The sequence below is a fragment of the Schistocerca americana genome, chromosome 1, assembly GCF_021461395.2.
Source record: "Schistocerca americana isolate TAMUIC-IGC-003095 chromosome 1, iqSchAmer2.1, whole genome shotgun sequence".
Taxonomy (NCBI): Eukaryota; Metazoa; Arthropoda; class Insecta; order Orthoptera; family Acrididae; genus Schistocerca; species Schistocerca americana.
In genome coordinates, this window is record NC_060119.1 from 317,703,805 (window position 1) to 317,847,983 (window position 144,179).

Genomic DNA, 144,179 nt, shown 5'->3' on the forward strand with positions numbered 1-144,179 from the left:
TGGTAGAACGATGGGTTCGATGACGGTTTGGATGTACCGTGCACTATTCAGTGTCCTCTCGACGATCACCAGTGGTGTACGGCCAGTGTAGGAGATCGCTCCCCATACCATGATGCCGGGTGTTGGCCCTGTGTGCCTCGGTCGTATGCAGTCCTGATTGTGGCGCTCACCTGCACGGCGCCAAACACGCATACGACCATCACTGGCACCAAGGCAGAAGCGACTCTCATCGCTGAAGACGACACGTCTCCATTCGTCCCTCCATTCACGCCTGTCGCGACACCACTGGAGGTGGGCTGCACGATGTTGGTGCGTGAGCGGAAGACGGCCTAACGGTGTGCAGGACCGTAGCCCAACTTCATGGAGACGGTTGCGAATGGTCCTCGCCGATACCCCTGGAGCAACAGTGTCCCTAATTTGCTGGGAAGTGGCGGTGCGGTCCCCTACGGCACTGCGTAGGATCCTACGGTCTTGGCGTGCATCCGTGCGTCGCTACGGTCCGGTCCCAGGTCGACGGGCACGTGCACCTTCCACCGACCACTGGCGACAACATCGATGTACTGTGGAGACCTCACGCCCCACGTGTTGAGCAATTCGGCGGTACGTCCACCCGGCCTCCCGCATGCCCACTATACGCCCTCGCTCAAAGTCCGTCAACTGCACATACGGTTCACGTCCACGCTGTCGCGGCATGCTACCAGTGTTAAAGACTGCGATGGAGCTCCGTATGCCAAGGCAAACTGGCTGACACTGACGGCGGCGGTGCACAAATGCTGCGCAGCTAGCGCCATTCGACGGCCAACACCGTGGTTCCTGGTGTGTCCGCTGTGCCGTGCGTGTGATCATTGCTTGTACAGCCCTCTCGCAGTGTCCGGAGCAAGTATGGTGGGTCTGACACACCGGTGTCAATGTGTTCTTTTTTCCATTTCCAGGAGTGTAGTATTGCTTGTTCGTACTGTCTAGAGGGTGAAGCTCGCTAAGAAATTAACGTCTTATGATTGTTTCTTTCCACTTTTCAGATGTTTATAGGTTGCAAAGATTGCTCATTTCAGAAATATGGCGGTCTTATTGCCCCATTTTCCTGCCTAAGAAAGGCATAAGAGTGGCGTGTCCAGACTGCGGAGGGAACGAAATTTTTGCGATGCTGCGAGCATCGTCGTATCAAACGTACCATAAGGAACGCATGTGTAAATATAGTTTGAGCTAGATTAATTAATGTTAACAACGGTAAGATTCACAACAAATGATAATGAAAACGTAGTAGTTTTTGTGCTAATGCTGTCAGCAACTAACTTAATTCGATATGACAGCAGAGAGAGAGAGACATCAGCTAGTTATTCGCTGCACGAAATTTTTAACTGTTTGCATTGAAAACATCTTCTTTGCCAGAGTCGTTGATGTTACCACCGCTGTAACAGCGAAAATTCCTCTCACATTCCCAGCAATAAGATCACCCAAATATCCATTTCTCGTATTTAAATTATGATTTTTTTTCTCGAGGTTGCAGCTGCCGAAGTAATTTAAAAATAATAAAGTGGAAATCACGACGCCGAGATTTGTCGCTTACTCTACAGCTCATTATTATTTTTTTAGGATAATATTTCTCCCTACAGTGCGGCATACCGCGAAATGAACGTTCGACGTTCGGTCACCTCATTTTAGATCTAACAGTAAATGGCGTTGTTCGTAAATGACTTGTTCTTAATTTTAGAATGATTCTTCCACATTATAATTTTTATCAGAAGTACATTTTATGTGAAAAGGGGTCAGTAAACAGAAAACTCACACATTCTTCCCTGTAGGATTCTCGCTGTCCATTCAGTGAATAATCTTTACAGTTTTCTGGCTGACTTAATGTAGAATACTTTTGTAGTGCTTTACTGTCATAAACGGTAGCATTCTCAAAGAGCAGTCAAAAACCGTTGACATAATAGAGAATTATTCTAGTCGATATGGAGCTGGTTGCATCACGTGAAATGGTGGTTAGCAGACTTTCACTACCTCAGGAAACAAATCTGCGAGACTGGTCGTAGGAAAACAGTACAGTGACAAGAATGTTCCCATTTGCACATTTTCTCCGTGGAACTTTTCTTGCATGGTAGAATGCTGCATAAACAACACTGACACCAATCTGTTACAAGAAGATCCTCATACAGGGGAAGAAATGGAATTCTACATCTATATCTTTATTCTACAGCTATATCTTTTCAAACGCTATCACCCTTAAGTGGAACACGAGAAGGTATCGAAAGCTTTGTGAATCGCCTTGAGGGCAATACAATATGTGTGTTCCATCTTTGTTCTTCTAAATACATATTTTCTTTGTCCGAATTAGGTGATTTTCATTCTATGTTTGACGCTATTAACAGCTCTGTCATATAGAGATTCTCCTTCGTGCTACAATTCTCTCGCTTTTGAACAGATCGTCAAATATTAGCTGTTGTGTGGTTCTTCGGAGGAGGATATATTTTATCATACAGTAAACATTTGACATCATTCCAGATTAACCTTTCATTTCGAAAATTCCCTACGAAATCAGTCCAGCGTTTTCCAAATAGGGAGAGACTGAAACTGATTAATATAATCCGTTTCATAGTGTTAAGTGCGATTGGCACGTTAGTATGCTGGCAGTGTCCGGTACTCCTGCTATTTTACTCTGCTCGCAGCAACACGTGGCCTCCAGAAAATAGAAGAGCAGCTATGTTAATTTATTTCTGCTCGTACAGCCCGTTTTGGTTCCCACATTGCTCTTTGTGGATACGTAAATGTGAGAATGGGAGTATTTTGAAGTTCGCCCGAGTGTGTTGAGAGTTTTCGTAGAGTGTTGGAATCGCAGTGTCAGGTTATCGTGCAGTGTTGAAATCAGAGAGGTTGGTCTGTGACAAAGGACCGGAAGTCCGCTTTAGGTGGACAATTGGTAACGGGAACCTCCCTGATCCCGGCACGCCTGGTGGACGCTCTCGAACAAAAGAATCGTAACCATTCTTCCGTTGAGGTTGGTAAGTTGTAGACGCTGTCTTAAGGCGGTCCTGTGGTATCATAGACAAAGGTATTTGGTTAACACAGTTTAAATTGAAATTCTGTTAATTCTTTTCGTTTCTTTGCAGAGCACAGGCAAGTGTTATGCGAGCCTCTATTATTCTTAATTGTTATGTGTAAACTCACATGCAGCATGTACTTTGTGTGATTCGCTTTGTGTCATAAGGGAAGGCGTGAAACTTGTGTTCTCGTAGGTATAGCTTTAAAGTATCACGAGGGGCTTCATTTGCGGTATTTGTTATTGGTATGCTGAGTTCTAAGGGGTGTATTATACCAGACTTCGAAGGATTTTTCTTTGTGACTGATTGGCTGAATTTTGACCCTCAGCCGATCACATAGCCCTTACTCAGAGATTATTGATCAATGGCATTGATTAATCTATAGAGCTCAAAGCCCTAAGTGCGTTGAACTTGGCCATCAACAGCGTCCGATACAACCAGTGCCTGGGTCTATGAATATGATAACTAACTACATATGTGGGAAAATTTCTTTTAATTATAGACTTGCGTGATGGTCGTGGATGCGCCTTGCCTGATTAGACATTTACGTCCAGCACTGCCACACACTCAGTGTCTGAGACTCAGTAACCTGGTGTACTGCAGAACTGAAGTCTCTGCATCTCTGTATGTGTCAGTGCACGAATATGTTGAATGTTCTCCTCTCCCGTTTCCCACGTTACATTCCTGTCTTTGAACACTGGGTTGTGCTTCATTCTGTTGGCTGCTGTATCCTTAGCATATCGTAAAGAAGAGTTCTTTAAGGGGTCATGGTAGAATACTATTTTATCATTACGACAGCATACTGTGGGGTAATATCCCGCGATTATGACTGCAGAATGAATTCACCTCATGCTTAATAAATCTCCTGTCAATTTAATGCACCCCCCGAACTCCATAACCTCTCTTCCCAAATCGTTACAGGTGTGAAAGTTGCTCTTAGAAATATTTTGAGATAAACAAAGGGTACCTTTTTGTAATGTAATTTGATAAAGAGAAATTATTGCACTGCTCGTGATGTCATCTTCCCTCTCGCTTACATGTCTATCGAGTGACCAGAAAGTGATCCTCCAAATTAACAATCGCCCGTATCGAATGTTGCATACCGAACTAATTCCGTTATTGAACGTAAGTTAATCGATGGCTACGCAGTCCTTGTAAAACGACGCAAATGAGTGAAGTCCGACTGACCTCACACGGCCCTGAATGATAACCTAAAACAACGACGAGCAGAAGTATTTATATAACCTCTCTTTCAAAACAGATGTCGACTCGGCAATAATTCTTCCGAAGGTTGATAGGTGAGGCATTAATTCTCAAGGCTCTATTTCAAGTAAATGAATGACAAAAATCTACATCACCCGCTCTTGTTATTTGATACCAGTCTCGAATCACAGTTTTTATTTGTAATCGGGTTATTAATTTCGATCGTTGATGGCCATCTTCAGACCTCGAAAAATATACGCACATAGAGATAACCTACTTTACAAACGCACTTCTAACTATACGGATGTAAAGCAGAAAAGTCTACAAGACAAACGCTACAACATATCCATACCTAAGTAGAAACATGTTGCATTACGCATATCGCGCCGTTATATATGATAGTACAGTCAAATCATTATCCACTTCGTCTTCGTCAAATAAATAAAATTATGGTGTGGAAAGAACACCACTGAAGCGCACATACTGCGCCTGAAGAGAGACTCAGTTACAGTGCCTTGCAACGGCAAAAAACGTGCCTCCATCCGAGGGCGCTAGATATCGCCGCTGCTCGTCAGTTTACATGATTTCAAGGAAGTAAATTCCCTATACTCAAGTTTGTAAAAACTCAGTTCACATTTTATGAAAGGAAATGTAGAAAATAAAAAGGAAATGCTTCCGCTTACTCGTCATGTAGTAAATTTAAATAAACTTTACTACAGCAAACCCCCATGTTAGAAGATTACATACACTCTTTAGCGACCGAAACAATTTAATTACGGGAAGAATTACAGCACATTAGTGGAAACATTGCCGTATGTGGGTAACGCGCTGACGCAACACGCACTCCAGACATGAGCTCGCAATAAGCCACAGGCATAATTTTATATGGAATAAAAATTTCACTGGACGTCATCCATACAGCACCATAGCATCCTTGTGCGAAAATAGGTGTTATAAAAATGTACAGTCTGAAAAGATATTGTGACACATATGCCGGATCAGGAATCCCAAACTACTGTACAATATGTTCGTCACGTTTGAAATGTTTGGCTCATAAATAAAAGTTTTTTTTTCGATTGTCTAAAGAGACTATCCAATATTCTAATATAAGTGTTTGTTTTAACAAAGCATATTTACGCATTAAATTTGTTATACGACGTGTAAGCACAACACTTTCGTTTTATTTGCTACATTTCTTCTATGAAACTTGAAGTAAGTTTTTATATGTACTTCTTTTAAATCATGTGAACTAAATTGCAGCGGCGGCATCTAGTGGGCTTAGATGGAAGCACATTTCTTACCGCCGCACGGCAGTGTAACTGAGTGTCTCTTCATGTGCAGAATGTGCGCTTCAGTGATGCTCTTTGCATACCATAATTTCATTTATCTGACGAAGATCAAATGAATAATGATTTTGACTGCACCATCACATATAATGGCATGATTTGTGTAATATAACACTTTTCTACTCAGGTAAGAGTATCTTGAACAGTTGTCAATAGTGTTTTCTGCTCTACGTTCGCATAGGAGAACGTTTGTACAATAGGTTACCCCTATGTGCTTATATTTTTCCAGGGCCTGAAGATGGTCATTTCCGACCGAAAATAATAACCTGATTACAAATAAACACTGTGACCTAAGACTGGAATTACAAAAAGGCGCACATTTTCCTGGGTCACTGGAAACTTTTTCGGACTACGTCACAACTTGTAAAATACCCTTTTCCCTTGGACTGTCCATGACTGCACAGATTCGGTGGTGTATCTGCCACAAACGTGTTATTTGTGTCGTAATAATTAATAAAACTTTCATGTGGCTCAATGGTCGTGTGCGGTTCTTTCGACTGGGCGTCTCTTCGGCTACTCCTATTATCCCACCGGGAAAAGAGGGCCTACTCCTCACATCACTGCGAGGTGAAAACTAGGTTAGTGAAAACTAGGTTACAGGCTGGGTGGTGGTTAGTGTTTAACGTCCCGTCGACAACGAGGTCATTAGAGACGGAGCGCAAGCTCGGGTTAGGAAAGGAGTGGGAAGGAAATCGGGCGTGCCCTTTCAAAGGAACCATCCCGGCATTTGCCTGAAACGATTTAGGGAAATCACGGAAAACCTAAATCAGGATGGCCGGAGACGGGATTGAACCGTCGTCCTCCCGAATGCGAGTCCAGTGTGCTAACCACTGCGCCACCTCGCTCGGTAGGTTACAGGCTGACTGAAAATTTCTGTCATCTGCCTGGGATTCGAAACCACGACCTTTCGGCTTCCCGGCACCCGTTGTACCACTGTAGCATCATTTGTGTTGTAATCTAAATGTTCGCCTACTCGTATATTGTAAAAATATAGATGTTAGCCCGCTGGTGTGGCCGAGCGGTTCTAGGCGCTTCAGTCTGGAACCGCGCGACCGCTACGGTCGCAGGTTCGAATACTGCCTCGGGCATGGATGTGTGTGATGTCCTTAGGTTAGTTAGGTTTAAGTAGTTCTAAGTTCTAGGGGACTGATGACCTCAGATGTTAAGTCCCATAGTGATCAGAGCATTTGAACCATATAGATGTTAGCAACATGGATTCAAGTGTTTCGTGAGCAACCTGACTGTAACCCAAATAAGTCTGTTTCATGGGTTAAACCTTACTTGATAATAGCTACAACGCCGGCAGTATGCAACAACAGTGTTTTGAAATTAAAAGATAAGCCAGCTAATTATAGAGAATTGCGGCCCATTGTCGTCATCCAGAAAATTTATAGAACCGCTCAGCCACATCGGCCGGCTATCAATCCCTGAATCTTATTAGATAATCCAGAAAGCAGTTCAGAGTAACTGAAGGTCAAACATACTGAATTAAGTAGTTTGCCGTTAAGAACTACTTTAGTTTCCACGCACAATCAGGAACTAGATAGCTGATGACAACCATATTCTGATGCTGTCGTCTAGAAAGATTGTCTTGCATAAGAAGGTTCAGTAGTATCGGCAGAGAACACAACTCATTCTAGCAGATCAACAATTTTTCTAAATCGTATTTCTCCCTTCTACTTTCGCATACCTTCTACGGGCTACTTCTTTTCACACGAAATACACTATCTATTGTATATATTTCAGGGAAACTCATGGAAACGTTGTTTCTCAGATTGCTCCGTTTACATTAACTTATCGCATGTACAGATCAGTTCGGTGCAGAACTTAAATTTACTTCATGCTGGGTTGTCGAAGGTAGCTTCGTCGCCCTGATATCCTCTTACCCTGTGGTTATGTTAGTTCTGAGCAAAGTACGGTAGAGGCAACACTATTGCTTTGCAATACACTCGATTCTGTAAACTTGTTCAAAATAACTTCGCTAAAAGAGTGTTGTCATTTTTCCTTTAAAGTTCCACGTGAACAGTTGTATCTAGTAGTAATCTAAGAGGCTTGTTACAGATCTATCAGCGCTCCTCTAAATTCCTTCAATCTGTAGGCAAACATGTCGCCTAACTACTTGTTTGATACCGCTTGATAATACCCGAAGGGATGAAATCAACCGATCACAAAAGTACTGAATTGTTTATTTCAAATAAAAAAGCAGCCACAAGCAAGAAAATTAGGAAATAGAAAGTAATAAGCACACCGGACAAATAATTAGTCACCGCTAGAAGATACCACACTGACAGGGCGTAACACTGCCTCTAGTCTTGATAATAGCGCCAATTCGGTGAGTAACAGGCTTAATAAATTCCGTCAGGTGCTCCACATTGTGGTGTATCATATCGTTTCTGCGGAATAACACACTCCACTTCCAACTACTTAGGCCGAAGAAAGGCATTCGTGGAAATCGGGAACGTTGTTTAGGTAGTTGTTGAGTATGAGACGTCCCATAGGGCGAGCGCCAGTCGTAGGCGCAGATAGGGAGTAAAAGATTTCAGCTCAGAACAACGACAAACAGCGACGGCGAGTGCGCATCTCCACCTGCTTTGGGAGGGCCGGGTGCGTCTTGGCCTCGCGGCTTGGCTGTGCAATTGAAGCCAACGGAACAAATGGAGTGAGCGATAATTTCAACTCCAGAACAGCTGAAGATGATAGACGAAAACTGTCACTCTCTAATGCAAATTGAGTACAGTAGTATATGACATGATCTATTGTGAGCTACAAGTTACGAGCGATCTGTCTGGCTCGCAGTTGCAACGAAATTGCATTATAATACAGTAGAATTGCCACAAAACTGATTATGTCATTTTAGTAGCTTGAATAGATTGGAGCTCTCTTTTAGCACCCGTCAACTGCAAAAGATGTAGAAGTAAGACGTCGCAGTCTAGCGGCACTGCATGGCAGGTCCACTACAACAAATAACTTCAAGAGCGACGACCGCAAGATACTTCTAAGGTAAAAGCTGGTAATGTACCAGCAGGATGACAGGTCATGGAAGGAGTGGAATACATCATAACCAACCACAACCACCTATTCCACTTCAACATCCAGCTGTAGCCTCTCGTTGACGATTCGATCCCGTAGACGTAGAGCAAAAAAACTGTGGAGATGTTGATGGCCGCATTTCACCCGCTGTTCCAAATACTCCCACACATTGTGTATGGAATTAAGACCGCGTCATTTATATGACTAGCCGAGATGCGATAGGGTGCCTAACTGTTAGTCAAACTAGGAACATGTGCGGGCAGCCGAGTGAACGCCGCTGTTTTTATCCTACAAGAAAGGAATGTCTATGTCACACTCATCATGAAGGTGTAGCAGAAGAGATGACACTTGCTCACGAAGAATGCTAAAATGAGCGTCCTCGTTCACTTTCGCGGCAACCTCAATGAGTAGGTTCAAATTATGATACGACAAATATCCCAAAAACTTGACAGAGACTGAACTATACTCTCCTCACACTTGAGAGTGAGGCCTCATTTGGCCGCGGGCGCCTTGCGTCATTTGAAATAGAGGCAAAAAATCATCATTTGGTGGAAGAAACTATATGCCTCCAGTCAGACGGTTTCTAAGTTGTTTGAACCACTGAAAACGACCAGTTTTACATGCAGCTGTGAGCAACTTCTGCTCTCACGCCATGTTTAATGGCAACGAGGGGTACCCACTTCCTTGGAGACGCTTTGGAGAACATTGCTTCAAAATATCATTAGGACTCCAGAATGAGATTTTCACTCTGCAGCGGAGTGTGCGCTGATATGAAACTTCCTGGCAGATTAAAACTGTGTGCCCGACCGAGACTCGAATCTGCCAGAAAGTTTCATATCAGCGCACACTCCGCTGCAGAGTGAAAATCTCATTCTGGAAACATCCCCCAGGCTGTGGCTAAGCCATGTCTCCGCTATATCCTTTCTTTCAGAAGTGCTAGTTCTGCAAGGTTCGCAGGAGAGCTTCTGTAAAGTTTGGAAGGTAGGAGACGAGATACTGGCAGAAGTGAAGCTGTGCGTACCGGGCGTGGGCGTGAGTCGTGCTTCGGTAGCTCAGTTGGTAGAGCACTTGCCCGCGAAAGGCAAAGGTCCCGAGTTCGAGTCTCGGTCGGGCACACAGTTTTAATCTGCCAGGAAGTTTCATCATTAGGACTGCACCCGTGGTATAGGAGTAGCGTCACGTCTTCGGTCCCGGGTTCGAATCCCGGCGCTGCTTAATTTTTGATTAATAATCAGCATTTGCGGCCGAAGACTTTCGGCATAACAAGTCACCCCCATTCTGCCAACGACCTTGTCAAAGAGGGCGGATGAGCGGACAGAGGTTCAAGCCGCTCTCTTGTCCTAGGGGTGGGAAACTCCTCCTAAAGGCGGAAGAATCAGCAATAATCAACGAAATGAGGATGCAGAAGACAATGGAAACCACTGCATTAAAGACACGTACCATGTATCCACAGGACATGTGGCTTGTAAATGAAGAAGTGTCGTGATGATTTCTCCATTGGCAAAAGATTCCGGAATAGTTCCCCATTCGGATCTCCGGGAGGGGACTGCCAAGGGGGAGGTTACCATGAGAAAAAGACTGAAGAATCAACAAAAGGATAACGTTCTACGAGTTGGGGTGTGGAATGTCAGAAGCTTGAATGTGGTAGGGAAACTACAAAATCTGTAAAGGGCAATGCAAAGTCTCAATTGCGATACTGTAGGGGTCAGTGAAGTGAAGTGGAAAGAAGACAAGGATTTCTGGTCAGATGAGTGTAGGGTAATACCAACAGCAGCAGAAAATGGTATAACGGGAATACGATTCGTTATGAATAGGAAGGTAGGGCAGAGAGTGTGTTACTGTGAACAGTTCAGTGATAGGGTTGTTCTTATTAGAATCGACAGCAAACCAACACCGACAACCATAGTTCAAGTATACATGCCGTCGTCGCAAGCTGAAGATGAAGAGATACAGGACGTGTATGAGGATATTGAAAGGGTAATACAGTACGTAAAGACAGATGAAAATCTAACAGTCATGGGAGACTGGAATGCAGTTGTAGGGGAAGGAGTAGAAGAAAAGTTCACAGGATGATATGGGCGTGGGACAAGGAATGAGAGTGGAGAAGGGTAATTGAGTTATGTAACGAGTCTCAGCTAGTAATAGCGAATACTCTGTTCAAGAATCACTAGAGGAGGAAGTATACTTGGAAAAGGCCAGGTGATACGGGAAGATTTCAGTTAGATTACATCATGGTCAGACAGAGATTCCGAAATGAGATACCGGACTGTAAGGTGTACCCAGGAGCAGACATAGACTCAGATCACAATACAGTAGTGATAAAGAGTAGGATAAAGTTTAAGACATTAGTCAGAAAGAATCAATACGCAAAGAATTGTGATATGGAAGTACTAAGGAATCACGAGATACGGTTGAAGTTCTCTAATGCTATAGATACAGCAGAACGCAATAGCTCAGTAGAGATTACAGTTTAAGAAGAATGGACATCTCTAAAAAGGGCCATCAAAGAAGTTGGGAAGGAAAACATAGGTACAACGAAGAACTATGAAGAAGCCGTGGGTAACAGAACAAATACTTCAAATGATCGATAAAAAGGAGGAAGTACAAAAACGTTCCGGGAAACTCAGGAACAGAGAAATACAAGTCGCTGAGGAATGAAATAAATAGGAAGTGCTTGGAAGCTAAGACGAAATGAGTGCAGGAAAAATGTTAAGACATCGAAAAAGAAAAGATTGTCGGCAGAACAGACTCAGCATACAGGACCTTCGGTGACATTAAAAGCAAGGGTGATAATTAAGAGTGCAACGGGAATTCCATTGTCAAATGCAGAGGAGAGACCGGATAGGTGGAAAGAATACATTGAAAGCCTCTGTGAGGGGGAAGATTTGTCTGTTGTGATATAAGAAGAAACTGGAGTCGATTTAGAAGAGATAGGGGATCCCGTATTGGAATCAGAATTTAAAAGAGCTTTGGAGGTCTTAAGATCGAATAAGGCAGAAGCGATAGATAACATTCCATCAGAATTTGCAAAATCATTGAGGAATGTGGCAACAGAACGACTATTCACGTTGGTGTGTAGAATGTATGAGTCTGGCGACATACCATCTGACTTTCAAAAAAAGCATCATCCACACAATTCCGAAGACGGCAAGAGCTGGAAGGTGCGAGAATTACCGCACAATCTGCTTAACAGCTCATGCATCCAAGTTCCTTATAAGAATAATATACAGTAGAATGGAAAAAAGTGAGGATACAGTAGATGACGATGAGACTAGCTTTAGGAAAGGTAAAGGCACGAGAGAGGCAATTCTGACGTTGCGGTTAATAATGGAATCAAGACTAAAGAAAAATCAAGACACGTTCATAGGATTTTTCGACCTTGAAAAAGCGTTCGACAGTGTAAAATAGTGCGAGATGTTCGAAATTCTGAAAAAAGTAGGGGTAAGCTATAGCTAGAGACGGGTCATATACAATATGTATAACACCCAAGAGGGAATAATAAGAGTGACAACCAAGAACCAAGTGCTCTTATTAAAAAGGGTGTAAGACAAGGATGTATCCTTTCGCCCCTACTGTTCAATCTGTACATCGAGGAAGCAATGATGGAAATAAAAGAAAAGTTCAGGAGAGAAATTAAAATTCAAGGTGAAAGGATATCAATGATACGATTCGCTGATGACATTGCTATCCCGAGTGAAAGTGAAGAAGAATTACATTATCTGCTGAACGGGATGGACAGTCTAAGAGGTAAAGAATATGTATTCAGAGTAAATCGAAGGAAGACGAAGGGAATGAGAAGTAGTAGATATGAGAACAGCGAGAAACTTAACATCCGAATTGATGATCACGAAGTAGATGAAGTTAAGGAAATCTGCTACCCAGGCAGTAAAATAACCAATGATGGACGGAGCAAGTAGGATACCAAATGCAGACTAGCAATGGCAAAAAGGGCATTCGTGGCCAAGAGAAGTCTACTAATGTCAAATATCGGCCTTAGTTTGAGGAAGAAATTTCTGAGAATGTACGTCTTGAGTATGTATACCATGTATGTATGAGTACCATTGTATGGTTGTGAAACATGGACTTTTGGAAAATCGGAACAGAAGAGAATCAAAGCATTTGAGATGTGGTGAGACAGACGAATGTTGAAAATTAGGTTGTCTGATACGGTAAGGAATGATGAGGTTCTGTGCAGAATCGGAGAGGAAAGTAATATGTGGAAAACACTGATAATGAGAAGGAACAGGATGATAGGATATCTGTTAAGACATGAGGGAATGACTTCCATGGTACTAGAGGGAGCTGTAGAGGGCAAAAACTGTACAGGAAGACAGAGATTGGAATACATGCAGCAAATAATTGAGACGTAGGTTGAAAGTGTTACTCTGATATGAAGAGGTTGGCACAAGAGAGGAATACGTGGCGGGCCGCATCAAACCAGTGAGAAGACTGATGACAAAAAAAAAGCAACAAAGTGTGGATTTTTTTAACATTGTGTTCACGGGCAAGTCCAAAGATGATAGCTTTTTCCTGCAATTCTGTTCCGTCTCCAGACGGTTCATATTACTGGGCTGACTCCATATAGATAACTGGGAATTTACACCAGTACAGCATCCCAAACTGACCATTGTGCTCTTTTAAGGAGGTAACTAATATTTTCTCCCGTGAGCTTACTTCCAGCCAAAAAAGTGGTGATGTCCTGTTCAGCATGTCGGAGCTTCAGTTAAGGAAAGAGTGTTGTCTCGAACCTAACCCACAATGAATGAAAGCTACTGCCCTTCAACTACATACACCGACGAAAATGTTGCATACCCACGATATGTCATGGTTGTGTGTTTCTACTGTGCCTGTTGTGACCAGAAGGTCATCCCTGACGTTGTTCGCAACCATACAAACGATTACTATGAGCGCACTCGAACGGAGTGTGGCGTTTCAGTTCATAGTAAAGCACAAGGAGGGATGCATTAAATACGTCTTGAACAGCATAGTGAATATCCATCGTGCTACGGTGGACCACACGGCGAGTGCTTGGGTCCACGTCATCAAGTTACGCGCAGAAAGCTTGTCAAACACGGAAGTTAGTCGACGTGTGCACCGAAGTCAAAGTGGTATGTTGTGAACGAGGAGTCGGCTCCAACTGACAGGTACTGTTGACGGCTTAGACCGCACAGGGCGCCAACGTTTAATTGTACACCATTATAGTCAAAGGAACAGTGGGCTGAATGCTCTACAATTGATGAGGCTAAGAGACATCATGTATCTCATTAGGCTATTCACTCCCGACGACCATGGCGAGCGCCATGTCTTGCACAACAACACCATGATCTCTGTTACACAAGGTAAGAAATCATTCAGAATGGATGCCTCAAGATCTGGTGTCGTTTACTGTCGAAACTCGCAATTGTTTGTACTGGAATCGTTTACCGTCGAAACTCGGAACTGTTTGTACCATGTCACTGACAGAAAACTCGTTAAAATCCAACGCCCGGAACAATTTGTCGCGCATACGTAACAAGATGATGGCGTAGTGATGTTCTGGGATGGCTTTTCATGGGGCCACGTTCTCCCGCTGCTGTCAGGGGTAGTCTCACTGCTCTAAGGTGTAGGGACGAGAATGTGCACCAATAACGGGACCGTACTGGCAACATTTTTGTACAGTTTTAGCTTCATGAATGATAATTCACGTGTTTACCTTGCTGTTCTCGTGAATTCGTTCGTTCAATCATGCTAGGATCTCCAGAATGAAGTGGCCTGCCTTTTCCACGGACTTGATCCCAATCGAACACGTTTGAAACGAGCAGTTTCTGAAAGCCACAACGACTGCCTACATTGCACGACTTACACAGAATCACCACTGAAGGGTGCGGCACTTTGGACCGGGGCTGGCTTAATGATCTAATAGGCGGTATGCCACGACAGAATCAAGCCTGCATCCGACCAAGGGGACGTTGCGGAATGTACCAATATTGCTTAGCAATGTTCTGAAAGAACTCTCATGGGAACAGACGATTTTCTCGCTACACAAATGTTTGCTTACCTGATTTGGTGATCTAGACACATTCGAAATGAATTTATGCGCGTGTCTCAGAGCCAGTTTTTGTTTTCTGCGGTGTAAATTTCGAAACAAACTTTTGTTGATGCGCGTAGTAACGATAGGACAGCTTGACACTCGTGAGCTGTGCGCCAATGGAAACCGGCAGGGCTGATTTAGAGACGCTCCACTGTAGACGTTTACGCGGCCCATTAGGCCCGCACTGCCGGCTGCGTAACGGCCACTTAGCGACGCTTCTCCGTGATGAGCCCGCCTGTGTCCACTGTGATGGACCTCGGAGCTGCCGTCGGCGTACCGCTGGCGGGCTGCAGTTTGGCCGAGCAGCCTCGACCTCCGGCGAGCGGTCATCTCGAGAAGAGGCGCTGCGCAGTGTGCGGTGCGGTGCGCGTCCTCAGCCACAGTACCTGCAGGTAGTATAAATCCCCTCGGCTGCGCCTGATACGGAGCTACGCCCGCGGCGTCGCGGTGTAGGGCAAGCGGCCCGCCGCGCCCGTGCTAACAGCCGGCAGAGTGCCTGGCGCCGCGGGGCCTTAAAAAACTCATAAAGACGCGCTGCTCGCGAGATACCGACCCTCGGGGAGCCGGCCTTAAAACAAAACAGAGAGCCCCATGCACCGAAAGGGGCCGCGCCCTGATGGCTTACGGCCTGAACTGTCTGCAGCGTCTCTAGGGCGCACCTGGCCAGCTCTACAACTTACTTAACTTTCCGCGTCGCCATCTTTGCCGCGCTGAGAAAAATAGTGAAGCAACAAATGTAACCACTGCGTGCTACAGTTAGTAAATGGAATATCAAGGAAGTACTACGTTATGGACTCGGGAGTGGCCAGACATTATTACTAACTACACTACTGGCCATTAAAATTGCTACACCACTAAGATGACGTGCTACAGACGCGAAATTTAGCCGACAGGAAGATGATGCTGTGAAATGCAAATGATTATCTTTTCAGAGCATTCACACAAGGTTGGCGCCGGTGGCGACACCTACAACGTGCTGACATGAGGAAAATTTCCAACCGACTTCTCATACACAAACAGCAGTTGACCGGCGTTACCTGGTGAAATGTTGTTGTGATGCCTCGTGTAAGGAGGAGAAATGCGTACCGTCCCGTTTCCGACTTTGATAAAGGTCGGATTGTAACCTATCGCGATTGCGGTTTATCGTATCGCGACATTGCTACTCGCATTAGTCGAGATCCAATGGCTGTTAGCAGAATATGGTATCGGTGGGTTCAGGAGGGTAATACGGAACACCGTGCTGGATCCCAACGGCCTCGTATCACTAGCAGTCGAGATGACAGGCATCTTATCCGCATGGCTGTAACGCAAGGTGCAGCCACGTCTCGATCCCTGAGTCAACAGATGGGGACGTTTGCAAGACAGCAACCATCTGCACGAACAGTTCGACGACGTTTGCAGCAGCATGGACTATCAGCTCGGAGACCATGGCTGCGGTTACCCTTGACGCTGCATCATAGACAGGAGCGCCTGCAATGGTGTACTCAACGACGAACCTGGGTGTACGAATGGAAAAACGTCATTTTTTGGATGAAGCCAGGTTCTGTTTACAGCATCATGATGGTTGCATCCGTGTTCGGCGACATCGCGGTGAACGCATATTGGAAGCGTGTATCCGTCATCGCCATACTGGCGTATCACCCTGCGTGATGGTATGGGATGCCACGTCTCGGTCACCTCTTGTTCTCATTGACGGCACTTTGAACAGTGGACGTTACATTTCAGATGTGTTACGACCCGTGGCTCTACCCTTCATTCAATCCCTGCGAAATCCTACATTTCAGCAGGTTAATGCAAGACCGCATGTTGCAGGTCCTGTACGAGCCTTTCTGGATACAGAAAAAGTTCGACTGCTGCCCTGGCCAGCACATTCTTCAGATCTCTCACCAATTGAAAACGCTTGGTCAATGGTGGCCGATCAATCGGCTCATCACAATACGCCAGTCACTACTCTTGATGAACTGCGGTATCGTGTTGAAGCTGTATGGGCAGCAGTACCTGTACACGCCATCCAAGCTCTGTTTGACTCAATGCCCATGCGTATGAAGTCCGTTATTACGGCCAGAGGCGGTTGTTCTGGGTACTGGTAACTCAGGATCTATGCACCCAAATTGCGTGAAAATGTAATCACATGTCAGTTCTAGTATAATATATTTGTCCAATGAGTACCCGTTTATCATCTGCATTTCTTCTTTGTGAAGCAATTTTAATGGCTAGTAGTGTAGAATGCATCCTAGTTTTTGAAACACCTTCCTACACAGTTAAATAATATTATGAAACACAAAATGTACATTACAATACTTTTGACAAGTTATCTGGAACATCTAAAACGATTTGCGCTTCCTGAGAATGTGCAACTGCAGTACAAGAAAGAGGACAACTTGAACAGTAGAATCTACGTTTCATGGTTTGCTCATCGCCGCACAAACGCTTGACTCTGTTGCGATCGATGTAGGCTCATCTCACTTTGTTGGTTTTGAACTGTCCCATTCATGTACTCAGTCCAAAGATTACCATGTGATCCACGTATTGTTGAAGTTAGGTGGTAAGCGTCCCATTTATTTCTTTTTATTTAGTGTATGGTACGTAACAATCGCAATAACACACAAAATACAGTACCACAGACACATTAAAATACAATTTAGATCTTTATATCTAAGCCATTGTCCCAATCCATCACTTCGGAAGTAACCAGGTTGGGATCCACTACATTTCCAGGGAAGGCACGGAGGGGGCAGTCCACTGCTATATGCTTCATTGTTTGTGGAACGTCAGCACAGTCACAGAATGAGGTGTCCACCCAACCCCATTAATGAAGAACCGAAGCACTTCTTCCCACACGACATCTGAAAAGGTTAATCCTGCTCCAAATGTATCTTGACAAGCTGAAACCATTGAGCCTTACTGTTGGATCTTCAACTTTCAACAGACCCTGTGGAGTAGAAGACGTCCATTCTTCCCGCGAGCTGTCTTTGGGGTCGAAATGGTTGCTTAACAATTCCATGGCTGTTTTACATGCCGGTTTACCGGACTTCAACCTGGATGATTCTAGCTGTCTCACATCTTCATAAATTGAGACTGACGAGTTATTCAGTATTCTTGACCACAGATGATCAAGATGTTTTTGTCTTCTGATGGGAGGAGGTGGTATGTTACACAACACCGACAGCGATTGGAGTAGCATGTAATGTTCCAGATATGATACGCATAGTGTGACGAAGTTGAATGCCTACAAGGTGAGTAAGGCAGCTATTAGGCCATACTGCAGAGCAGTACTCTGCTGAGGAATGGACGACTGCTACAGCAGATGTTCTGAATGTGATTGCGTCAGCTCCCCATGATGTACCAGCTAGACGCTGAAGAAGGTTATTAGGGCTCTTCAGTTTTGCAGCAGATTTACGTAATTGGGCTTTATATGTTAAGTTCCTTTCCAAAGTTATACCCAGATATGTAGGCGTGCCATTGAACCGTAATGCTTCCCCTCTAAAATTGACTCTTGGTTGGTAGTTTGAGAGCCTATGGTGCAGGAGAAAAGTAGATACCTCACTTTTGTGACGGTTCGGTTTCAAACGCCATTTCTTAAAGTATTCATCCAGAAGCACAAGGTCTTGGTTGAGGACATTCTCTGCTTCTGCAAAATTAGTGCGTTGAACAGTGAGGTTGATATCATCCGCATATATGAATTTACAGGAGAGTGTGTTAGGCAGATCATGAGTGTATAAATTGAAAAGTGCTGGGGAGAGGACCAAACCTTGTGGTAGACCATTACTCAATTTGCGGAATCGGCTTCTGCTGTTTTCTGACTAAACTTGGATTAGTCTGTTACTTAGCATATTTTCGATTAAAGTTGATATCTTAACACATAGGACCACCTTGATCAGTTTTAATAAAAGACCTTCCTTCCAAATGGTGTCGTAAGTGTCCCATAACTGATATGTTCTGGTATCTTTTGTACCTTGACTTTCCGCAACTGCATTCTTTCCACTTCCGGTGCTGCAGTAAATTCTTGTAATGGCTGTATGTAGGACGCTTTTTCTATGCTCAGATCCTTATTCATAGGTATCTGTAAGTGAACGTATGGTGGGGTTCTCCTGTAAGATGTCACCACCTTGCTACTAAACAACAGATCTCGTTCAGCGCTGATCCCACTCGTTAGGCAAGCCCAAACTGGAATATAGGTGCTAACACATAATCCTTCAATACGACCGATTGTGGTCAATACTATGTGTATATGATAGCAGTGATGCCATCACCTAGTCATACACAACTTCTTATTAACATAATTAATGGCAGTCATATCCATGTAAGTATCACGTCACCTTGCCACAGTCTAGTGGATACAAAGTTTTGGCTCAGACTAGCCGGATCAGTTTGAACTGATCTTACTCAATGACGTTTAAAGGTGTCCTTGGAGCGTAGCTCACCAAATCACATCATAATTTAACCATTTTCCCGTCATCCTCCTATAGTTTAGACTAGTTCTTTAAGTGCATATTGACCTTTGTCGGTCAATTATTTTAAGTGTGTTGACTGCAGCGATGTACGCCTAGTCACACTTTAGCTTTAAATATAATTCCGCTGTCATTCCCTAAGTTCAATGGCAGTGATCACCAGGCCCGAATTATGATGGCAGTGTTCCACACACAGTTTTTACAGTATGTGTGTGGATCACCTCCATAAAGGCAAGTTGAGTACCCCATTGCGGCCACATTATCCTCTACTTTCGTGTTTTCTATAAATCATAACCATAACTTCGTCAAGAACCTCAATCAGGCACGTGCATTAGTTTTTAATTTGATTCTAGACCATTTCAAGTCAAATATACTAATCTTGAATAATGACCATCTCTTTTATATGGCCCGTGTTGACGGATGTTACAGATTAGAGATAGGCTTGTTCATAAGTTCAATCATGACCATTTGTGCGCTAAGTCAATAGGATGTTCATGCATTGTAACCACAGCTAAGCAAGTGCTTAACATGTAAGTCTCAAAAAATTTTTAGACCTAGTCATAATAACGACGATGTTGGCTTTATATTATACTTCCCACTTCTAAGTTATTTTTAGGTGATTAAACTTCGTGCTTAAGCACAAAATTTTCTTAGACAGGCCATACCTTGTAAGCACGTGATGTCTTCCTCATATCATGACCAATGAATACTTCATAAATGTTGCGGCAGTCGATGTAAGTACGTTCTTCACAGGATAACATATGCGCCATTTTCCTAAGCTGTACCTTTTATTTCAATTTACTAGTAAATTCAAGGTCAGGAGTTAGGTTCGCGTCTTGTCCCAACAAGTAACTATCACACAGTTTATGCGCAGGCACAAGGTATTGTGTCCGCCTAGGCGGGCCTCATGACGCTACGGTCAGTTCCAGTACAGCACTCGTGTCTGCCGCATTGCGGTCGCGAAGTGGGGCCGAGGCAGTTTCTGATAAGTTTTCACAGTCTGACGATAATTTATGGATTTGTAGTTTTAGCTTGACGATGTCCACTATGGACAAACGGTAGTTACTTTTATTCTGAAGAAGGTTGTGTTATCCCGGCTGAAACCTAGGTAAATCTAAATAAACATTGCAACTGAGGCTGTTGGTTATCAAAATTAAAGTTCACTGAAAGTGTTCCCAACATAGTTCAAGCCGTCATACAGGCGAAGGGTGGACACACCCTTCATTCACGTCCATTATTAGGTAATCCGCATACTTTTGATCAGATGGTCGCGCTATGTGAACTAAGGAGCTATCGGTATTGGCGTTCTGAAAATTTTTATTAGTTATACCAGCGCCCTCTGCATTATGTGAAAACAGAATTAGCTTTCTAATGATATTACACACATATTGTTCGTGTGCTCTCTTGAACTGTCCTGCACGAAATAGTCGCAGGTCTTTTCGTTAGCTGTTAGTTCTGTAGTTGTAGTTCATGTTGCACTAAATGCGTATCACGCTCCAGAATAGGTAAACAGATGTGTGAGCAGAAGCTGCTGACAGTATGAAGCGTTAAATTTCGCAACGATTTGTTGGCGCTGCGCTGCAAGGCAGCCGTACTAGGAGCGTTCCGAGGACCGGGCCGGAACGGGTGGCGGCTATCAGGTCCTGCCTCAGCTGTACTGGCTACGTAGGACGCAGGACTTGCGTCCTCCATGAAACCTGCGTATGTGTGAAGCTAAACACGGACTGGTCCGTACTAAGTTGTCTACAGTTTACCACCGACAGAGGACTGCACTTTACAGGTTTCAGCTACTAACAGCCTGATGAAAGACGGTTGAATACTACAATGAAGGACCAAAGAAACTGGTATAGGAATGCTTATTCAAATACAGAGATATGTAAACAAGCAGAATACGACACTGCGGTCGGCAACGCCTATGTAGGACAACAAGTGTCTCGCACAGTTGTTGGATCGGTTACTACTGCTACAATGGCAGGTTACCAAGATTTATGTGAGTTTGAATGTGGTCTTATAGTCGGCCCACGAGCGATAGGCAGAACATCTCCGAGGTAGTGATGAAGTGGGGATTCCCCGTGCGATCGTTACATGAGTGTACCGTGAATATCAGGAATCCGGTAAAACATCAAATCTCCGACATCGCTGCGGCCGGGAAAAGATCGTGCAAGAACAGTATCAACGACGACTCGAGAGAATCGTTCAGCGTGACAGAAGTTCAACCCTTCCGAAAATTGCTGCAGATTTCAATGCTGGGCCATCAACAAGTGTCAGCGTGCGAACCATTCAACGAAACATCATCGTTATGGGCATTCGGAGCCGAAGTTCCACTCGTGTACCCTTGATGACTGTACGACACTAAGCTTTATGCCTCGCCTGGGCCGTTAACACTGACAGCCGACTGTTGATGACTGGAAACAACATGTTGCCTGGTCGGACGAGTCTCGTTTCACATTATACCGAGCGGATGGACGTGCACGGATGTGGAGACAACCTCATAAATCCACGGACCCTGCATTTCAGCATAGGACTGTTCAAAATGGTGCAGGCTCTGTAATTGTGCAGGGCGTGTGCATTTGGAGTGATATGGGACCCCTGATACGTCTAGATACGACTCTGACAGGTAACACGTACGTAAGCATACTGTCTGACCACCTGCAGCCATTCAGGTCCATTGTGCATTCCAACAGACGATGCAGGACGATGCGACACCCTCCACACCGATAATTGCTACAGAGTGGCTCCAGGAACTCTCTTCTGAGTTTAAACACTTCCGCTGGTCACCAAACTCCCCAGACGTGAACATTATTAACCACATCTGGATTCCCTGCAACGTGCTGTTCAGAAGAGATCTCAATCCATCGTACCCTCACGGATTTATGAACAGCCCTACAGGATTCATGGTGTCGGTTCCCTCCAGCACTACTTCAGAACTTAGTTGAGTCCATGCCAGGTAGTGTGGCGGCACTTCTGCGTATTCCCAGGGGCCCGACACGATGTCAGGCAGCTGTACCAGTTTCTTAGGCTGTTCAGTGTATAAGCTATGACAGGATACTCTCCCTCGGCCTCCGTCGGAAGGCCCAACGGTACCGACCAACCACCCTGTCTTCCTAAACCGATAGGCCTAGGTGTCACTGGATGCGGATATGGAGGGGCATGTAGCCAGTGAACCACTCTCCGTGCCGTTGTCAGTTTTCGTGATCGGAGCAGCTACTTCTCAGTCAAGCAGCTGTTCAATTGGCCTCAAAAGAGCTGAGTGCATCCCGCTTACCAAATGGCTCAAATGGCTCTGAGCACTTCTGAGGTCATAAGTCCCCTAGGACTTAGAACTACTTAAACCTAAGGACATTATACACATCCATGCCCGAGGCAGGATTCGACCCTGCGACTGTAGCGGTCGCGCGGTTCCAGACTGTAGCGCCTAGTACCGATCGGCCATTTCGGCCGGCCCCGCTTACCAACAGCGATCCGCAGACCCGGAGGTCACCCATCCAAGTGCTAGCCAAATTCAACAGCGCTTAACTTCAGTGATCTGACGGGAACTGGTGTTACCAGTGCGGCAAATCCTTTGGCTCTATGACAGGAAGAGCGAGACTAAAATGATGCGATCGTCCTTATATTGGACGTCTCACAGAGTCTTCTCGTGCAGGCCACCTTAATTTTAAAATCTTCCTGACACGAACACTACCTAAGTGACTAAAACGACAAACTAAAACTAACGAGCAGATGATTTTGGCTTAGGTATGGTTGTAGATGTAATCTTCTTAAGCAGTAGAAATAGCTATAATGATGAGAAATGGTATTGGGTTACCTTTAATAGTGCATTTTGTACCATTAGTAGCCGAAGTACAGAAAAAAAAAAAAAAAATGACTGTTGACAGTAATAATTTGAGTAAGAACGAATACAGCCTTCGCTTACTGTGTAGGTAACAGTTAACAACGAAATCAATAAGAACCGCGGACGTGAAATAGTTTGTCTCAATCGCTACGGAACACATCTGAGACGCGACAGTACTAGTGTTTCACATCTTACATACAGCGTCCGGCAGGTGAGCGACCACGGTTCACGATGTTTACACAACGCATTCGCTTTGCCTTGGAGACCATGTCGAGTCTCATAGTCGGTGCTGTAAGGACGAAAAGTGGCACTTTGGTGTCTCTAATGCAGCTTCTGATAAGCGTGTAAAGAGACCGGTGATCGGAGAGTTTTGTGAAACTTTGCGAAACAATTAACCCACACGTAAGTCACGGCCGTCGCTTACGCGAGCCAGCGAAGTATCAGCTGAAGGCATTGACTTATCTTCAAAACGCGCAAAAAGGCTGTAATTCAATTAGATTGAGGTTAAAATCTGAGGAAACAACAGCAAGTTAATTTATTATGATCCTAGAACTGTGAACCACCATTAATCCGTGCGCGGCGCCGTTTCTGCACCTGGTGCATCCACTCACGACATGATTGCTTCCTTTAATTCCAGCGGGTAGGGCGCACGGGCTGCTTTCAGGCGCCCAAATAATTCATGCTTTACTTTGCGTGTTCTCCAGTACTCCACTCCATTAGCCCTGCGCCTGCAGGACGCCCCCTTTGTCGCCTCTGCTTGCTGCTCTTTGCGGAGGACATCTGCGCCCTTGCCCTAGCTGATAAAAACCTATGTCGTTGAGTAATAGCAGTACTTGTAGATTAACATCATTTCTATACAAGTGATAAACAGGGCGATGTTTCAAGAATGTCTCCCCCTAACCTCTCATTTCGGCCTTTTAAACTGCCTTTATAAGACTTCATATTTCTTGCAGTTCCTAGAATATACTTAATGACATTCTGTTCTTAGTCAAATCGAACGTTATACGATCAGACGCTGAAAGATTTTTACTCTCAAAAATGTTGTTATTTTTAATCTAGTCTCCTGTTAGCTCAGTGCCCTTTTCACATCTCTCTCCCTGAAGTCTGTGTCTGCAGAACAGCCATCTACAGTTGGCACAGATTCTTCAATAAACACAAAACGTTTGAAAGTAAAATTTCCTTCAAATGTGAGAGCAGGTGGAAGTCATGCCAAATACGGTGCTGAGGCTGACATTTCCAACAATTCGTATCAAATCCGTTACTTTTCCTACCATCGAAAGAACTTTATGAGTAAGAAAATTGAACCAGTGATGAGTGATATATTTTTTCTTTTACCATTCAGATCACTTATCATTTTTTTTCATGTAGTTGACTCACATGACTTGCCTAGCATTCACCAGTTATTAATTTATCCTTTGAAAGTTAAGTAGTATGACACTTACCATAAACTTTCTGGCGGATGAAACAGACTTTATTGTAGAAATAATTTAAAAGCCAAGATCGCTTAAATACCGTTTACTGGACAACCGGTCTCAACACACTAAAGGTACCATGATCGTATCTGTGAAGATATAACATGACAGGTGTGAGGGAGGGCTTACATGAGTAACACTATAGACATTACTATTAGTACAGTACCACATACCTGGATGTAGATTAACATTTATAAACCATTTGGATATAACGATACATGAGGCAGACCAGCTGTATCGTTATATCCAAATGGTTTGTAAATGTTAATCTACATTCGGATATGTGGTAGCGCACTAATAGTAATGTATATAGTGTTACTCATGTAAGCCCTCCCTCACACCTGTCATGTTATATCTTCACAGATCCGATCATGGCATCTTTAGTGTGCTGAAACCGGTTATTCAGTAAACAGTATTTAAGCGATCTTGGCTTTTGAATTATTTCTACAACAGTGTGATCGCCCCACTACGCACTATGTGTTCACTGCAAAAGACTTTATTGTGCTGGTCTATCGGCTTCTGCGCATTTCTTTGCTTTCTCCTTCGTTACTGGTGTCAAATCGAGGATCCACGTCTCCTCCATGACATAAGATCTGTTGGATTCATTTCAAAGTGTCCAAAAATTGCTTACGTACTCACTTTGCATTTTCTTTCGGTTGGCGTTGAATAAATGTGGCACTCCTCTTGCACAAAGCTTTCTCGTAGCTGATTATTCATATGAAATGCACCGCACAGTTTCTTCCGCTACGTCTGTGCCGGAAACGACACACATTGACAAGCACCACACCATAGGTACACACACATGCATAAATACGTGCCATTATAGACACTACTTTTAAATTTGTCTTCTGCGATAAATAACTTTGACTCAGAATTAAATTAAAATGGTTTCAATCCCCCACTTAGGACTGAAGGTTTTGGGGATTTCCGCTGATTGCCAGACGAATTGTGGAACTGAAAGTGCCCTCCTAAATATTTCCATTCGGGTTCCCTATCGCTTTCACCAAGCCTACTGGCTGGAGAGAACCGGTTTGTTATAATGGTCCAGACCCCAGACACCGCGCTTCACTCCTTGGAGTGGAGAATGTAAAGTACCAAAAAACAAATGTCTGTGTCGTCAAATATTTCGTATCCGCGATTTGTTTGAAGTGAAAACTTTCAGTGCATCTCAGAAATACGCTGCGCCATTTCATACCGCGAAAATCGATAAGACAGGGTTCGACGAACATCAGATTAGCGTGCTGCCTTGGTCTGGCAAAAGTTCCGACCTCAAACCAATTGAGAACTTGTAGTCAAGGCTTAAAGCCATACCTCACGACGGAAACCCAGTAACATGAAGGAGCCCCTAGAGGCCATCGGCAACTCGTGGTTCAGAGTGATAAAACCAGAACTTCAACATTTCGTGGACTCGATGTCGCGCAGTGATTAAATCAATAGGTTATCACACAAAATACACTCCTGGAAATGGAAAAAAGAACACATTGACACCGGTGTGTCAGACCCACCATACTTGCTCCGGACACTGCGAGAGGGCTGTACAAGCAATGATCACACGCACGGCACAGCGGACACACCAGGAACCGCAGTGTTTGCCGTCGAATGGCGCTAGCTGCGCAGCATTTGTGCACCGCCGCCGTCAGTGTCAGCCAGTTTGCCGTGGCATACGGAGCTCCATCGCAGTCTTTAACACTGGTAGCATGCCGCGACAGCGTGGACGTGAACCGTATGTGCAGTTGACGGGCTTTGAGCGAGGGCGTATAGTGGGCATGCGGGAGGCCGGGTGGACGTACCGCCGAATTGCTCAACACGTGGGGCGTGAGGTCTCCACAGTACATCGATGTTGTCGCCAGTGGTCGGCGGAAGGTGCACGTGCCCGTCGACCTGGGACCGGACCGCAGCGACGCACGGATGCACGCCAAGACCGTAGGATCCTACGCAGTGCCGTAGGGGACCGCACCGCCACTTCCCAGCAAATTAGGGACACTGTTGCTCCTGGGGTATCGGCGAGGACCATTCGCAACCGTCTCCATGAAGCTGGGCTACGGTCCCGCACACCGTTAGGCCGTCTTCCGCTCACGCCCCAAATCGTGCAGCCCGCCTCCAGTGGTGTCGCGACAGGCGTGAATGGAGGGACGAATGGAGACGTGTCGTCTTCAGCGATGAGAGTCGCTTCTGCCTTGGTGCCAATGATGGTCGTATGCGTGTTTGGCGCCGTGCAGGTGAGCGCCACATTCAGGACTGCATACGACCGAGGCACACAGGGGCAACACCCGGCATCATGGTGTGGGGAGCGATCTCCTACACTGGCCGTACACCACTGGTGATCGTCGAGGGGACACTGAATAGTGCACAGTACATCCAAACCGTCATCGAACCCATCGTTCTACCATTCCTAGACCGGCAAGGGAACTTGCTGTTCCAACAGGACAATGCACGTCCGCATGTATCCCGTGCCACCCAACATGCTCTAGAAGGTGTAAGTCAACTACCCTGGCCAGCAAGATCTCCGGATCTGTCCCCCATTGAGCATGTTTGGGACTGGATGAAGCGTCGTCTCACGCGGTCTGCACATCCAGCACGAACGCTGGTCCAACTGAGGCGCCAGGTGGAAATGGCATGGCAAGCCGTTCCACAGGACTACATCCAGCATCTCTACGATCGTCTCCATGGGAGAATAGCAGCCTGCATTGCTGCGAAAGGTGGATATACACTGTACTAGTGCCGACATTGTGCATGCTCTGTTGCCTGTGTCTATGTGCCTGTGGTTCTGTCAGTGTGATCATGTGATGTATCTGACCCCAGGAATGTGCCAATAAAGTTTCCCCTTCCTGGGACAATGAATTCACGGTGTTCTTATTTCAATTTCCAGGAGTGTATATATCAATAACTTATGTGCTAAGTAATTTGTTGAATTGTGGTTATTCTTTGATTTTTTAAATTGTTTATTAAATTTTTATATTTGAATTTTAATTTTCAAGTAGTTGTCATTAAAGCATACTTTCTGCAAATTTGTGGTGGTTTATATTGTACATTTCATCTAAAATAACCTCCTGACTGCATTAGCCAAGCGCCCAGAATTAATGGCTCAAATGGCTCTGAGCACTATGGGACTTAACATCTGTGGTCATTAGTCCCCTAGAACTTAGGACTACTTAAACCTAACTAACCTAAGGACATCACACATATCCATGCCCGAGGCAGGATTCGAACCTGCGACCGTAGCGGTCGAGCGGGCCCAGAATTAATGGCACTACTGTATACCTCATCTCCACACGAGTGAGAGTAGGGGAGACACACTATGACAGAACTATTAAACCCAAAGTACAAGGTATACGAGACACACAACATCTTCTCAAATGAGAAAGAATGTAATTATCCCAATTCAAAACAGGCAAGAAGAGACAGGTAGGAATTTTTCATAGCCATCAGTTTACTAAGTCATGATCGCAAAAAACTTATACGACTTATTTAAAGGATGAAAAAACTATCAGAAGACCAAAATGGGTACCAGAGAAATGTAAGAACAAGAGCGGCTGTATTGACTCAGTATGACTCTACGACTCATACCACAGACCGAAAAAGGGCAGACATACATTGACAGTATTTGTTGATTTAGAAAAAGTTTTCGTTAATGACTACTGAGATACACTTACTGAAATTCTGAAGTGTGTCTACCCTTCTACAAAAAACAGACGCGAAGAACATAAAATGAAAGTAATGGGGGAGACTCAGGCAAATTTCTTTTCAGATTTCATAAACTTTTTGGTCAGGTTTATTTTGTTTGAAGTTGATTGGTCTTACAACACGATTATTAAAGTAAAACTTGGTATACATACATGCAGCTCAACATTATATTTAAGAGTGCAAAACAATTTTATATAGGTTCAAGTCGAGGTGTAAACATACTCGTGGTGTGCGGTTGGTTTACTCACCTACGGGCGCACGTTTAGCCATCTCATGCAACACAATAATAAGTATACAAAACACATTGGCAGTAAACAAAATTGCAGCTTTAATTACATCAATAATTGTGGTAAAATGCAAAACTTTCAGTGGCAGTAAACAAACTTTTGGCGAAATTTCAATTCTTAGCATAACATGTCCTACATAGAAGTTTTAATGTTATTTAAAGGCCTGTTCATCATCATTGCCCAAGTTACAATTTATGCAGATAAAAAATAATTTGTCTGCTGTGGCACTATCGTCTTCAGTCCACCTTTTACATCTAAGGCACTGCGCCCATTCTTGATTTCATTTTGACTGGTCGTACCTTGTCAAGCGATAAGTAGAAAGACATTATTCATCCTCTTGACCAGAATGCTGCAGATAATAAGAGAAAGGAAGAAGAACTGGATGGGACATTCGTTGAGACGGGAGTGCTTGCTAACAGATGCTTTGGAAGGACTGGTTTGTGTGAGGAAATCGAGAGGAAGAAGGGGATACAAGATAATAGACGACATAAAGGGAAGCGGAAATTAGGTAAACCTGAAGGGGATGACAGAAGACAAGAGAACACGCAAAGTTACCATGTGAAAACCTGCCTTTGAGCAGAACAATAACTGTATCAGAAGTAGGACAATACGCATTTTTCATGCAAAGTTACCATGTAAAAACCTGCCCTTGAACAGCACACTAATGATATCAGAAGTAGGACTATACGCCTTTTCCTTTGTTATTGGTTTTAGCAATTTGTTGCCCCTCTCAGTCCTTGCTCTCATAGGATTAATTCTCTCAGCTTGAGATGCATCCGGTTCAAATAGCTTTTCTTAGCAGTTTCTTCCTTTATTCTCCTGTGTCTTCATTTTTTAGAGTACGTTTTCAACTGTTGTTGTCTTAACATTTCCTTAACTGTTGTATCAGTTAGGATGACAATCCAAAATAGTGCGTAAATATGACCCAAAGTAGCCGGCCGGAGTGGGCGAGCGGTTCTAGGCGCTACAACTGGACCCGCGCGACCGCTACTGCCACAGGTTCGAATCCTGGCTCGGGCATGGATGTGTGTGATGTCCTTAGGTTAGTTAGGTTTAAGTAGTTATAAGTTCTAGGGGACTGATGACCTGAGACATTAAGTCCCATAGTGCTCAGAGCCATTTTACCCAACGAAACTGCGTAAACGTGCCCCATCACCATCATCGGATTAGTAAATTTGATACTTTCAAATTATACAGGTGCACCTCTAAAGTAGAATAATCTTCTATAAACAGACATACATCTGTCTATTCTCAATTCTGAAAGGTATGCTCTGTAGGAGCTTCAATATTTTAGTAACAAACTTTATTCGCCATGGACAAAAACACAAAATGTTCTTCGCGGCGAGACGTTTACGCAACTGGTGTCGTGAAGTTTGTGATTGCCGACAGTAGAGATGGTGGTACTAATCTTCCCTTGTCGGTAGTGCTCATGCGAGAATGGTTACCGAGAATAGTGCGCTGCGTAAACGTGCCAATGTGTCATCTACTCGAGAAGGGGGTGGACAGGGCAGGGCCTATCCATGATTTTATTCAGTCTGTAAAGAACACCAAACAGAAATTTGGAAAGGGAATTAAAGCTCGTGGAGAAGATATAATAACTTCGAGTTTTACTGATGACACTGTAATCTTGCCACGGACGGCAGAGGACTTAGGTGAAAAGTTGTGCGGAAGAGCAATTAAATATAGTCGAACTCACTCAGGTGATGCTGAGAGGATTAGGAAGTGCGACACTAGAACTAGTAGATGAGTTTTTCTATGTGGGTGGCGAAATAACTGTCGACGGCCAACGTAAAATGCAAAAATTGCGCCTGTCAGTAGCAAGAAAAGCTTTTGAAGCCTTTTCTGAAGGTATTTTCCCGGATTGTAACCTTGTACGGATGTGAAAGGGATTGCCAGGATTGTAATCTTGTACGAATGTGAAAGATGGATGATAAAAGGTACAGGTAAGAAGACAATAGAAGTTTTTAATAAGTCATGCTACAGAAGAGTGATGAAGATTAGATGGATAGATCGGGTAGGTGAGGAAGAGAAGAGAAATTTACGGCCTCAGTAGGTGTGAGTGTGCTGGCAGACAGTGGAGCAGCAGCCGCTAGGTGCGCCACTTTCCAGCAGGTGGCAGCGCCTGGCGGGCTGATCCCATTTACGCGCCGCGCCGCCACTCTCTTTGCATAATGGCTGCAGCGGCGGTGAACTCCGTCGCTGGAAGCGCAGGGGCGCTCTTCCGCCTGGAACTCTGTCCTTCCGCGCCACTCCGCTACTGCCGACTCCTCGCAACCTCTGCGGCCCCTATAATCACGCCGCGGCGGCCCTATCGTCACTGATCGTCTACCACGGCAGACATGGCCCCAGGTCGCCCATTGCTCGTAATGGGTTGGCACTTTGAGAAAGCGTAGGGCAGGGCTGGGAACCCAGGACACAGCCGCACGTGTCCCTGCTCAGTGGCCGGCTGCAGCTAATGGTGACATCGCGGCGCGCCCAAGCTGCAGCACGGTGTTGGCTGCCTACTGAGGGCTGTTACACCGACCGTCACGAAAATAGGCACCTCATGGACATCTCACCGTCTTACAGCATTGCCAGTTACGATAATCTCAAAAGTTAGTACAAATTCCGAAAAAAATTAGCTATATTTTCAGTCTAGAATATGATGCAGTTACGAGGGTGAGTCAAATGAAAACCTTAAATATGTAATAACAAATCGAAATTTCGCGCCATTTTCCTGTAAGTTGGAAAGCGTGCTACAAACAGTGTGCAGAATGGCCTGTAGGTGGCAGCATAGTGCAGATGCACACAAACCGCCCCGTATCAGTGTAAAGATGGCCGCCCCACTTGCGACTTGCACCAGGGAAGAACAGCGTTCTGTTATTCGGTTTTTGCACAGTGAAGGTGTGAAACCTATTGAAATTCATCAACGAATTCAGTACGGTGATGCATGTTTGTCACATCAGCAAGTCTTAGAATGGCGTAGGAAGTTCGCAAATGGTGTGACTTCAGTGGAAGATGCTCCTCGTCCAGGTCAGGACCAACGAGTTGTGACTCCTCAGAACATTGCAGCAGTTGAAGCTATTGTGAAGGAAAACCGAACAGTAACACTGAATGACATTGCAGCATGTTTACAGATGAGTCATGGGTCATCACACAACACTGTGCATGATGTGCTCCAGTTTCAGAAAGTGTCTGCAAGGTGGGTGCCATGGCAGCTGACTCCTGAAATGAGAAAACGACGTGTTGATGCTTGTGAAGAATTTGTTCGGCGCTTTGAACGAGAAGGTGATGACCTCCTTGCAAGAATCGTTACGGGGAACGAAACATGGGTTCAAATTGGTTCAAATGGCTCTGAGCACTATGGGACTTAACATCTGTGGTCATCAGTCCCCTAGAACTTAGAACTACTTAAACCTAACTAACCTAAGGACATCACACACATCCATGCCCGAGGCAGGATTCGAACCTGCGACCGTAGCAGTCGCGCGGTTCCGGACTGCGCGCCTAGAACCGCTAGACCACCGCGGCCGGCTAAACATGGGTTCACTTCCACCAACCGCAAACGAAGAGAGCGAGCAAGGAATGGCGCCATTCCTCATCACCAAAACCAAAGAAGTTTCGAACAGAACCATCAGCAGGGAAGGTTATACTGACTCTATTTGAGACGAAAAAGGCGTCATTTTGGAGCATTACGTGCTATAGGGGCCACTGTCACCAGTGCATCATACACAGATCTCCTAAAAAATCATCTGGGTCCTGCAATCAAATCAAAGCGACGTGGATTGCTGTCAGCAGGTGTCCCTTTGAAACATGACAATGCAAGGTCCCACACTGCCCGTACAACAGTTGCAGCAATCTCAGACCTGCATTTTGAGTATCTTACTCAGCCACCATACTCACCAGACCTTGCTCCAAGTGATTTCCATATGTTTGGACCACTCAAAGACGCAATGGGAAGAAAGAAGTTCCGCTCTGATGAAGAGGTATGCTACACGGTGCATGAGTGGTTGCGCAGACTACCAAACGAACTTTTTTCTAAAGGAATTTATGCACTTTGTAAACGCTGGAGGACTTGCATTGAGCGTGGGAGAGATTATGTTGAAAAGTGATACAGCTTTGTACCATTTTTCACAATAAATAATATTTAAAAAAAAAATTAAGGTTTTCATTTGACTCACTTTCGTATTTTCACAAGAAAAATTTTGTCAGATGCTACGAAACAAAATAAAAACTAAAGCAACAAGAAATGTTGAAGAAAAACAACTTTTTACTTCAACTTGTTGATAAAACAGAACTACAGACATAATTGGACTGAAAAAATGTATGAATAATCTGAACGTTTATAGATGCGTGTGATATATGTTTTGTCGTGGAAGCATAAAAGTATTCCGACATAAAAAATAAAATACCATAAGAGGAGTGAAACTATTCCTCCTGTGCAAGGAAAAATGTCGTGACTGATTACCTTCATTGGACCTTGTACAAACTTCCAGCGAGAAAATAGTTGAGAAAATTGTAAAATTAATTTAGGTAGCATCTGAGACTTCATTATTGTATCATGTCAACAATGAAAGCGTTTTATTTGCGAGAGACTCCGTGCGCCGCAGCGTTCGAGCAATTACGTACCGCCGCCAATCTTTTTGTTCCGACGACTCGCCTTAATACGTCCGAGAATGTTCCCTACCGTCCGAAAATTTCTTGTCAAGCAGCTCTCACTGACTTTTCGTCACTGCATCCATCACCCAAATCGCCGAATACACTACAGAAATGTATCTGTAGGTACTTTCAGGCCATTAATTCCGTTAAAGTCAAGCAAAATACATTTATGGTGATGGTTTTTTGAAACGAAAGCTTTATCGAAGTGTACTACGTTCTTGCAGCTGCAGTGTCTCTGAATCCCATGAAAAATTTTTGTCCAACTTTACATTTCGTGAATCAAAAAGGAAGTGAGCGAAGAAGACAAATAACGGAGGTCTCTGAGCTAGAATAATTAATTTTTTCACCACGATCACCCTGTATTTTTCTAGTCCTCTCATCGGACGAGCCTCGTAAGTACAGTTCTATGCACTAACCTTTCGTCAAAATCGTCAAAATTCCGTTATTTTTATTTTCATCCTTTTCTTCCAGAATCAAAACACATGTTCAACTCTAGGGATTCTGCCGACGTAACTGTACTCTCAATATGGAATACAGTCTATTCCGACATACTACAAGATTTGTAGGCATTTTGTGATACTGTGCAAAATTTATATTGTTCCTTGTTTCTTCACTGTTAGCCAGATCACTAAAGAAAGTTTAGTACATTCGATACGACAATTTTAGATTCTTTTCGAATGTCTTTTCGCTCTTGCTTCTGTATTTCGCTCACTACCACACACACACCAATGCACCGTCCCACGGGAGACTGAATCCACACGTCAACACACGATATCGGTTGAAAACACAGAAAATTGAGGTGGCAGCGATGACCTAATGCACTGACGACAGCGTGGCAACAAGGCTATGAGGCGGGTAAATGACAGTGCTTAGCGCCTGTGGCCCACAGGCAGCGGGTGTGACTTTGAGGTGTCTAATTTCGTGACGTCCGCTTAGTTTACAAGCATCGTGTGTTACCAGGTATGACTTAAGACTGTGAGACAAGGACTTTTAATGCAAACCATTCAAAATCTGGGGATTTCTAAGCTAGTAACGGAGAGATGGCAATTGGAAATTATTGTAAGAGACAGGAGGCGTTCTCTTTGTCAAGTTTGCTGTTTTCTAGGATATAAGAAAGTAATCGAAAATGGAATGTCGGAAAGTGGGTAGATAACATGAAGAAGTACGCAGTAACAACTTAGGTGTCTAAGGTTGACTACCGTAATGCATGGTGGAATCTGAAAGATGCATTTTAGACCCATTGGTGTCAACTGACTGATTTATGTTTATGTTTATAGGGACCACCCCTGACTGGTGGATCACTTGTGCTGAGTCTTGCCCATTAGGCTCGTATAGGGTGCCTAAGGGATGCTGCGTTCTCAGAATGCTACACAACAACTCAAGCAGAAAACATTAGTAGTTTTATTTCTATAAAGCAGAGTTGACAATACTTAACTTGACTGTACAAAATGTGGTCGCAAGCGAGGGGCGACTAGCAATACAATTCAGAAACCTTGGCTGTATGCAATGTTCCTGCAAGGTGACACACGTCACTAATACTGCTCTGAGAATCCTGTCCACTAATGTCGGCAACTGAGCACTAATCTCCGGTCAAGACTGGCAGGAGCGAGGCTTATATTCACTTCTTGCAGATGGCGCTTCTGCCGTCGCCGCACCGCCTTCTCTGGTCTCCAGTTCTTCCTCTTCGTTCCGAAGTTTGTGGTTACGACAGAACATCCCTCCTTCCCCCCCCCCCCCCCCTCAAACGCGACGAACCGTCGTCGTGTCGGGAGTGCGACCACGGAGGGGGAGGCAGAAGTATGGCGCATCGTTGGGCTGGAAGCTGTGGCTGCAGGGGACGTCACGCTTCCGGCCCTACCCTTCCATTCGGCCTGTGCTCTCGCGGAACGTCCCCTGGAAAACGACCAGAAGGGTACACGTCCACCTCCTGCTGCCGTGAACCAGACGAAGAAGGCGGCGACTGCTGCATTGTGGGCAGGTCCAACCCCATCGGTAGAAGGAGGCGGAGGAGGCGAAGGCTATGTCTCCATGGTGACGTCCCGCGGTGTCGAGATGACATCCTCTGGCGGCTGCTGTGGCCGCATTGTCCTCTGGATCCGTTAATCTGGGGGAAGAGAGACTGAAAGATCTTCGTGTGCATGACAGAGGCGAAGTTGATTGCAAGCCATCATGACCTGAAAGAAGATACATGCGAGCGCCAAGTAGACGGAAGATCTCGGCTCGCGCCCACCGTCTGCTGCCGCTAAAAACTCTGTGAAAGACAATATCGTGCGGCGCGAAGCGACACTTGCGGCCTTCCTGCGGCACCTGATGCTGAGGACGGTGGATCAGGTAGAGCAATGTGCGATGGCGGCGGCCGTGAAGCAATTCGACCGGCGATGGTCGATCTCGTGGGTACGAATGTCGAGAAACAGTTGCAATGCTTGATCCCTGGTGTGTGCGGAGCGAAGTTTGGCCATCTGCTGCTTGAATGTTCTGACAAAACGTTCCGCTTCGACGTTTGACTGTGGATGGAACGGTGCACTAGTGAGATGCTGTATGCCATTACGTTCACAGAATTTTTCATATTCATTTGACGTGAACTGAGGTCCGTTGTCTGACACTATTACTTCAGATATGTAGTGGACTGACCCGACAGCCAATCTACTTGGACGGGTAGCCGAAAGGCACGCGTTTAAGCTCACGCAGGCTGGCGTGAGGTCTGGAAAATGACAAGGAATTATAGTAGCCAAAAATAGTACATAGCTTCTGGAATACTTAACTTTAATTCATAATTGTAGAACCTCGCTCTTGATGATACAGAAGTATAATAGCAATAACAACTGGTAATGGCGCCTTGCGAGGTCGTAGCAAATGACGTAGCTGAAGGCTAAGCTAACTATCGTCTCGGCAAATGAGAGCGTAGTTGTCAGTGATCCATCTCTGGCAAAGTCGGCTGTACAACTGGGGCGAGTGCCAGGACGTCTCTCTAGACCTGCCGTGTGGTGGCGCTCGGTCTGCTATCACTGACAGTGGCGACACGCGGGTCCGACGTATACTAATGGACCGCGGCCGATTTAAAGGCTACCACCTAGCAAGTGTGGTGTCTGGCGGTGACACCACAAGATAAACCTTCGAGGCAACAAATTGGTGACAACGCCTGAATTGTGCTATTTGATGTTTCGAGTTCATTGGCACAGCAAAAGGAAACTTGCTGTATGAGTCAACCAGAATCAACCATCGACTGTTCCGAAAAGGTCCCGCAAAGATCTATGTGCACACGTTAGCATGACGATTACGACTTAGGCCAAGCAGAGAACTTTTGTGGCAGAGCGGACTGATTTTCCACACATGCGTGACACTGTGGCAATCATTAAAACAAAGGCGTTTTTCGTTGCGACGGGATCTTCTCATGAAATTCCAATCACCAGTTTTCTCCTCCGATTGGGAAAACATTTTGTTGGCACCCACCTACATAGGGAGAAATGATCATCACGATTAAATAAAAGAAGTCAGGGCTCGCACAGAAAAATTTAAGTGCTCGTTTATCCCGCGTGCCGTTCGAGAGTGGAACGGTAGAGAGACAGCTTGAAGGTGGTTCGTTGAAACCTCTGCCAGGCACTTTATTGTGAATATTAATCACGTAGATGTAGAAGTAGATACGTTCTATTTGGGCCTCCATACCCTGCCAAGTACAGTGTCGACGCGCTAACTGTTTCGTATGCAGTATCCCCCAGTGTCCTTGGTGAAATGACTGCATCACTTCTTATTGCAAAGCTTTAGGGATCAACATACGTGACTGTCCACTGTCATTCTCAACAAGAATTACACATTTCTATGCAGCGAGGTTATGCCGACGTGCAAAGTATCGGCGCACGACTGAGTTCTTTACGCTATTCAAGGAAGGAGGCCAAGATGTGCGAATATGTCAGCAAAATGTTCAGATCTGCATCATCTTCCGTGGCCTGTGCAATGTGCCTATAATCAGCGGAGAAGATTGAAGCAATTCAGAATCCTGATCATTGATGTGACAACAAGACGCAGCAGAAGCGTCAAAGATCGTCTTAGTGCCAATCGGAAGAGGTGAAAGCGCGTCCGCATTACCATGTTGAGCTGTTCAAATAGTACAAAAGGCTTTAAGCACAATGTGACTCAACTTCTGAGGTCATCAGTCCCCTAGAACTTAGAACTTCTTAAACCTAACTAACCTAAGGACATCACACACATCCATGCCCGAGGCAGGATTCGAACCTGCGGCCGTAGCAGCAGCGCGGTTGCGGACTGAAGCGCCCAGAACCGCTCGACCCCACAGCGGCAGACTGTTGAGCTGTCCGACGATATACAATCTCGTACTGGTATTGAGACAACAACAAATCCCATCTTTGCAATTTTTGAGCATTTCGTACAGGAATCGATTTCATCGGATGAAACAAGGACTGCAAAGGCTTGCGATCCGTTAATAAGTAGAATTTTCTGCCATACAAATAGTGATGGAATTTGGTGGCGCGGTACATAATAGCTAAAGCCTCTTTTTTCAGTCTGTGAATAGCTTTGGACAACAGTTTTGATGCGAAAGAAATAGGTCTGTCCTTATACTAATTCTGTGCGAAAGCACCGCACCGTTTCCGTAAGAGGAAGCATCAACTTCCAACACAACTGGTTTGTCAGGATCAAAGTGAACTAAGCATCGATCACTGAGCAATGCATCTTTAAGTTTCTGAAGAGTTACATGACACTCATCTGTCCAAACAAAGGGGATGTGCTTGTTACGCAAGCGATGCAATGGAGCTGCGACTTGCGCAGCGTTCGATATGAACCGAATATAATAGTTCATTTTCCCTAAAACTGACCGCAATTCTGTAATGTTGCGAGGAACTGGCAAGTGTCGTATGGCTACGTAATGCTGCTGAAGAAGATGCACACCATGACTGTTTATGACACGACCAAAATGCTGCAACTCAGATTAAAAAAAAAAAAAAATGCATTTGTCCAGTCTACACTTTAGTCCTGCAACAGGTAACACACGAAACAAAGCGATTAAATATGCAATAAGTTCTTCAGATGTACGAACTGCTACGACAATATCGTCCAAATAGTTCGAACAGTTTGGCACCTGTGCAGTCAGCTGTTCCAAATACCACCGAAAAATGGCTGGTGCGGAAGCACTGCCGAAAGGCAAATGCAAATATTTAAAGAAGTCGAAGTGAGTATTCACTACACACACTTTGAGATTCTTCATCGAGCGATATTTTAAGATATGCGTCGCGCAAATCAAGTTTTGAAAAGTAGCATCCAGTGCCTAATTTGTCCATGGGATCTTCTGGACGTGGTAATGGATAAGTATCAATGATAGATTATGGGTTGACTGTAGACTTAGTCAACACAGAGGCGAATGCAACCTGAAGGTTTGGGGAGCAAAACCAGTGGACTTCCCCATTGAGTAGCTTATATGGGCGCAGTAATTCCGCTATCTTGCAATTCTTTAAGTTCAGCAGCGACTTTGTCCCATACTGCGGTGGGAACAGTTCTGGCTCGGCAAAATTTCGATTGAGCATTGTCTTTCGGCGTGATATATGCAACAAAATTGTTAGTTTGCATAAACCTTCAGAAAAGAGTTCCAGGAATTCTTTTAGCAAGCAACCTACACTGTCTTTTGCATTGAATGTGGACACTGACAAGACATTGTCCTGAATGTAAAGCCAAAAAAAAAAAAAAAAAAAAAAAAAAAAAGAATCAAGATCATATGTGTTCTCACACTCGCGTGATTTTAGTACTGTAAAAGTCACTGTTCGTGCGTGCAAGTGATACATGGTAGGTAAAGTACATTTTCCGAAAACGGGAATGTCCTGTCCATTACAAGCCGTCAGTTGCGTGCTAGTTTTAGACGGGTGTGGAGAGCCTAACAGTTCATATGTATGATTGAGCAATTTCACACATTCCCCACAAATACGTAAATGAACAAAAAGTTTGTTTGACTGACGTATCACATAGGAGACTGCATGCTTGCTAGTTGCAGACTTTGAATATACTGCATTAATCACATGGGCCTTGTGACTACATTTTTGTTTGTGGGCCGACTTCTTGTGTCTGTTCAGTTGCAAACATACGGATTGCACATGTCCTTGCCTACCACAGGCGCAACACTGAGCCTGTGTGTAAGGGTAGTCTTGGCGTTTGTGCCATGAATAACACCTCGGGTAAGACTTAATTCTGGTCGCCTGTGTAGCCGTCTGTTTAGCGAACAGCTTACATGGCGTGGAACGTTGTTTACTCGGTGTGGCTAGCGCACACCGACGGTTCGGAATGGGGCGATCACAAATGAGAGACTCTACCCGGCATATAGCTGGCTGCTCAAATGTATGAGCCGACAGGGCACTGGAATTGTACTGGTCTAATAGTTGCACTACCTGCTGAAATGGTCGCTCGGAGTGTTGGAAAATCTGCTCTCTGAGTTTGACATTAGATACATTGTACGCGATTGCATCATGCAACAAAACATCTGAACATAAAGCACCGCAAGCACATTTGAATTCGCATTTCCTTGTCATTCCCTGCAAATCTGTTATCCACTCGTAATAAGTTTGTTCTGACCGTTTTTTGTAATTACAGAATTGATACCTAGCTGCTACCACATTCATTCGTTGGTCATAATAGTTAGGGACTGTACTACTTGTTCATACAACAGTTCATTCGGAGTGGCGTTAGGAAAGCGTTTATGAAATAATCTGAACACTGCACTTCCTACCATGGGTAATAGATATGGAATTTGCACAGAACCTGGCACACTGTGGGCTATGAGATGCGATTCGAACTGGGACAACCACTCGAGCCTTTCTTTGGCTTGTTCACAATACTATCGGATAGGCAGTATGGCAGCTGTAGTAAACGGTGCTCGTTCCGTCGGGCGCACAGCATTGCAGCATTGGCCAGCAGCTGCTGCACCGTGTTGTCTAGTGCAGATATTTGCTGTGTCTGAAAGTGAAACATCTGCAGTAGTTGTGTGGCATCTAACGCTTGCTGCTGTGGCGCCTGAGCAGGAGCGGGACAGGTGGCGGGCATGGTGAAAGAAACAAATGCAGTAAACAGACAAAAATATGTTCAAATAAATTTTCTGCAATGGCCAACTGAAAATACGATGTAGCAAAAACAGCAAGAAATCGTTAGAGCAATATGCGCCACTGAAAAGGAAAGACAAGAGAAAATTAAGGCGCCAGCAACAAAAACACAAAGAAATCTGTGGCCATCAGACAGGGGTTTTGTTTGCGACACCTCATCACCAGTTGTTGGGTCTTGCCCACTAGTCGAGTATAGGGTGCCTAAATAATGCTGCTTTCTCGGAATGCTATACAACAAGGAAAGCAAAAGACATTAGTAGTATTATTTCTATAAAGCAGAATTGACAATACTTAACTTGAATGTACAAAATGTTGTCGCAAGCGAGGGGCGACATGCAATATAGTTCATAGTCCTTGGCTAAATGCAATGTTCCTGCAAGTTGACACAGGTCAGTAATACTGCTTTACGAATCCTGTCCAGTAATGTCCGTACGAAGCTGGCAGGAGCGGCGCTTATCAGGAAGGCGGCTTCGAACGTGGTCAGTTGATTGGGTGTCACTTGTGTCATACGTCTGTATGTGAGATTTCCACACTCCTAAACATCCCTATGTCCGCCGTTTCCAATGTGATAGTGAAGTGGAAACGCGTGAGTTCCACAGAGCGTCCCATTCTGCTCTCTCACGACGTCTAATGACTACTGAGGTCGCGGATATGGAGTACCTGGCAATAGGTGGCAGCGCAGTGGATCTAATATGAAAGACATATGTTTTTGGGGGTGTCCGGATACTTTTGATCACATATTGTATGTCTACGAACCGCTTTGTTCACAACCACAACTTCTCCTGTGGAGTTCATCTAGGGCGGCTTCCCTATGGAGTACACAGACGATGAATACGCAGAGTTTCTATTGTTGCTGGGTATATCTGACAATCAAGTTGCTGCTGCCAGCGCTTGTGCGTATGCTGCGCCGTCCGTCGGTGTATAGCTGCTGAAGGGAAAAAAATAAAATCTCCGGTAGACAAAAAAACTACCTCATTCATTTTCTCGCACAGATCGTGTGCTCATCTTTGCAGTTGCCTGTGCAGCAGCCATGTTTCAGTACGTTGTCAGAAACTTGGGCAGGAATCCTTGTAACTACTGTTCTCGCAAATTGTTACTTCAAATCAGTCAGCCTGCTCTGGTCGAGAGTCTGCCTTGCAGCAGGTAAAGCATTACATTCCGCCATTACTTTCGTTCAGATATACGCACCTAAAATCGTTAGGTTTGCCTCCGAGTGGGTTGTGCGCGTTCGCCCGAAATTTGGCAGTGGTATGTTTACCTCTTGCATCGGGAATGGAGCCTGCAGATTCATTAGCATGACCTGCATTACAAGGACATTACCTTGTCGTATTGCAGACACTTCTTGCTCGAGGACTGACACCCTTCCTTGAGCTGTTTACTTTCCTTATCTGTGAGCGCAGAGATGTCAGACATCTTGGCGTTTATCCGCGTTTCTAAGTGGGCAGCCTTCGTTACTCACGCTTGTCTCACCTCGTCCTGATTACCTCTGTCCGTATCTTTTTGATTTCCGTCCTCAGTTCGTGCCTAACTTCGGAGATCTGCCGATAAATCTTCTGATTACAAAGTTTCAGGTTCTGCTTTTTTGTCTTTCGAATGGTGGTTTATTCTCATCCCTCTTGGCAATTAACCGAGATGTTTGGTTTTCTAATATCACGAGAAATCGATCCAATGGGCTCTGTCCATGCGTATCCCCTAAAGATATGCGTCGGGTACTTCTTCTGTTGCGTGTGTTACACCATCTCAGTTCAGTTGTAGTAGTCCAGAGAATTTTTATCAGTGCTTCAGACATTCAGTTCTTACTGTATTTGCCCTTCTTTTCGCTGACTTTGCGTTTATAACAGACAGGGTGAATAAAAAATGCCAAATTTGGTAGTCAGAATTCGGTTGCTCCTCTCATTTTAAAGACAAAAGCGTATCTAGCAAAACCTAGTCCTGCTAATAGGTTTCATACAAATGTCATTTAAAAAACGACGCTCTGGCAGCGCTGTAGGTGCCCGCAGCGTGGGCAAGACCAGGGAGCATGAACTCTGCACTATGCAGAGGTATCCCATTAGCTCAGTGAGATGACGTAATGCCATGGGGGACGAATATGCACACTGGCCAACGTCCTTTTTTTCAGTTAGAGCAACAAATTGTATCCAATTTAATCCTCCACAGTGTAGTATTTTGTGTGTTTTTTCTGTTACTATTACCTTTATTTAAACATGAAATAACGTTCTTACAAATGTAAGCGATCACTTTGTTTCGTCCACGACATAAACGAAGCCAGCAGAAAATAATTGTGGATGTAGTAACATCGTCTGTATCCAGCGAGGTATAAGAAACATAACAGATAGGCTACACTATACTGCACATTATGCTACACACAATAATTTCATTCTCTACATTTGACGTCCAGAGCTGAAATTTATACGCACAAGCAACGTTCAATTTAGAGAAGACAGAATGCACACGAGCTATTAGATCGTGCACTTCAAAGGGTGGAATATTGTGCACTTAATCCTTTAAGTTGTCACCATAAACAAAAATCTACTGGATTAATGTCACAGGAACGTGGAGTCAAAAAAGGTTCAAATGGCTCTGAGCACTATGGGACTCAACTGCTGAGGTCATTAGTCCCCTAGAACTTAGAACTAGTTAAACCTAACTAACCTAAGGACATCACAAACATCCATGCCCGAGGCAGGATTCGAACCTGCGACCGTAGCGGTCTTGCGGTTCCAGACTGCAGCGCCTTTAACAGCACGACCACTTCGGCCGGCGAACGTGGAGTCCAGAACATTGGACCTCCAAGGCCAATCCATTTCCGTGGGAACGCTTCATCGCTTCATTTAAACAAGTACACATATTTATTCCAAAGTATGGCGGTGCACAATCATGCCGAAACCATAGCTGTCGCCGAACATCAACTGGAACAGTTTCTAATGCACCAGGCAAAGTACTGGAAGGAAACGTACCATTCAGAATCGCATTCAACTTATCCGGTGATAGGTAAGGGCTCAAAGGCACTCCTCTCACAATTCCAGTCCGCCGCTCGTGGTCGTGCGGTAGCGTTCTCGCTTCCCGCGCCCGGGTTCCCGGGTTCGATTCCCGGCGGGGTCAGGGTTTTCTCTGCCTCGTGATGACTGGGTGTTGTGTGATGTCCTTAGGTTAGTTAGGTTTAAGTAGTTCTAAGTTCTAGGGGACTGATGACCATAGATGTTAAGTCCCATAGTGCTCAGAGCCACAATTCCAGCCCACAGGGTTATAACAAAGCGAGTCTGAAAGCCAAATTCACAAGTGACACATGTGTTGTGTTCCGAGCAATAATGGCTGTTGTGGAGCTTGAAAATACTATCACTAGTGAAGCTAGATTCTTCAGTCCATATAACATTACTTATAAAATGTTCGTTACCTTCCACTTGGTACAAAATCCATTCAGAAAAGGGTACTCGTCGAATGTTATCCTCTGGCCGCTGGTGTTGAGTTAACGTGTAATGATATGGATGCAGTTCCTCATCGAGCAACACTTTAACAACAGTCTTTGAGATATCTGAAACTGGCTTGCAGTATCACGGGCACTTTGACGAGGTGACTGGTGAACGGTTTCATGAATCGTGTCCTCTGTTTCAGGATTATATATATTCCTTGGATGACGTCTGTCAATTATGTGTGAACGAAGACTACCGGTTTCCTGGAGGCATTGCTCCAGACAATGGAACTCATACTTATCAGGAGGGCGGCTTTGAGCGTACCGCGCAGCTTACGCACAAGCGGCAGCAGCAGCTTGGTTGTCGGATGAACCCAGCAACAACAGCAAATCTATGTATTCATCGTTTGTGTACTCCATAGGGAATCCGTCCTAGATGAACTTGGCAGGAAAATGGAAATGAGCGTTTGGCGTCATTGGCCGGGAAGCCCCTTGCGGAGCAACTCCGCCCGCCTTGGTGCAATTCTTATTTCATTCGACTCCACACTGGGCGACCTGCGCGCCGGATGGGGATGAAATGATGATGAAGACGGCACAACACTCAGTACCTGGGCGGAGAAAATCCCCGACTCAGCCGAGAATCCATCACGGGCCCGTAGGATGGCAATCCGTCATGCTGACCACTCAGCTATCGGGGCGGACAATTTGACACGAAAAGTTATGGTTGTGAACAAAGCGGTTCGTAGACATACACTATGTGATCAAAGGTATCCGGACGACCCCAAAAACATATGCTTTTCATATTAGGTACATTGTGGTGCCACCTACTGCCAGGTACTCCATATCAGCATTAGATACCGCGAGAGAGCAGAATGGGACGCTCCGTGGAACACATGGACTTTGATCAGTTGATTGGGTGTAACTTGTCATACCTCTGTACGAGAGATTTCCACGCTCCTAAACATCCCTAGGTACACTGTTTCCAATGTGATAGTGAAGTGGAAACGCGAAGCGACACGTACCGCACAAAAGCATATAGACCGACCTCGTCTGTTGACTGACAGAGACCCCCGATAATTGGAGAGGGTCGTATTGTGTAATAGTCAGACATCTATGCAGACCATCACACAGGAATTCCAAACTCTATCAGGATCCACTGCAAGTACTATGACAGTTAGGCGGGAGGTGAGAAAACTTGGATTTCATGGTCGAGCGGCTGCTCATAAGTGACACATCACGCCAGTAAATGCCAAAAGATGCCTCACTTGGTATAGGGAGCGTAAACATTGGACTATTGATCAGTGGAAAAAAGTTGGGTGGAGTGACAAATCACGATACACAATATGGGGATCCGATGGCTGCGCGGTAATTAGCGCCCATGGCAGGGTGTGGGTATGGCGAATGCCAGCGTGTGTTGTTCCAGCAGTAAACTTCGGAGCCGGTGGTGTTATGGTGTGGTTGGGTTTTTCAAATGGTTCAAATGGCTCTGAGCACTATGGGACTCAACATCTTAGGTCATAAGTCCCCTAGAACTTAGAACTACTTAAACCTAACTAACCTAAGGACATCACACACACCCATACCCGAGGCAGGATTCGAACCTGCGACCGTAGCAGTCCCGCTGTTCCGGACTGCAGCGCCAGAACCGCTAGACCACCGCGGCCGGCGGGTTTTTCATGGAGGGGGCTTGAACCCCTTGTTTTTTGCGTGGCACTATCACAACACAGGCCTACGTTGATGTTTAAGACCTTCTTGCTTCCCGCTGTTGAAGAGCGATTCGGGGATGGCGACTGCATCTTTCAACACGATCGAGTACCCGTTCATAATGCACGGCGTGTGGCAAAGTGGTTACACGACAATAACATCCCGGTAATGGACTGGCCTGCACAGAGTCCTGACCTTAATCCTATAAAACACCTTTGGGATGTTTTGGAAGGCCGACTTGATGCCAGGCCTCACCGACTGATATCGATACTTCTCAGTGCAGCACTCCATTAAGAATGGGCCACCACTCCGCAAGAAACCTTCCAGCACCTAACTGAACGTATGCCTGCGAGAGTGGAAGCTGTCATCGAGGCTAAGGGTGGGCCAACACCATATTGAATTCCAGCATTACCGATGGAGGGAACCACGAACTTCTAAGTCATTTTCAGCCAGGTATCCGGGTACTTTTGATCACATAGTGTATGTATTTTATTTAATGGATCCCAATATCATTTGACAGGCTACTGTCATGTGACAAAATAATGTTCCACCTACAAATGACGATAAATATGGAACGGGAGTCTAAAACTAAAAGGAAATGACCCTGATTGAGATTCGAACTATAGATCCCAGGTAGATGTGGATTTGATGTCCGAGCTGTTTACCCAGTGAGCTACAACAGCTGGTACAGTAGTTCGAGCTGACATACGTTCTTCACTGCATGCACTGCGCGATGTAACAGTGTTGCCAGCTCCTCGTTTTCGTATACGTGTTTTCGAAATGCACGCGATCTGATTTTGCTTGGTATACTTTTGTCTTGAATCAGGATGAGGTATCGCATGCCGACCTCCAAGAGCGGCGTTTCTTCTTCGCCCTGTATAACCGGGAATACAGTTACAAAAGACATGATAGACAGGATCGACGCAAAAGCGCTGATTGAAAATAAAAATAAAAATGTGGCGAGATTTTCCTCTTGTTAGCAAGCGTGTGAGTGTTGCATTTTTGTCTGCATTCCGCAGTGCTGGCTGACACGGGTGCCCACTGAAAGCGGAGCGCCGCCAGCGCGCAGCGTGCCCGGTCTCGCCTCACCCCTTGTCGCGCCGCCGCCCGCCGCCCGCCGGCCACTACAGTAATAAAACTCCGGCGTGTAACCCCGCCGCGACACGACGCGGGTGACTGCGGAAACAAAAACGCGCGCGACAGCCGTGTAAACAGCGCCGTCGCCTGCCATTGTACGCCCGCCGGCTCACAACGGCGGGCGCGGCGCTAACAAGGCAATTAGCAGCGGCCCTCGGGCCCCGCCGCTTACGCGCTTCGGCAGCCCGCGGTCCCACCTCTCAGCCGTCTCTCCACGCTACTTTCTCCCAGCTCTTATTGCCCGATACTTCTCGCAATCTTGTCAAGTCACCGAGATTCTCGGTCTAAACTGCCCGTCCGAAAAGTTCCGAGACTGATTTTATTCGTGGTGTACAAGCGACGTTACCGCAATAACTGCGACGGCTGTCTGAACTAAGCAGACTGTAACACCTCGTACTGCGGACGCTCCGAGGAACGCCACGTGCAGTGATGAGATTGTGAGCGTCCATGCTAGATCGGAAGCAAAGAATGAGTCGAGAAGTCATGAATAAATATGAAATCGTGTGGCAGATTCGAGACCTTTTCATGAGGAACAGACAGCTGTGTTTCAATTTTATTCCGAAGTTTCTAAAAACTCAACCACGAATTAAAGGCCCAAAATAATTACAGAAGCGAAAGAATCCTTGTAATCATAGTTCTCTACGTCACTTTGAGAGGAGTTTACAAATTTTTGAATAGGGCGGCGGCCGTTAAAAATATTCACGTTCAAACAGGGCGTCTTCTTGGTCTTGAGGCGCACACGAATGCAGAAAGGTCGGCCGTCCCAACCGCCGATGCCTGGCCGCGTTAAGAAATTTGTGGTGCAAAACGGAAGCGGCAAGTTCTGTGGCCCATTCGGTGACAGCTATCCATTTGACCACCCAGCAAGTTGACACCTGAACTACACTACTGGCCATTAAAATTGCTGCACCACGAAGATGACGTGCTACAGACGCGAAATTTAACCGACAGGAAAAAGCTGCTGTGATACGCAAATGATTAGCTTTTCAGAGCATTCACACAAGGTTGGCGCCGGTGGCGACACCTAAAACGTGCTGACATGAGGAAAATTTCCAACGGATTTCTCATACACAAAGAGCAGTTGACCGGCGTTGCCTGGTGAAACGTTGTTGTGATGCCTCGTGTAAGGAGGAGAAATGCGTACCATCACGTTTCAGACTTTGATAAAGGTCGGATTGTAGCCTATCGCTATTGCGGTTTATCGTATCGCGACATTGCTGCTCGCGTTGGTCGAGATCCAATGACTGTTAGCAGAATATGGAATCGGTGGGTTCAGGAGGGTAATACGGAACGCCGTGCTGGATCCCAATGGTTTCGTATCACTAGCAGTCGAGATAAAAGACATTTTATACGCATGGCTGTAACGGATCGTGCAACCACGTCTCGATCCCTGAGTCAACAGTTGCAAGACAGCAACCATCTGCACGAACAGTTCGACTACGTTTGCAGCGGCATGGACTATCAGCTCGGAGACCATGGCTGCGGTTACCCTTGACGCTGCATCACAGACAAACAGCAGGAGTGGCCAAGCGGTTCTAGGCGCTACAGTCTGGAACCGCGCGACCGCTCCAGTCGCAGGTTCGAATCCTGCCTCGGGTATGGATATATGTGATGTCCTTAAGTTAGTTAGGTTTAAGGAGTTCTAAGTTCTAGCAGACTGATGACCTCAGAAGATAAGTCCCATAGCGCTCAGAACCATTTGAACCATTTGCATCACAGACAGGAGCGCCTGCGCTGGTGTATTCAACGACGAACCTGGGTGCACGAATGGTGAAACGTCATTTTTTCGGATGAATCCAGGTTCTGTTTACAGAATCATGATGGTCGCATCCGTGTTTACTTGCTGTCTTTGATTCAGTTCATGTGGATCCCATTTTCCCACTTTCTGTACCTTTCCCATAGTTTCCAACCGAAGAGAAACGGCTTTCTGCGTCACATTAAATTGTTGCGCGAGTTCCAGTTGAGTTTGAGTATCATCTTCAACCGATAAGGCTTGCAAGCCGTTGTCTTCGAACTTTTCCGGTGGTTTCCCGCGCTCTTCGTTTCTCACGTCAAAATTACCATTTTGAATTTTTTGAACCACACAAGACAATGTTTTCCAAAGAGCATATTTTCCGAAAGCTTCGACAAACATTCGATGCGATTCTGCAACTGTTTTGTTCAAATGATAACAGAAAATCAATGCTGTCACCAAATCGTAGTTCGTTGGCATAATACTTGACATGTTTATGGGTTTGAAACCAATACCGATGTATGGAACTTGGGTTACTGTGTGCTGACATTCGGCATCAATAGGGAAATTCCTCTTTAATGATTCTATAGCTGGTAATGATGCTAGGAGAAGTTTGATGTTCTTTCTACAATATTGCAGAACATCTAGGCAGGAATGCAGCAACTGTACCTCATGCTAGTAGCGGTAGTCACGAAATTGCGTGGTAGCAAGAACGCTGGGCTCTGGGAGCCGCGAGACACTACCGAGGCAGGAGATAATCGTGTTCGGTATATGGCTCTGGAGCATCATACTACACTACTGGCCATTAAATATGCTACACTATGAAGAAATGAAGATGACAAACGGGTATTCATTGGATAAATATATTATACTAGAACTGACATGTGATTACATTTTCACGCAATTTGGGTGGATAGATCCTGAGAAAGCAGTACCCAGAACAACCACCTCTGGCCGTAATAATGGTTTTGATACGACTGGGCATTGAGTCGAACAGCGGTTGGATGGCGTGTACAGGTACAGCTGCCCATGCAGCTTCAATACGATACCACAGTTCATCAAGAGTAGTGACTGGCGTATTGTGGCGAGCCAGTTGCTCGGCCACCATTGACCAGACGTTTTCATTTCGTGAGAGATCTGGAGAATGTGCTGGCAAGGGCATCAGTCGAACATTTTCTGTATCCAGAAAGGCCCGTACAGGACCTGCAACATGCGGTCGTGCATTATCGTGCTGAAATGTAGGGTATCGCAGGGATCGAAAGAAGGGTAGAGCCACGGGTCGTAACACATCTAAAACGTAACGTCCACTGTTCAAAGTGCCGTCAATGCGAACAAGAGGTGACCGAGACGTGTAACCAATGGCAGCCCATACCATCACGCCGGGTGATACGCCAGTATGGCGACGACGAATACATGCTTCCAGTCTGCGTTCACCGCGATATCGCCAAAAACGGATGCGACCATCATGATGCTGTAAACAGAACCTGGATTCATCCGAAAAAATGATGTTTTGCCATTCGTGCACCCAGGTTCGTCGTTGAGTACACCATCGCAGGCGTTCCTGTCTGTGGTGCAGCGTCAGGGGTAACCGCAGCCGTGGTCTCCGAGCTGATAGTCCATGCCGCTGCAAACGTAGTCGAAATGTTTGTGCAGATGGTTGTTGTCTTGCAAACGTCCCCATCTGTTGACTCAGGGTCGAGACGTGGCTGCACGATCCGTTACAGCCATGCGGAGAAGATGCCTGTCATCTCGACTGCTAGTGATACGAAGCCGTTGGGATCCAGCACGGCGTTCTGTATTACCCTCCTGAACCCACCGATTCCATATTCTGCTAACAGTCATTGGATCTCGACCAACACGAGCAGAAATTTCGCGATACCCTAAACCGCAATCGCGATAGGCTACAATCCGATCTTTATCAAAGTCGGAAACGTGATGGTACGCATTTCTCCTCCTTACACGAGGCATCACAACAGCGTTTCACCAGGCAACGCCGGTAACTGCTCTTTGTGTTTGAGAAATCGGTTGGAAACTTTCCTCATGTCAGTACGTTGTAGGTGTCGCCACCGGCGACAACCTTGTGTGAATTCTCTGAAAAGCTAATCATTTGCATATCACAGCATCTTCTTCCTGTAGGTTTAATTTCGCGTCTGTAGCACGTCATCTTCGTTGTGTAGCAATTTTAATGGCCAGTAGTGTACATCTGCAGCAGCAATTTGAGCAGCAGTTGGCACCACAGTAACACAACGAACTGTTACAAATCGATTACCTCACGGACGGTTCCGAGCCAGACGTCATGTAGCAAATTATTTGATTGACCCCAAACCACCGCCATTTGCGACTTCACTGATGTTACGCGAGATCTCACTGGAGAGCAGGTTGGAGGTCTGTTGTGATTTCAGGTGAAAGCTGGTTCTGTTTGGGTATTAATGATGGCTGTGTTTCAAGCCGTCACTTGCTTTAATCATAAACATGTATCTCAGTGATGCCAAATGTTATTGTCTTTACATATAGAAAAGATTTTCCCATAAACATTCCACTTAGCGAATTTACTTACGACACTCTCATTGTCTTATTTCTGTCGTCACTTTGAACTCAAATTAATAGTTGAATTACAGAATTTAATAAGATTCAACTTTAAATTGCCGGTGTACCTAAGGATCGCCACAATAAAATGTAAACAGCGGATAGTAGAGGGAGTATGAATGAAAACAGTAGCGTATTTAAATTTTCCAAATAATTGCAAGTTTAATTAATTCTTTTGTAACTACAAATATCTGCTAAACCTACACAAAAATGACAAACACAAATCAGAGAAGGAGTGGTGTTTGATTGGTAACTCATAAATTGGGATGGAAGCTATACAAATTCTCCCAGGAATTAATTTCTTTTTCAATGCAATTTGACTTTGCTTAAATGGACCCACTGCGATGTTCAACTACAGCCAAGTATACCACAAACTATGGTTCACCTACGAACAGGGAGCTGTGAATATCATTTAACAACCCTACGCCAGAGCAGCAGTATTTTACTCTTTTACCTTGGTTCAGGAGGCAGCAGAAAATGGCGCACTGTGGGCGAGGACTGGTGCTCTGCAGCAGCTATAATTTTCTGACGCATCCACAAAAATTTGCAAACCATGCAATCTGGCTTTCTGATTACCAGGACGCTGCAAATTTCCCTATCAGAGTCCTGAAATCGCGGCACATTTCAATGAGAAGTGCTCGTCTGGACAAACGAATTTCACCCACAGGAATGGCAGTTTGTGCTGGAACTCTCAAACGTCAGATGGCCAACCCAGAACGTATAAGTTCACCCTCATAACACACAGTAAGTCCAACATGCTGTGCATCGGTACAGTGGGAAACTGCCATTGGCTCTTAGTCCATCACGAGATTCTGACCACAAGTGTCATCCACTAGGGAAAGTTCTGTAGTTCTCCACCAAGGAAGGACCTGAAGACAAATAAGGCAAAGAATCACATCCACTTTCCACCAAGCCTTGGTATGGGAGTCGAATTGGCAAAAATGCAACCGCCCCCACATTGCACAAACCAATCTAGCGATCCTCTGCTCATTGACTCTCTCCTTTTGACTGTTCTTGGTGTGGTAGCTAACCCATTCACTGCCAGTGCTGCAGTTCCCACGCTAGGAGAACAAGCCTCTACTCTGCGTATCCTGAGAGGAGCAATCGGCGACTCCGAATCTCTCTTGTCTGAAAAAAGAAGATTTTAGACTAGGGAGGCATCATTCTGATGGTAAGCATGTCCGTGTTTTTAAACATCTTCCTAGATGGGGCCATAGTCCTTTATTTACAGAGAGATTTAATCTTTCGCCAGCCGGTGTGGTCGAGCGGACAAAGCGCCTACTTCAGTCTGGAACCGCGCGACCGCTACGTCCCAGGTTCGAATCCTGCCTCGATCATGGATGAGTGTGATGTCCTTGGGTTGGTTACGTTTAAGTAGTTCTAAGTTCTAGGGGACTGATGACCTCAGATGTTAAGTCCCATAGTGCTCAGAGCCATTTGATTTGATTTAATCTTTCCGGTTCGACCATTTCCAATTTTTGGAAGAAGGCTGTTAAGCTTCCCAGACAGTCTTGCCAATAAAATATGGTGTTTTTGCTGCTCACTAAAAGAACCTGTTGACTGCCTGGCATCAAGGGAGTTGCAGTTCTGCCTCCACTAAACACGTATACAGCCGCTCTGTCCGTATCGTCCCAGCTTCTAAAATGGGAATGCATGGAGTTTTATGACATTCTCACCATTTGCTCAAAAGATCAGTTTACAGCAGACTCTCTTAAACAGCTTCCTGCATGCACTTTTTGCCATCTGGCCACCATCGCAATAGACTACCGCTGGCCCAGGTAAAATGTTTTGCGAACAAGCGCCCTTCTGAATGATCCTAAGTGGAAGGAGGAGAGGACATCGGTCAGAAGTCTCTTTGAAGGTAAGATCCACTGAGCGCTGTTTCACAGAGTCACTCACATGGCCAGGTCGCTACAGTCAGCATTGGCCTTGAATTCATCTCTTTTCCTGTTCTGCGTCACCTCCATTCTGACCTCTCGGGTACAAGTTCTCTGCAGGCTACACATGCAGTTATAAGAACATTCTGCCCACAATTTCTCCAAGTAAATATGTCATAAATCACACATATCATATGTAGTACTGGAGAACAGCAAGATCATGACCTAAAACATGAATGTTAATCTGACTGACAATGTTGTTAAATGTGTGATAGTGGCATGCCACCTCTGACTGCCTCCCCGTTAGCCAATAATTTCTGTACCAGGAGTGTCATACTTCAATGAACATGTTAGTGTGACACAGAGCAGAATAAATTATGATACTTTAAATGGGTCTTTGATAATGACATGTCAGACCATGACAGCTTTGCCAACCAAAAACCAAAAAATACTACACCCTGTATTGACCTCATTCACCCAAGGGCCATACACACATTCACTGCTGCAAGCCTGCAAAAGATTTGTGATTTTCTCAGAGTGAGAATTGTTCTTGTGGACCCTCAAGTCTTTCACATACACCTATGGCTCTAAATACAATGACTGAATGGCTCGTAGGTCATGCAGACATTTAACTAACCCACTCACACCGAGGCTGAGGTCAGTGATGATTGGTTTCCCTAACTGCAATAGAATAACATTGAGCATTGGGCTTTCTCTGCCTCAGAGATTTTGTTACCCCTGCCCAAGCACTCACAGTGATTCCACCTTCCACAGAGACAACATCACCAATTCTATCCAAGCATTCAGAAGATATAGGTAAGGCATGTGTGTGTTCTTGTTGCGCCGGCCAGTGTGGCCGTGCGGTTCTAGGCGCTTCAGTCCGGAACCGCGTGACCGCTACGGTCGCAGGTTCGAATCCTGCCTCGGGCATGGATGTGTGTGATGTCAATAGGTTAGTTAGGTTTAAGTAGTTCTAAGTTCTAGGGGACTGATGACCACAGATGTTAAGTCCCATAGTGCTCAGAGCCATTTGAACCATTTTTTGTTCTTGTTGCATGTGTCATCTGTTAGCCTTATTTCATAGCGAGGTTTCTTTCCGTTCTTTTAGTACTATGGTGTACATAGTCTTAACATAAAATAGACAACATTTAAATGACATGTGAAACATAGTGAGACTTTACACAAATGACAAACACAAGATGAAAATATTAGTCTGTTTGAAGAAGTGGTTTGGATAGTAGCGTATTTGTTGTGTGTGATCTTTTGTCAGTCTTAGATCCTAATGAGAGTGACCTTGTACCCCAGAACACATCTGAAAATGGTATTGTCCCTCATAACAAATACAGTAGGAAATATAAGGTTTCCGCAGAGGAATCGACACATTTCTATCCAAGAAATAATTTCACATCTATGAAACATGATAGGATACCAGTATATATCAAATTTGCGGTCAACTGTCAAACTCCAAATGCTGTACAGAAAACTGTAAACGCCTCTCTCGTTGGTTAGATGTCACAGGAGATCTTATCCGCTAATTATAATAATACATCATCCAAAAAGAGTAAGTACAAACAAATAAAGTACAATATACTACGTGACTACATAAATCAATTGGAAATAAATGAGTCGTAACGCTGTCTTGATTATATAACTATAGAAGTTTGCCCGTACTGATCTTATGTGCGGCATAATTTTGGGCTGAGACCTCAGCGGCCGACTGTCAATTCCTACGAGGACTTCTGGTGCAGTTTCTGTTTGATGAGTTATGTCATCTGATTTCCTCTACGTCATTCTGGTAATTACGCTGTGATCTTCCTGTATTCCATCGAATTCCTCTCACAATATCGTGTATTCATCCACTGCTTCTTATTTTTGTAGAATACTGCGTTCCGGTTCATTTCCTGTTGTATATGTTTCTTGCACCTTTCCCTTCTTTGCTTTGTACTAGCTCCCAATCTGAGCTCTTGAATTCGTACGATTGATTCTCTTTTTTTCTAGAGGTCTCTTCAATTTTCCTATAGATGGTATCTAACTTTATCCTAGTTATGCATGCTTCTACAGACTTGCATATCTCCTTTAGCTATCAGGATTTAGTTCATTTAGAAACAGTTTCAAAATTAAGTGGCAGTGAAGGTGGAAACAACACGTTAGTGAAATCGTCGTATTTTCACAATAATAACTGTTGTTATTGTTATAGGTAACATGAATTTACGTGGGTTTTAGATAGAGGCAAGAAAAAAAAAAAAAGAAAACATTTACGGTCGTATGTTTATTAGAATATGATGTGTTCTACATCCTTGAGAATTTCCTGACTACGGATCTATGTAACGAAAAATGTCTCTTTCTAGGTGAAAAAAATCCGAAAATCCTCCCATGTCATTTAAGTATCTCGGTTACTATTTTCGCGAAAGCTGCAACTTGAAAAGAAAATGTTTGACTGATACACAGATGTATGAAGAGGAGTAGGAAATCGATAAAGCACATGATCTTTATGTTTTTTTTTGTTTTTTATGGTGTTTTTTTATACTGTACCTCTTAAGAATACAGATAACTGTACGGAGTTTTCCTTCTGTGAAACTGCAGTGCAGAATAGATAGAACAGTTGAAGTGATAAATCTGGGACATGTTGGCTTCAATTAAAAAGTCAAAATAGCTACACTGTTCACTACTCTGCTCAATGCTGTTATTAAAGCTTATGGACCCCTCTTAAAAACAGACAGCCCCTCTTCGCTTTAGTTGCTGCACTCTTTGACGCGCTTGTCGTTTGTCGCGGTTGCAAAATAAGCGTAGTCGAAGACTATAGATATTGCGGCAAAGTTTCTGCATGAAACCACTCAATGAGTTCTATGTGACGTCAGCCTGGGTGTTCTAGACTAATTGCAGGTACGCTTCGTCAAGATTATATCCACGACTTTCGGCAAAAGGGATTCACAGAGAACGACCAAAGGGTGCACATTCCATCAAAGTGCTTCCTAGTGACTACCCAGTTGCATTGTTAGCGACATAACATATGTTGATTTTTCACCTTCGCTAGTACTAGTATCAACTGAAGAATGGGATACTATCTTAGTACTAGGGAAGGCGACAAATGCTACAAACTTAAAATACGTGTCCTGTACTTCAGTTGACTGATATTGGAAAACTGAAGTATAAAATACAATCTTCGTAGTTCAACTGAAGCACAAGATGCCAGTATTATGTATGTCGCTTTTTTTTGCTTCCGCTAATACTAGTATCCCATTCTTCAGTTGACCTACATGGTACAGGATACGAATCAGTTGCAGAAGAAACAGCAACTGGAATCACTCAATATCAGACAAAGATATAATTTAAAACGTGTACACAGATGCTTTAAAATTACTACAAGCGACAAGGAGCATGCTCAATATCTAGCTCTTAATAACATTCATTTATTTTTATTTACGATTCTGATGCTTTGCCATAGAAGATAACTGATTTATTATGTACGACTTGAAAACGCACAAACTAATGCATATGACTAAAACATGACGTCATTGTTAAAAGCCTACGAGTTGTATCGCACTCTTCAGTTGACCCTTAAATTGTGGTGTGGTGATGAGGAACCTGTACAGTCTGTTCGACATACCCCTCCTCGTTTAGGAAGAGAGAAGATATAATCGCGATATAAATGTCATGAGGAATGCTTGAAGAAACTGTGTTTCCAGTGTCCTCCTTACTGTGATTGATTTTGACTTTATTGTGTTTCAGGTGAGTTACGTGACGTCATAGCGCTAGACGCAGCTTCAGCCGAACGTGGTGCGTTTCCTAGCAACAGTAGCCTACGCAGTCGCAGCTTAGACGAGCACACAACAGCGCGCAATCCACTGATTCAGCGTAACAGGTCGGTAAATGTCACTGTACAAGCTTAAAATTTCAGCTTATATTCTCTCTTACTATCACTGTACAGAATGGTTACAAACGACACGTAATATTCCTCTTTAATGCGAAACGTCTATGATTTCGAAAAAATAAGCAGTTAGGGTAGTCCACAAGATGCCTTTCTCTGTTCAGCGACGCAAGTGCGTTTTGCAACACCGTAACGAGGAAATGCTTAGGCGTATGTGTATTTTGTTGCATATCCTGGACTCAAGAAAAAGTTCAGAATCTTATCTGCGATTTGTATGTAAATTTCTTGGTGTTTTTCTGTGTCTGCTTCTCCGAAATATATTTTGATATTAAAGACAGAAGGCTTTTAAATAGGCCACAAATGAGAAGATTTAAAATATACTAACTTGAAGAACCTGATAATTATTGAAATAATATTTGAAATAGAAATGAAGGAAGAAATTTCATAACTACATCTTTGTCGTCGTTTTCCATTTGTGATGAGCCATTTTGTTGTTGTTACTGTCTTCAGTCCGAAAACTGATTTGATGTGGCTTTCCTCGCTAATCTATCATGTGCAAGCCTCTTCACCTCTGAATAACTGATGGAATGAAATGAAATCTCGTGTGGCTAGGGATTCCCGTAGGGTAGACAAGTCGCCTGGTCTAATGTAACCTAAATCCATTACATCCTCCTTACTGTATCATCTTGGCGGTTATTTTATTTACACATACATATGAGTATAATAAAGCTTGCATTATCGATCTTTATTTATCTTGAGAGACGCCAAACCCTTTTGGGTTGTACTCTTTCATTTATTTTCTTTAACTGCCCTCTCAAGGACTGACGATATGAAGGCAATCAGGTATCAAGGTCTTTAATTACTCTTTGCTCTAATTAAATCAGGTCTTACTCCACTGCTATATTTTCCAACTACTGGTGAAGTTTCTATATGTGAGAGGCACACGGGTCGGGGGAGTTGTGTGCGGCCGTGTCCATTGTGTTCCAGGAACGTCCGCCCCAGGTGACGATAGCAGTAACCAGCGACTATTGTTGCATTCTTAGAATCACGGCTCGGTGAACACCAAGTCGGCACCTCACGTAGGCACAGTATTTTGCTGTGTCAGTTACTCTTCCCACGCCGCGGTCTTCCACGTGCACTTTAAAAAGAGCAAGCTGACTTGCAGACAGTTGACGACGCTTGCAGATGTAACGAGACACCGCTAGTTTTTGGCGGTAGGATTTTTCATGGTGTTTTGGAGGGGTTTTGTGCAGCGGTTTGCACAGTAGTGATTGGCACTTAAATCCACAACCGGCCCCCCTGCGGCTTGATGTGGTCGGCGCTTCTTAATTTTTTGGAGTTGGTGTAGAGAACCGAATTTCCCGAAGAACTCTCTTCCGAACTGCCGGAGAGAGCAGACGTGAAGCAGTGACCGAAGATAGGTCGACTGGAACGTATTCACTGTCTCGGTAGCCCGGACAGAGGTTTTTGTTAGCGTTGGTCCAACTCGCGTTCGATATCGCGACATTAGGAACATCGTCCACGGCCACAGCTCGTCATTGTGGTCAGCGGTCCTAATTGCAGCATGCAGTGCAGCTCAACGCTGATAGCTGACTCCACACGTGTTGAGCACAGCATTTGGTAATGTACTGGACAGCTCTGGCAAAGCACGGACACCGTCAGTTATTTTGATGGACCCAGCATCGCTCCTGCCCACAAAGTGCCCACAGTAGATCTAAATTACGTGTGGAATTCTGTAGATGTGTTCTGTTAATCTATCACTTCACTACAAGCTAGTGAGTTAGCTGTCTGTTAGGATAATCAGCCCACTAACATAAGAGAAAAGGGAACTACAACCATTTGATACGCCCTGCTCTTCAACTTTGCCAACATGGAAGCTTGTTGTACTTTTTACGTATTTGAATAGCCACGTGTTGTCATAATATTTGGGGACTGGAGTCGTTTGTGTTTTATGTCAGTAATGTCATTACGATACTAAATCCCGCTATCATTTCAGTAATTATAGAACCATATTAGAATACCATGCACTTGATCACATTTTTGCGGGAGATTATTGATTATATTGTGAATTACGTAAAGAGGTTAACCAACAAATTGTCGTTAAAGACAGGGACAAATAAATGCTTCTGCTTTCAGACAGTCTTGCAGAAAATAGAGAGTGACTGCTACTGGGGCGGTGTGTATCTTCACAACGCTGAGATAAAGGTTTTTATTCTCTCAAATCAGAGGACTAGTTTCACCTCGCCCCAGGTACCCTTCAACAGGTTCACATGACCCACACATTTAGAAAGTGAATGCAGCATTTTGGCAGAAAGCGTATTTAATGAAGAGGGCGGCAACGGCGTTACGACAGCCATTAATATACTGACTTGTATTGTATCCAAGAATAGGCTAGTTGGACTAGGAGCACAGAGTAAGTTCGAAATGGAATCGAAGTATGAGAGTTTTGGCACCTATGGGGTCTTCTTTGCAGTGATGGATCACCATCATCTCCATCTACAGAGGTACAGCGAAAGCCATCGGCGTTCTCGCTTCCCGCGCCCGGGTTCGATTCCCGGCGGGGTCAGGGATTTTCTCTGCCTCGTGATGACTGGGTGTTGTATGATGTCCTTAGGTTATACAAAATTGTTAAGGCTTTCGTGGCCACTTGTTGACAAACTGCCTATTGGCTTCTGTCTCGGGTTCTTCGGCCGACGTTCATCTAATGATTTTTCTGACGCTTCGCCAGCAAGAGTGGCTGGCATTGTCAAAGCTTCACCCTCCATTGCCGGTGGTGAACTGGAGCCGAGCTTTTTTATTTTACAAGAGGTGGAGCCCCTCCACGCCCACACCGGCATGATGGCCAACACTAAAGGTCTACTGCCATCTCTGCATAAGGGTTAGTATTCACTAAAGTGAGGTGTCGCAGGATGTGGGTACTGCGATGTTTGCGTACGTCTGGTTAGGATTAACCATTAATACGCGCTCATCTGGAGATAGATTGGTCGAAATCTGACGAAGGGTAGCGGTTTGAAGGGCAGAGGAAAAAAAGTGCCAAGGCAAGAGCCAAGGGAAAAAAACCTCTGCGAAAGTTAGGTCGGGCAGCAAGAGCAGTAGCGGTTGTCTTGCTGCCTGCGATAGGTTGTGCAAGGATAGGCTTTGTTAGTAGTGGGTATCATGCATGTCGATACCTTGACGTTGTGCGTTTGTGCTGCTCGGCGGCTGGCGCTGGGTGCTGGTACAGAGTCCTCGTTCAGCGTCCTGCGACCTGCAACAGTTATGTTTGTTATCGGTCTTGTGTCCGATAGGTCATATACCGGAGGCACAGTGTGAGGGAGTGTTGGGAGATTGTTCGTGCGTCTGTGGGCGAGCTCGTCGGTGTCCCTGCTGTGGCCTGTTGGTCGGCTCTAATAGCAGCTGGTAGTTGTCAGTCAGTATTGCTGTTATGCAGGGGCTTACCGCCGTTTGTCGCTGTTTGCGTATGTTAGTTTACCATAGGTGGTTATGCCCTAGCTAGCAGTGTCTTTGGTCGCTTGTGTTTCCACCTGTGGTTGTGATCGTAGTTTCCCAGAGTGAGGATGAAAGGATTGTTCGAGTGTCTCGAGTTCCTGTATAGTCGTGTAGCGTGTTTCTTGAATACTTCCTTGAGGGTATCAAGGCGGTATTCATGGTGAAGATCCACGGTGCGTGTGTAGCGTGGAGCATTGCTAATGATTCGTAGCACTTTGTTCTGTATGATCTGCAGGCGGCGCAGTCGTGTGGGAGCTGCATATCCCCAGACGGGAGCTGCGTACGTCATCAGAGGTCTAATCAGTGTAGTGTATAAGGACCTCGACACCCTCCTATTCAGTGTGCTTTCCCTGTTGAGCATTGGGTAGAGCTGTTTGAGCCTCGCGTGCGCTCGGTTGGCAACGTATTCGATGTGGTCCCCCCATGTAAGTTTCCGGTCCAGCCAGACACCAAGGTATCTGACTTTCTCTCGGAAACGTATTGGGCGTGTATGTAGTGTTATCGGTCTACAGTGTTGGTGTTTGCGCAGTAGTTTCGGTCTGCGTGTGAACAGAACTGCTTCGCACTTGTCGACGTTTACTTTAATACGCCATCGCTCCAGCCAAGGCTCAGCTGTTCTGAGTGCTGTCTGTATTCGTGAGTTGATGTTCGACGGTTTCCAGTCTTGCGCGAGGATGGCTGTGTCATCCGCGTAGACGGCTAACGTCGTGTTTCGTGTCGCTGGGTAGTCATTAATGTACAGGTTAAACAAGATGGGCCCCAGAATGCTTCCTTGGGGTACTCCAGCTTGGATACCGTGTTGTGTTGATTGTTTATCCTGCACGTTAGTGTTGAAACATCTGTTCGTGAGATATGAGTGTATGAGACGTACGAGTCCGTCTGGGAAACCAGCTTCGCTTAGTTTGCGTATGAGTCCGTTGTGCCAGAGACGATCGAAAGCCTTTTCGATGTCTAGGAACACGGCCCCTGTGGCTTTGTTCATGTTGTAGCCGTGTGTTATATGTTCGACTACGCGGAGGAGTTGTTGTGTTGTCGAGTGGTGATTCCTAAAGCCGAATTGCTCCGGTCTTAGGGTGTCGTTGGCGATGCAATGCCTAGTGATACGTTTTAGTATTACCTTCTCAACAATCTTGCTGAGCGAGCACAGCAGACTGATGGGTCGGTAATTTTGTGGGAGGGAGTGGTCTTTCCCTGGCTTCCTGAACATCAGGACCTTGGCCGCCTTCCAAAAGTCAGGGAAGTGTTGGTGTGTCAGGATGGCATTCGTTAGGTGTGTGAGGTATTCTACGGCTTTATCCGTGAACTCCTGGAGGACACGGTTTTGAATGCCATCAGGCCCAGGGGCTTTTCTAGCGTTGGTGTGCTTGATAGCCCATGTGACTTCATTTGTGCTAGCACGTCTGATTACGTCGCGCGAGGGCTGGGCTACAAGTCGTGTAACCTCCTGGTCCGTTTCAAGTGTGAATGCTGGGTCTGAAGGAACCAGATTCGGCATGAAGGACGCTGCAAGTGTTGTGGCCATAAGCTCTGCCTTCTCCGTCGCGGAGTAGGCTGGGCCGTCTGGTCCTTGTAACGTGGGAATGTAATGTTTCTCCCTGGTGAAGTGTCTGGCCAGCTGCCACACGCCAGGACGTGTGGTATCCAGCCGAGCGAGTCTCTGTCCCCATGTCGTTTCTGAATGTTTGGATTTTATTCCGTATTATGCCCTGGAGTCTGTTCACGTGCAGTTTATAGAACGGGCGCCTGGTACGCTGCCAGTATCTCCTGAGGCGGTTCCTCATTGAGATAAGGCCCAGGATTTCCTGGGGCAGGGCCGTCGAGTGTTGTCTTGGTGTTGTAAATGGAATGGCGTCAGTCATTGTGTCTTGGACGGCAGTTGTGAGAGCCTCCACAGCCTCATCGATTTGCTGTGTGTTGTTAATTTCGTGGGTGTCAGGAATGCGACTATCAAGCGTTTCCTTGAACAGTGTCCAGTTCGCACGTTTGTAGTTAAGCATCCTGCGTGGTTCAATGTCCTGCAGTGTCTCTTCCATGTGCAGTATTACAGGCATGTGGTCTGAGTCCAGATCGTTTTCAACCGTTAGGTTGAGTGTGCATGTGATGCCCTTTATGAGGGCTATGTCTAACACGTCTGGCCTATGTCGGGCCTGTGTAGGCACGAACGTGGGAACGTCCGGCCCAAGTATAATGTAGTTTCGGCCTAGTGCGTGTTCGTACAGTTTCTTGCCGTTGGAGGTTCGTATTCGTGAGTTCCAATCGGAGTGTTTTGCGTTGAGGTCTCCAGCGGCTATTACCCGCGGTGCCATGTTGAGTACTGTGCTGATATCGCGTGTTACTATGTTTTTAGGAGGATTGTATAGCGATACCAGTGTGGTGTTGGCTCCGTTGAACTTGACCCTAACGGCCGTAGCCTCCAGTCTTTCAAGTGCTGGGAGCTCGATGTTCGTGTGGTCTATGTCTCTGTGTATAATGATTGCCGTGCCGCCTCCCCTCCTGCCATCCGCTCGGTCGGTACGATAGACGCAATAACCTGGGAGGTTTAGTTGTTTGCGAGGCGTAAGCAGTGTTTCGTTCACAAGAGCGATTCGGATACCCTTTCGCTCCATGAACGCGGCCATCTCGGCTTTTTTGTTTGCGATCCCGTTGGCATTCCAAAACAGGATCTGTGTGACTGTGTTTAAGTCTGCGTTTCGGGGCTGGTGTGGTGTATTATCCATGTAGTAGTGTAAAGAGCGGTGTGATAGTGGCTTGGAAGCTAGTCCAGTTGAGCGAACCCGACATGAACTGCATAAAGAGTTGTGAGACACACCCCATAATCTTCGTGACTATTTCGGTGGTCGTGCGTCCGGGGAATAATGTTTCCATTATTCTCTGGAATGTTGTTGTGATGTTGATCATGTCGGCCTGGGAGTTGTTGGTCGTGTTAGCGGCCGCTTGTTCCAGTGTTGGCGTTTGGTGAGGGCTGGCCTGCGAGTCGGTTGTTCGTGTGGCAGTTGTGGGCGCCTGTGTATTTTCTGAGGTGAGTGGGTGTGTTATGTGGGTTGTTGAGTTGGTGTCCGGGATGTGTTCGTGAGTGTTGGTGTTCTGTTGACTGTGTACTTGTTGTGGTGCGGTCGTGTTCCTCGTGCTGCGGCTGTTTCTCCTTCTCCTCCTCCTCTGGCGCTGTGGTTGTCCCTGTGTGGGTGCGTTTTCTGTAGCCTGTGGTGGGCTGCAGTTCGCGATCTCAGGGGGTAGGGTGGTGTTGTTGCTTGTTTCGTGCGGTGTGCCCGGTGCGGGTGTGGTGTCATTTGTTGTGCATGTCTGTTGTGTGCCTGTTGCTGGGGGTGTTTGCTGAGCGTGTTCTGAGCTCTGGGGCTCCTCTGACCGTCCCGCGCTGCTGGGGCTGCCAGCGACCGCTCCAGCGAAGGATAATCCACTTCTTACTGGGCGCGGGGGCGGTTTTGGAACTGTGATGGCGGTTGGTTTCGCATGTTTGGCGATTTTGCGCCTCAGAGCTGCTTTGTATGCAATGCACCCTCTGTAGTTTGCCGGATGGGCAGCACCACAGTTGGCGCACTTGCGAGGTGCTGTATTGGGGAGTTTGCAGCGTTGGGTTGTGTGACCGCCAGCGCAAATGCGGCAGCGGGGTGCGAGACCGCATCTGATACCCGCGTGCGCATAGCGCTGGCAGTTGTGGCATTGTTGGGGGGTGCGCGGCGTGTTGTACACCTCTACATTAACGACCATGTGAAGAAATAATTTTAACTTCAGCAGGTCGCGGGATTTGGCCGTGTCGGCCAGCTCCGCCATGTAGTTATGTGACGGTCTCGCTGTGCCGAACTCTGACATCCGGTTTACCCGAATGCACTCCCACCCGAGAGCAGAGAGTTCGTTGTGTACCGTGTCGGTCGGGGTTCGTGAGTCTATCCCCTTAATCACGTACTGTTGTGTTTTTTCCAAGACTGTCCTGTACGTGAAGTGTTCTACCTTCCTTTCTTTGAGAAAGTCCAGTAGATTCGTGTAGTCTGCCTTGTTCGCCACGTACAGTGCGGCGTGTTCCCCGGTGAGCTTGGAGTAGTATGTTGTGGGGCTGTGCTTATTGTTAAATTCTTTGTTTAGGAGACTTAGGTCTCCATAGTTGTGAATGATGACCGGTGGGAAGCCGGTCGCGGTGTTGTTAGTGTTCTGCGTAGCTGCGTGTATGTTTGTGGTTGCTGCAGTCGCAGGGTTGTTTGTGTTGGTCCCTGTGTTGTTATTGTTTGTTCGCGGCGTGGATGGTGTTGGCAGCAGCGCTTGGCCGTTGCCTCGTGAGTTTGTGGGCTCACTTGTTTGCGTAGTTGGCTGCTGTTTGCGCCTTGGGCCGACCTGCTGCCACGGCCCGTCTTCATCAGTGTTTGTTGTGTCCTCTGTCGGCTCTGGATCCGGTTCCGTCGGTGCCTGGGCCGCCAGAGGTGAAATAGGGGGCATGTCCTTCTGTTGTTCAGCAGGTGCCTGTGTGTGTGGTGTGGGTGTTTCTGTTCGTGTGTTTTCGCTGCCCATCAGCTCTGCGATCAGCTCCAGCTGTTCCGCGATCTGCTGGTCCTTCAGGGCAACCTGCTCCTGGAAGGTGGACAGCGGGACGGAAATGATGGCGGGAGTAGCCGGCATTACCGCCTCTTGTGCTGCAGCTTTGCTGCGGGTGAGTGGTGGGGAAGCACAGGAAAGATCGGACATCTTCGCTGTTTCAGGAGTAATTATTTATTTGGATAGGGAAGGATGGAACACGACAATTTTGCTCTTTTTAAGGAGCGACAATAATGCTTTTTAGCGAAAGCGCTGTGTACCTTGTTCCTACAGAAGAGGGGTGTCCCTACGACCTATCTGCGCGGAGTGCAATGCGCGGCGCAAGAGAGCGCGGGTTGAAGAGAGCGGCCTACAGTGCGCGGGGTTATCCGACGTGAACAGGCCCCTGACACTGAGATTACCCTACCAAAGAACGGGAGAGTCCCGCTGGGGAGATTTGCAACCGAAGTTGCAGGAAGTGGAGCCGAAGCTCTTGCCACTTAGCGCCCGAAAGCGTTAAGCAGCTTGCGCGGGTTCGTGCCGCTCAGAAGAGCGTCACTGGCAGCTACGCCAGTTGTAGCTTATTAGAGACCACTCCGAGGAGCTATCCGCGGGCAGCTACGCCAGGTGCAGAGAGCAGCGTTCCGCTCGGGTCGGCTGCTCGACTGCTTCTTCTCGGAGCCGAGCTAGCGGGCGCAGACTATATGTACCTGGCGCGCCAACGTCCGAGGGCTTCTCCGCGGTCGTTTCCGGTGCGGTTCTCCTCTTGCTACCTGCGACGGTCGTTCGCTGCACTACGGGAAGTCAGGATCCGTTTACCTTAAGGCTTTCCTCTTTCTTGTTCAAACTGTTCGCGTGTTTTTGTATTTCTACAGCTTCTCCGAACAGGCGCGTGTGATAATGCTTCCCTACAGCCAGAACTTCCGTGTCGGCGAATTTTGTTACGTGGTCGGTCTCATTCAGAGCGTGCTCTGCTACGGCCGATTTCTCCACCTGCTCCAACCTGCAATGTCGCTTATGCTCTTTGATCCTGGTGCTGATGGATCGTCCAGTCATTCCGACATAGACTTTTCCGCATGTGCATGGTATACGGTATATTCCCGACATTGCAAGTGGGTCTCTTTTCTCCTTCGCCGACATAAGACACTCTTTGATCTTCCTTGTCGGTTTGAAAATCGTCTTTACGCTATGTTTGCGCAATATACGGCCCATTCTGTCCGTCACTCTGGGAATGTATGGCAGAAAGGCCGTACCCGACATTTCTTTTTCTGGTTCCTTACTTCGCCGAGTGTTTGGCTCTGTTACACTTCTAATATAATTTGTGGAGTACCCATTGCTCCTCAGGACAGTTTCCAGGTGTTGCATTTCTCGTTTGAGGTGTTGCGGCTCACATATTCGTCCTGCTCTCGTTACGAGCGTACTAATCATGCCTCTTTTCTGGCTCGGGTGGTGGTTTGACAGTTTGTGCAGGTATCGGTCCGTGTGTGTCTGTTTTAGATACACGCTGTGTCCCAGGTTTTCGCCGTCCCTTGTGACCAGCACATCTAGAAATGGCAGTTTCTTGTCCTTTTCTACTTCCATGGTAAATGTTATGTTGGCATGGAGGCTGTTCAAGTGTCTTAGGAAATCACCGAGCTGTTCTTCACCATGGCTCCACACCACGAAAGTATCATCGACGTACCTGTACCATACCTTAGGTTTGCAAGTCGCCGAGTCCAGTGCCTGTGCTTCGAATTGTTCCACGAAGAAGTTGGCCACCACTGGACTGAGAGGACTACCCATGGCGACGCCTTCTAGATGTTCGTAGAAATCGCCATTCCACGTGAAATAGCTCGTGGTGAGACATGCATGGAAGAGCAGGTAGCAAGAGGAGAACCGCACCGGAAACGACCGCGGAGAAGCCCTCGGACGTTGGCGCGCCAGGTACATATAGTCTGCGCCCGCTAGCTCGGCTCCAGTTCACCACCGGCAATGAAAGGTGAAGCTTTGACAATGCCAGCCACTCGTGCTGGCGAAACGTCAGAAAAATCATTAGATGAACGTCGGCCGAAGAACCCGAGACAGAAGCCAATAGGCAGTTAGTCCTTAGGTTAGTTAGGTTTAAGTAGTTCTAAGTTCTAGGGGACTGATGGCCATATATGTTAAGTGCCATAGTGCTCAGAGCCATTTAAACCATCTGAATTTGAAAGCCATCGTGCGGTATAGATGTGGAGTGTACATACTGTTCCGTACCAACATCAGTCGTCCTTCCCAGGAATTGGAGAGTCGTGTGAGAAATATGTGAGACGAAGCGAGAAATTTCTTGACTCATTCTTACACGCCTTCCTTCCATGTCTGAACAACGCGTTTTAATGTGACATACAGTGTGTTGCTTGAGCATGCCTATGAAACTTTCGCGCAACTGAAATTGTATGTGACTAAACATGCAGCTCATTTCTGAACGTTCTCTTCTCTTCCGTCAGTCCAATTCTGTAACGGTCCCAGACTGAAATCAAATAATCGGTGGGATTTTCGTAATAGATATCTGTCGTAAATTAATTCTCCTTCCTCCACAATCAGATTGCAGTTGACTTTAAAGATTACTCGAGGATGGTATAACCGAAATATATGCTGTCGTTTACGCACATTTCATGAAATGAGCCAAGTGACAGCTTTTGTTCTACGGAACCAATGCATCCCTTAATAAATTTTCAGTAAACGACAATCCTGTACATAACTGCGCCTTCAAGGAATAGTGAAAGTGAGAGTCATCGATGTTGCGAACGAACAGCTTTGTAATTCAACCTAGGAAATACGGCGAACAAATGGTTCAAATGGTTCTGAGCACTATGGGACTTAGCATCTGAGGTCATTAGTCCCCTATAACTTAGAACTTTTGAAACCTAACCAACCTAAGGACATCACACATATCCATGCCCGAAGCAGGATTCGAACCTGCGACCGTTGCAGCAGCGCGGTTCCGGACTGAAGGGCCTAGAACCACTCGGTCACAGCGGCCGGCGGTGACCAACTATACTACAGTGGCACTCCCTCGATCCTTGATAGTCAGCCTCGGGCAATGAAAATTTAATATAGTATCAGTACTCCTGGCACTCTCAGAGTTTCAGCATGTCATCAGCGAGACAACTGAACATCGATTATGAGGGCGCATCGTGGACATCATACCCTACAGTGGAACAGCTCATTAGCTAGTGTAAAACTAGACATATATTTAGCGCAGTTCAGTAAGTCATGTTGGCTATGTGAAAAGAGATACATCATCGAAAAAGGCCGTAATTTTGTTGGCAGCATCGAAGTGAGACCTTCGCTAGTTACCAAAGGTAGCCACCCGTTACCAGCACCATCCAAACCGAAGGACTTTAACGTGTCATACTAGAAAGTAAGGAGACAAAAACACTGTTTGGTTAAGTTGAATGCACTATGGTAAGGACGTCACTGTGGTAAAGGGAAGGCTGCTTTGTTGTCATTAGGGTGCAAAGAACTGTCCGATGTTTGAATTACAGTATATGTAAAACATCACTCAGTTTCCGCAGTATTCATTTACATATACCTTAAAGTAAACTGCACTTTATGACGTGTTTGAGAAATATACGGCCGATTCTTCGACCGATTCTGTCCGTGACTCAGAATCGGTTGTATATTGCGCAATCATGGCCTTAAGACTGCATATAAATCCACAAAGAAGGTCAAAGAGTGTCTCAGATCGGCAAAGGAGAAAATGGACCCATTTGAAATATCCCGGAGTATACCACATACCATGTCATGCGGAAAATTTTTTGTTGAAATTACTCCACGATCAATCAACACCAAGATCACAGAACGTAAGTGGTATTGCAGGTTGCAGGAGATGGAGAAATCAGCCGTGGCAGATGTCACGATGCGAGACCGACCATACAGTAAAATTCACCGACACGGTAGTGCTTGCCGTAGAGAAAAGTTATCACGCCCGCTTGTTCTGAGAAGCTGTAGAAATACACAAGCACGAGAATTGATTCTACAAGAAAGAAGAAAGCTTCAAGGTGAACGGACCCTGGATTCCCGTGCCACAGCGAACGACCGTTGCAGGTATCGAGGGGAGAACACCACCAGAAATGACCGTTTAAGAGCCCTTGGACGTTGGGGCGCCAGGTACGTATGATCTCCGGCCGTGAGCTCGATTGCAGTCCACCACTAGCAGTGGAGGGTGAAGCTTTGATAATGCCAGCCACTCTTGCTGGTGAAACGTCAGAAAAATCACACAAAAACACGTCGCCCGAAGAACCAGGCAGTTTTTCGACAAGTGGTCACGAAAGCCTTAACAATTTTGTATTAGAGACAGCTTTTGACAGTGTTGACTGAAATACACTCTCTGAAATTCTGAAGGTATCAGGGATAAAATACAGGGTACTAAAGGTTATATAAAAATTTCATAGAAACCAAAATGCAATTATAAGAATCGAGGAATGTGAGAGAGAGACAGTGGTTGAGAAAAGCGAGTGAGATAGGGTCGTAGCCTATTCCCGAATTTTTTTAATCTATACACTGAACAAGCAGTAAGGGAAAACAAGCGGAAATTTCGCGAGGGAATGAAAGTTCAGGGAGAAGAAATAAAAACTTTGAGGGTTGCTGATGAGATTGTAATTTTGACAGAGACAGCAAAGGGCGTGGAAGAACAGTTGAACGATGTTGGATAGAATCTTGAAAAGAGGTTTTAAGATGAACGTCAACAAAAGTAAAACAAGGGCAATGAAATGTAGTCGAGTGAAACAGGGCGACGGTGAAAGAATTAGATTAGAAAATGAGATCACCGAAGTTAAGCGCTGTCGGGCGTGGCCGGAACATGGATGGGTGACCATCCATGCCGCCATGCGCTGTTGCCATTCTTCGGGCTGCACTAGACCTCGTGATGCCAATTGAGGAGCTACTCGACCGAATAGTATCGGCACCGGTCAAAGAAACCATCATAACGACCAGGAGAGCGATGTGCTGACCAAACGCCCCTCTTATCTGCATCCTCCACTGAGGATGACACGGCAGTCGGATGGTCGCGATGGGCCACTTGTGGCCTGAAGACGGAGTGCTGGGTGCTGTGAAAAGTACTAGAAGAGTTTTGCTATTCGGGTAGCGATATAACCGATGATGGCCGAACTAGAGAAGACATAAAATGCGGACTGAAAGTATTAAGAAAAGTATTTCTGAAAAAAGTGAAATATTGTTGACATCGAACACAAATTTTAGTGTTACAAAGAGTGTTGAATATTAGACGAGTGGAAAGATTTTCTAATGTGGAGTTACTGAATCGAAATGGGGATAAAAGTAATTTATTGCACAACTTGACTAGAAGGAGTGATCGATTTTGTATCACACATCCTGAGACACTAATGAATCGTCAGTTGGTACCGGAGGGAAGTGTGCGGGGTGTAAAATTTATAGAGGGAGAGCAAGACATGACAGATAAGCTATTAAAATCCACTGAAATGTAGACAAATGTGACGCGTACCAACAGAAAAAATGTTCCTATCAGAGTACAAAAATGAGAACACATAGGAAGGTAGAATGAGGCAGTTGGTACCTCGCTTTTCAGTCAGAGTCTTTTAAGAAACATGAACATATTCGCATTTTTTTTGCTCCGATACGATCATTTTTGAGCTGGTTCCCTTCTTTTTCCCACTGCAGCACGGTATGTAACACGTGTGAAAAGAAATGTATTTCCCAGTAAAATTTAGATAGTTTACTAATGTGGAACTGAAATAACGCGAAACTAATTTTAAACCTCAGACCGGATTTTAAGTGCAAAAAAAATTTTGCATGTGCTTCCGTATTGCAAAGTGGTGTTTCCAGATAACGGGCACATTTTGCAGAATATTACTTCGTCTATGTCACTTTATCAACTACGTTTTCGCCTGACACCCGATTTTACCTGTAGAATTAGGGTAAATTTGAAGCTCTGTACCTCGGAAACGGATAAAGATAAGAAGAAAATTTTCAGGGTTATTAAAGATAGTGACCTTTAGGAAAACAACTTAAAAATTTCAGACATTTACTGTGCTTGGCTGTCGTGGAATCCTCTGGTAAGTTTTGGTTCGCTGGTGACGGCGAAAATATAGTAAAATAATCTTTTTTGGCCTTATCCGAGGAACCTCCATGTGCTAATGGTGCCTGCTTATGTCCCATCAAGTTCACCATAGACCACATAAAATGCAAAAAGAACCAACAAATTTATTCCATTTGCCTAAGCCGTACTGTAGGATAGTAACACTAAGACAATCCTTCTGTTGGGCATACAAATGGCAGGTAGCCCAAGGGCTATACAAAACACTTGACCGCCCCCTCTTTAAAAAGCAATAGAACCCGAGGCATGAGCACCGGAAAAGCCCATTTTTATGCACGGCTTTATGGAACATATTAGGTACCAATGATGACTTGCCGATGACAACTAGCAGACGATTGCCGTTACACAATAAATACCTGGAAGTCCGGAAGCTCTGTGAAAAACATTAATTATTGTCTGATCGGATTAGGGATCTGTATGTAACAATAAATGATATTTCAATGCTGTTCACTTTGAACAGATGCTAGAATTTTGTCAATTAAATACTTCGCTCTCCGCTAAAGTTTATTATTTACATTCGGTAAGGTTGTACAGCGGATCAGTTAGGAATTTTCTCCATTTTTTATGTTTAATTATAATCGCGTTCTTTCTCCAAAGCGATAACCCCTTTTTATCGTTTTACTAGCTTTATTTCAAAGATTGATAGACAAGGTTCTGTTCTTTGACGTAGATGTCAAAGGAGATATCCTGGGATGATTTAGCCTCGTTGATGCTGCAATAATATCTCCGACCGCCTTAACACCGAGACAAAATTAACGATCTTAGCGATGGTGTACCTCCAGAGACTTATATCAGTAAACAGCCGATTGAAATACAGGCTGACGTGATGGGTGCCCACCGTTCGACAGTGTGAGACATACTGAAAATTTCAGCAGTCACTGTCGGATGTCACTGTCACTGCCGACAACAGTGTACACCCGCTGACAGGTGATTTTCTCAGAGCGTGCACATTTATTTTAGTCTGCATACACAACACGCAAAATGGGGGAATATTCCATACAACTGGTCATCCTTAGTCTGTGTAAACTTCACTTCGAGGTGCACAAAACAATCGATTGTTTAAAGTTTGTCTCTCCTTAATATAGCCCTGAAGAACAAATCATAAGTCGATACATTTCGGTATCTAATTGTAACAGTTAACTGTTCTTATCAGTAATTCTCACGTTCCAAATTTCGTCTCCCACGAAGTTAAAACCCACGAGCAATATTTTACCAATATTCGGATTTAAGACAGTAGTAACCTCCGTTTGCATAACATTACAGCGCAGGAAAATATTATTTCACAGCATCTCGAGCTGGATAAAATTTGCACATTGTACGTCTGTCTGCGTTCACTCGTTTTCCCAACAGAAGAACTCACGTCCTCTTGCTTCAACAGCCGGCCGCTGTGGGCGAGCGGTTCTAGGCGCTTCAGTCCGGAACTGCGCTGCTGCTACGGTCGCAGGTTCGAATCCTGCCTCGGGCATGAATGTGTGTGATGGCCTTAGGATACTTAAGTTTAAATAGTTCTAGTCTAGGGGACTGACGACCTCACGTGTTAATTCCCATAGTGCTTAGAGCCATTTGAACCAATTTTTGTTTCAATAACAAAATCTCCTGAAAGTTTGACGAGATTTTACGTTGATGAAACATATCCCAAACTAGGCCATTTCATTGTTTTACATGTACAATAATAATTTCAGGTCATATTATACTTACAACGTAGACAGTATTTACATATGTCAGAAACAGAAAACATTTCTACAGTTTCTCATCAGGCATAGATTTACATCATCAGGGATATTCTACACAACAGAACTGAGTAACGTACAAGTGATTAGTTTACAAATCAAAATGTACATAAATAAGACAAGTCCCCGTACCAATGCTTTTTGAGACGACCAATTTGCCTTCCTTCTCATGATTCTTTTGCTTCCACCACATAATTTAACAGCACAGCATTTATTACAGTCACACATAATCAGGTTTTACGCAGGTTCGAGAAAGGGCAGGGCAAATCACATTGGATGGAAGGAAAGAGGGACGTCTATGTTCATCCCAACGCTCGGGAATAACAGTCACTGGTGTGAAAACTTAATAACGAAGGTAACTTACGCATGATGTATTACTGTCGAGTAAAGGAGTTCTATGAAATTGGACTGTACATAGAAAGCGTCTTTACAGCGTAGTGCAGAAGATAACTGTAAGAAATTCGTAATAAGACAAACAGAAATTACACTTTTTTCAAAGATAACAACTAATTTGCACTGAAGTCATTCCGATTTATGATTTTCCCCTAGACATTACAAAAGGCGGGACACGGATCTTAAAAGGGTGTGTGATCACCGCGGACGGCTACGCATGCTCTGCAACGTGCTGCCATGCTGACCACGAGGTTGATGATGAATTCTTGTGGTAGGGCGTTCCATTCCGTCACCAGCGTGGGTGACAACTGTTGGACGATCGTTGATACATGTGGGCGTCCTGCCATCCGTTTCCCCATCGCACGCCACACCTGCTCTAGGGGATTTAAGTCGGGGGGACCCGTGGAGGCCAGACCATTCGCCGAATAACCTCTTGTTCCAAAAATTCTTCCACCTGCACTGTTCGATGCGGTCGTGCATTGTCATCCATAAAAATGAGGTCAGGGACGAATGCACCCCAAAAATGATGCACCATAGCGTTGACCGATGCCTGTGGAGGTCTGTACGCCCATGCAACATTATACTCTTACCTTTTCTTGGTGTTTTGGTACGAAGGAAAGCAGATGGAACCTTGGGACACGGAGTCCATGCAAGCCAACGCTTACAGATCTATACCTGCGGGCCACAAGCTGCCGTCATCCTGCAAAATGTGGTAGTGCATTACGCACGTTAGTTAATAGAGCACATGATTGATCCTGAAAGCCTGTCGAGTGAACTACAACATTTGAAGACAGTGTTCCGACAATATGGTTATTCCGAGAGACAGATACGTAATGCATTCAGGCCCAGGCGAGTTCAGTCTATGGAGCAGACTGAAGACACGAAGACACCGACCACTTTGGCCTTTTTGCCGTATTTTGGTGCCATGTCGTCAACAATAGGAAGAGTCCTCGGAATATATGGCATTAAGTGTGTTTTTCAACCATCTGCAAAACTGAGAAACCTGTTTGGTTCGGTTAAGGATGACGTCGGCCTGAGGAAATGTCGTGTGTACAAGATTCCTTGTGTGGGGGGCAGCGTATATAGGCCAGACATGCCGCACAGTACAAGAACGCTGCGATGAACATCAGCGTCATACACGCCTTCGTCAAGCGGAAAAGTCGGCAATTGCGAAACACTGTCTGAATACAGGACATCGGATGATTTATGAAAAGATGGAAGTTTTATCACCGGCATCTTCTTTCTGGGATTGCGTCATTAAGGAAGCAATACATATTCGTTCGTGGCCGAACGGTTCTAGGCACTACAGTCTGGAACCGCGCGACCGCTACGGTCGCACGTTCGAATCCTGTCTCGGGCATAGATGTGTGTGGTGTCCTTAGGTTAGTTAGGTTTACGTAGTTCTAAGTTCTAGGGGACTGATGACCTCAGAAGTTAAGTCCCATAATGCTCAGAGCCATTTGAACCATATTCGTACAGCCGATAATCTCATCAACAAGGATGCGGAATTTCAACTGAGCACAGCCTGGAACCGTGCATCGGCTGCTATCAAATCACGACGCGAAAACCCAAATGCTTCGATAACAGGCCCGTCATAACATTGGTGTAGTACGTCCGTTGGTGAGTAACGTCTGGCCTTACTGTTGGCAAAAACAGCTTACAGTTCACGCGCACGAGAGCCGCTCTGCGATGTTCGGCAGAGGGAGTTCGAATATGGCACCATCTAACTGCAAATCATTGCGCATGCGCGTTTTCCGCGCCTGCGTATTCTTCGCGCGCGTGTTCCAAAAACGGGGCTTCGACGTGCGGATACCGTCAGTCGTACCTGGCAACGAGCAAGGTTGAACCACCTGAAGGTGTCGGACAGTTGCTCCGAGGAAATATTGTGGAATTTGCACAACGTGATCCGGCGGCAAAACCGTGAAGACTACTTACAACATTATACCTCCCCACACCGTAACACACCGGAACCATTATGTTCGACAGTGTACCTGGTTGCAATGCGCTTTTCCACTTCACGATATGTGACGATACGTCCAGTATTACTACTCACGCTGAATCTGCTCTCGTCCGAGAAGAGCACGCGCTCCTCTCCTCGTTTGCCCGGTCGTTATGCTGTGGGAACCATTGTAAACAGTGCCGCCGATGTGCGCGTGTCAATGGAACACAGCGTATTGGCGTCGGGCAAAGAGACCACCCCACGCTGTCCTCGTGCCACTGTGGAGCATGAGATTGCAAGCCTTCGGGTCCTGTTAACTGTGCTTGCAACTGTACCTGATGTGTGACACCAGTCCGTTCTTACCTGTTACACAATGCAGCTGTCATCTACTGGTGCATTTGACCATGATCGACAACATCTTCTCCTTCGTGCAGCAGTGTTTGTGGTTCCGAAAGCTTCCCAAGCACTTGGAACAATTCTGTGAGCGAAACCAAAGTCCTGGGCTACACTCGTCACACTTCGTCATCCTTCCAACTTCCCGACCCGATGATTCTTCCCCGTGTGGAGTCATTCACATGTTGTCTCCGGGCCGTGTTTTAATGAAGAACACCACTGCAGTATGCTATAACTTCTCGCTGGTTGACACACAATGTCTTTTCCGATTTCTTCAATTGCCTTCGAGTTGCGGGGCTACATACATCCATTTGAAGCAATAGTCACGCCTACCTGACGGCATGTCGCGTCCAGCTTCCTGTACACGACTGCGAGACCTCTGGCAAAGGCTACAGCACTTTCATCTCCACTTAGTATTCAATATTTTGTGTTACTTTATGTAGCTAATTCTTTAGTTTTGCAGAGCAGTATATTTATAATGATCGTTTTTGCCTATCAACAGCAGCAAGAGATGAAATTTTTTTTCAGAAATACTGCCATCCTGAAATCCTCAAAAAAAACATCATCTCGGCTAGAAAGAGACGATCGATGACTATGTCTGAACCTTCCTGGCAGATTAAAACCGAGACTCGAACTCGTGACCTTAACCTTTCGCGGGCAAGTGCTCTACCACTGAGCACGACTCACTCCCCGTCCTAACAGCTTTGCTTCCGCCAGTACCTCGTCTCCTGCCTTCCAAACTTCACGGACGCTCTCCTGCGAACCCTGCAGTACTAGCACTCTCCTGAAAGAAAGGATATTGCGGAGACATGGCTTAGCCACAACCTGGGGGATGTTTCCAGAGTGAGATTTTCACTCTGCAGCGGAGTGTGCGCTGATATGAAACTTCCTGGCAGATTGAAACTGAGTGCCGGACCGAGACTCGAATTCGGGACCTTGCCTTTCGCGGCAAGTACTCTACCACTGAGCTACCCAAGCACAACTCACGCCGCCCCTCACAGCTTTACTTGGCTAAGCCATGTGTCCGCAATCTCCTTTCTTTCAGGAGTGCTAGTCCTGCAGGGTTCGCATGAGAGCTTATGTAAGGTTTGGAAGGTAGGAGACGAGATACTGGCAGAAGTAAAGTTGTGAGTACCGGGCGTGAGTTGTGCTTCGGTAGCTCAGTGGCAGAGCACTTGCAGCGAAAGGCAAAGATCCCGAGTTCGAGTCTCGGTCCGGCACACAGTTTTAATCTGCCAGGAAGTTTCATATCAGCGCACACTCGCAGATCGCGAATGAATCTGACAGGAGATCTGTCTGTTCGCTGTCGGTGAGTGAGATATGGAAGGTCGGACGTTCGTGACCGACTGTTGGGATATGGGCCGGACATGAACCCTGGAATGACAGCTGCGTCCGATCGTCATATGCGGTTATTGCGGAGATATTATTAACGAAGCTAGCCGTGATTTGCGGATTTCCAAATCTGCGAGCGAAGCAGTGTGCCCAGCAGCTGTGTTACGACTGTTCCTGTATAGCATCAGGGAGAATCGTCAGCACGCCTCTTTAGAACTGTACACGACAGCAAGAGGCGAGGAACGAAGAGGGAAGGGGGTGGTGTAAACAGGAGCTCAAAAGCATCGCGGTTTCCAGCAAAAGCTTGTTACTCGCGATTTTTAATGAACAATGTAAAAGCGATCGATTTATTACTTGCGTCTGCTGTGCCGTTCGTTCTGTTAGATACTGCTGTAGCGCCAATATCTGTTATCTTTGCTGATTGCTTTAAGTGAGGTCCGAATATACACCTCCGGTTTTATTTTCAAGCACGGTCGTGCAAATATCTACATATTCTTCTCTGCACATACACACACACACACACACACACTCTACAACGCTCCCACGCACACGCACAAGGAGCCACCCTTGTTTTAAGCGCTTGAGGGTTTTTGCTATGGGACTGACCCCAATATCTGCGCCCCTTTGATCGCACAACGGATAATGTCTTTCTTTGAACCGGTGAGCTATGAAAGGCAGTAGATAAAAGCAGATCGTATCGGCCCTTTGATGCCTTACGCAGCATCGTTCATCGTATTAAGTTGTCTTCAGGAAAACGATGACCTGCGAAATAAATACATGGTACATGCCACGAACCATGTAATTCGCAAAATACAGAAAAGAAACAAACGACTCAATTTTGACTTAGTATAATGGGTTGCGAAGTTACGCAAAAATATTTTTAACGCAATAGAACAGGGATGTCCTTAATCACATATTCGATTATGCAGTATATTATAAGGAACTTCGAAAATTTTGCGATTTGGAGTACTTATCTAAAAGAGAAAGAGAGGTCCATTACACACGGGTCTGGAAATGTATTCCATCTGCGAACTCAGCACCTGTTAATAGAAACACTGAAAGACGTAGCAGAAATTAACACAGACTTTGCTTTGATTGTACATCAACGGGGCCAGCAGAATGTTTTGATGTCTTAGTATATCACAGAAGTCTTCACGCACATTAATTTGCACATTCGACACGCAAGTCGCCACAGTGGCGTCAACTCGAAAGACTTGCACCAGGCGAACGGTCTGCCCCACGGGAGGCCCTAGCCACACGGTATTTCCATTTCCAGTTTGCACATTAGGAACCCTGCAGCTGTTTATGTGGTTTTAGCTGTACAGCAATGTAGTTATAACATTAAATTATTCGTAACTCTGGATACCTATCGCGGTATCTTACCCGCTTATGAAAATGACATATCTTTCATGATTACTGTTATTATGCTGTTTGCTCCTACGAATGGGCAAGAACATTTTCCTTTATGATTCTCTCCGTCTGTTAAGAATGTAAACTTCCAACTCTAAAAATCATAGGATATGATTTTCTATTACGATTTAGCAAATGCTAGTTGCTTGCGAGCCCTTTCCCTCTACAATGAAAATTACCGACGTCGTCGAGTTCAATCTAATAAAACATTGGGGTGACTTTCACGATATATTAGGGTCACAGATTCTCAAGCACCTAAAGATGCACCTACTGAAAGACGTAACTGAGTCCGCTCGTATGCAATGGATGAACGTCCATTACGTTTAGCCGACAACAACGCTGAGGCCAGTGTCTGACAATTAGCAGAGGAAGAAGGCGTGAGTCATCCCCTTGTCTGGACAGTAATTTATAAATAATTGCTCTATCCGTACTGTCTTCATGTTGAACAGTCTCAAAGACAGCAAAATATTACACCTCTGTCAATGGCTCTCGCGAAAGTGTAGTGCAGATCCACTCTTTGGATTTAACATTTTGTTTACTTCAGATGTGGGATTCACTACAGATGGTATTGCGAATTTTCGTAATCAACATTTGTTAGATGATGGAAACTCTTACGCCGTTTCAGAAGTTGTGAAATATGTATGGATAGGCGTGTTAAAGGTAGGTTAATAGAGCCATGTGAAATGACTGTCAGGACTTTTTGACGAAAGTATTGCTTACGTTGCTGGCCTCCTCGATACATCAATACTTTCAGTTATGGAGACATTTGAAGGAACTTGTCTATGCCAGGCCAATCCATAGTCTGCAGACACTACAGAATCGCACCTTTAATATATGCCAGCACGTATAACAGCAACCAGATGCAACTTGAAAGAGTGCGTGATTTCTTAGTCGAAGGGCAGAGGGTTGCACTGGCTTGGTTGTGCTTCACGTTGAGCACATCCTATGAACAAGTGTTCAGCTCTCAAAAAATATGCGTTTGCGCATCCGTATTTATTGAACTAGTGTTTTATTCATTCTGACTATTACAGGTTGTGTTCAAAACGACCACCGCCAGCAGCAGTACTCACTTCCAGTCTGGTATGGAACGAATGCTGCTCATGCGCTAGCATTTCAACGGAGATGTTGAAGCAGACTGTAGTAATACGCCGTTCCATATGATCGGGTGTAGTTGGAATGTCCCTGCAGACAGGGTCTTTCAGGTTTCTCCATAGAAAAAAAGTCTACAGGCGCTAAACCTGGGAACAGGCCGGCCAAGGTACAGGTCACCTAAATGTTGCACCGCAAATACTGCGATAATGGAAAGAACTATCGATGTACGGTTTCTACGTAAAGGATTAGTGGTCAGGGGCTCGTACATTTAGCCAATCAACAGACGGTAATAATCCTTGGAAAGTGTATTTTTGTGCAAATATACACTTTTTTACATGTAAAAATGCCTATTGACATTAGCAAATTAAAACAGGGTAGATTAGAAAGTAAGTGCTGTTTGTTGCAGCATTCTAATGCGAATCGTTTACGAGGTGTGGTCCGCGTACTGTAAGACCTTCGGTACACACACCATCAGATTATTTGACTTGTCGCTCTAACAAAGTAGGCGAGTATCAGTAATATCTCTCGTGGTCTTATTGTGGCGTGTTTATCTTCTGCCGTTAGGTCAGACGATAGAAATGCCACTTGCACGCTTAGAGTAGCAGATTGACGGTGACCAACTTTAAACAGAACTTGATTAATTTTCACACACATTTATTAAAATAATAAAAAGGCATAGATATTACGTAACTTGATTCTGGATGCTGTTTACAATTGACAATCTGAAGTTCCTTTCGTCTTGGTACGTTAATCTTATTCTCACATATCTCTGACACTTGACAAAGTGTCTATTCAAATGGTTCAAATGGCTCTGAGCACTATGGGACTCAACTGCTGAGGTCATTAGACAAAGTGTCTATTCATTTATCTTCATGGCTAAGTACAGGAATATGACAATCTTATTAGGCGCAGACTGAAACTTGACTATAGACTGGTACAGACTAATACAGACTGGTACAGACTGGTGCAGACAAATGCAGACTGACTAATCGGAGATCTGTACACTCGTTATAATACCTCACGCGTTCAGGTATCACTGCGCGAGTGTGATCCGCGAGGAGAAAAGGTTCTACGTTAGCAACAATCTCATTGACTGCGTTACATATTAATACGCGGATCAGCGGAAGCAGAATTTGGTCTGCCTCTAAGACAGCGCCATCTCGTAGTGCGGAGACGGATGAGCGCTGCGCCTGCGCTGTTGTGCTTAGCGGGGCGCGCTCTAGTGGGAAAGTTGTGTACGCGCTGACTACGCGGAACTATGTACACAACACGAGGTATCGTATTTTGCGAAGTTCCCACGCCGACACTTGTACAATATCTGTGGTAACACACACTTTAGAACAACAGAAGTGCTTACTCCAATTCTGCGGATTATGACCAGTAACAAGACAACTGACCATCACAGGTTGTGTTTAAAATGACCACCGGCAGCAGCAATACGCTCTTCCGGTCTTATATGGAACGACTGCTGCACACGTGCTAGTATTTCAGCGGAGATGTCTGAGCAGGCTGCAGTAATACGTCATTGCATATAAAAATCCGGGAAACTAGCCGGCCGAGGTAGAGGTCCTCTGTGTCCAATCAAATTATTTGGAAACAATTTTTGAAGGCAATCTATAACACTTCGTGCACTATGGGCTGAACAGCCATCATGTCAGTGCCATAGGTCCCTCCTAGTCTGCAGAGGAACGTCTTCTAGCATCCGGGGAGAATGATCTATTAAAGTGCGCGTCATATATCTTGGCGGCCGAGTTTAGGTTCGTTCTGCGCATCTGACGTCACAAAACACAGTCAGCCAATGAACAGAGAACGACGTTGCCAGATCTCGACAGCAGTGCAGAGCACGGACGAGTGTCTTCAGTTTTAGAAACGTTCAGTCATAAATAAAGCAATAGAACAAAAGCAATGTCTTGATAGCAGGCTTTCTTTTACAGAAAGTTTGGAAAAAGCATTCTTTATACCAATTGCTTCATATTCTATTAATTAATTAAACCAAACAAGCAATAAGACTCCTAATTCAGGCGATAGCAAGGAAAGGTGTTTGTTTCAATCTCACGAACTGCTTTTTCGCAATAAAGATCAGTGGTAATTGTTTATTTCCTATTGTACTTCGACGAAGCGTGAGTAATTCATAGTCATACCAACAGTGTTTATAAGTAGTTGCGTGAGGTGTTAGACTCCTTATGGAGTTACACTGTTCGATGAGCTCAGGTAGCGGAACGGTTAAGGTGTTGGGCTGCCAAGTGAAAGTTTATGAGTTCAAACCTTGTGCGTGCTCAATATATTCTTTTTTTTAAAAACAATATTGGAGTGCGTTACTTCACGAATTTTATTCGTTTGAATGAAATTTATAGTGCTTTGCCTCTTCATTAACTTTTTCGCTGCTGCAGACACGTGCTCCCCGCATTCCGCGCTGTGCGCGATTTTGTCATCACTGCACTTCTCGCCTGTGCAGACACATGGTGTTCCCACTGCTTTGACACACTTATCATTCGATTTCACAAAAACTATTTGGCCAAAAAATTTCATTTTTACACGTCTTCTTGCCTGATACCTTCCCCCCATAAATGACTTAATTTTGTTTTGATGTGCAGCATCAAATGTAGTAAACCATTGCACGAAATTTTGAAGAGTTTGCAGAGGTAAAAGTCCATAGCGTATACTTTCCATATGGTCGATTTTAGTTGCCACAATGTTGAGAATGAAATGTGGACAAGATACTTAAATTTCATATAATATTTACTGTATAACAATATCTCATTTATTTTAAGTACCACATAGGTGTCGTATGTAATATTGAGAAATATTCCGTCTTTCGCGACTGTAATAAAAGTTTTATATACACACGGCGCGTTTGGCTTTATTTTAAAGCACTTCCATCGGTGAAAGGTATGGCACATACACAATGGTATTCATGTTCTATTTCTTGTTTTTGTTCCACAGTCGCAGTTTTACCAATGGTATTGAAATATATCCCTCTTCTGCAACTGTAATAAGCGACTTATTTAGACCAGACGCGTTTCTCTCTTTTGAAGCATCATAAGAGGACTATACTTTGTGTCCTCCATTGCCAAGTCACCTTTCGTAGTTTTGTGCTGCGGTAGCACAATATTCAACGTTTGTGTTGGCTCATCAGTGTTTTAGCAAATAAATGCTGTTTGTGTGTGCCACACACAAAATTATATTTGACATAGCTCTGAGCACTTCACTGACAGACGGTATATTCAAGTCCTAATGTTTTTGTAAGTCCACGTTTTGTTTAATGTATTTTGTCTACTTCCTTTTGATTGATTGAAGTGCTTTAAAATAAAGCCAAACGTGCCCAGTGTAAGTAAAACTTTTGTTACAGTCGCGAAAGGTGGAATATTTCTCAATATTACATACGACACTTATGTGGTACTTAAATTAAATGAAATATATAGGTATCTTGTCCACATTTCATTCCCAACATTGGGGCAACTAAAATCGACCATACGGAAAGTATACTCTTTGGACTTTTACCTCTGCAAACTCTTCAAAATTTCGTGCAAAGGTTAACTATATTTAATGCTGCATAATAACTGCGTTGAACATCGAAACAAAATTAAGTCATTTATGGGGGAAGGTATCAGTCAAGAAGATAGGTAAAAATCTAATTTTTGAGCCAAATAGTTTTTGTGGAATCGAATGATAAAGAGTGTCAAAGCAGTCGGAACACAATGTGTCTGCACAGGCGAGCAGTGCAGTGACAATATCGCCCACAGCGCGGAATGCAGGGAGCACGTCTTTGTAGCAGCGAAAGGGTTAATGCGGCCGTGGTGGCTTTACTTCATGAACTGCGCGCTCCCCCCTACACGTAAGCTTGCGAACTATGCTATACTATGGCGCTGCTTCTATTGGCGCGTGCGTCGTGTGCAACTGGCAACGCAGCAATCTCCAGCGTCTGGGCGGGCATGCGCGAGCCGCCAAGATAAAAGAATTGAACTATAGGAGGCTGTGATAATTGTGCGCATGCAGTGTTCCGTCTGCGAAGAAAGGGCCTATGAGCTAGTGGTTCAGTGTCCCATACCATACGTTTATACTCCTATGACGTTGGCGCTCCACCTGACGAAGCCAACGGGGTTTGTCAGCATACCAGTAGTGAATGTTTCGGCGGTTTACCTGACCATGACTGGTAAATGTGGCTTCATCAATAAACAAGATACACGATATACCTGAGGTATCCTGTCTTAATGCCCATGTACAGAAGGTAACACGATTCTCATTATCGTTTCCATGCAGCTCTTGATGGAGAGAGATGTAATAGGAATGGAACCTATATCGATGGAGAATGCGTTAGAAATTCGCCTAACTCGTGGCACTTCCTTCTGCGATTTCGCAACAGCAGCAAGAACATTTTCCCTCTCTTCTGTCATCACTTTCCTTCTGTTCCGCTGCGTGGGTGTTACACTACCACTTTCGCGAAGAGGTTGATAAATAATTGCCGAAATGGCTGAAGACTATTGGGATGTCTTGCCACATACACCATACGAAAGCTATCTGCATTCTTCGTACACTCTCCATACACCATGAGCATGTCGGCTTTTTGTGCGCGGCAAATCCCATCCCCCACTCACGACGTGCTGCTTCGACTGTCACACAGTAACTAACTAGCAAGTCACAATGCACTCAAGGTCACACAAACATAACATCGTACCTAGCAACTACGGTGGTTGGTGGCAAAAACAAGTGTCGGTGTCTAAACTGTGCAAAATACGATATCTCGTAACACTGTGTAAGAACAGTGGCCGTAAGAAGATCCTAACCGACAGGGACTGGATACGATTGCCAGGCTTGTCAGTAACAACAGGTTTCGAACCCGATAGGAATCGCCACTGTCAGTGGATGCAGATCCATCACCTCAACGTATTTTAGTGGAACGTTTACTTTTTGCTGCATCTGCTTGTCATAATGCATTTTTGATGTTTTCGTAATATGTCATAGGAGTGACACTTTAGTGATAATAGATCGTAATACTATCAGTATTAGTTGACAGGAAACAGTCGGTTAATTTAGTTCTTGCCAGTTTCTCTTTGGCTGCTAGTTGCATGACATGGCTGAGCGTGAAATGAGAGACACTGAATTAACTATTTCAGAAAGTGAGTAGAGACCCGATACAAGTACGTTTAGTGATGCAACAACTGTGCCAGAAGCTTCTAAGAAGTCGACTGTAAGTGTATGGGCACGTGACAAACGAAGAAGTGTAGAACCGTTGGAAAGAAGCATGTAAATATAGCGAGAAATGTTGACCCTCCAACAGATACTGGAGCGGATGGTAGGTATAAATGCCGCTGCTGTGGCAAAATCAGTGATGAAATGAAAAAATACGTTGATGAAGTAATTCAATAAACTGAAGACCAAAAAGCAAATGGATGTATTTGCATGTGGGTTAATGACACTAAGGTGAAGGAAACAGAGGACATTCGTTCTTCTAGAAGGCATCTGCACATAACACGTGACGACACATATACAAATATGTCATGAAGCTTGCCAAGAAGTACGTGCCAGCTTCAGACATGGAATTTTATAATGAGATGGTCTGTTACCTAACTATTGCGGATGCTAACATCCAGTTCATCAGCAGGAGAAGCACAACGAACTTTCCATTAACCATCTACAGCTATGACTTTTATTGGCCTATCCACTATCCTTCGTAATTCTGTCTTCTCATAATATTCAGGAACCTGTAAAGTACTAACAATTGTTGCTTCTTTAGTTGCTTGTTTATCCATTTGATGTTCGTATTCACAAAACAAAACTGTTTGGTGAAAACGAGAGATAAGCAGACTTTCTTAAAAATCAATAGATATGATAATAATTGTTTGTTTGGTTATGTAGTGAACTTTTACGCTGCGCAGATGCCCAAATAAAGGTTGATTAAAATTTTTTTTACAATATTTGGACAGCTTTTGTATTTTACTCGAAATTATACTTAGTTATTGCACCAATGCTTTCAATTGAGGCCATTATCAACGTGACTGGCAGTGCTACATGGTATTAGCTTGATGGTCCCCGGCTGGTAGCTAACCTTTCGTCCAGTGAGTTTGTATTCCACTCCCTAAGCCGCTGGCAGGTAAATTCATGGCCAATAGTCCACAGGTAGCTGTGGGACGCCATCTCAACGTCAAATTTCGGAAAGACCACGATTCCCTACGAGTGTACGAAGCAAAGAGAGGCGTGAAGGACAGTGGCTGTGACATCAGACTCGCATTTTGCAGGAGCGCGTTCAAATTATTTCCAACAGTCCACATTTAGGATTCTTGCAGCTACCCTACATCTCTGACGAAGGGAAATGCCGAGGTGGTTCCTATGAAGAAGGCTTGGCCGGTTTCCTTCTCCAAATCCTCGTTTGTACTCCGTGGTTAATAACCTCTTTGTCTTCTGGTCTTAAAGCTGCCATCTACCTTCCTTCGCTTCCGAGAGGCGCACGGTTGAAATCGCCGTCCACCATTCAGATTTACGTTTTTCTTGGTCCCTGAATCAATCGATGCATTTGCTTGGATGTTATATCAACAAGCAACGTGAGATTCAATCTCCTATAGTTGCCCAACTAAACTAGTGACATTCGCTAATGGTCTCAACGTTGACAGTACATTAAACTATAGCATTTCTTCGTCGCTCGGCTCCTTCAGTCTTTCACGGTGCAGGTATTTTTATGCTCAAGTGTTGTTTGAAGATGCGCACTGCGAGAAGCGTTAGCGGAACCCGTAACGTTCCTGATACGTTAGCCGCTAATCTTTGGGGTCTGGTTTTACTGCTAATGCATAAATTATATTCATGCTTTGAGTTTCCTCTCTTCCACCTGAACAAATTTTTGTTATGTCGTAAAACGCAGAGTGTGTATCCAAAATGGAGTGAGGAGAAAATCTGTAATTTGTACGTGGTCTAACAGTGTACGAAAAATAATGTATTTCATTGTTAAAATGTCGCGGCTGGCAGAGCAGCGAACGGAAGCGATTAGCAGGAGTCCGCCATTAAACACGCCGCTAACAGGCCGGGCACCTGGTGTCGAACGCTCTCGTTAATCAAAACGGGTGCGGCCGCACACCACGCAGGAAATTACGAATTCAGCTAACCACGTAAAAAGGAAATTGTTACCCGTTTCGAATGAATATTAACAACGTCGCATCGATTTCGTTTTAATAACGTCACTAATCAAACAAGATGATAGGCCAATTAGGCTGGCCACATTACGCGCGTCACATAGTGCAGCAGATGCATTTAAATTAACAGGAAAGCAAACAATGCCAAACAAGATCAAAGAGCAGCCGGCGAACCTAAACCTAACAATAAATACGAGGCAATTACAAGTCAAGTAGTGAACCTTAAATTGGAATACTTAAGACGTTACGCAAAAAGAAATTAAACAGGTTTTTTTTTTCTAATGGTGATCAAGCAGTAATCTTTCGACGTATCGGTCGGGTTGCTCTTGCAAAATGGCGTGATCAAGAATGAGAACTAAATGTTACTGCCAATACTTTGAAGATACCTTACGTAGGGTTACTGATTTCACAGGTGATCGTGAAGATGATGTAGCTATCACAAATTCGAAGTCGGATTCCATCATGACACCCCTCACTGTGAGATCTCATTTTTCCCCGAGTCCAGTGCGCATTTCAGTAAGGCGCTACAGCCCTAGGCAGTGTGCGTAAACTACACCGCGGCTGTTGGAACGACATACAAGGTTCGAAACTTAAATCACAACTATTTGGCCGCCAAGGGACGGAGAGGTGGCGGTGCGCAGTTCATTATCAGATTGTGCGCCAGCATTCAGAGCTTACGTTCCAAATCTGCCAGCGTTTCCTTACGGATTGAGGGCATGAGACACTGTTGTTTATATCCTACATCGACATCAACATATACAGAGTGTCACATTCATATACAGGAGATAGTATTCGTCAAAACAGAAGAAAATTTATTTACGAGTAATTACATGTACGGAAACCAAGGCCTGTGGAGATATGGGCTGTTTTACTTGTGACGAGAAATGTGAAGTACTCGGCGTCTTACTGTTGCAGTTCACTGCGTGTGTCTGAATAGTTGCAATTTTCAGGACACTGATGGTGCCGCTGATACCAGGCATAGTAGTGCAACGATTTAATCCATGGATTCCCAAAGTGGTCGATATCGACCCCTTGGGGCCGATATCGGTTTCCTAGGGGTCGACATAAACGAAAACTGATTCTGGGGGTCGACGAGGTCTAAAAATCGATCCCTATTAAATTAACACAAGTTCTTATTTAAAACTATCAAGATAGGTAGGTACTTGGTTCAAAAATGGCTCTGAGCACTATGGGACTCAACTACTGAGGTCATTAGTCCCCTAGAACTTAGAACTAATTAAACCTAACTAACCTAAGGACATCACAAACATCCATGCCCGAGGCAGGATTTGAACCTGCGACCGTAGCGGTCTTGCGGTTCCAGACTGCAGCGCCTTTAACCGCACGGCCACTTCGGCCGGCAGGTAGGTACTGTATTGTTTATGTTGTGTTACGTGTACTAAGAATAATTAATATTTTTGTAGGAAATAGCATTGTTGTAGTAATGTAAAGTCTCAAGTTCGTACAAGATGGAAAACTCGGCAAGTCTATGTGGACAAGTTTGTGCAAGATAATGAGTTCGAGCGTACGTCTTTCAGGCTCGTTTTGACTTCCTCTCTATTTGACGCTTAGTACCTAGGTATTTTGTATCAATAGGAAAAAACTAAAGATAGGCCCCCATATTCATAATAGTCTACTAACTTAAAGCATTGCTAATTCTCACTCTGTCTTCTTCTATTGACCTAAGTCAGAATGAAAAATAACACTCTGTAGCAGCTTTTTTAAGTTAGCGGACCATTATGAATAAGGGGGTTGATCTTAAAAGTAGATAATTTGGCCAATGGGGTCTGAGGTAACAGTTCATTTTGGAAAAGGGGTCACTTGTCCAAAATAGTTTCGGGATCCCTGATTTAATTCATGAGTTGAGCTTGTGCTGCCCATGCATTATTATGCGTATCATTCCTGTCACTAACTTGCATGCCTGATACGTTAAACTGCGTCTGCGATAGTTCTCGCATTTATATGCTTTTGCTGTCTTTGAGATTTTATGGACGATGTTTTTCCGAAAGTCTTGACTCACAGATTCTACAAACCAACGTGAATAGTCGTTTGGTTGCCAACTTTCCCCATACTTCCAGAAATTCCAAAGGAATTCCGCGTTATTTGGTCGCAAGTCTTCCCAAAGCTCTTTTAAACTAAAAGTGTAATACTCAAACCGCTATGTACTTCATAACGATTCCCACTTCCTCTTCTATGACGTCATTAGACAGTTCCTTCCCCGTGTAGAAGCCCACAATATATTCTTTGTATCTATCCGCTTCTGAAACCCTGGGCTTAACAAACAGCACAGTTCCTCTTGAACTCTTAATTTCAACACCTTTCTTTTTAATTTCGACGAAAGCTGTTTACACATGAAGTCAGTGTGGACATTTCGAGAATTCTCGTCTACATCATGCTTACAATTTTATCTCCTATTCCATTTTCACTTTATTATATGCAGAAACAGTCTTTCTATTGACAATTTCTTTTTTCAGTTTTTCCAAATTTTTCCTTCGGTCATTTCGCATTTGCTTTCTTGCCCTTCCACTTAATTTCATTCCTAAGTGACTTATATAGTTGTTCTCCTGACTTTTCCTAAACATTTTTGTACTTGTTTCGCTCGCCAAGCAGCTGAAGCTTTCTTTTGTTCATTAAGCTTCTTTCATAGCAACCTTCCTAATATCTATGTTTGTACGTCCAACTTTCGTGATTGCCCTTTTTAGAGATATCCAATCCACTTCGACTGTACGTCCTGTTATAGTATTCGTTACTGCAGTATCTACAGTCTTTGACAACTTGAAACGCACCTCATTCTTTCTCAGTACTTCAGTATCCCGCTTGTTTCCACATACATTCTTCCGGACTTTTCTTTTATACTTCAGTCTGCTCTTCATCATTAGTAAATTGTGATTTGAGTCTCTATTTATTTCCGAGTGTGCCCTACAACACACTATCTGATTTCAGAATCTCTTCCTCACCTTGATGTAATCGAGCGGGAATCTTCGTGTGTCTCTAGGCCTTTCCAAGTGTACTTCCTCATATTACGATCATTTAGCAGCATATTCACTGTTACGAACTGACACATATTGCAGAATCGAACTAACCTCTCTCGTCTCTCATTCTCACAACCAGTCCCATATTTTCTCACAACTTTTGTCTCTATTCCTTCCCCTACTACACATTTCAATCACTCATTATACCCATCACATACTGAATTACACATTTAGTGTCCTGACATACTTTCTCTACCTTTTCATCTTCTACTTCTGATATCGGTATATATACATCAATTATTGTTCTTGGCGTGGTTTGCTGTTGATTCTGATGACAATAATCCTATCACTGAACTGGTCGCAGCAACTCATTCTCTGGCCCACCTTCTTAGTCAAGACGAATCCAACTCCCGTTACATCATTTTCTACTGCTGTTGATATTACCCTACTTTCTCTGACCAGATATTCTTAGTTTCTTTGCATTTCACTTCAGCGACCCTCACTGCATCTACACTGAGCACTTTCATTTCCCTGCACATAATTTTTCTGGTTTCCCTACCACATCACATTTCTGACGTTCCACTCTGCGACTGGTAGAATTTTGCCTTTCGCTGGCTATTCAATATTTTTTTCATTGTCGCTTCCCCTTGTTAGTCCCTTCCCGGAGATCCTAATGGTGGCTAATCCGAAATGTTTTGCCAATGGAGATATCATCATGACACTTTCGATTACAGGCTGCGTGCTACGTGGATGCACATTATGTGACTTTAATACAATACTTTCCATTGCCTTCTGCATCCTCATACCGTTGGTTATTGATGTTTCTTCCGCATTGTAATGGCAGTTTCTCACCGTGAAGGCAAGTGAGTGCCACGATCCACTTTTCGCTCCTCCGCTCTCTTTAAGGAGATCATTTGCAGAATGGCGCTGACTTCTTATGTCACAAGTCTTCGACCGCCTACATCTACATATATAAACTGCAAGCCGTTGCACAGTGCATGACGGAGGGTACATCGTGTCAATACTATCATTTTACGTCCTGTTCCATTCAGGCATTGAACAATGGGAAGAACGACAATCAGTAATGTCCTGTACACTTCCTGATCTCTCATATCTTATTCTGATCAAAGCTACGCGAGGAATACAATGGTTGCAACATTATAATCGCACAGTCTCCTTCTAACACAGATTCTCTAAATTTACCCAACGGAGTTTCATGACAAAAACATCTTCTCTCTCTCAAGAATTCCTATGTAAATTCCTCAATTATTTCTGTTACAGCATCATATGAGCTTCATCGTCCCGTAACAATATCAGCGAAGCGTCCTCAACGTCTTCCGTTATGCCTAATTAATAAAGTAACGTTGCGCATCCATACTACAGAAGTTTGGCGAAATAGACTCCAATGAAAGCTCAGTCTAAGAGTTATTTACGTAACGAATGCCTAGAGCGCAGCTAAAATCGAGTTTACTCTGGCATCACACCTTCAAAGATATGTACAAAATAGCATTGTGTAGTACAGAGAAGATACTTTGGTTTGTTCCATAGCCGGGTGAGGAGCCATGGTGGCACTTGAAGAAGGTGAGAAAGGTGACAAAACATTCGAAAGAGGTGATTAAAAGGTAATAAAATATTTAAAAATGTGATTAAAAGGTGACATTATTCTCAAGAAGCGGATATGGCACAAATGAATCGTTTCCATTTATGATAGCCCCATATCAAAAGGGTCTGCAAAGGCCTAATAAATTTCTCTGTTTCGCTCCTGGATGAATTGTTATCATTTTTTCCATTCATACTAATTTATTAATGTATGCAACCACATTGGTAATTCGGTATTGGTGATTTGACATCGGGAATCGTAATTCACAAACAAAATTTTGGTACATTTTACAACTTATGATATTCTACACTTCAGCACTGGAAACAGATGAACAAAATATTTTTGGATTATGTTTCCTTAGGAATCTCAGCAAAACATTGAAGTAATCACACTAAAATTTCTGTGTGGTTTCCACCTCTGTTCTTCATTCTTTCTTCTACTGTCATGACTTGTGCACTCAGATTTACCCTGGGCCAGTTTTGCTGCCTTTAAATTATTTACAATACTGTAGTGCCTTTGTTGTTAAGAAGTACGGTGCAACGTTCCATCGGGCATGCATTCGCGTCCGTGGGAACAGGCACCATGAAGTACGTGAAATGTATTCGCACTTGCGCATATGGAAAACCATCAGCTGCATAATGGAATGACGACAATGAGAACTTGTTAAGGTGCTTAAGGCGACCACTGGCGTAAAGCCGGATGTCCGGTTCGAGTCCCTGTCCGGCACAAATTTTCATTGTCGTCATTCCATTATACGGCTGATGGTTGTCCGTATTCGTAACCGCGAATACGTTTCATGTATTTACATTATTTGTTTCGAGTGGTTTCTTCAGTTTAGCTGAACCTTCAGAAAAAAGTTAACCTCGCACCTCCTTATATGGTTTACATTTTTTTTTCTTTCCTTTCATAGCAACTGTCTCATAATCAATTAGTTTTTACGTTATTCGCAATTTTAATCTCATTTTCAAGATGCCTTTGGTTTTGTTCCTCTTTATGCTTCTCTTCTAACTCAAGTTTTCTTTTCCTTTCGCATTCTTCCTTGTAAGCAATACTTGCTGTCCATATCTAAGGATTTGTGAGTCAACGGGCACAGAAAATAAATGTTTGCATTGTCCTAAAAAATCCCTCAGAGTCAAAACACTGCTCAAAAATCTTTCGGTTATCACTGCCTTATCTTCTCCTTAGATCTGCGTTGAAATGGAATGTCTCCTATGTCCGCTTTTCCATGGGACAGCTTAACAGCAGCCTTAACAAGTTTTGAAAAATTTTGATACTTTATGAATTCTGAGTCTCTTTCTGAGACGTGCTGCTGCCAGTAATTGTCAACGTCTTTGTCACCTAAAGCTGGGTCATCTTTATCAAACTGTAGAACCTTCCACTCGTCTAACAATTAATCTTTCCGGACATCGAACGGCATCATTTCTGCAACTCTTATCAGGTCACTACAGATTCTGCTCTTTAATATTTCTTGGAAATGTAAAAACCTAAAACTTTTCAGTTGTACAAATGAAAAGTACCCCATCACGTCTGCAAGCTGCAATGTAATGTTTTTTGGGAATTGTTTAGAAACCACAACATGTCACGTTCTTCTAGTTCACTAGGCTCTTCGGTTGCTTGCCCGCTAACAACCAGTTGTTGAAGAGGACATAGATCATCCATTGTAAAGAGTTCAGTATGAAGAATTTCAGAAATACTCTCAATTTTTCTCGAAATGGAAACCTTCAAAATACGAGTCAAAAAGTTTGACGTATATTTTTCTTCTTTTGTATGCAACTTGTGAATCAAAGGTGTTGACTTACTGAGTAGTCATGCAGATGAAATTATGAAATGAAGTTCTGATTTCAATGAAGGTTTTTTAAAGAATTCACATGTCATTGTTGGATTGGGACTGAAGAGTAACAAAATTCTTTTTTAGAGGTATGTGCTTCGGAAAGTAATATCGAATACCATGCCACTGTTCCAAGATACTGTTGGCTGTACGTCCTAAAGTAAGTCATCTTGTGCTTGCGCGGCTTGAAAACTTGTGATGTCGAATGTTAGATTGAATGTCTTCAGATTCTTCCCAGCATAAACCGCGAGTCTCCTGGACATCACTACCTAAAAGCCTAAACATTTTTATTGACGTTAGAATTGTCTGATCTCAACATAAGGAATTTATTTAGGGACCACTTGGCTTTAGAAAGTGCTTCACATAATTTCTAATGTAACGTTTCACCATCTGCTTTGCCGACAAAGAAAGTCTCAGCCGACGCTTCGTTATGCAACACTTACTCTCTGACTAAAATTTAATAGTTGTTTGTAATTCTTTTTTATCTTTGACACTGATTGTTTCATCGAAACTAAGTATGTAAAATGAGTAACTTGTTTCTTCTAACATAGTTACCCGAAATATGGTGCCAGTCCGTCAGTTATCAGGTATCTCATTTTCTCAAACTACAGTGAAATAGTTCAGGAACGCTATCAGGGTACATCATCTTTAAAACGTTACACATACCACTTGACGAATCCGTAGAGTAATTGGAAATGGCTGATTTCATTGTCCGAATCAGTTTAACGTTGATGGATCTATCCTTCACACTAACATCCCTATTGTTGACGCACGTACCGAAGTTGAAGGTTGTGTCTGATCTGAAAATTCTAAATATAACTAACGTGGTCCATATTTAATTTCGAAGTTACACTTATGTTTTGTTGAAAGTCGCTAGTTGAAAACTACCTAGCCGGCCGAAGTGGCCGTGCGGTTAAAGGCGCTGCAGTCTGGAACCGCAAGACCGCTACTGTCGAAGGTTCGAATCCTGCCTCGGGCATGGATGTGTGTGATGTCCTTAGGTTAGTTAGGTTTAACTAGTTCTAAGTTCTAGGGGACTAATGACCTCAGCAGTTGAGTCCCATAGTGCTCAGAGCCATTTGAACCATTTTTTGAAAACTACCTGAAAATCTTTTGTCTCAAAATTATCAGAGCAGGAGCACACACTGCAAAGTATTTCATTTTCACTAACTTTTTCTCCCAAGGCAGACACTTTTCTTCTAAAACTATATGTCTTTTCAGGCCAGTCACCAGGAATTTGCTTTTTCCCATCTAGAAAAGTTTATATTCAAAACTGAGCAGAGTATCACAGCGGAACTTTATTTACTACACTAAAATTAGAATCTGGAAGCAGTTGTAATAGATGAGTATTTGACCCTAATAACAGTAGTGCAAAATACAAGAAACTCTCAGAAAATCAAAAAGTAACAATCTCTCTTAAATTTCAGAGGCCCCTCAAAGTTAGATTTTATATACTTTCATCAATGGAAAATAGAAAATGTTGAATAAACGAACATAAATATAGAAACTTGGAAAAAAAAGTAAATAACATCTTTTCTTCCTAAAAAGCAAAAAAGGTGAAAAAGATGATATTTTTTTTTAATGTGACAGAAGGTGACAACCTTAGGAAAAGGTGACTGTGAGAAAGGTCACTGATGCCTAGCCCTTTGCCTGTTGAATTTTAGACTCACAGCTCGTTGATGAAAATCTGAAAGCAGAACAGTATTAGACACTTCATGAAACAGTACGCAAACAAAGAAAAAAGTTCCTAGGAACCCTGTGCCATCTTGTTAAAAACCTCAACAGCTAAGTTTACTTTTTATCGCCTGAAATAATCCTCTACCGAGCAAAAAGATAGCCTAAGTCATCTTGAAGCACGGCGAGGGGGCTTTGAGACCAACAAATTCTTTACTAACACTTCACGTGAGATATCATTTTCTTAATTTCTTCATACCACTCCGCCGTAAACTGGTGGCACTCTACAGTGAGAAGGGGTACAGGAACTCGTGTGCAACCAGTAGCACACCGCAATAACTGTACTGCGCAACGCAACCTGTTCCCGGTAAGCGACGGCTGTCTGTGCTGCTCTGTTTCCTGGGGGAACGGGCACTGTCTTAGGGTATGAACAACACCTGTTTTATTGCCGACATTTCAAACTAAATTAATCTCGTTGCCAATTTTAATCAGAAGATGGAAAACACATATGTATATTAACAATCCCGCGACAAAAATGCTATATCACTGTTGCAGGTAACACAAAGCTCTTCTCGGCAGACTGGAAATCCAAGACTCTACACAAATGTTGTATAAGACAGAGAACTCGCGTAGTTCAGACTAGCAACACATCGCTCCTCCAACGACCAGCAGAAATATTTTCATGATCTCTGCTGGGTTTCTATGAATATCAATCAGTTGTCATAAATTTTGTTCGACTTTTAGTGTTTGACGTTTAACATCATGGATCTTCGGTTTATAGCAGTAATATCCTTCCAATAGCTGTCCAGCAAGATTCCAAAACGCTTTTTAATTAACGTTTCAGTCGAGTGGTACAGGCCAGCTGCCGATCAATGGTAGTTCTTTCTCAAGTGCCACCTACTCCCTGTATTGTCCGTTTTGTAAGTAAATCCAGAAGTTTCATGAGCATAGTCTGCTGCAAGCTAGGACCCTCCCCACCCCCTATGCAGTTCGATCTGTCAGTCACAAACTTTTTTTGTCTGAGGAATAATTCCCGAGGAATGAGGCTGAAATCCCCATCGGACCATCAACATCGACGAATTTTTGAAAAATTTATTGTTATTTCATCCCCCCTGCCCGCTCCCTCCCCCCTGACGTCCCATATGGGGAAGGGGTGGACTGTCAGCGGATACAATGAAGGAAAAAAATCTCAGCACAAAAAATTAATTAATGTAGAGTAATGAGATTCCGGGAATGCACTTGTCTAGGTTACATATCTAAGTGACTAAGATAAAAGAAAAACTTAAACTAACTTACGCTATGGACAACACACACACCCATTCCCGAGGGAGGACTCGAACCTCCGACGTGGAGAGCCGCACGGATCGCGACAAGACGCCACACACCGCGTGCCTACCCCGCGCGGCTAAGATTACGGTTCAAAATGGCTCTGAGCACTATGGGACTTAACATCTGAGGTCATCATCAGTCCCCTAGCCTTAGAACTACTTAAACATAACTAACCTAAGGACATCACACACATCCATGCCTGAGGCAGGATTCGAACCTGCTACCGTAGCAGCAGCGCGGTTCCGGGCTGAAGCGCCTAGAACCGTTCGGCCACAGCGGCTAAGATTACGGGATCATACGTTGATGTGGCGCGAGATAAGCCATTGCAAATGTGAACTGCCTGTACCTGAATAACGGGTGTGACTACCAGAATGTGTATTTAAAGGAAATCTGATATGAATCCTCATAGTGCCGCTGCTAGCGCCACTCTTATACAACTGGTGCGAAATTTGAGAAGATATCATCTTTCAGATGTAGAAACAAGCCTACCAACTTTCGTTCAGCTCTCACAACTGCTTCTTGGTGCTGCGACTTTTTTTGCGTCAGTGTATATTTTAGTTTCTCACGGTTTCGATAAACCAGCGAACGCAAATGCCTGGCTGGTTCCTTTAAATGTGACTCAGAAGTATTCCCCTTCCTTTCTTCGTCCGACTAGTTGTCCTGTCTCTAATAGGAGCATGGCGACGTGACCTTGCTAGTCTGCGAGACGAGTCAAACACCGACGAGATTCTCCATAGTCAGCCTTAGTGTATCCAGAATGAGATTTTCACTCTGCAGCGGAGTGTGCGCTGATATGAAACTTCCTGGCAGATTAAAACTGTGTGCCGGACCGAGACTCGAACTCGGGACCTTTGCCTTTCGCGGGCAAGTGCTCTACCGACTGAGCTACCCAAGCACGACTCACGCCCCGTTATCACAGCTTTTCTTCTGCCAGTACCTCGTCTCCTACCTTCCAAACTTTACAGAAGCTCTCATATCGGTGCACACTCCGCTGCAGAGTGAAAATCTCATTCTGTAAACATCCCCCAGGCTGTAGCTAAGCCATGTCTCCGCAATATCCTTTCTTTCAGGAGTGCTAGTTCTGCAAGGTTCGCAGGAGAGCTTCTGTAAAGTTTGGAAGGTAGGAGGCGAGGTACTGGCAGAAGTAAAGCTGTGAGGACGGGGCGTGAGTCGTGCTTGGGTAGCTTAGATGGTAGAGCACTTGCCCGCGAAAGGCAAAGGTCCGGAGTTCGAGTCTCGGTCCGGCACACAGTTTTAATCTGCCGGGAAGTTTCAGCCTTAGTGTAGATTTCAGCTTAGTTTTCCACAATTTTTAAGACAAATAAATGCCAGGCTGTAATCGCATCCTCGACTGAAATACATCACGAAAACAAAATAAAAGTCTCACAGAAATGAGTTTAAGGAAATCACATACAGAAAACTTACTCCATTCTAGTGCCTTAGCTTACGTCACTATTATAGGAATTGGAAAGGCATCCAACCACAAAATAACTGCCGAAAAATGAATTCACGATTTCCCATAATTTATTAGCACTGCCAAGATAGGTTTTCTACAGTGTACATACGTTCAACTACAGTGCAGGTGCAGTGGTACTGAGTGAAGTGCTACATCGCACAGCACATCGAATTAATAAATCCTGTGCCTCAAATACAACCTTGAATCTTACAATCGCCTAAGAGAAAAATATATACATTGTATTGTATGGAACTGGGGACCTAGAAACGACGGAGAGGCGTCGGCCCGCCGTAGCTCTCAGTAGTTCACAACTCCACAACAGGCCACAGCAGTCCACCGCCACCCCACACCGAGCCCAGGTTATTGTGCGGTTCGGCCCCCAGTGGACCCCGCACCCCCCAGACGAGGGTAAACCGAATATTTGCGTGGTAGAGTAATGATGGTGAACGCGTACGTGGAGAAAGTGTTTGCGCAGCAATCGCCGACATAGAGTAACTGAGGCGGAATAAGGGGAACCAGCCCGCATTCCCCGAGGCAGATGGAAAACCGCCTTAAAACCACCCACAGAGTGGCCGGCACACCGGACCTCGGCATTAATCCACCGGGCGGAGTCGTGCCGGCGACCGGCACGCCTTCCCGTCCGGAAAGCAGTGCGTTAGAAAATGGTTCAAATGGCTCTGAGCACTATGGGTCTTAACATCTATGGTCATCAGTCCCCTAGAACTTAGAACTACTTAAACCTAACTAACCTAAGGACATCACACAACACCCAGCCATCACTAGGCAGAGAAAATCCCTGACCCCGCCGGGAATCGAACCCGGGAACCCGGGCGTGGGAAGCGAGAACGCTACCGCACGACCACGAGATGCGGGCGCAGTGCGTTAGACCGCACGGCTAACCGGGCGGGCCAAGATCTACATTACGAAGTATCTACGCCGGAAGCAAACATTAACAGAGCGGTCGTCACTTGGCACCGAAAACCAGACTGGATCTGGAATTACAGTATCTGCCACTCATGAGAAGCGCTGTCATAGTCGTCAAGGATATAAACCTTGTTCTCTATTTCTCTGGGAGCAGACGATTTAATTCCGTTGGTAGTGTAATTCGACAGAAGTGGCCGGCGTGAACTCACAGCAGCGAATTCGCGCAATTAATTCACGCGGTCTAAATTTCATGAACCATTTGTGGCGGGCTGCGGCTTGTTGGGACTGGCTGTGGAACGTTCGGGTATTAAACAGATTCCGGTCATCATTTCATCAGCGTGTCCATTAGGAGCAGCGCGCGGGGCGTGTGATTCGATAAGCTGCGTCACGGCAGCCGCTCACGTGACGCCACACGCATCTGATAGCCTACGGTCGCTCTCTGCTGCGCTACCGTCGCCACGTCTTTGTGCTATACTGCTAGTTACAGAGTTCATCTCGCTAACTCAGGAGAGAAGAGAATTTAGAAAGGTGAACGGGTCGAGACTGGGCGAAACTTTTTTTCTGATGACTGTTTTTATGGTGGTCAACCTTCAGGTTGATCTGACGTCTTGTCTCTTGTCATCTGTCCTCGTCGTTTCAGCATAGCTGCTGCGCCCCATGTGATCGACAGTCTGCAGAAACAACGAAACAAACACGCCAAATTTAAACAGACGCAAAATCCCCAACACTGGCGATCCTTTACAGAAGCTCGAAACTTAGTGCGGAGTTCAATGCGAGACGCCTATAACAGTTTCCACAACGAAACTTTGTCTCGAAACCTGGCAGAAAATCCAAAGAGATTCTGGTCGTATGTGAAGTATGTTAGCGGCAAGAAACAATCAATGCCTTCTCTGCGCGATAACAATGAAGATACTATCGAAGACAGTGCTGCCAAAGCAGATTTACTGAACACAGCCTTCACAAAAGAAGACGAAGTAAATATTCCAAAATTCGAATCGAGAACAGCTGCCAACATGAGTAACGTAGAAGTAAATATCCTCGGAGTAGTGAAGCAACTCAAATCACTTAATAAAAGCGAGTCTACTGGTCCAGACTGTATACCAATTAGGTTCCTTCCGGAGTATGCTGATGCATTAGCTCCATACTTAGCAATCATATACAACCGTTCGCTCGACGAAAGATCCGTACCCAAAAACTGCAAAGTTGCACAGGTCACACCAATATTCAAGAAAGGTTGTAGGAGTAATCCACCATATTACAAGCCCATATCGTTAACGTCGATATTCAGCAGGGTTTTAGAACATATATTGTGTCTGAACATTATGAATTACCTCGAAGGAAACGGTCTATTGACACACAGTCAACATGGGTTTCGAAAACATCGTTCTTGTGCAACACGAAGTGCTGAGTGCTACTGACGAGGGATTTCAGATCGATTCCGTATTCCTGGATTTCCGGAAGACTTTTGACACTGTACCACACAAGCGGCTCGCAGTAAAATTTGCGTACTTATGGAATATAGTCTCAATTATGCGACTGGATTTGCAATTTCTTGTCAGAGAAAGTCATCGACTAAAACGGAAGTGATTTCAGCAGTTCCCCAAGGTAGTGTCATAAGCCCTTTGCTGTTCCTTATCTATATAAACGATTTGCGAGACAATCTGAGCAGCCGTCTTCGGTTGTTTGCAGATGACGCTGTCGTTTATCGACTAATAAAGTCATCAGAAGATCAAAACAAACTGCAAAACGATTTAGAAAAAAATCTGAATGGTGCGAAAAGTGGCAGTTGACCCTAAATAACGAAAAGTGTGAGGTCATTCACGTGAGTGCGAAAAGGAACTCGGTAAACTTCGGTTACACGATAAATCACTCTAATCTAGAAGCCGTAAATTCAACTAAATACCTAGGTATTACAATTACGAACAACTTAATTTGGAAAGAGCACATAGAAAATGTTGTAGGGAGGGCTAACCAAAGGATGCGTTTTATTAGCAGGACACTTAGAAAATGTAACAGATCTACTAAGGAGACTGCCTACACTACGCTTGTCCGTCCTCTTTTAGAATACTGCTGCGCGGTGTGATCCTTACCAGATAGGACTGACGGAGTACATCGAAATAGTTCAAAGAAAGACAGCACGTTTTGTATTATCGCGAAATATAGGAGAGAGTGTCACAGAAATGATACAGGATTTGGGCTGGAAATCATTAAAAGAAAGGCGTTTTTCGTTGCGACGGAATCTTCTCACGAATTTCTAATCACCCCTACAAAGGTCGGAACGATCACCACGATAAAATAAGGGAAATCAGAGCTCGTACGGAAAGATATTGACGTTCATTCTTCCCGCGCGCTATACGAGATTGGAATAATAGAGAATTGTGAAGATGGTTCCATGAACTCTCTGCCAGGCACTTAAATGTGATTTGCAGCGTATCCATGTAGATGTAGATGTAGATGTTATACATGGCGTTAAAAAAAGTGCGACAGTATGCGTTATACATGGCGTTTAAAAAAGTGCCACATATTCCCACAGGAGGCAGCGTTGGTCAAAATTAGAAGAAAAGTTCCTGTAATCTCTCCACTCATTCAAATCTATCTATTAAGCAGAAGTAGATCGATCAGTCCTTCGGCCATGATACATTATGGTATTGTCGCACGATCTGTAGAAAAAGGAGTTGTGTTCTGCCGTGCATAGGCCGGCCGAAGTGGCTGTGCGGTTAAAGGCGCTGCAGTCTGGAACCGCAAGACCGCTACGGTCGCAGGTTCGAATCCTGCCTCGAGCATGGATGTTTGTGATGTCTTTAGGTTAGTTAGGTTTAACTAGTTCTAAGTTCTAGGGGACTAATGACCTCAGCAGTTGAGTCCCATAGTGCTCAGAGCCATTTGAACCATTTTTCGCCGTGCATAGTCAACAATCGTCTTTCTGCAAGAGTAACGTTTTTCCCTAGCGCTGCTTATTCATCGCACAAAAATCGGTGATACACAGAACCTCTTACTCTGTTTCGTAACGTGTATGGTCCCACGAGTCTAACATCGCAAACTTGTGCGTATCCACTGATAGTGAAGCGATCCTGAGGCCTCACCTCTGTGATTACTGAAGGATTTACATCTGATCCTACGTTCGTATTGTGAATACCGCCTCATCTGTAAATTTTATGACAGAGTCCACAGTCATCATGAAATTTTTAATGAAATCATTCCGCTTTAGGCTGTTGAAAATTTATTTACCGCGATTGCAATTTCGACACGTGCTGATTATCAAGCACTGCGAGATGCTGTAACCCAATAAATTATACAAAGCTGTGATATGTTGTGTAAGAGCAGTTGCATGTAGTGGGGTGAATTTATATTTGGAAATTTGTGGTAAGGTTCCACGGGACCAAACTGCTGAGGTCATCGGTCCCCAGGCTTATGCACTAATTAATGTAACTTAAACTAACTTATGCTGTCGACAACACACACACCCATGCCCGTGGGTGGAGTCGAACCTCCGATGGGGGTAGCCGCGCGAACGTCACAAGAAGCCACAGACCTAGCGGCTACCCCGCGCAGCGCTGAATTTATCTGCTCATATATCACACAGAAAGATGGTGAAATAATGACAGTGTAGTAGATGTGGTAAACTGAACCGCTTAAAGCGCCTTTAGGAGATGTGGAACATACATACATATACACTACTGGCCATTAAAATTGCTACAACAAGAAGAAATGGAGATGATAAACGGGTATTCTTTGGACAAATATATTATACTATAACTGTTATGTAATTACATTTTCACGCAATTTGGGTGCATAGATCCTGAGAAATGAGCACCCAGAACAACCACCTTTGGCCGTGATAACGGCCCTGATACGCCTGGACATTGAGTCAAACAGAGCTTGGATGGAGTGTAAAGGTACAGCTGCCCATGCAGCTTCAACACGATACCACAGTTCACCAAGGAGTAGCGACTGGCATATTGTGACGAGCCAATTGCTCGGCCACCATTGGGAAGACGTTTTCAGTTGGTGAGAGATCTGGAGAATGTGCTGGCCGGGGCAGCAGTCGAATATTCTCTGTATCCAGAAAGGCCCGTACAGGACCTGCAACATGCGGTCGTGCATTATCGTGCTGAAATGTAGGGTTTCGCAAGGATCGAATGAAGCGTACAGCTACGGGTCGTATCACAACTGAAATGTACCGTCCACTGTTCAAACTGCCGTCAATGCGAACAAGAGGTGACCGAGACGTGTAACCAATGGCACCCCATACCATCACCCCGGGTGATACGCCAGTATGGCGACGACGAATACACGCTTGCAATGTGCGTTCACAGCGATGTCGCCAAACACGGATACGACCATCATGATGTTGTAAACAGAACCTGGATTCATACGAAAAAATGACGTTTTGCCATTCGTGCACCCAGGTTCGTCGTTGAATACACCATCGCAGGCGCTCCTGTCTGTGATGCAGCGACAAGGGAAACTGCAGCCATGGTCTCCGAGCTGATAGTCTATGCTGCTGCAAACGTCGTCGAACTGTCCGAGCAGATGGTTGTTGTCTTGCGCCGGCCGCGGTGGTCTAGTGGTTCTAGGCGCGCAGTCCGGAACCGCGGGACTGCTACGGTCGCAGATTCGAATCCTGCCTCGGGCATGGATGTGTGTGACGTCCTTAGGTTAGTTAGGTTTAAGTAGTTCTAAGTTCTAGGGTACTGATGACCACAGAAGTTGAGTCTCATAGTGCTCAGAGCCATTTGAACTATTTTTTTGTTGTCTTGCAAACGTCCCCATCTGTTGACTCAGGGATCGAGACGTGGCTGCACGATCCGTTACAGCCAAACTTTCCTCATGTCAGCACGTTGTAGGTGTCGCCAACGGCGCCAACCTTGTGTGAATGCTCTGAAAAGCTAATCATTTGCATATCACAGAATCTTCTTCCTGTTGGTTAAATTTCGCGTCTGTAGCACGTCATCTTCGTTGTGTACCAATTTTAATGGCCAGTAGTGTACATTTACGTACAGTGAACTGACAAAAGTCATGGCCTAGAGATGCACACATATACAGGATGTTACAAAAAGGTACGGCCAAACTTTCAGGAAACATTCCTCACACACAAAGAAAGAAAATATGTTATGTGGACATGTGTCCAGAAACGCTTACTTTCCATGTTAGAGCTCATGTTATTACTTCTCTTCAAATCACATTAATCATGGAATGGAAACACACAGCAACAGAACGTACGAGCGTGACTTCAAACACTTTGTTACAGGATATGTTCAAAATGTCCTCCGTTAGCGAGGATACATACATCCACCCTCCGTCGCATGGAATGCCTGATTTGCTGATGCAGCCCTGGAGAATGGCGTATTGTATCACAGCCGTCCACAATACGAGCACGAAGAGTCTCTACATTTGGTACTGGGGCTGCGTAGACAAGAGCTTTCAAATGCCCCCATAAATGAAAGTCAAGAGGGTTGAGGTCAGGAGAGCGTGGAGGCCATGGAATTGGTCCACCTCTACCAATCCATCGGTCACCGAATCTGAGAAGCGTACGAACACTTCGACTGAAATGTGCAGGAGCTCCATCGTGCATGAACCACATGTTGTGTCGTACTTGTAAAGGCACATGTTCTAGCACCACAGGTAGAGTATCCCGTATGAAATCATGATAACGTGTTGCATTTAGCGTTGGTGGAAGAACATGGGGACCAATCAAGACATCACCAACAATGCCTGCCCAAACGTTCACAGAAAATCAGTGTTGATGACTTGATTGCACAATTTCGTGCGGATTCTCGTCAGCCCACACATGTTGATTGTGAAAATTTACAATTTGACCACGTTGTAGCACATACTGACGAAACTAAAATGAGCTCCAACATGGAAATTGAGCGTTTCCGGACACATGTCCACATAACATCTTTTGTTTATTTGTGTGTGAGGAATGTTTCCTGAAAGTTTGGCCGTACCTTTTTGTAACACCCTGTATAGATGCCTACAGTCTCGCGTGCAGAAGGTATAAAAGGACGGTGCATTGACGGAGCTGTCATTCGTACTCAGGTGATTCATGTGCAAAGCTTTCCCACGTGATTATGGCCGCACGACGGGAATTAAGACACACTGAACGCTGAATGCTAATTGGAGCTAGAAGCATGGGACATTCTACTTCGAGAAACGTTACTGTATCAATATTGCGAGATCGACAGTATCGAGAGTGTGCCGAGAATACCATATTTCAGGCATTGCCTATCGCCACGGACAACGAAGTGGCCGACGCTTTTCACTTAACGACCGAGAGCACGTAGAGTTGACAGTACTAACAGACAACAAACATTACGTGAAATAATCACAGAAATCAATCTGTGAGGTATAATAAAAGTATCCTTTGGGACAGTGCGGCGAAATTTAGCATCAATGGGCTATGGCAGAAGATGTACGATGCGAGTGCCATTGTTAACAGCACGACATTGCCTGCATAGCCTATCCTGGGCTCTTGACAATATCGGTCGCACACTAAATTGGAAAAAAAATGGTTCAAATCGCTCTGAGCACTATGGGACTTAACTTCTGAGGTCATCAGTTCCCTAGAAATTAGAACTGCTTAAACCTAACTAACCTAAGGACATCACACACATCCATGCTCGAGGCAGGATTCGAACTTGCGATCGTAGCGGTCACGCGGCTCCAGACTGTTGCGCCTAGAACCGCTCGGCCACCCCGGCCGGCCCTAAATTGGAAAACCGCGTCATAGTGAGATGAGTCCCGATTTCAGTTGGTAAGGGCTGGAGGCAGGTTTCGACTGTGGCGCAGACTCCACGAAGCCATGGTACCAAGTTGTCAACAAGGCACTGTGCAAGCTGGTGGTGACTTTTTAATAATGTGGACTGTGCTTACATGAAACGGACTGGGTCCTGTGGCCCAACAGAACAAATCTTTGACTGTAAATGGTTATGTTCGGATACTTGGGGACCATTTGCAGCCATTCATGGAATTCATATTTCCAAATAACGATGTCATGTCACGAGCCCACAATTATTCACGACTGGTCTCAAGAACATGATCCAAAACTCGAGCGAATGATTTGACCAGCCAGATCGTCCGGTATGAATCCCATCTAACATTTCTCGAAAAGGTCAGTTCGTGCACGAAATCCTACACCGGCAACACTGTCGCAAATATGGCCGGCTGTAGAGGCAACATAGCCCAATATTTCAGCAGGGAACTTCCAACCATTTGTTGAGTTCAAACCACGTCGAGCTGCTACACTTCGCCGGGCAAATTGAGGTCCGACGAGGTATTAAGAGGTATCCCACGACGTTTGTCACCAGACTGTATAAACGAGTACATACATACATTTTTGTAATATGCATGGACTTTTTCTAGTTCATTCGATACAGGACATCTTGATAACTCACGCTATCAGTCCATCTGATATGCAACAGGGCTACATAATACCACACTTCAAAAAATACTTGATTTTTTATTGTTTCCAGGTTTCCAAGTGCAACTCTTCATTAATCTTTTTCTGGTGTCAAGGCTAATATTTTTGGACTTTAGCAGCTGACTGTTTTCGTAGAAAACCCCTCTCACTAGTGCAATTCTTGTTAGTATGTCTTACTCGCATCTCTCCTTTGTTTATTCTAACCCGAGAAAGAAAGATTCGCCCATCGCTTCAAAAGTCCCTTGTCTAAGTTCAACACAGCCATCTGGCAGGTCCACCTGCTTCACTCAGCCTTGCGTCAGTTTCTTTTAGTTTATGTGGGTATCATAACACACGCTCCACTTAATCAGTCACCCGAGTCGATTCCTGCTCACTTTCGCGGAGTACTGTTAGTTCATTTGCAAAGTGTGACATTACTCACATCAAGATAGTACTTTGGGTCCCTCAGTGTCCCTTCAACATACAAGTGATAGCAGTGACATCGAGCGGCTTCTCCCCATATTTTTCCTGTTTTATGCAAATTAAATATTACTCGTGACAATGAGCAGCCCAGTCTTAGCATACATTTCATAATTTTGACCTTTTGCATCCTCCCGACAGTGCGAACATCTCTGTTCCGGGTCACATAAAGTGAATGGATTACCCTTTTATCCAAGCAGTTCATACCACACTGCTTAAAAATGGAAACCATTTCATTCAGTCCCACATCATTCAAAAACTTCTCCAAATATACGAATTCCATGTAAGTCTCCTTCATTTTTTCATTAATTCTGCCTGCAGCTGCAGGGCACAAGAAGAAGTGACTACTGGAAGGATTAACTTAAATCTGCCACACAGCATTTCCAATAAACACCATTCTCATCCTTTGCTGTCTTTTGTAACCACACGAAGACGTAGACGCGTGTTAGGGAGCGAACCGATGCAATTTGATTACGTTATTTCAAATTACTAAGCTCTGAACAGTTTTCATAATGCTGCAGCCTTCTAATTTCCATAGTTCCCTACAGATTCCTGAATAAGGGTGTCCAGCAATACTCCCGCTAATAACGCCTTAGAAGTGTAGAAAAACGTAAATGTTTAAATTTGACACATAACAATGGTATCGTCGCTTAGAAAGTCGGCGCTTGCACAGTGGGCATCCGTATTGCAGTGACTCATTTTGAAAACCTGTCTGATTCACTGCGAATGGATAATAGCTACGGACGACACGGCCAAGTGGAACTGAGGTGATTAGTCCTCATTACACTTCTGTTTGCTGAGGACAGTGCTCGAATTATTCATTTCTCTGTAGCTAGTTAACGTAACGATGAATGAGAACTCGGGATTCCACGTATGTAAACAGTGTTACTAAAACAATGAGAGCATACACGGAGGGAATTTCCGTTTGCTCTTATTTATTGTACCCTCTGTAAACGTTAAAAAATAAATCAATCCAGGACGCCCCTATTGTTTGACTGTCTTCATAAGTAACTTTTACAGCTTTCCAGAAAAACGCGTAGTATGTGATTTAGTCAGGTTTTAGAGATATAGTGTACGCATTGAGACAGCTTGCACAGTTAATAGAACATGGAATAATTTGATAAAACCAGTTAGGATTTAATTATGGCTGGAATACTCAACTAGTCTTAGAAGTTATTTAGGAATGCAGAAGAATAACTAACTGATATGACAAACGGTGAAACTGTAGATATAGTTCTTGTCCGTCAGAATGTACCTTGAGCTAGCCACTGCAGGAGAAAAGAGAGAGAGAGAGAGAGAGAGAGAGAGAGAGAGAGAGAGAGGGAGGGAGGGAAAACGTGATTGGGGCATGAACAATAAATAATTTGCCAAAACATTGCGATGTAACCAGTAACGACCATATATAAAGTTACACTTGCAGCCTTCAATGCAGCTATCGAACATGCAATACTGCAACGTAATGCAGGTTGTAATAAAAGTACTCGCAGATAGTTCCATGACGATGATGATTTTGGTTTGTGGGGCGCTCAACGGCGTGGTTTTCAGTTTCGCCATGTCCTGAATGATGACGATGACAACACAAACACCCAGCCCCCAAGCGAAAAAAACCCTACGCTACCAGGAATCGAACCCAAAAATTAAAAAAAAGGTCAAATTCAAGTAGGATATACGTCAATTCTGGGAATTAAGAAAATCAAAGATGTTTACCTGTTATCGATATCGCCAAGTTATCGGTCCAAGGGATTCCAAGACTTTATCAAGATCTGTGCAGTAGTTTCTCAGACTAGCTCAGACATACAAAAAGAAGAGAACCGTTTATATATGTAGAGGCTGAAGATTTAATAAAATATTTTTATTTACTTACTAAAACGTAACTAAAACTTACATTTTATGTCTGTGTGGAGTAATGTTCGTCTGTTATGCTTTTGACGGATAATGGACACAATTTATGTTCTAATGGCAAAAAGATATTATTATGTGGTATACTCACAATTTAACAGTTTTTGGGATTTTTTTTTTACTTATACTATGAAACCTTACTCCTTGCCGAACTTCTTGATTCTTGGTTAATGGTAGGTATCCTATAGTTTTACATGAATGAGTTTTCTAGTATCAAAATATATGACATAAATAGCCGTACCTTTTGACTGAATTGACTTAGAAGCTTAAAATTTTTAAACTGTCAAGGGTCCATCGACCTTAATATGTGACAAGAATTTGAACTTGATACGTTTCCCCGTTCCTGAGAAGAACGGTTCTTAACAGTGGGACAGACAAGCAGACAGACAGACAGACAGAAAGACAGAGGGACAGCAACGAAATCCTATAAGGGTTCCGTTTTTACAACTCGAGGAATGGAACTCTAAAAAATGTGAAAGTTCAGCGAAACTAAAAATTTTAACATGATCTAAAAATTTTAACTTGATCTAAAGACTAGAGCGAAAGCCACTTGGATAAGTGAAGAAAAATTAACAGCAAATACCTTCTCAACTGACACAGAATCAATGCTTTTTTAAAATAAAAAAAGTTCAAACGAGCTCTTACTCAAGATTCTTTTTAAATCGAACTGAAATACACCTCGGTCGACAAAGCATTCTATATAACAGTATAAAAAGGGCTTTTTCTATTTATTTCCTTAGGATCTTAATCCGGCCGCTTGTCTTTTATAAACAGTGTGAATTAAAAAAGGTAAGGAAATTCAATAGTGAATGCTGGAAAGTGCACTGTTGTTACATGAAATGGTCTTTTGTGGGATCAACAGATTAGAAAGGAAATAAAAGAAAAAAAAACTTTAAATGAATTATTAGAAGACTAGAAGACTTACGACATTTGAATGAGAAACATCGGCGGTTAAATCTCAGTTAGTGGAAAGGTTGGTGTTTGCTGGGATGGAGTTTTGGAGACGGTGTGCCGGGTTGTCCAAGAGGAAAAGGATCAGCAATTAAGTCACCAGGAAGAAAATGGATGTCACTAGAAAATTTATTGATTTTGTGGGAGAAAAACAACTCATATGGTATAGTCATACGAAAAGGATGTCAAAGGAGAGATTGTCACGACGAATCATGGAATGAGAACCATCAGAAAGGAAAACAAGAGGGAGGCCGCCAGGCCGGTGGATTCAAAGGATTCAGATGTAAATTAGAAGAAGAAATAACCAAGAAAGTTTATGGACAGATAGGCCCAAACGTAGAATAAAAATTAAATTTGATTTATGATATGTAAATACAATGCATGATATGTAAGTACGATGTAAAACTGGTGATAATAATGCATTATTATTACTATTACTACTATTATTATTATTATTCAATCTCTGCAAAATTTCATTTACTCACCAACAGCTCACAATAAAAAGTAAGGACTTTACAATAGAACAATTTTAAATAATAAATTCTTCCTAATGTTCCGTTAAATTACATTTATTTCGTTCCGAACCGGCTTTCGGCTTCTCAGGCCATCGTCAGGTGACAACGGAATGCAACAAACACAGATAATATGATTCGCGACTGACACAAATATTATTTGCAAAGAAGGTACAAAAATACAAAAATGATGACATGTAGATGTTTACTTCAGAAAGTCTTACTTTTTTTCGTCACGCAGAAATGGTTACATTACCTAAAAAGACAACGATTTTTTTTTATGTAGAGATGCGTTTCACAATTGATGATTGCAATTATAATTCGACTTTATTTTTCATCATTTGTTATATGTTTCGTCACACAACAAAAATTGTTTCCTTTTTCGTCGACTTAAATATTTCTGTGTGGCAAAAAGTGTAATATTTCCCATGTAAATACTCTACATCGTTTTAGTATCTTTTGATTTTTCTTCGTAAAAAATATCTATGTAAGTCGCAAGTCATCTTATCTGCGTTTGCGACATCGACTTGTTTCCTAAAGATGTCACAAGAAACGGAAATCCGATTTGTAACCATATAAATATGATTTTGTAGCACCTCAGACAATTTTTCCTGTTTAATATTATTATCATGTTCTGATTAAAAATTCAGTTGTTATTATAAAACAATTACGTTGTAGTCGATAAGAGCTCTGCTGTAAGGAAGAAAAGACGTTTAATACTGAAGTAGTTGGGATCAAAACCACAGGCCAATACGAGTATATACATACAAATATACTTAATTCTAATTGCACATAGGTATCATGTATGGATAATACTGCAAAATTGTAACTGTGCAGCAGCGACAGACAAAAAAACATCAAACGTTCATGTGATAAAGAATGAGATAACTGTACGAAAACAAACACTGCCCTCACATTTGTATTCTTTGTCCTAAAATATTTAATGAAAGAGAAGAAGAGCGAGTAGCCGGTGAAATTGTTTGCCCGCATCCGTAAGCTGAGAGCTGTGCTCGTCCGGCACACCGAGCACCTGTATTCGACCACCAGTATGTTCGAGAATGTTTCTCGATAGTTTTCAGAAATTGGACGCTTCGTTATGGAGGGATGAAACAGAGCTATTGTATTTGATTTTACTACATGGGTAAAGGTGTGAGATCACCAAAAGTCTTGGCTGGCTCCGCCCAAGCAGATGTTTCCAAAACCGCAAACTTGGACACACATAGTACGTTCCAACTGTTTCTCAAAAAAATGGTTCAAATGGCTCTGAGCTCTATGGGACTCAACTTCTGAGGTGATCAGTCCCCTAGAACTTTGTACTACTTAAACCTAACTAACCTAAGGACATCACACACATCCATGCCCGAGGCAGGATTCGAACCTGCGACCATAGCGGTCTCGCAGTTCCGGACTGTAGCGCCTAGAACCGCACGGCCACTCCGGCCGGCACTGTTTCTCATCGGAGAATGTTAAATGAGATGCTAGCGCTGAAGTAAGTAGCAGTGGACGCTCAAACTCAGTTTATTATCCATATTTAAATTAAACACGGTGTCGAACTGCAACTGTGTGGTTCCAGAGACCTTTTCAAGTCTCAAACATCTATGATATACATTTTGTATATTCAAACTGAAGCGACGACTGAAGATTTGTACCAAGACTGGCATTCAAACCCTTCCTAACATACATAAACTTTTATTTGCAAATTTTTTAACAATCACAGCTGTATAATTGAATTTTTTGACCCATTTCAAATGGAAAGAGACATTGTTCTCGTTTTTCTTTGTAGTTCTATAAAGGGATTTTGTTAAATAAGACATCATTTATTCTTCGATTGTCTTTAAGCGATTTTGCTATGTTTGCTGACGAATTTCGTTCTAAGAATTAAAATATTTTGATTTGTTGATTTTTTAGATTTGAATATCTTAGATTACATATACCTAGTACGTTTGATGGTTTTTGGCATAGTGACATTTTTTATTTAACGTAAAGGCGGGGAAGAAACACAGATATATTTCATTTAAGTATGTGAATTAGAAAACACTACAGGCATGATAAAAACATAAATTCAGAATAATAAACAGTAATAAGATGAAAACACTGGTTCCCCTGCTCGCTAGGCAGATGCGCCAACCAATAAGCCACCCTTGCAAAGTGGTAACACGCCTCGCTCCTCAACCCAAATTCCGATTCACGCCTCAGCCTACTTAGTATTCCCCCTAGACTCGAACAGCAGTGCGGATGTTCTCCAACTGTATTGGAATAGCACGACATGATCCACCATTTTGTGGCTTCTTTCCCCCCTCCCATGAACAGCACTTTCTTCATTCTAACAAAAATTAAGAATACTCTCCCTAAATAGACCAGTAAATTCAATGAGAGAGAGCCTGTAATGTCATCTGGAAAAGGAGAGGCAATTTTTCCTTGAACAAGTAATTTACTTCTCAACATTTGCTTGTTCAATACTGTTTTGCATGCTGCAGCTTGTAACGTTAACTGGGCTGCATAGTCCCTTCCGTGGGCCACTGCCCACTGTCCTTCCCTGCCAAAGACGATTTTACACTGGCACTTATACAGTAGCGAAATGGAAGGGTCAGGTCGCTTTGACAAGCTGAAGCCCATTCCTTGCATTTTCTACCACTTCGATTCTCAGAGTAAATGTGACCATACATCACAGAGAATCATACATAAACAGGTTCGAAAATATCGATGATATCGAGTTCAGAAATATTTTGACACTTATATGCCTAAAGGTTAAACCAGCAATATATCTTAAAAATTGTCCACTACCTTCACCAGGGATCATCTGGAGCCATCCATTAACTGAAGATTGTTAGATCATAAACAAGAGCACAAGTCTAGAGCAACCTTATCAAAGAACTGTTGATAACACGTTGTGTACGTAATTTGGAATTAATTTACTTGATGACAGAGAAATAGCAGGGGCAAGATTTTTAACGCGGCTTATTGTTGATGGCACTAATGTTTCGTACATGAAGGTATTGATACGGAACAAAATACGATGTGATACATAGGTGATACATAATACTCTTATTCGAGACGAGTGACAGTTAAATTGGCTTTTGTTCAACCTTATATTTATGTTACGTGATTCTCTACTTGGCCACCTAACGAAGGTCGCTAACGGGCTCTTGCCCGATGGATTCTATTGAGATGCTCGCAGTAAGAAAATTTTGATCACTACTGTTAGTAAGGTAGTTGTCTTAAGATTCTATGTACTTAACTTACGCTTAATTCCAAGCGCATCCGCAACGTTTCATAGAGTGACTGTTTTACATCTAAAAACTTAATCCACAAGCCAATTGGCCATTCATGGCGACGGGCACCTTGCACCACTAATAGTCATTCCCATTCTGTTCTACTCGCAGAGCACCGAGGTATAAACGACTCGTTCTGCAGTCATCCGCAATTCCGGTTCTCTAAATTTTCGCAGTAGTGTTTCGCGTAAAGATCGTCGTCTTCCCTCCAAAGATTTCCATTTCAGTTCGCGAAGCTTCCCCTTAAAACTCGACTGTTGATTCAAAATCGAGCAGCACGCCTCTTAATTGCTCCAAAATGTCTTCCTGTAAACCTATTTCGTAGGGATTCCAAACACTCAAGTATACACAATCTCCTTTAGACGAGGGACAATTTCCTAGAATTCTACCAATAAACGAAAGTCCTCATTCCTCTTCCTTACAGTCGACCTTACGTGATCCTTCGTTTCATGTCGCTTTGCAACGATGTATCTAGATTTTTAATCTGCGTGAATGTGTTAAGCAAACCACCTCTAACATCGCATTCTAACATGACAGTATTGTTTTTCTGTTCAACTTACATTTTTGCACATTTTGAACAAGGTACCTTTCATAGCACCAAATAGAAATTCTATTAACGTCATCGTGCATCCTCCTACAGTTTTCCAACAACGACTCATTACGCACACTGAAGCATCAACAGCAAGCAAGACTGAAGCTCGCCCTATCCTTCAAATCGTTTACGTATGCTGCCTGAAAAAAGAAAAGTGAAGCACCAAGAAGGGGAGAATGAAACGAAATGAGGCTCCGTGGACAGACGTAGTATGTAGTCTTATTTCAGTAATTCAACTCTCCGGAGGCAAGCTTGCCCAGAAATGTTGTAATTGGTCCTCGATGTCCTTCATGCTGGCAATGGGACAGAGTTGGCGCACGAGCTGCTCCGACACATGTTCTAACGAGGATGCATCTTGGGATCTTTATTGCCATTGAATTACCTGAACAACTAGCAGATAGTTCATAGAGACACGTGAAATGTGGGGACGAGCATTATCCTGTTGAAAAATAGCACCTCTATACAATCACGTGAGAGATTACACCTGGGACCACAGGATGTCTGTGGAGTATCGTTGGGCCGTCAGATTCCCGTAGTCACCACCAGCCGTGACATGTCGTACCCGATATATCCACACACAATGACACATGGGGTAACTCCGATGCTCCCCCACAAAACACTGGAAGAATGGACATATCCCTGCGGATCGCTGCCATACTCGCCTACGATGGTCAGCAAGTGTAGTGCAGAAACGTGATTCATCACTCATATAATGCGACACCATACACCAGTAGTCCATGTTTACCGGTCGCAGCACCACTCAAAAAAGCAGCCGGTTTGTTATGATGTTAACGGCAGCTTACGCATGAGACGGCAATTCCCTAGTCCGGCTATTGTGAGTCTCCATCATCCAGTGGTATGGGAATACAGAATGTCGCATGGAATCCAATGCTCATTCCTGGATGGCAGGCGTAGATTTGATTGCGATAGTATGTGTCTGATGAAGTGTACGGTTACCCTCCGTTGTGGTGGCCGACGTGACCGACCGGAAACTCGACGACAAAGATGCCTGCCCTCACACTTCAATGCAGTCCAATATAGGAGCACTGTCACGTCCGAATGCCCCACAAATCTGCATATTGCTCGATTCAATCAGTCGGCCAATTGGAGACCGACAGTGAAGTCACTTTCAAACTGTGCCAAGTACTGATAATGCTTTCTCACATGAGTGTATAGCATTTCCATGTCATTCACAGACATCACTCAGCACTTGACGCTCTTTACGCTCCTTATATGACGAACTGGTCTCACAGAAACATTAATCCCGAAAAACACTAATATCCTCTGGTGGCCGTTCTATCCTACACAGAAAATTACAGTTCTTATTATTAGCATATACGCCGAAGTTACATTGACATTCAACCAAGGCTTCTGGGCGCTTCACTTCTTTTTCAGAAAGTGTACACGGGATAAACATTAATAAAGCCTACAAACTTCAGGGACAGATTCCCGACTGTAAATGGGGGAAAAACGTTCCTATCAACACATGTCCGGAAATGCATCGTTGCAACAGTTATCGGCGCTGATGAATGACAGTTCCTCTGACCATGTGGCGAGTGTGCCTTGTGTGTTGCAGTCTATGTGATTGACTCAGCGTACTATAAGCAGCAGAATGGTCCAGTATTCATGTCGGGAACAAGCCGAGACCATGACTCTGTACGGGGAAACAGATCAAATCGGATGAGAGGCTGCACAGCTACACCAAAACAAGTACCCTCAGAGACATCAACCACATTTCAAGCTCTTGTTGCGGGGTCGGTGTGTCGAACCTGGGACTCCAGATGGCAGAGCTGAAGTAGGAACCCACCGCGCCGCATTTCGTCAGGAGGTCGAGCAAGTTCAAGAGCGACTAGGGGCAGTGCAGAGTGATACAGCGGTATTCGGTAACATTGCTTTCTTCAGCTAATTTACAGTACTCGATGGTGAAGCGTAGTGTCAGCGTGCCGCCTGGCGATGTCCCGCTAGTCCAGCCAGCTCAGCAGACTCCTGTTATGCCGACGCCGCTGCTGTCGCCATCCAGGCCGCCCGCCGATGGAAGTCGGCCACCGCTCTCCCGGTCGCCACCTGCCGATGCATCGCGACTTGGCGCCGCGCTGCTGCCCGCGATTCGGTAGACTACTACAGTCCCTGGTCCTCGCCACCCTCCATCCCATTTGGCCTGCTCTGTCCGACCATGGGACAAAGGTGGATGTACTGGTCACCTGTGGCCCTCGGGCCGCCGCTGCTCCCAGGACAGGACTGGACTCGAACCCGCGCCCTCCTGGACACTGCGCCGCAACTTGCCACTATTGGTGCTTGCCAGATGACAACACCTGCCTCCGTCTCTGGCACTGTCGCAGCACTGCTGCGCCTCGCGCAGCGTACACCTCGTTCGGACCCCGGTACGCCAAGTGGGAAGCGAACGTGGCCCGTAGACTCGAGTGGAACCGAGCCCCTCCTGGAACTGCTGCAGACTGCTGTCACTGCCCTCCTTCAGGCAGACCGTGCGATCTCCAATTTCCAGGCTGCCATTCTGTCCCATGTGTTGTGTCCCCGAAGGTGGAATATAGCCCGAACAAGTACATAGAAACAAAATACAAGTTTATGCAGAATATTTATAACACTGCTGAGAGGCGGGTCCCTATAAGCGTTGACCAGTACAGATCTGTCCTGACGCTCGGCTGACCTGGCACACCCTGTCAAGCTAAACTTGCCCATCTATTTATATTGGTTTCTCCCTCACTTCTGACATAGTATCAGAGAGAGACACAAACCATGGCAGGGATAAATTCACACACGTCAGCCATTTAGCCGGCTTTGTGGCCCAGCGGTTCTAGGTGCTACAGTCTAGAACCGCGCGACTGCTACGGTCGCAGGTTCGAATCCTGCCTCGGGTATGGATGTGTGTGATGTCCTTAGGTTAGTTAGGTTTAAGTAGTTCTAAGTTCTAGGGGATTGATGATCTCAGATGGTAAGTCCTATAGTGCTCAGAGCCATTTGAACCGTCAGCTATTTACAAATCGCCACTTTTGGCTCTGGCCTAGTGCCCCGCCTCATACATTGCAGTAACTTAAAGCAATGCTGCAGTTTCCAGCCTCGTTGTTGCTCCACTCAAAACAAATCGTGCTTGCAATACCGCTGTCGCAGCTCCGCACCCCCGAGTGCCGTGTTTACCTTGCCTGGCCTGCTGGCTGTCGTCTGTTACCACACTCTGCCAGCGGCCGCAGATTTCATCCCCCAACCGCGCCTTCATTGAATTTTGATAAAATTTCCCTTTCCCTCGAGTAGGACTGACACTAGCGCAGCACCCTTTCTAGGCTTTAGTGTGATCAATGATCCTTTCAGTCAAACGAATGTGCAGGTAGGGGGCGGACTGGAGTACTGGTTTCTGCCAGATACTGAGACGGATCCTTGTACAAGCTCCAGACAAGTGGCCCATCAACTTGTAAGACATAGTACGATTATGTGTATCCTGCACGACAAACGCTACTGTCCACATCACCTGCAATCCCATGGAGGCCACATTGAACATCTGTTGTGACGCGGATGCAGCTCTGTACTTTGTTCCCGGACGATTTGTTGTCGTTGCACACACACCGTCCATTTCCGGACATTTCCACTCAGCAATTCGTCCCTGTAGTTTTTCGGTTTTGTTAATGTTCATCCCGTATAGAGCATCTCTTGTTACGCTCAAAAAAGATAATTCATATTTGCGGGAAGGTACCTTCAAATGCTCTTACTCAAAGTCTCTCGCACATGATTCTAATCGAACGGGAACAACAAGTCTGTTGTTTTCGTGTGTCTGACCAAATGTTTTGATCGCGAGCTTCGGTAGCCACCCTCCAAACCCAACGCCCGCGGCAGAGTGCACAGTGTAGCAGCGACGCAGATTAATGGGAGCCATCAGTGGCCCTTAGCACGTGATATATCACCCGGCAACAGCCACCACCATTGTTGTCGGCCACGGATCAGTACGCCCGCTGTACGGCTCGCTTTTTTTTACGGCAGAACAGGTGGCTGTAAAAAGGAGCGTCCCGTGGCGTGGGTTGCGGCGCTATGGAAATGGCCGCGAAAACAGCGCTACGGTGGTGACCACCGCTTAATCAAGGCACGGCTGGGGACGCAGGCACCGCGGGGGGCGTGGCCCAGCCAGACACCGATCTGCGCGGCTGGCCGGCTTTTTGCTGGCAGAGCAGCCACGGCGAGTATTACGGCAGCCTCCGATTAATCGGTCGCCGCCGCGCGTTCGGTTCTTTTTGCAGCGTCCCTCAGCTTCATCCCTTCGCCAAACATTTCGTCGCCCCGCGAGCGGGTGCTTTCGATCGAGTTACCACGTCACACGCGGCGCTTATTTCGTGAAATTAATCCGAACGTGGCGCCGCTCTGCAGATTGTGAGCATTAATAAGGATTCCCGATCTTGCGTCCGCCAACTGCGCCCGGCCGGCGAGCCGAAGATTTACAGCGCGCGGAGAAATATCCTTACATTCGGCTCCTGCAGGCAGGCGGGGTAAAAAAAATGAGCGGAACGGAGAACAGACGTGGATGACATCATTAGCGGGATTGTACTCTTCGGCTTACTGTGCAGCGCATTCAGTCATTGCGAAAAAACCGCCACGCAGTAATCACTTTGCAGCGGATGACCGCTTCGCACAGCTATCGGAAGGCCCCATTTGCGATTGGACTATCGATCACCCAACTGTCGATGCGCATCCGTGCTTAATATCAAAATTCGCCGGAAATTTGTTTCCTCTATTGGCGGGACGTATGTGACCGCATACAAAGCTCCCACACGATTGTTAGCGGCACGATCACAGACTGCCATCATTAATTCCACGGCTACACACGCTACTCCGTCGCTCTGTTTCCACAAAACAGACTATATGCACAAGTCTGATTACTAACAAACCCTCAGCTACTAATTACAAGATTCATATACACAACCTAACAAAATGGTCAAGCACTCAGAAGACATGTTCGGATGTTAATGTAACTTCGTAGGGGGTCACATCATCGGCGGATATGTAAATGATGAGAGTTGCAGTTCTCTGCGAGAGTTGCCCTAGCCACCAGTGTGTATTAGAATTCTTCGTGCTTAGTATTGCTACCATGCCCGGTAGGGTACATAAGGGGCGTGAACAGCGGCAGATGTTGAGTGATTACTGTCTTCTTTATTCGTATCAGAGGTATACTAAAATGAACACATATACAATACACACAAAGAAAACTATACAGTATTCGCCCAGAATTGGGCAACTTTGATAGCATTAGGTGCTGCAGACGTTAAGTCCTTCATGCTACAGCTGGATGGGCATGAGTTACATTTCAAGAGATGCCGGGTTGTCTGCAATTCACCGCGTTCGCACAGTGTTCTGTTGGCAGTTGGAAGTTCCATTTAAGGAGATTGTTCCTCGATCTTGCGACTTTGGTCCGTAATCTGTTCAAGGACTTCCAGATGACCCACTTCTCCATATGTCCAGGAGGCAGGGATTCTTGTGGTGTCATCCAGTTTGACAGGTGTTGGCATCTTTCTTTCTACTTGGTGATTCGGGTAGCCGCAGCTGATCCTTCTAAGGGCTGTGAAGTTTTTAGGAAACTCTTCCTGGGCTTCAGTCTTGGCTTGGCAGGTTGATGTCCAAAGACTGGGCGTGAGGTCACTGAATTTCATTTATGCCTCTCGATGTTAGCGGCGACCTCTCTTCTGATGTCACATGCAGCAAAACCCAGAGAGACATTGAACTCTGTCCATGGGGGTTGGCCTTAGGCAGCCTTTAACAATCCTACAGCTGTCATTTAAGGCTACATCAACCTTCCTTGCATGTACTGAATTTTACCACACTGGGCTAGCATACTCTCCTGCAGAATAGCATAAGGCAACAGCTGTTGTTCTTGATGTTTTTGGTTGTGTACCCCAGTTTGATCCCGCCAGTTTCCGAAGAAGGCAGTTTCTGGAGGATACTTTCTGCTTCAGCTTCAGTCAATGTCCCTTGTAGGTCTGTACGGTCGAGAGCGACGCCCAAATACCAGGGGTGGGAACAGTATTCTAGTGTAACTCCATTCCAGAATATTTCAAGTTTCCTGTCAGCTTGTTTATGTTTCAGATGGAATGAACACAGTTGCTTTTTCTTAGGATTGGGTGCGAGTTGATTCTTTTCATAGTAATTATCGAATTGTTGTAGACCGTGTGTAAGTATTATCTCTACATCTTCAAACCGATTGCCCTGGCAGCAAGAGCAAGGTTATCAGCATATGTGAAGCTTTTGAATCCTTGAGGCTGTGGTTGATCGTTAGTGTACTCATTAAATAAAGTAGGTGACAGTATACTTCCTTGAGGGAGACAATTCTTTTGAGTTCTCTATCGGCTGTGTTTTCCTTGGAAGCCCACGAAAAAACGTCGATTTTGTAGGAGTGTTGCAATTATCCTCGTCAGCGCATAGTCGTTAGGTTGTAGATTTTGTGCAGTAACACTCTGTGGTTTACGGTGTCAAAGGCCGCCGAAAAGTCAACAAAAGCTACACCTGTTATCTTTCTCTGCTCGAAGCCATCTTCTATGAACTCAGAAAGATAAAGAATTTGTGAGGTGCAATTCTTGCCTGGTCTAAAGCCAGCTTGCTGCGAGATGAGAAGTGGATCAACTACTGCAGTTAAGCAGTGAAGAATCATTCTCTCTAGGATCTTATAGAGATGGCAAAGGAGAAATATTGGCCTGAAGTTCTTCGGATCCATTGGTGACTTTCCGGTTTTAGTATCGTAATCACGCGTACGTTGCGCCATAATTTCGGGATCTTGAAAAAAGCCAGACAGTGGTCATACAGGTTTAAGAGCCAGTCTTTGGTTGCGGTGCCAAAATGTTTAATTTGCTCTACACAAATGTCGTCCAATCCTGCTGCCTTGCCATTTTTGCATTTGTGAATGGCTTTTTCTAATTCACCTAGGTTGAATGGTCTAGTCAGGTTATTATTCTGAGATTGTTCCTTAAACTTTGATTTGAAGTCCGCTTTTTTGAGTGGAGATCTTGGTTTAGCATTCTGAAGAATCTGTGTAGCAATTTCATTTGGAGTGATGTTGGCGTGATTGGCATGATTGGTTGGATCGTTATTTTGTTTTCACAGCAGTTTCCAGGCCTTCTGGCTACTAATGGAAAGATCTGTTAACTCCATAAGTTTAATCCATCTTTTCCTTTTGTTTTTTGCTGTGGGAGACATTACTTCCTGGCCAGCCAAGATGGTTTGCTCATTGAATGGATCTTGTTCAAACAGCGACAGGTATTTATCCATTAGTGCTGCCGATAGGGTTGTTAATCCGTAGAGGTGTTGTGCTGTGCAACCCCGTGTCGTAGGTGACCGTGATATCTTCTTCACTCCATCCACAAACTTATCGCAGTTTTCTGGTGTTGCCTGGAGATCAGTTACAATTTTATCCAGGTTGGAACTAGAAAGCTCCCAGTTAGCCTTATGGAAGTTGTATCTTCTGCGGAATGGTATGGTTCTCGGTTGGGATACTGCATAAACTTGGCACATCACAGGGCGGCGTGGAGAATTGGGTACAGTGTGGTAAACTGTCTTAACACACTGTTGACCTATGCGAATATTAGATATGGATTACATCCACGTTTCCAACGTCCGCTGTTGAAAGATGCGGAGAGTTTACTATCGTGGATGAGAGTTAGTTGGAAGGTGTCAGACCATTTCAGCACTTCTTCCCCGTTGTCATCATCTTGTGAGTAGCCCCAAAGAAGTACATGCAAATGAAGTGATTACTGTGAAGGGCATGGGGATGCCTCGTCCTCCTGTGAGACAGTGTTATAAGCACATGGTAGAGTTTGAAAGGGACATCATTGTGAGTCCCTGTTTGGCCGGCAGATCGAATCATGCAGTATCTAGGTTTGTGAGGCATTCGAATGTGACAGTGGCCCGATGTTGGACAACATCGAAACGTGGGAAACGTGAGGGTAGCCATACTCGCTGCCATGCTTCCGATCGACCACGTCTGACTACAACAAGGGGCGTCGTAATCTCTTCATATCTTTGCCTGCCGTCCGACGTCATGTAATGGATTCCATGCAACGTTGTGTGTTATACAGCGCCATTGGTTAAAGACCAGAAAATTACTGTCTTATTTGTAGACCACTGTTTACACTAAGATACAAGCGTTTAGAGTCGTGCCGTGATCTGGAAGAATGGTCTGCTGATAAATTGCATTATGTTGCGTTCAGCGATGAATCGTGGTTCTGCACTACTACGAAGGACCGTCGTAGACGAGAATGGCGCCGAACTGGTGAGGGTGTCTCATTCTTTGAATGTTTTGGAGAGAGACTGCGGTGTTACCTCTAGCGTCATGGCGTGCGGAGTCATCGGATATGACTTTAAGTGACGGCTGGTAATGCGTGACGGAACTCTAACGGTATCACGGTAAGTCACGAACATCCTGCGTCCTCTCATGCGACATTATTAGGATGCCATTTTTCAAAAGAAGAAAGCTCGCCCAGATGTGGCACGTGCCTCTAAGAACTGTCTGCGTGGTGTTCGGTACTGACGGGGCCAGCAAAAGTCACAGATCTGTCGCCGATGAATGGGACTAGCTCGAACGTCAACTCTGCCCCACTGCTAGTATCCAGGATATGTAGGGCCCGTTACCAGTTGTGGGGTGGCTCAGGGGAGGACACCGTTCCCAATCGGATCAGTGCATGCAACCTCATACTGTGCTGAAACTGTCAAGTTCTTTCTTAATTTGACTCCATTCTCGCGACCACCGAAGGAACATCACATACCCTCTCAATCCTGGTCTCTCCATTTTTTATCAGGTAGTTTTTTACCTGGGAAGAGAACAGGTCTAGATTACTCTGCTGTCTTGTTACAAAAGTCACTTCTTTAAACATTTATCTCCTCTAATGAATCACTTCTCGGAACTGCAATAAAATTATATATGCTTCGTTCGTACAGCAGTACTGTTGTGGTTCGAAGCGATCGTTCCATTTCGGCAGTCTCCTTGCAGCTGATTTTGTAACGTTATTTCGAGGATGGTGGTTTCGTCAGCCCATAGATGTGTGGTATATTGACTGTGAACGAACATTTCGAATTACTGTTGAGATTAAAGATACTAGAATCTTTAGTTTCCAGTTTCATCGAGCTTCTATCACGGTGGTAAAACATCCCACGTTCTAGGGAACGCAGGCGTCAAATGCCGCATTAATTGCTACGACTGAAATTCTCCCTGATTCTCCCAAATTACTTCACGCGAATGCCGATGAGCTCCTTCCACTGAGGCTTCGATCAATTATCCTTGGAACCGCTGATTCATCTTAGATACTTTCCCGCTTCGAGGATCACTGAATATATCTGATATTAAAACGTAAAAGTTTACACCGCCTTCACTTTCTGAAACAAAATATCTTGCACATCAGAGTCACTCTGGTAGAGATACCTCATTATTCTAAATGGTGCTCGTTATACTAGTGACAGACTTATAGTGACAGCATTAGGCATATCTGTCTTCAACCCGAAAATTGATTTCAACATTACAGAGCTTTGCTTGGTACAGACCTACTCAAATTAGTATGGCATTGCCTTCTCCGGTCTTATGTACTGACTTCTCCAGCATCGTATAAAGATCCTTCAGTTTAACGTGGACTCCCAACCGTACAGCAGCGTGTTACATTTCACAGAGACAATTTATTGACAGAGTTTAAACAAATGGTAAATGGCAGAAGAAAAAAATGAAAAAGGAAACATATTGCTCCCAAATAAAGATTAAGTTCATGTAATCTGGCTTTTACCCACGTAGTTTCCTGGCCTCCTGATAACAGTATGCCAATTTATTTCCACCATTGCTGCTGTAATGTGCCAACTCCTTCATCACTAGTGTAAAATGGCTCATATTACCATTGAAAGATTTAAAGCCCCATTTTCCTCTCATGAGATTGGATTTTTTTTTTTTTTTTTCTTTGACGTTGCTTATCGTCGTGTTGAGTTTGATTCCCACATTGGGCCAACAAATGCATGAGTCTGATGATGCTTCGCCCTCATGTTCACTAATTTTCAATTTTTGAATTTTTCATAATAGAAGTAAGTAACCGCTTCTCTATACAAATATGGATTATGTATATTTCATGTGGAGGACAACTCATACCCGTAGCCGTATGAAATTCGTTTTCGTCTTAATGAACAGTGAATTATTTTGATAGCGATTGATGACACTAGCCTTGCTAGCTATGAGTTTTTTTAGACGTAACTTCCGTAACAGTGGAAAGATTGTCGACGAATGAGCGTTGTGACCACGCAACTTATCCCAGATATCAATGGAGAGAACACCTATACCTGCCCCTGTGCAAAGCTTTCGGAAAAATTTGAAATTTGTGGTAAGGTCTTGGCCGCGGTGGTCTAGCGGTTCTGGCGCTGCAGTCCGGAACCGCGGGACTGCTACGGTCGCAGGTTCGAATCCTGCCTCGGGCATGGGTGTGTGTGATGCCCTTAGGTTAGTTAGGTTTAAGTAGTTCTAAGTTCTAGGGGACTTATGACCTAAGATGTTGAGTCCCATAGTGCTCAGAGCCATTTGAACCATTTTGGTAAGGTCTTATGGAACCAAACTGCTGAGATCGTCGGTCCCTAACACTACACACTACTTGATCTAACTTAAACTAACTTACGCTATAGACAACATCCACACCCATGCCCGAGGGAGGACTCGAACCTCCGACGGAAGGAGCCGCACGGACCGTGACAAGGCGCTCTAGACCGCGCGGCTAAAAAGCTTTCGAAACCCTCCCCCGTCCTTATCCCCTTTCGCTCGTATTGTGAAAATTTTCGTGAGATGAAGAACATATAAAAAATTCCACGAACCTATCATTCTGCTGCAGGAGCCTTTTGATAATCCACATTGCACTGTTACAGGCGACTATCACAATCGAGAAGCTATCTTTCTGTTTGTTGTTCTGAGTTTGCACGTAATAGCTCATAATCTTCCATGTTCAGTGAGATAACACCCAGCGTATGTGTAGACGAAATGTCTAATTTCATGATTTCCAGAGATTTGCTTAGCAGATGGTTGGATCCTTTTGCTGGTGATAAAAGTTACCCTCTGTCATGAGAGAGGCAGGGGTGGATTAGACATTGGGGTAGTGAGTTTCTACTCACCAGAAGCAGGATTCAGATCTCTGTTCGGTCAACCAGATTAAGGTATTCGACTGCCTCCCGCATCACTCTCCACCCGAGTTCACACTCCGTCTCAAAGACTAGTTTTGGTCGTGTGTCAAATTCTAATCTTGCATCTTTCGAAGCGAGGTAATTATATCTACCGTGCCAACAGCGACCAGCGTTCACTAGCGGTAACGTTGCATTTTGGTTCTCCGACCAAAAGAGGTTATCAGAAGTGATCGATCCTATTAAGGGCACAACAGTTTGTAATAAGCTTCTCGGTCATATTTCGCCGACTGATAAATGCTGTAATGTGAAACGTGAGTTGCCCTTAAACAACTATTACAAAAGTCGTTAACATAAGGAGCAGTCCAATCAAAACCGGAAACCCGACACAACGGGACCACGGAATGGTTGTATTCAAAAATAATCACCAAACGCATTACGATATTTACCCCACTGGGAGACCAGACGATCAGTTCCTGATTTGTAGAGCTCGTTCGACCGCTGACGCATCCACAGCCACACCCACTCTAGCACTTTCTCGCCCGACTGAAACTGACGTCTACCGATGTCTTACTTTTGGTCGCTAAAATGTAAAAATCACGCGGTGAAGGATCCGAGCTGTACGGAAGATGTTGCAGCGTTCCCCAATCAAACTGCTGAAGCGTAGCCTTCCTGAAATTGGCAGTGTGGGGGCAGTCGTTATTGTGCAACAGGATGATTCCGTCTTACGGCATTCCCGGGCCCCGGCCGAGGTGGCCGAGCGGTTCTAGGCGCTACAGTCTGGAACCGCGCAACCGCCACGGTCGTAGGTTCGAATCCTGCCTCGGGCATAGATGTGTGTGATGTCCTTAGGTTACTCAGGTTTAAGTAGTTCTAAGTTCTAGGGGACTGATGACCTCAGATGTTAAGTCCCATAGTGCTCAGAGCCATTCCCGGGCGTTTTGACTTTATTGCATATCGCAGGTTCTGCAAAGTGTCGTCAGAGCGCTGCGCATTGATTGCGGTTCCACGCTCGAGAAACTTGTAAGCAGCGGGACTCTGCAGTCGAATAATATCATCATGACTTCGCTGATAGTTATGTGAACAGGTCTGGATTTCGTTGGCGGGGGAGATGTGGAATGTTTTCCTCTGGTAGCTTTACCGCTTGACCTTGGGCTTCGGACGAAATCATCCTGTTGCACGACAGTGCCCCCTCCCACACTGGCAATTGCAGGAAGGCTACGCTGTAGCTGTTTGGTTGAGGATCAACACATCATCCACCGAACGTCCTAGATCCTTCACCTTTTGATTTTCATATATTTAGCAAGCTGCAAAAAGGCATGCGTGGACATCCTTTTCAGTCCGATGAGGAAGTGCAAGAGTGAGTACTGTTGTGGATTTGCCAGCGACCGATTATGTTCTACGTAACAGGAACTGTTCGTCTCGTCTACCAATGGGATAAATGTCTTAATGCGTACGCTGATTAGTTTTGAATGGAATCATTCCATGCTCCCGTTGTAGCGGGTGACGGTTTTAATTTAACTGCTCCTTATACTACGCACACCGGGTATGCCTTTTACCAAAGAAATGAAGGGAGATTAGGGTTTAACGCCCAGTCGATATCCAAGTCATTAGAGACATAGCACAAGCTCGGATTGTTTTCAGGAATGGTGAAATAAATAGGCCAAACCTTTTCAGAGGAACTTGCTCAAATGGTTCAAATGGCTTTAAGCACTAAGAGACTTAACATCTGAGGAGGTCATAAGTCCCCTAGACTTAGAACTATTTAAATCTAACTAACCTAAGGACATCACACACAACCATGTCCGAGGCAGAATTCGAACTTTGCGACCGTAGCAGCAGTACCAGCAGGACTAGTACTTGACAAGGATACATCAGGAGGTATAAAACATGGAGAGTGATACACAAACAAATTAAAAGAAGAAACAATTATCAATGTAACTACAGAATACATAGCGAACTTAAGCAGTATCAATAAGAGAAATAGAAATAAATAAATGCACGAAAATGGAGGTGTTTGAGGGTACATACAGCAAACGCAATCTGAGAGTGTGGTGGTACTGCTTTTTAACATTAACATTATATTAAAAACTCTGGCTATGTAACAGTTTGCATTAAATAGGTGAACAAAGTAAAATATGAACAGTATTTGATGAGACAACAACAAGAGGTGTTAAACGTGGAAGGTTTTGGTAAAGAGAATGAAGGGCATCGGTTCATTTGGGGGATGCTCGGACACGACAGTTAGTCCACACCTGCTTGTAAAACTAACGCCTATACGGGAATTCTCACGTTTGTGAAATCCACAGCTGTCTGGCTTACACAGATCGTCGTGCGCATGCAATGAATGGCACGCAGATACTCTCCAGGAAGAATGAAGTGGATATGGTGAAACACTACAAAAAGTGGTCACCACGTGTATCTCACGGAAGTCTAATTATAATTAGTATTTAGGGCAAAATATTCATTTGCTCCATACGGCTCTAATGGAGAACTCAAAGGTAAATTAGACTGCTAAAAGTTAGTGCAGACACATAAAAGTGCTCATTCTTCTCACGCATCATTCGTTAATCACCATCTGCCACGCACTTCCTGACGATATAAAAAGCAGACATTTGTATGTATAAAATACTTTTAAATAGTAACGATGTTAGAGGAAAACTCATCAAGTTCCCGTTTCTGCCTTTTGTAGACCTAGCAATTAGTTTTGCAGGTAAGGTTAACAAACAACGGGATAACGTACTGTCGTTGACAGTGCAGTACGCAGGCCGGTTTCAGAAGTCGCTATGTCCAAACATTTCACGACGGTTTCGTGAATGAAATTCCTGGGCATAGCGCCGAGGTTTAGCGTCCAGTGGGCAGATCCCATATTTATGGTCACTGGCGCAGCAGTAATCTGCATATTTATTGCTGTGAGTAACTTTCAACCAAGCGGTGAGCTGACAGATAATTTCGGGCGAGTAAACTTTACACCCTGCAGCTGGTACCTGTAGGCTGCGCGCTCTGTCCCGGCAAAGTTCAAAGTGTGTTTCTTAAACGTTGAGATTAATTTAATGCTAAGCACTTCCAATTAGTTACATCCGCCTTATTGCATCTGTTCTAACTAATTACCCTCCTTTGTCACTATCAACTACACTAATTCCTGTATTTCCCGGCCGACTGCAGGTATGCCCCAAGGCTCTGTTCTCTCTCCTCTTCTATCCATCCTCTACCACGCCGAAATTCCTGAACCACTCGCTCCAGTTCACTTCCTACATTTCGCCGGTGTTCCACTTTCATATCCCTCTGTCGTACACTGCAGAAGCTTCTGCGCTTCCTCAAACTTCTTGTTAGCCAGTTTACCTCCTAATTCAACCAGCGCGCCTCAATATTAGCGCTTCAAAAACCCTGCTAATAAGAACCACCCGCTGTTTTCTTCTATATAACCTTTATAACCATTTTATTCATTTAACTGAAACACTTACTCTGAGGTCAGTCTCCACTGTCTTTTTTCCATCTCCTGTAAATAATTCGAATCATTATCTTGCAACCATGGCTTAGTAAACTGATGATTCAGCAGGTTCCTTCTTTGGGAATAGAATTTACATTCTTCTTGAAATCTGTAGACATTTCTCATGCCCTGCGTAGCTTGAATACCAGGCAAAATGGTTTTGTTATTGTCGGTTCTTCCAAGGACATTAATAATTCCGAGGAAGTGAGTGGTCCGGTTGCCTCGTTTCGATTTACGCTATAACCCGTCATTTTGAGTAAACAATCTTATCATTTGCCGCCTATCATTTGCCAACACATTCCAGCGACCCTACACCTACACATCTCCCGTACACTCTCCCAGCGAAACTTTCATAGCCTTCCCCTCACAGCTAACGAACTCTGTACTGTCATTTATCTTTCCTATTATATCCAAACCGTTTCTCCTTTTCATTTCTCAAATAAGATTTCTCCTTGTTTCTCATTCTATCTGTTTCTCATTTCTCTATAATCACTGTTCGGCGTTAATCCAAGTCACCTCTACCCATATCAAATGTCTTCTGTCACACTCTGTCGCACTAGTCATCTCTCCCACCCACCCACCTCCAATAAATTTACAAATGTAATTACCACGTCACACCACTTAACCCTTCTACTCCCAATTTGTCCCATTCTAGCGCAACTCGCACAATTTAGTGAAATTGTTGATTATTTCCATAAAGACTGTCCTCAGTATTTATGTTCTAAAAGACAATACAGTTTTTGAACGATTTTCAATGTACATCCGAGCTCCTTAATAATTATAAATTGATGAGCTGTTTATACGCTCCTATTCTATGTCTGTTAATCCGTACCAGTCCTAATGGTTGAAGCAATGAAATTACAATAATGAAAATAAATTGACGCTAGCAGATGTGTGGTTCACGGGCAACGCGTATGTGAAATACGTCACTATAGTAGGAACGTCCAAAGAAAGTCCCTGACAGTTGCAATGGGTTTGGTGAGCTGCTTCACCAGTCAACTAACGCGATTTCCTAAATGTCTCTATGGAAACGTCTAATTGGAATCGCAGTTATTTATAGACGACTATTGTTTGAGGCTGCAGTCGTTTGCGCTTTTCAGATAACAGCATGCAACAGCGCTGGCAGCTGGCAGAGAATTTCTATTGCCGACCACTATAGTAATAACGACTACGTGCTACACAATTTGTAAGTATTAATTTACTCTGTGTAAGCTTTCAGAGTTCACAGACATTGATTTTAACATGTCCACGTCTGGTATAGCTAAGACAAATCTGCAGTGAAACAAATTTTCGAGACATACCTCTCATTGTTAGCAAAATGGATTTGCTTTCGGAGAGATTCAAAGCCTGTTTTCGTACATGTGGCATAACGTAAAATGAACAGTACATGGTTCAGGCGGATAAAGAAAGCGAAATTCGTGTCTTTGAGCAGACAAACTACGAGAACACACTAATAGGAAACATAAAAAAGTCTTTGAAAAATCTAAGTCTTCTTCTCAAGCAGATTAGCAGTGTCCAAAACAAAGATAGTAAGTAAGAAACGACGTATCGTGCAAGATTTAACAAATAACATTCACTTTGGGATCGCAAAAACTGACGTGTAGTTGCGATAACGTGTCCAATGTACACATTTACGATGTGGGGAATGACAGAACTTCATTAAGAAACATCCACCCAGCTATAGCAGTGAGGCGTTCTCCTTCACGATACAATAAGTTAGCTACAAATACAAAAGCAGACAGAATACACCTGTTCACAATTTTTTGAGTATAAAAAGAAGCTAGTTTCTGACTGAGCACAATTATTACCTACAATATACGCTAATGCTTCTAGCTGTACTCAGTAATGTGTCGTCGCGAAAAAATAAAAGCCATGCTGAAAAAATGTACTTTATGGCCGCATCCACTGAAGCACAATTGATGTAAATAGAGTAGTTGAATTACTGAAAACTGCCGTACGTTACTATTACGATTTTATTATTATTTCAGGTAAGATCCAGCGGAGACAGAAACACGAGAATGTCGTGAAAACGAGAGAAGTAAACTGGACGAGAATTGTCAATTTAGAGCACATGTGCTTCTATGCAGATACAAGGTATGTTAACAGGAGATAAGCCCATTGCTAGTTCGAACCCTGTCACAGTATAATGTACTTGAAAACTGAAGAGATTACGTCAGTATCTGTTAACTATTCTGTGACTTCATGGAACAGTCTTTGACATGCTGGAATATCTGATCTTTGTAAAAGTCGGGAAGAAGAAGAAGAAATACAGTAACAGCAAGGAGGCTAGCAAATGTAAGTTCTAACTAGGTCACGAATGTAATCGAGACCAGTCAATCATCATTCTTTTCTAGGTCTAATTGTCTCGACTTCTACTTATTACACGTCAATTCCCATCAATCATGTTATGAAACCAATCATGCGCAGTTTGCTGAGTTCGGTTTTAAAAAGGCCGATAATTTAACAGATTACAAACGGAGGTTAAATAAAATGGCGCACTTTAAAATAAATATGTCGCCCACTAAAATCACATTTAAAGAGTAATCGGTTCCCACGTAAACAGATGAATGATATTGCAATATCTGAATCTCACAATCATATATTTGAAATAATCAGCACACTCCTATGAACTTAAATAGTACAGAAGACAGTGTGAACAGTATCTGTGAAATAATCGTCACACAGTTATGCACTTTAATGATTAAGAAGACAAAATGAACCATTTTACCAATAACTGATGTTGAAAATACGCCATCAAAATCTCTGTCGTTTAACTTAGCTATAATTAGCAACGATTTGGTATTTGTGAAGGCAGAATTAATTACTATAGGAAGGCGGAATAAACATACAAATTTTGAATCCAGTATTATAGTTACAGTAGTTTTAAAGATTCCACACGCCAAAAATTTTAAACTTTTAAGCGACAGTATTTTCGTCATAGATTGCACTAATTTTTATAATTTTCACATTTGCAATTTCGACTTTTCAGTCATTTTCAGGTGGTTTAGGCACTGAAAATCACTTGAAAATGACTTAAAAGTCGAAACTGAAATTTTGTAAATTATAATAAATAGTGAAATATGTATAAGACGAAAATCCTGTCGTTCAAAAACTTAAAAGATTCAGCGAAGCGAAGACAAATACAACTGTGTCAAAAGTTAATGTTTCATTACAATTGTTAATAACAAACGCGATATTACACTTTTACTTTTAAGTTTTTGCAAACAAAGCAACGTCCTCTTGACGCATTACTGTTTCCACTGACATAACAGCTAATAATATTTTTGACCGTTTGCGTCTATGCAAATCTATTAGCATTTATTTAATTTTTATGTAAAGAAAATGTGGCAATCACATGAGCATTTAAATGATAAACAGCAGTAAAGGCACACAGAAAACTCTATTCATTGTGAAAAGTTGAACGTCATATCGCAGACGACTCCTTGGTCAGAAAGACAGCTATTTCGGCGTTCTTTGTTGATACCTTCGTCAGACGTTCACGCACGACAGACAACACTAAATAATTTGTTTCACTATACTTTCATAGACGTTAGGTTTCTGACAATGGGCATTCTTACACAAAGCAGACTTTTGGACTTATTGGTGTCTTCACTACCACCCAGTTCACAAAATGGAAAATTACGACCACAAGTCTGCTTAGCCCCTACAGTCTGAAGTGGACTTACGTTCGAGCCTCTCCCTAACTTCCTGCTTCCATACAACGTAGCGGCTCTAATCGTACCAAAATACCAAACTCAACACTGTTTTAAATACAAAATCACAAAATTTGTGTTCCTAGTAGTATCTCTCCATACAAATGATTACCGATAGTATTTACATAGCATTGCACGATTTTAATCACATTACAAATACATGAGAGGATAAATATTGAAAAAAGCATTAATATGATGATACACTGTTTCCCAGCGTTCTTTGTTGTCGTTGTTTCTGATAGTACTGAGCAACTGCCAACATGTGGCATAGCATACATTCAACAGTACATGGATCAGGCGGTTACAAAAAGCGAAATTCGTGTCTTTGAGTAGACTTAAACTACGAGAACACACTAATAAGAAACATAAAAACGTCTTTGAAAAGTCTAAGTCTTCTTCTCAAGCAGATTAGCAGTGTCCAACACGTGGAGCGCAGTGTTCTGTGTAGACAGTAAGTAAGAAACCACGTATCGTGCAAGATATAACAAATAACATTCACTCTGGAATCGCAAAGCTTGACGTGTAGTTGTGATAACGTGTCCAATTTACACATTTACGATGTGGGGAATGACAGAACTTCATTAAGAAACATCCACCCAGCTATAGCAGTGAGGCGGTCTCCTTCACGATACAATAAGTTAGCTACAAATTCAAAAGCTGACAGAATGCACCTGTTCACGAATTTTTTGTTCATATAAAGAAGCAAGTTTCTGATTGAGCACCATTATTACCTACAGTATACGCTAATGCTCCTAGCTGTACTCAGTAATGTGTCGCCGCGAAACAAATAAAAGCCATACTGAAAAAATATACTTTCTGGCCGCATCCATTAAAGCAAAATCGATTTAAATAGAGTAGTTGAATTCCTGAAACCTGCCGTACGTTACTATTATGATTTTAACCGCACACACACACACACACACACACACACACACACATACACACACACACACACACACACACACACAAAACCTATCTTTCCACAGTAAAAATCAGCGCTATTGGTTACCAGTTACAGGATTAGAATTAGTTACTAACACTGCTTCACTACTTCGCAATTGCTGGACGAGGTGTCCGGAGTAGTACTATTCAAAAAGGTACACTGCTTGACAAAAAAAAAAAGAAAAGAAAAGAAAAAAAATAAGCACACAGAATCGGGAGAAACGAAGATTCAGGGAGTGCACAAGCGTGATGTTATCTCATTGATTACAAAATCGAGTCAAATTTAGAAAGAATATGGCAGTATTGAAAGGGTACAATACTACCCGACATAGAAAAGATTTGCCTCATTGGGTACAGTAACACCCGTTGTATAACAACATACTTCGTTGTTCTTGTCAGAACAGCGGTTTTATGGTAACACAGTTTTATTCAATACACTGAAACCGGATACTCATGTAGAAAAGGACAATTCGTATATTTAATTATTCATTTGTGCACTTCCTTCAAAAATAGATGCCTATATCCAGTTATGTGATGTTTGAGAAATGAGTGAATGGTTTGTTGTCTGCTGACCACAGATACTGGATGTAGAATCTGTAATTATCTTTGAGACAGTCATCTGGTCACCTTTGGCAGAACCAAAGGAAGTATTCCAGAGCACTATAGGTCCTGGAGTATGGCTGACCAATACGGTAACAGGACCCTCCCCCACTTCTGAGGAAGCGTGGGATGGCCTGGTGAATGGCCATGTTCCGACACTCTGTCGCTGGTTCTTGAAGTTGAAACACCTTTTTCAGTGTGCTACGTAAAACTAAAGAATATGGCAATGGTATTCATGAGGAATATTTAATAGTAGCTAGAAAGAACGATTTCTCTTTTTAGAATATCGACGAGGACAAAACTTTTTAATTGGAGGTTCATGTCAGAATAGGCAGGTAAAACTCATGGGGAACTTAAGATTCTTTGGTAGTGACCAAAGGTCAGAATGAAACCACGTGCGGTAATTTTAAGCTGAGGTTCTTGCGTGTGGTAACTTTAAGCTGAGATACTTGCGTGTGTAAATTTAAGCTGAGAATATTTCAGAATTTCATGTGCAGAATTTGAATAGGAACAATCACTTTCACATGGTGAGTACTGACTTCTTCTCAATCTGACCAAGAGGCAATGGAAAACAGTAGCCCTTGTGCAAAGTTTCAGTTGAGGATCTGTGTGTGGGATAATTAACTAATCATAATACCAAAAGTACCGTTATTAATTACATTCGTGTGAAGCAAGTTAGAAATTTTGATACTCTGAGAGAGGAAAAGGTGAGTTAGCCATATGCCCAGCAACGAAATGAGGGTTAAATTGCAGTAGGAGATGAGAATAATTCCTCCAGAGTATGTGGTAGGTCCGTTGGAAAAGTTACGTGTGAAATTTAATACGAAGATCAGTGACTTGTTAATCTGGGTTGAAATTTTGTTGTGGGGAAGATATGATATGTACTGGCTAAAGTCGGTTGTTCTGTTTTATTTTACGTGTTTAATCTATGTAATTTGAATGTGGCGACTTGGTTACAATTACTGTACCAAAAAGCAAGAATTTTCTTTGAATAGCGTGTAAACTATCTGGGTTATTAACGAATAAACTTATAAGAGTGCGAGTGAGAGAAGTGGTGGATATCGGTACCAATCCAGAAAGTGCACTATAATAATAAGAAAAAACAATAAGAGACCATAGGATATTGAAATGTGCACGTAATATCATGCCCACTGGGCAGAGAATTCCATGTTTTCTTTGTATGTTTAAATGTATTGGAGGAAATTTTGTATCATTGCGGTGGAAATAAGAGGAGATATGAAACAAAGTGGTGGTCATGATCATTCAGTAGATGGTAGCCATATAGTTCAGACATTTTTGCCATAAGCTCCCTATTACTAGATATCCAAGCTCTGATTAAAATGATTGCAATAGAATGCGAAATGGTTCAAACGCTCTGAGCACTATGGGACTTAACATCTGAGGTCATCAGTCCAGCGGTCGCATGGTTCCCGACTGTGCTGACCAACACTTCCGATCTCACGAAAAAGTCACAAATTCGTTCGATTCGTGGATCGCTTCTAAGATGAACAATTTTTTTCGACGTGGGATTCGTACACTGCCCGAAAGTTGGGAGAAAGTAGTGGCCAGCGATGGAAAATATTTTGAATAATACACGTATAACCAATTTGTATAATTAAAGCCTCAAATGTTGGGGAAAAACGGCGGAAGCAAAGTTGTACACCTTGTATTGTTATTATTATTATTATTATTGTTATTATTAATAATATCAATTATTATTTTTACTAATAATATAAAATATTACTTTATTATTGTTACTGTTATTTAATATGTTTATGTCTGTTGTTCCTGATCAGATGCGAGAGAGGACCTTGAGGTCCTAATCTGGTCAGGCTAAATAAATAAATAAACGGTATCTGCTACCTCGTTAGCTTCGTAAGACACACATAAAACAGTTAACTGCTTTTATGCCTCATCACAGATTACCGGCGATCAAGGTGGCGTTACTGAGTTCTAAATCATGAATTTGGTGGACAGTCCAGTTAAAAAGCAATCTAGAAGCCACAGAGTAGCCTCATTGTAGTCAACGAACATTAGTAGATAGCAGCTTGAGAATGAATCTTACTACTTCCGTTAGCACAGATTTCCGCGATTATTTATCGGCATCTCTCTGTTAACAATAATTTACATACATTATCCCCCACATAGCCCATTCTCAGTAACACGCAACTATCACGGAAATTCAGAGTCCCAAAATAAATAACCTGCATCTCTCTTCTTATACTCTAAATGCCAACCACTTCTCTCCCTCTTCCAAAGCAAACATTTCTCTCTGTGTTGTTCTAGCTAATAGATATGGACAATTCTGCCCTTTAATTCAAGCACTTTTTCTATAAACAAACATAATTACGTAATTAATAAAACAAAAGAACGAAATTACCAGTCTCTCTTCCCGTCTCTTTCCTGTAGTCTGCAGAACCTTCAGAATGGAACTACAGCGCAATTGGGTACACTATTTCCCGTGTGAAATGAGTTTCCAAACGGATGTATTGAGCAAAAAAAAGAAAAAATGTGACTGCCTTTCATGATCGTAACTCTTGCCGTTCTGTTATTTTCTTTCTACAAAGCCAGCAAAATTAATAATCTGCGACGGAAGACCAGAATTTAATCAATCGTCTTTTAAAACAATTAACAACGCATTTCTACTCAATCACCAATCACAACCGTCAAAGACGCAGCTTTGATGTACTCTGTCCCGTAATGGTGTGCCAATCCGGTACTAAACGAGCACTTTGTTGCGAAAATTTTCACTTTCCGCTTCCAGCGGTTACTCACTTTTCCAGGAAGAACATACCCTCTAGCCCTACAAAATTAAACAACTTTCTACGTAATTTCCCGAAGAAGAGTTACTTTAAGCAGCAATCGTTGTTAGGACAGCTTTTAAAATTAGGGGCTTTCTCTAAACCTCTTTCGACTAGTACCGGCTATTCTCATATCGAACCATCATCAGGTCACTTGTAATACATGTTTTAGACAGTAAACAGAACCATCTCTGAAAATCGAAATCCTTTCCACCTAAGAACCTGAACATATCTATTATACTGCAGTGCCCAGTAAAGTAAGGTTTTGGAAGTGTAATTTCTGTATCCTTAGTGTGTTTCATCCAAATAGGACTCAAGTTATAGCGGTCCTAACTACTTTTTCCAGGATGTGTATTGTGGGTTTGCTGAATTCACACATTCTATATTCCCCAAATGCATTTTAGCAAACAAGAAATTACTTTTTCTATGATGTTAATCTAAAAAGTACATGTTTGAAAGCAGAAGCTTCTCTTTCATATTAAGTTTTCTTCGCACTACTTTGCATAGCAGAAGAATGTGCTTTTTAGTATCCGCTGAGTCATATTTTTTTCCTGTTTCAGTGACTGCCCTAAATTTAGAAAGTCCATATATTGCTAAATGACCTCAAATCCTTAGCACAAATTTCCACACACTCGTCAGCCACTAAACCTTTGTCCTTTTTCAAACTATTTACCGGGTGATCAAAAAGTCAGTATAAATTTGAAAAATTAATAAACCACGGAATAATGTAGATAGAGAGGTAAAAATTGACACCCATGCTTAGAATGACATGGGGTTTTATTAGAAACACCGCATATTGCTAGACGCGTGAAAGATCTCTTGCGCGCATCGTTTGGTGATGATCGTGTGCTCAGCTGCCACTTTCGTCATGCTTGGCCTCCCAAGTCCCCAGACCTCAGTCTGTGCGATTATTGGCTTTGGGGTTACCTGAAGTCTCAAGTGTATCGTGATCGACCGACATCTCTAGGGATGCTGAAAGACAACATCCGACGCCAATGCCTCACCATAACTCCGGATATGCTTTACAGTGCTGTTCACAACATTATTCCTCGACTACAGCTATTGTTGAGGAATGATGGTGGACATATTGAGCATTTCCTGTAAAGAACTTCATCTTTGCATTGTCTTACTTTGTTATGCTAATTATTGCTATTCTGATCAGATGAAGCGCCATCTGTCGGACACTTTTTGAACTTTTGTATTTATTTATTTATTCATTTATTGTTCTAATAAAACCCCATGTCATTCCAAGCATGTGTGTCAATTTGTACCTCTCTATCTGTATTATTCCGTGATTTATGCAGTTTTCAAATTTATACTGACTTTTTGATCACCCGGTATGGTGTGAAGGAAGTGCTAGTCAAATTTACAAACATGTCGTAACATACCAGATGCTCCAAAATGGGTGTTCAGTAACATTTTACGCACTTTGCATTGCGGGACACCTATAGGTTTATTTGAAGCTGCCTGATGTACAGACGAATGCTTTTCCCCTGCTGGTCTTGCGCTCTGTTTCGCGACTGGTATATAATCCTCAATTTTTGATTTCTCCTTAATCACCTTTAAGTTCGCTTTGTTCGTACTGCTGCTCTCACCGCAAACATATACATGGCCAGTCATGCTTAGAGAGCCTGTATAGGGAGACAGTGGCCAATTGGCTCGTGGCCGCCATGTTTTTACCAGATTGCGCGCGGGACGTGCAGTAAGGTAGCGACGCAAGCAGAAAGCTAGCCACTTCACGAGTAAAACAAGGCATGTGTTTGACGCATGAGATCAAAGCAGATATTCTAGCTTAATACTCCGTACATGATTAAAACAAATGCCATTCGTCTATGTTTATATAGGGCTAATAAATTTGTGAGCAAATGGAAGTATCGTGAAGCAGTGTGTATGTCGGCCGAATTTCAGCAGCTGTATTTTATAATGCTATATAAACATTGACAACTGATTAATAAGAAAAAGAAGTTTCATTTAATGTATCTCAGAGTACATTATGCTATTTCAGATTTTTCCGTACGGACATTCATCGCTGAAATTGGTAAAATCTTGTCTCTTTCCGTCCCCACATAATGCATTTAAAGTGTGTGTCTATCTCATAACATTTTCTTATGCTGGCAAAACATGTCATTCTGTACACACTTTTAGGAACTCTATATAGGCTCTCTAGTCACGCTAGATTCATAGTGCAACCTGTTGGCAGAGACAGCAGGCTGAACGGACCCCGTGAAGCTTGCCAAGTTTGCGGAAACCGAAGCTGGCCTGTGCTTCAGTACACGCGTACTTTTTTGTGACAGTTGCGGTGGGTTGAGCTGCTTTAATGGTGCAGCAGAAAGAGTGTCAGGCAGGTTGGAACGAGAATTTGTGTACCTCTGGTGAAAATAGCTTCGTCACGCAACTGTATGAATGGAATTAATCAGCTATTTGCCATTTCTTCCTGACAAGTTTATTATAGCCGCGCTGTGTAGCCTCCATTAAGGTTGTTCACCTGTCGATGAATAATGCAATACAGTACAAGCCACGTTGATGTAAGACCGCTGTACTTTTGTATATGGAACACTCACACGTGTGCTTTTTGTAAGGTCTTTGGCTAAAATCTACTGACTGAATAGTAGCTTTCACTCGTATTTCATCTTTTCTTCACTTTCGGGACAATTTTGTGTACTGGGAATTGTAAAAGTATCGCGAAAACGCCTGAAGCAAGAATATTTACATTGGAAACCTTTGTAATTATATGTCTTATCCGTATGTTAGGCCGGCCGCGGTGGTCTCGCGGTTCTAGGCGCTCAGTCCGGAACCGCGCGACTGCTACGGTCGCAGGTTCGAATCCTGCCTCGGGCATGGATGTGTGTGATGTCCTTAGGTTAGTTAGGTTTAAGTAGTTCTAAGTTCTAGGGGACTGATGACCACAGATGTTAAGTCCCATAGTGCTCAGAGCCATTTGAACCATTTTGAGCCATCCGTATGTTAATTCTCCCAAATAATTGCGTCACAGAAAGAGAGCTTGAAAATGCAGGCACATTTATTCAGACAACGAAATCACTACTCATCTACGTAATACCAACGAGCGCTTATCAGAGCTGTATATGAGAAAGCTGGTTTGTCCCCATATGCACTGACGGCTGCACATGTATGAGGATCACTCCAGAAGTAATGCACACTATTTTTGTAAAAATACAGTTTTCATTCTGCATGTGTGAAAGTTTTACAGTGTATAGATACATCCTTCCCGCTTGTTTTCAAACTTAGTTCAACCTGTTCCCGTGAGTGGTATCGTCACAGCATGTGTTCAAGATTGCTGCTATACTTGACGTTCGTCAGAATCAACGTGCTGTCATAGAATTCCTGTGCTGTGAAAACCAGACAGTGGGAAACATCCACAAGAGGTTGAAAAAGGTCTATGGAAATGCTGCTGTCGATCGCAATACAGTTAGTCGTTGGGCAAGCAGGTTACGTGATGAAAGCGGGCACGGCAATATTGAGGATTGTCCTCGCAGCGGCAGGCCTCGTACTGCACACACGCCAGACAACGTGCAGAGAGTTAACGAATTGGTGACTGCTGACAGACGCATCACAGTGAACGAATTGTCACGCTACGTTGGGATAGGGGAAGGAAATATTTGCAGAATACTGAAAGTGTTGGCGTTAAAAAAGGTTTGTGCCAGGTGAGTTTCCAGGATGTAGACAGTGGCTCACAAAGAAACAAGAAAATCGATATGCAGCGAACTTTTGGAACATTACGAGAATGGTGGAGATGAATTTCTTGGAAGACTTCGGACAGGTGATGAAACATGGCTCCATCGTTTTTCACCAGAGACGAAGAGGCAATCAATGGAATGGAGGGGCATCTTGCAAATTCACCCAAGAAAAAAAAAATTCCAAACCACACCTTCTGCTGGAAAAGTTATGGCTACGGTGTTTTTCGATTCCGAAGGACTCTTGTTTGTGGACATCCTGCCAAGTGGAGCCACCATAAATTCTGATGCATATGTGACGACACTGAAGAAACTTCAAGCTCCACTGAGTCGTGTTCGACCACATCGGCAAAGGCAGGATGTTTTGCTGTTGCACTACAATGCACGGCCACATGTCAGTCAAAAAACCATGGAAGCGGTCACAAAACTAGGACGGACAACACTAAAACACCCTCCTTGCAGCCCTGAACTGGCTCCATGTGACCATCACCTCTTTAGCAAACTGAAAGACTCTCATCATGGAACAAGGTTTGAAGATGATGACTCCCTTGTGCACTCCGCGAAACAGTGACTCCAACAGGTTGGTCCAGAATTTTACCGTGTGGATATACAGTCGCTGGTTCCAAGAAGGCGTAAGGCAGTTGAGAGGGCTGGAAATCATGTGGAGAAATGAAAATATTGTTCCTAAAGGATGTATCTACACACTGTAAAACTTTCAAACATGTAGAATAAAAGATGGATTTTAAAAAAATAGTGTGCATTTCTTTTGGAGTGACCCTCGTAGTTATCGTAACTTTTTAGCTCTAATTGCATATCACTCAACACCTGTATTAATTACAATTACTTCGTAAATACAAGGGCAAGGAGAACATCCAAGATATCTGAGTGGAAAAATTTTTTGGCCTCTCCATTTAGCTCAATGCTTTTTGACTAAAGGTTTTTTAGTGAGCGCATTTCTCTGTGAAGTGCTATACTGCAAGGTCCACAAAATATCCATCTAACACTGTTGTAAGCTCTTCATGGGAACCAACGTATTTTTCAGTCAAAAATATCTTTACGTGTATGGATGCGTAGGAGTCTGAGGATGTCGATCTGATGAATAGTGCAGACGGTTTTCGATCGCTGGGGCACGTCTTTGGACTGGTGCAACGTCTCATTTGCGTTCCCGTTTTTAACTCTGCCCTCTTCCCAAGCATTTACTCATTTTATTGGTCCAGATGACTATCAACTTGTCCACCGGATAAATCTTTACCTTTGCAAGGAAACGAATTAATTATATACAGCAATAAAACGTCACACAAAATCAGTTGGATTGTTCCTAAGACGATCCAGACTTTTGCAGAGGAAGACATTTCCCCATTTCCTGTAGCTTAGCGTTAAACAAACACCGCGCCTATTTTGCTCAAAGCTTTCTCAGGCAAAATGTGCCGTCCTCTTTCTGCTGATACGCCTATCACGTTATGGACTACACTCACTATTAAACTCTTTTTATCGCCTGGTGGTGTATTATACATTTTGACCACGTTTTATGCTATGTGGGTACTTTTTGGAATGTCCATTCGGCTCACCTTCACAACAAATACTGCCACATTCGAGTTCTGCCTGCCTCTTCTTAATCACTGAAGACGAAGCAGCAGACGCTTTGACCTTTACCGTTATCATTGACGATAAGACTTCATAAAAATTTTCCAAAATTTCATAAGCACACAGCAATCGAATCACAAATAATAAAACATAATCGAATAAATATAGGACTTCTTCAAAAATATTTATAAAGTAAACTACACCGCAGATGAAGCTGACGCTCGACTCTCTCTACTGTGTGACGTTTATCGATAAACCAAATTTCCGAAACTAGTCACATTTATTAATCTTGTCACTGCGCTTTCCGGATCATTTTCCTCTATCATCACGTGAATCTATCTCAGTTAATATGCCATAGACTGTAGTATACGGTTTCTTGTGGACAAGGTGGATACGGTCACGAGTCCAGGAGAAATGCTGCAGGCGATATCATGCTGTTAGCAGAGACGCTTATGTCGGTCGTCTGCTGCCATACCCCATTAACGCCAACTTCCGCCGCACTGTCCTAATGGATACGTTCGTCATCCGTCCCACATTGATTTCTGCGGCTATCTCATGGATTGTTGCTTGTCTGTTAGCACCGACAGCTCTACACAGACGCTGCTGTTCTATATCGTTAAGTGAATGCCGCCGGCCACTGTGTTGTCCGTGGTGAGAAGTAATGCCTGAAATTTGGTATTCTCAGCACACTAATGACACTGTCGATCTCAGAATATTGAATTCCCTAACGATTTACAAAACGAAATATCCCATGCATTTACAGGGTGATAATTATTGAACTATATAAAAAAAACGTCATAACTTCTGAACGGTTTGCCTTAGGACGTTAAAAGTGCACGGTTGGTCGCACTGCATGAAGGGAGTTAGTATGCACATGCGCCCGCGCCTTGTTGTTGGCGGCCATTGGCACGCGAAAGTAAGCAAAACTGGAGCATTTACGGGGACTAGAATCCGTATTACGCGATCATCGAGAAGTCTCTACACTCTCAACGGGTGACTGTGTGGCGTGCAATGTCAGACACGGAATAACCGGTGCGATATTATCTGATGCCACGTAACTGTCAAACAGTGCGTGAAGGTTTTGCAAGACGATTTCATCCCCAATATCCAGTGACTCTGATTTCGACGAGATGTGGTTCATGCTGGACGAGCTCGACCCCACTGAGGCAGGAGTGTGATGTCCTGCAGGAACCCAGAGGCCACCGGCATGGGCCTCGATTGGCCGCCATATTCTCCAGATCCGAACACATGCGACTCGATTTTGTGGGGCTGTATTAAAGCCGAGGTGCACAGCAATAATCCCAAAACCTTCTGGTGAGCTGAAACCAGTCATTCGGGAGGTCATCTACAGCATCGATGTTCCGACACTTTAGCGGGTCATGCAGAATTCCGCTATTCGTCGTCGCCACATCGTCGCTAACGATGGCAGGTATATCGAACATGTCATAACCTAAATCCGCATACCAATAGGGACGTTTAAATGTTGAATAAAGTAGTTGCACGCCGTAGTTTGCAACTAATTTTTTCATATAATTCAATAATTGTCATCCTATAGCTCCAACTATCATACTGCGTTCTGAGTCCATTAAGTCTCGTCGTGCGCCAGAAATCTATATCTACATCTACATGGATACGCTGCAAATCACATTTAAGTGCCTGGCAGAGGGTTCATAGAGCCACCCTCACAATTCTCTATTATTCCAATCTTGTATAGCGCGCGGGAAGAATGAACACCTATATCTTTCCGTACGAGCTCTGATTTCCCTTGTTTTATCTTACTGATCCGTCCTCCCTATGTAGGTCGGCGTCAACAAAATATTTTCGCATTTGGAGGAGAAAGTTGGTGATTGGAATTTCGCAAGAAGACTCCGTTGCAACAAAAAACGCCTTTCTTTTAATGATATACAGCCCAAATCCTGTATCATTTCTGTGAGACTCTCTCCCATATTTCGCTATAATACAAAACGTGCTGCCTTTCTTTGAACTTTTTCGATGTACTCCGCAGTCCTACCTGGTAAGGATCCCACACCGCCCAGCAATATTCTAAAAGAGAACGGACAAGCGTAGTGTAGGCAGTCTCCTTAGTAGACCTGTTACATTTTATAAATGACCTTCCAATAAAACGCAGTCTTTGGTTAGCCTTCCCCACAACATTTTCTATGTGTTCCTTCCAATTTAAGTTGTTCGTAATTGTAATACCCAGACATTTAGTTGAATTTACGGCTTTCAGGTTAGACTGAGTTATCGTGTAACCGAAGTTTAACGAGTTCCTTTCAGCACTCATGTGGATGACCTCACATTTTTCGTTATTTAGGATCAACTGCCACTTTCCGCACCATTCAGATATCTTTTCTAAATCGCTTTGCAGTTTATTTTGATCTTCTGATGACTTTATTAGCCGATAAACGACAGCGTCATCTGCAAACAGCCAAAGACGGCTGCTAGATTGTTTCCAAAATAGTTAATATAGATAAGGAACAGGAAAGGGCCTATAACACTACCTTGGGGAACACCAGAAATCACTTCTGTTCTACCCGATTACTTTCCGTCAATTACTACGAACTGTGACCTCCCTGACAGGCAATCACAATTCCAGTCACATAACTGAGACGATATTCCATAAGCACGCAATTTCACTACGAGCCGCTTGTGAAGTACAGTGTCAAAAGGCTTCCGGAAATGAAGTTGGAAACTTTTTCACACAAATCACCCGAGTTCATAGGACAAGTCCGCCTATGCACTGCGTTTTATACCTCGTGTACATGATGCTTCGCTATCACATGACTTTTGTTCAAAATGGCTCTGAGCACTATGGGACTTAACATCTGAGGTCACCAGTCCCCTAGAACTTAGAACTACTTAAACCTAACTAACCTAAGGACATCACACACATCCATGCCCGAGGCAGGATTCGAACCTGCGAACGTAGCGGTCGCGCTGTTCAGACTGAAGCGCCTAGAACTGCTCGGCCACTCCGGCCGGCCATGACTTTTGTCGCCTCAGTGTGTATTACTGTCTGATGCGCTGTTAATCGGTGATTGATGTTAACGTTTCGAAAATGGTAAATATACATTTTTTCGTTTCTAGCATCTGCAGTTCTATCCATTGCAGTAAAGGCAAGCTATGTTTATGTGTGTTGCCAGAACTCTCTAGAATACGGTACCGTGACGTGTCACTGCCCAGCGAGCGTTTCATCAACGGTTAGATGTAATAAAGACCCGAAACCTTCCGGCACACAAGAATTTGGCCAGATTTGCGGTAGATTTCCTGTTCCATACAGTTCCCCACAGTCGTTTAATGAACACAGTAAGAACATATAGACTGTTAGACCAATTGTGTGATTTGACTGAAGAGTTCCTAGAAGACAGAACGCAGCATGTCA